The sequence below is a fragment of the Coregonus lavaretus genome (genome assembly GCF_964263955.1).
Source record: "Coregonus lavaretus genome assembly, chromosome: 14".
NCBI lineage: Eukaryota > Metazoa > Chordata > Actinopteri > Salmoniformes > Salmonidae > Coregonus > Coregonus lavaretus.
The window spans coordinates 43,131,033-43,275,211 of NC_140001.1; the positions used below are offsets into that span (position 1 = coordinate 43,131,033).

General features: G+C 42.9%; 4 protein-coding genes across 5 annotated transcripts in view; all 4 read right to left on the minus strand.

Annotated features, from left to right (window-relative positions):
• castor1 (cytosolic arginine sensor for mTORC1 subunit 1) overlaps positions 1–1,817 on the minus strand; it is a gene marked incomplete at its 3' end in the record, with an annotated part of 33,828 nt that extends 32,011 nt beyond the window's left edge. The window contains exon 1 of the mRNA XM_084176398.1: positions 1,523–1,817. Coding sequence (XP_084032524.1) covers positions 1,523–1,635 — 113 coding nt within the window. The 5' untranslated portion in view covers positions 1,636–1,817. The remainder of the gene's footprint in view (positions 1–1,522) is intronic.
• A 19,442-nt stretch (positions 1,818–21,259) lies between these two features.
• Positions 21,260–42,020, minus strand: lrrc74b (leucine rich repeat containing 74B; the record flags this gene model as incomplete). The annotated part of the gene is made up of 10 exons (XM_084177332.1): positions 21,260–21,376; positions 21,524–21,619; positions 21,860–21,938; positions 22,216–22,331; positions 22,712–22,821; positions 30,545–30,751; positions 31,488–31,620; positions 32,908–33,050; positions 41,321–41,513; positions 41,859–42,020. 10 exons carry the CDS (start codon positions 42,018–42,020, stop codon positions 21,260–21,262), a joined length of 1,356 nt encoding a protein of 451 aa, XP_084033458.1.
• Positions 42,021–46,418: 4,398 nt separating this feature from the next.
• Positions 46,419–112,894, minus strand: nos1 (nitric oxide synthase 1 (neuronal)). The gene is made up of 29 exons (XM_084177318.1): positions 112,798–112,894; positions 105,800–106,569; positions 100,576–100,705; positions 97,918–98,055; positions 96,077–96,222; positions 95,627–95,789; positions 93,954–94,045; positions 91,716–91,857; positions 91,270–91,409; positions 88,129–88,303; positions 76,681–76,782; positions 76,201–76,395; positions 70,309–70,394; positions 69,221–69,365; positions 68,014–68,118; positions 67,826–67,884; positions 67,248–67,364; positions 62,682–62,856; positions 61,890–62,025; positions 61,679–61,757; positions 61,306–61,499; positions 60,828–60,997; positions 58,594–58,804; positions 51,109–51,196; positions 50,647–50,768; positions 50,249–50,397; positions 48,836–49,030; positions 48,001–48,119; positions 46,419–47,419 (listed from the first exon to the last, which is right to left on the minus strand). The coding sequence occupies exons 2-29, from the start codon at positions 106,534–106,536 to the stop codon at positions 47,404–47,406; spliced, it is 4,326 nt and encodes a 1,441-aa protein (XP_084033444.1). The 5' UTR covers positions 106,537–106,569; positions 112,798–112,894; the 3' UTR covers positions 46,419–47,403.
• A 31,258-nt stretch (positions 112,895–144,152) lies between these two features.
• The window catches only part of ksr2 (kinase suppressor of ras 2), a gene marked incomplete at both ends in the record, with an annotated part of 159,043 nt that continues 159,016 nt past the window's right edge, over positions 144,153–144,179 (minus strand). For both annotated transcript variants that reach the window (XM_084177320.1, XM_084177319.1), the window contains one exon: positions 144,153–144,179. This exon is cut by the window's right edge and continues 120 nt beyond it. In XM_084177320.1, coding sequence (XP_084033446.1) covers positions 144,153–144,179 — 27 coding nt within the window.

The window sequence follows — 144,179 nt, forward strand, 5'->3', positions numbered from 1 at the left end:
GCACTTTAAACGCTGAACTACTATATTCAGTATAAAGCAGAACACTTTCATAGAGCTGCCTTTGCCTTTAGGATACAGTCAAGTCAGGACAGGAGTATTGGAGAAGTGATTAGGTCCCATTGAAAGTAAAGTGCTTTGATCATCATATTATGTGAGAACAGACACCTGAACAGGGAACAGGGAAAGTGAACTGGGGGTGGCTATATAGGTTGAGTCTTGTGGATGATCTAATCACATTACCCAAAGGCTATCTGTATCCAACAGCTGATGCAGTATTGTTTTGTTTGTTGGCATATTTGTTTTAACCAATTAGGCGGCCTATTCCTAAGGCGCTAATATTTTAGATGCTAATACAGTGCAATATGAACGTCTAATACACACAATAGACTGACTGGAAATGTGATTTCCCACAGTCAAAGTCCTGCAATAAGACATTAATATTTGTGTAAACTCTACACAGTTGTGTCCTGTGAGTGTCACTGAGTAGGCTGATACCCCATTTCATGGGTGCAGCATCCATAGGTTAGGCTGTACAGTGCATATAAGTATGCCCCCAATACAATTCTAAAGTTTAATACAGCCACAGTGCAATTTCAACTGATTTTTTAAATATATAATTATTGGATTTTGTTGAAGTTATATAACATTCCGACCTTGTTTAGCATCATCTAGTCCAAATATGGCATGATTGCACTATTTGTATACGTTTGATTCACGTTCAACGGGGGACTTTTATTTTGAAGGCGAACCACAATTCCACTCGTGGCAAATCCTTATTGTGGCTAGCTTCACACAGGTCCAAGCTAGAATGTCTGCCATTACCTCTCGAAAACTCTAGGTGGCATTCTGCCTTCTCCCTGCAGTTCTCAGTCATTAGTTTCGCCCAGCACTGCCTCATGTGAACTACAATCCTGACGCTGTGTCTTAACGTTTTGAAACGTCAATTATCGCATGTGATAAGGCTTTCGAAACATATGCCCCTTATCTTTCATCTCCAAGAAAGAATCCTTCAACAACAAAAAAATGCACTTACTGTAGCAGTTTTACACAGATCCATACAGCTTTGGGTGCCTCAATCCGTTTAAAACTATAGTACACTTCCAGAGTTAAGTTTACACACAGGTGTTAGGAGCCTCTTGTCTTCTGTAAACAAGCGCTGTAACATGGAGGGAGATATGGCCATGTGGGATCACTAACCCTATCAAGGTGTGTATAAATGTAACCTTAAAAAATATATATATTTCTCGCTGATATGAAAGATAAGGCCATTATGTTTCCAAAACCGTACCGCAAGCCATGTATATTAATGTTCAGACCTAGCGTCAGAGATCTTAAAAACTACCCTTACAGAAGACGCCTTCGTCCAATGACTTATGTGTAATGTAGCCTAATTGCACTGAGAGACATGATCAAGGGCTAGTCTGCCATCAACAACGACCTGGCAATGTTTTTTGTTTTTTTGCACGTTTTGGGATCGCGGACGGCTTCAAATTAACAGATCTCTTCACACAAAGAATCTTACCTTGTTCTGTTCCGCAGAAATATGAGTTTGATCAGTGGGTGAGTGAAATTCACCAGCCCATTTTTGCAAATGCTGGTCACTCGCAGTCTGTGATCCAGAATGTGCAAGTCCATGGTTCTGAATAGCGCAATCCTGCCGGAGTCTTTCTGAATGAATGATTGTCTAGTTGCAGGAACGATCCAATAAAAAAGTTAATGAATTAATGTTGACTGTGTTATTTAATTCCCTTGGATTACAAACACCCGCAGTTTAGTTTGACTGTCTTGCATCAGTCAGTCGCGGATAAAGACGAAAAACATGCGACGCAATCCAACTCAACTACTCTATTCGAATAAAAGACACTGCCTCATATAATAACACGCCCCCCTGGTCTTAAAGCTACAGGGGACATACGTCATAGGTTAATATATTATAAAATGAATAAATGTGACAGATATAATATAGGCCTATCTGATATTCATAGTAGCCTATTTATCACATCCATAACCCCCCAAAAAGAAACAATTCTAGAACAGTGAACAGTGCTTGCAACTTCGGGTCTGCATGCCCCAGTATCTGTGTGTTTGAGATGTTGACTATCAGTGAGGTGTTTGCCCAGGAAGCTTCGATTCAAACTCCCATTAGACAGCTCTGCAAAGCATTATAATGTCAAAATATGTTCTTTACTCAACAAAGATGGAGTTTCGCTGAGCAACTATTTTAATTTACTCCCGTTACCTCCGATGTATTTAAAAAAAGGTCTAAATGAAAATGTACAAGCAACCGAAAAAATGCCTCTTTGACACTTCCAATGTATTATTGAGCTGTTGTAGACTTCAAAACCAGTGCGTGGCAGTACTGAGTGATTGGAGGTGCTGAATAGGCATTTTTTCGGTTCCTTCAAACATTTTATTTACATCTTTTTTGGAAGTACATACCGGCCTTAACGCGAGCAAATGAAGATAGTTGCTTAGCGAAACTCCATATTTGGTGAGTAGCAAACGTATTTTGACATTATAACGCTTGCAGAGCTGACTAATAGGAGTTTCAATCAGAGCTTCCTGGGCATTAGAGAGGAGGTATCTATCTATGCACTGTCGACATCTCCAATGCACAGATACTGGGGCAGGGTCTGCAATCCCATCACTGCAAAAACATGTTTCCATATATTTAATAAATTCACAGGTCAAAAAATATGCATAACAAATGTTGATCAATCGATTAACATTAAACAATTAATCACAATACAAAACACAATCAATGAGACATAGAAAAACATATTACATAACCTAATAATCCATGTTCAAATCAAATTGTATTTGTCACATGCTTCGTAAACAACAGGTGTAGAGTGAAATGCTTACTTATGGGTCCTTTTCCAACAATGCAGATTTAAAGATAAAGATACAAAATATAATATAGAAATAGTGACACAAGGAATAAATACACAGTGAATAATGAACAACAATGACGAGTAAAAATAGCATGGCTATATACAGGGAGTACCAGTAGGGAGTAGATGTGCAGGGGTACGAGGTAATTGAGGTAGCTATGTAAATATAGCAGTGGAGGCTGGTGGGAGGAGCTATAGGAGGACGGGCTCATTGTAATGGCTGAAATGGTATTAATGGAATGGTATCAAATATATGGAAACCACGTTTGACTCCGTTCCTTTTATTCCATTCCAGCCATTACAATGAGCCTGTCCTCCTATAGCTCCTCCCACCAACCTCCACTGACATATAGGTAAGGTTAAAGTGACTAAGCAACAGGATAGGCAGTAGCAGCAGCATATGTGGTGAGTGTGAAAGTGTGTGTGTGTGTGTGTGTGTGTGTGTGTGTGTGTGTGTGTGTGTACAGTGCCTTCAGAAAGTATTTATACCCCTTGACTTAACATCAAGCTCTGTCTGTCTTTACAAGACAGTTGCAGCATATTTCAATATGTCAAGACAAAGTATTACATGATCATGAAATAAAGGGGTCTGAAATGATGATCAGAGGTCACAGTCAGTCACAGTCTGATCTGAAGCATGCATTTATTTCTGGTCTATCCTAACTAGGGTTGCAAAGGGAGGGTATATTACTGGAAACTTTCTAAATTCACCAGCAAATTACCATAATGTTGGTAACTTTCAAGGAATAAATGGAATTTTATCAGATGGCATCTAGTGGCCTTTTTGGGTACTTCAGATTATCACAGATGTCTGTAAGTATCTCTGGCCCTCTTTGTGGCCTTATCACAAGTCATATATACAGTATATAAAACAATCTAATAAGATGATTTAAAAATTAAAAATAGAATGACAAAGCTGTAAAACATCACAACTTAGTGAATATCACTGGTGTTTAATATGAGGGTTTCAGCATGAAATATCCTTTATTTGTTTTACACACTTTTATTTATAATACTATGTCAGTATGTCTTTGTTGTAAATGTTTTGGGGCCAAACTGGTGGCAGAGTTATAGAGTTAATAGAAAATAATGCCATTATTGATTAGATGCTTTTTTCATTCATTAGGCTATTTTCTCTTGAACCTTATGTTCTATCTACTAGAAATTCATGGGCAATATGGACACAGATATAAAAATTGTTACCGATAGCTTTGCAACCCTAATCCTAACAGACGGAAGCAATTTACATGTATGCCCTGCATGACTAACATTAATACCAACTTACTAACTGCCCACGAGCCTGTCATTCTGAGGAGTGTGTTGGTGTGTGTGTGTGTGTGTTCTCTCCTACCTTTGTAATACATACTAGAATCCCATCCCTCCTTCAGCAAGGCAGAGTTTCTGGTCTCGTCTCTGGACTGGAGGTCTTTATAAGCTGAAGAGGTAAACTAACGACATACAGAGATCTTAGTACACATGGATAAGCATGAACATATGTCAGTAGTTTTGATAACTTAATGTCACGTTAAAGCACAGCATATTTTCTTATTTATTGTGTGAATGATGTGAGAAAATGTGAGTCCATTGCTTGTCAACCATCTACAGTAAATAAGAAAAGTAGTCCCGCTATGTGCACACTCTTTTCTTTTCAATTGATTTTAAATATTTTATACATTGTCACTACCATCATCAGCCTGCCTACTCACCCCACAGATGATGAACTTCATATAGGTTTCCTACCTGTGAGAAGAACCCTCCAACTGCCTCGTCATTCTCCTGTCTGTATTTGATCGCCCGCGCCTTAGCAAGATAATTAATAAATACAGTTAATATTGGACACATTTCACATTCTAGTGAAACATTTACTGGTTAGGTATTGTGTACATGAAGGACATGCATTTTGATAAACTGCACCTGTATTTCAAACAAAGAGTAGTTGAGGTCTCATCACAGTCTTACCAATAATTCCCCCATTCGATCATTGTTCCAGGGTGAAATAGAAACACACAACAATGACATCATTAGAGATGATGATACTAAAGTAAGAATACACACTGAATGCAACAGCATCAGATTCACATACCATACTCATTGACAGTCAGGTGCTGCAATCCAAACATACAGTACTGTAAACAGACACATTACACACACAGTAAAGTCAGACCTGTTGGTTTTGTTTGAAGGTAGATGTTTATCTTCTTGGGTATGTTCTCTATGACCATAGTTTATATATGCCTCTGGGTCTCCTCAGGTATAATCATGTTTTATGGCTATGGAGGAACTAGGAACTAACGTTCTAGATAGAATGAAACATGATTACACAGGGCAGGGACTTACCTTGAGTTTGTATGAGCGCATTTTGTATATTTCCTCCATGCCAGGACTTACCTTGAGTTTGAATTACTGTATCTTTTATATGTTCGGTCCCGGTCTGGGTGATGGCTAGTTCCAGAAACTAAACCCTGCCTTACACAGGAAGCGGCGCAGGTCCTGGTCCAGGCACTTGTCATCTCCCGTCACTTGAGATCTCCCGTCATCTCCCGGTCTGGGTGATGGCTAGTTCCAGAAACTAAACCCTGCCTTACACAGGAAGCGGCGCAGGTCCTGGTCCAGGCACTTGTCATCTCCCGTCTGGACTACTGCAACTCGCTGTTGGCTGGGCTCCCTGCCTGTGCCATTAAACCCCTACAACTCATCCAGAATGCCGCAGCCCGTCTGGTGTTCAACCTTCCCAAGTTCTCTCACGTCACCCCCCTCCTCCGCACACTCCACTGGCTTCCAGTTGAAGCTCGCATCCGCTACAAGACCATGGTGCTTGCCTATGGAGCAGTGAGGGGAACGGCACCTCTGTACCTTCAGGCTCTGATCAGTCCCTACACCCAAACGAGGACATTGCGTTCATCCACCTCTGGCCTGCTGGCTCCCCTTCCTCTGCGGAAGCACAGCTCCCGCTCAGCCCAGTCAAAACTGTTCGCTGCTCTGGCACCCCAATGGTGGAACAAGCTCCCTCACGACGCCAGGACAGCGGAGTCACTCACCACCTTCCGGAGACATTTGAAACCCCACCTCTTTAAGGAATACCTGGGATAGGATAAAGTATTCCTTCTAACCCCCCCCCCAAATTGTAAAGTGGTTATCCCACTGGCTATAGGGTGAACGCACCAATTTGTGAGTCGCTCTGGCTAAGAGCGTCTGCTAAATGACGTTAATGTGCCCTTGAGCAAGGCACTTAACCCTAATTGCTCCTGTAAGTCGCTCTGGTTAAGAGCGTCTGCTAAATGACTAAAATGTAATGTAAATGTAAACTCTAGGAGAAGCTGGTGAGACCAGCATTTTACTCCTCTCCTTCTGGAACTCCAGATACTCCTTCAAAGAGTTACATAATGTTTGAGATGTATGAATTAGTCAACCAAAATTGCCACCTCGGCCAGTAGGACAATGCTTTTTTCCCCGAAAACACAGCTTGGTCTCATAGACTAGACATAACATAGTAAATGAAAATACGGGACACTCAAATTAGTATGATATGTTACGTTTGGTATGGTTACATAAGACAGGTTACTTAACGTAAAAGCTAAAGGAGAGAGGATGTTGGGTTGGTCGTTTAACGCGAACGTCTAGCAACCCAAAAGTTGCAAGTTCGAATCTCATCACGGACAACTTTAACAATGAAGCTAATTAGGTTGCTAGACGTTCGCGGTAAACGACCAACCAAACATCCTCTCTCATTTAGCTTTTACAAGGTTGCATCACCGCCTGGTATGGCAACTGCTTGGCCTCCGACCGCAAGGCACTACAGAGAGTAGTGCGTACGGCCCAGTACATCACTGGGGCCAAGCGTCCTGCCATCCAGGACCTCTATACCAGGCGGTGTCAGAGGAAGGCCCTCAAAATTGTCAAAGACTCCAGCCACCCTAGTCATAGACTGTTCTCTCTGCTACCGCACGGCAAGCGGTACCGGAGTGCCAAGTCTACATTTTACATTTTAGTCATTTAGCAGACGCTCTTATCCAGAGCGACTTACAGTTAGTGAGTGCATACATTTTTTTATTTAAAAAATAATAATAATCATACTGGCCCCCCGTGGGAATCGAACCCACAACCCTGACGTTGCAAACGCCATGCTCTACCAACTGAGCTAAATCCCTGCCGGCCATTCCCTCCCATACCCTGGACGACGCTGGGCCAATTGTGCGCCGCCCCATGGGTCTAGGTCCAAAAGACTTCTCAACAGCTTCTACCCCCAAGCCATAAAACCCCTGAACAGCTAATCATGGCTACCCAGACTATTTGCACTGCCCCCCCACCCCATCCTTCTTACGCTGCTGCTACTCTGTTAATTATTTATGCATAGTCACTTTAACTCTACCCACATGTACATATTACTTCAACTACCTCAACTAACCGGTGCCCCAGCACATTGACTCTGCACCGGTACCCCCCTGTATATATAGCCTCTCTACTGTTATTTTATTTTACTTCTGCTCTTTTTTTTCTCAACACTTTTTTTGTTGTTGTTTAATTTTTTTACTTTTTTTGTTAAAAATAAATGCACTGTTGGTTAAGGGCTGTAAGTAAGCATTTCACTGTAATGTCTGCACCTGTTGTATTCGGCGCATGTGACCAATAAAATTTGATTTGATTTGATTTGAAACTTTACACTACTTACTACTTTTTAGCTATTCTGCAACTACTTAGCATGTTAGCTAACCCTTCCCCTAACCCTAACCTTAACCATTTAACATACCTCCTAACACTAACCTTAACCCTAACCCCTAACCCTAATCGCTAGCCTAGCTAGCATTAGCCACCTAGCTAACATTAGCGTTAGCCATCTAGCCAACGTTAGCCACAACAAATTGGTTTCGTAACATCTCATACATACTGCAAATGCGTAACATATTGTATGAATTGCAATTTGAAACATATCATACGAATTGTAATTCATAACATATCATACAAATTGTCATTCATAACATATATACGTAATGGATGATGGACATCCACAAATTAATACATAACATACCAAACAAAACATATCTAATTAATTTGAGTGTCCATTATTTTAATTTATTATGTTACGTCTACCCATGAGTCCAGGTTGGAAAACAATGACAGGATACTCTCACAAAAAGTTATATTTGATATCACTTGATATGTATTTTGATGGATACATTGTGGTATTGGTTTATCCAGCATGTGTCCGTTCTAACTTCTATTTGTCCATGTTCAAATATATTGTTTAAACACCTACTCGATTATTGTTCAATTTGGTCAAGAGTTAAATGCATGGTAGCCTCCTGTATACCGCCAAAGCTGCACTGCAACAACAAACCAGCAGGTGTCACTGTTGCATTGGCCAAACTATTTAGACCAAGCTAGACTAGAGAGACAGTTGTGTTATCATTTTACAAGAGGTCTGCCTATCGCCACGAAAAGGTATGTGATAACTACTAACATTAGATCAGGGTTGACATAAGATAACTTTAGATTACATTAAAAGAAAACATTGGATAGTGTTAAGATTAGGGTTTCATGAGATTTCACTGCCTTGTTTGAAATTGCACTGACACCATGAATTTTCTGTTTCTGTCTCTACTTACCAGCTTGGTTTTGGTCTCCGTACAAGGTATTCCAGCTCCCCACCACCCCACAGTCCTGGTCTAAGTGGAGCTTGCTCTGCACCTCAGCCCTGAGTTCACAGGAAAAGGTCAAAAGACACAATATCCACAGGTAGTGGGATATGTCTGTATCACCCTCTACTGTGAAGTCAGTGAAAGATATATGAATGGCCAAGAGAGGAGTCAGTTAGCATTTACAGCACACAGGAGAAAAAACTAAAAATGAAAGATGATTGTTATATGTCTGCAGACACTCAGTCTTGATATTGTGAACTGAGAGAGAAAGGAACAGAATTACAGTCTGAATATTGGTGGATGGACATTAGGCTATAAAATAAAAATATCATATCACCTACTCATCAGCTTCCTCTGTACGGTATATTATGGGACTAATGTGTTATTGCCTCTGCAATCATTTCAAATTGACTATTTTAGGATCATCACCTTTCTAACCCAATTTCCCTGGTGTAATTGTCACACCCTGGCTCTGGGACTCTATATGTTGAGCCAGGGTGTGTTCATTCTATGTGGTTTATTTCTATGTTGGGGGTTCTGGTTTGTTGTTTTCTATGTTTGCCTTAGTGACTCCCAATCAGAGGCAACGAGTGTCAGCTGTTGGCTGGTTGTCTCTGATTGGGAGCCATATTTAAACTGTATGTTTTCCCTTTGTGGTTGTGGGTTTTTGTTCCGTGTTCGGTCATTGATACCGTGGACGTCACGAGTCATTTCTTGTTTTGTTTCGTGCTTTAACTAATTAAAGTCATGTTTGTTCATCACGCTGCGCCTTGGTCTACTCCTTACCTCGATCGTGACAGTAATTCCAATGGTCAAGTTAAAGAAAGCAACTGACAGACACTGGTCAGAACACAAACTAACAAACTAACAAAGATACTTGCAACTGTAGGCCTTTCTGAGACAATCAAAAATCAACAAATAATTGCTCAAAAATATAAACATTAATGTAAAATGAGAAGTAGAAATTAAAAAGAAATCTTTGTCATGTAATTACAAAACTTCGCTTTATTTAGCCATGTTGGTGCTGCATTTATTTACTTTCCTGTAGGTCCCACGGTGCAATATGCATTAAATTATAATAATAATTTAACTGAGACGTAATGATAAAGTCATACAGAGGCTATGCTGTGCACTAAGGCAAATTGAATCCAATTCAGTATAATTTGCTGTACAAATTAGGCTATGTTTGACCCTCAATCACCCTGTCACGACTTCCTCCAAAGCTGCCTCCTCTCCTTGTTCGGGCAGGCTTCGGCGTTCGTTGTCACCGGCCTTCTAGCCACTGCCGCTCCTCATCTCATCATTCCATTTGTTTTGTCTTGTTTTTATACACACCTGGTTCATATCCCCTCATCAGTCCCTGTATAAGAATTCCCTCTGCCCCCCATGTTTTGTATGTGATTGTTTCATGTGGAGGTGTCGATAGCTCGGTGGAGCTTTATGTACTGTATCGCCGGGATATTCACGCGTGTTTTGTTTTTTTCCAGTGTGCCGTTATACCGCACTGTAGTTGTTTTACGCATTGCTGCGAACCGCTGTATTGGTCGAATAAACATTTTATTCTGGGATTTACACCTCCTGCACCTGACTCCGTCAAATCACCTGCTACAGAATCACACACCCAACAGCATGGAGTCAGCAGGAGAGGGGAATATGCCTGGAGTTGTTGAGCGGGTCCGGGAGCATTCCAACATGTTAGCCAGCTTGGGCGAAGCGATGGATCAGGTTCTCCAGGTCATCCAGCGCCTGGAGAGGAGAGGACCCGACCCTGCGGAACCAGCTGATCGACCGGATCCAGCCACCCACACCCCAGGGCCCAGAGGTATTCACCTGTCTCGACCGAAGGAATACGACAGGACAGCAGCCCGCTGCCAGGGTTTCCTCCTGCAGTTGGACCTCTATTTTACCACCATCAGCCCGGCTCCATCGGGTCGGGAGAAGGTGTCCGCCCTCGTCTCCTGCCTCTCGGGGAAAGCCCTAGATTGGGCCAACGCAGTCTGGAGTGAAGGAGGAGACGCGTTGGACAACTACGGGGAGAAAGAAAATGATGTCATGGCTTTAGAAGCTTCTGATAGGCTAATTGACATAATTTGAGTCAATTGAAGGTGTACCTGTGGATGTATTTCAAGGCCTACCTTCAAACTCAGTGCCTCTTTGCTTGACCTCATGGGAAAATCAAAAGAAATCAGCCAAGACCTCAGAACAACAGCAAAGGACCTTGTGAAGATGCTGGAGGAAACAAGTACAAAAGTATCTATATCCACAGTAAAACAAGTCCTATATCGACATAACCTGAAAGGCCGCTCAGCAAGGAAGAAGCCACTGCTCCAAAACCACCATAAAAAAGCCAGACTACGGTTTGCAACTGCACATAGGGACAAAGATCGTACTTTTTGGAGAAATGTCCTCTGATCTGATTAAACAAAAATATAACTGTTTGGCCATAATGACCATCGTTATGTTTGGAGGAAAAAGGGGAACGCTTGCCAGCCGAAGAACACCATCCCAACCGTGAAGCACGGGGGTGGCAGCATCATGCTGTGGGGGTGCTTTGCTGCAGGAGTGTCACGATCGTATACAGACGGGACGGACCAAGGCGCAGCATGATATGCATTCATGTTTATTTATATTGAATAAACACCACGACAAAACAAGAAACGAACCGTGAAGTCCAAGGTAGACAAACAACATACCTCACACGGAACAAGATCCCACAACCCACTAGTGCCAATAGGCTACCTAAGTATGGTCCCCAATCAGAGACAACGAGCGACAGCTGCCTCTGATTGGGAACCACACCGGCCAACATAGATCTAGACGATCTAGATCTAAACCTAGAAAATACAACATAGAACATACACCACAGAAAATACACACCCTGACTCAACAAATACGAGTCCCCAGAGTCAGGGCGTGACAAGGAGGGACTGGTGCACTTCACAAAATAGATGGCATCATGAGGAAGGAAAATAGTGTGGATATATAGAAGCAACATCTCAAAACATCAGTCAGGAAGTTAAAGCTTGGTCACAAATTGATCTTCCCAATGGACAATGACCCCAAGCATACTTCCAAAGTTGTGGCAAAATGGCTTAAGGACAACAAAGTCAAGGTATTGGAGTGGCCATCACAAAGCCCTGACCTCAATCCTATAGAAAATATGTGGGCAGAACTGAAAAAGCGTGTGCGAGCAAGGAGGCCTACAAACCTGACTCAGTTACACCAGCTCTGTCAGGAGGAATGGGCCAAAATTCACCCAACTTATTGTGGGAAGCTTGTGGAAGGCTACCCAAAAGTTTGACCCAAGTTAAACAATTTAAAGGCAATGCTACCAAATACTAATTGAGTGTATGTAAACTTCTGACCCACTGGGAATGTGATGAAAGAAATAAAAGCTGAAATAAATCATTCTCTCTACTATTATTCTGACATTTCACATTCTTAAAATAAATGGTGATCTAACTGACCTAAAACAGGGAATTTTTACTAGGATTAAATGTCAGGAATTGTGAAAAACTGAGTTTAAATGTATTTGGCGAAGGTGTATGTAAACTTCCGACTTCAACTGTATACAGCCAAGGAGGCATATAAAAGTATGTCAATTAGTATTTGTATGTTATGCAGATCACATGTACCATCCTCCTCCCTTAACTCTTCAATGAAAATCCCATAGGCCTCTACATTATGGACAAGGTATGTATATGAAAACCATTATCAAAACAGTTTTTTTCATCCACATTTACCACAAAAACCAAGGTATGAATACTGTCGTGTGCATGTTTTGTTAATCATCTGTATAATTACTATTTTTGGGATTCACAGACTTCACCCTCCCTATACCTCTGATGCATATAACAGTAAACCTGTTCGATCACCATGCACTGCAAAAATCATTCTGGCTATGGATATGGAGAACATCAACACATTAATATAAACACTGAGAACTAAAATATTGTTTTATTGTTGTTATTGTTATGCGTATTATTATGATTAATAATAATAATAATAACAGGGGAGGAGGGGTAGTTCAAAAATGGTTCTTCGAGGATCCATTAAAAGGGGTTATTCAAATAACTTATAGGGGTTCAACCACACTTTCAATTTGAAGAACCCCTAAAGGAATCTCCAATAACCTTTTATTTTTAGAGCGTAGGCTAGTCCGTACGCAAGATATTTAATTTTTTGGACTAGACCTAATTAAAAAAAAAAAAATCTGAAGAATTATTTGACTCTCCTGAAATGCCACTGTAGGTCTAGACAGCACAGCATCGGTAAGGCAGCACAAACAAGGTTTTGATCAACAATACTAAACTTTATGGTGCACTACCTTTGTCAAAACTACACTTTAAAAAGAAAAGGTTCCTGGAGTATCCTTTAGGGGTTCTTCAAATTGAAACAGTGGGGGAACCCCTATAAGTTCTTGGAAGAACCCTTTTAAAAGTGTTCTTCAAATAACCCCTTTTAATGGATCCTCAAAGAACCTTGTGAAGAACCTTTTGGGGTAAAAAAAATTTACTACCCCCTTATTATTATTATTATTAATAATAATACGCATAACAATAACACAATATTTCAGTTGTCAGTTGTCAGTGTTTATTATGATTTTAGTGGCAAAACAGAGGTATGAGGTAAACTCCCAGCAGAGCCCCAAGTCCAGTGGGTATATCCTCTGGCATGTTGATGTTAATGTGTTGATGTTCTCCGTATCCATAGCCAGAATGATTTTGCAGTGCATGGTGATCGAACAGGCTTCCTGTTATATTCATCAGAGGTGTAGGGAGGGTGAAGTCTGTGAATCCAAAAAATAATAGTTATACAGATGATTAACGAAACATGCACATGACAGTATCCATACCTTGGTTTTTGTGGTGAATGTGAATGAAAAAAACTGTTTTGATAATGGTTTTCATATACAGTGGGGAAAAAAAGTATTTAGTCAGCCACCAATTGTGCAAGTTCTCCCACTTAAAAAGATGAGAGAGGCCTGTAATTTTCATCATAGGTACACGTCAACTATGACAGACAAAATGAGAAGAAGAAAATCCAGAAAATCACATTGTAGGATTTTTAATGAAACTATTTGCAAATTATGGTGGAAAATAAGTATTTGGTCAATAACAAAAGTTTCTCAATACTTTGTTATATACCCTTTGTTGGCAATGACACAGGTCAAACGTTTTCTGTAAGTCTTCACAAGGTCTTCACACACTGTTGCTGGTATTTTGGCCCATTACTCCATGCAGATCTCCTCTAGAGCAGTGATGTTTTGGGGCTGTCGCTGGGCAACACGGACTTTCAACTCCCTCCAAAGATTGTCTATGGGGTTGAGATCTGGAGACTGGCTAGGCCACTCCAGGACCTTGAAATGCTTCTTACGAAGCCACTCCTTCGTTGCCCGGGCGGTGTGTTTGGGATCATTGTCATGCTGAAAGACACAGCCACGTTTCATCTTCAATGCCCTTGCTGATGGAAGGAGGTTTTCACTCAAAATCTCACGATACATGGCCCCATTCATTCTTTCCTTTACACGGATCAGTCGTCCTGGTCCCTTTGCAGAAAAACAGCCCCAAAGCATGATGTTTCCACCCCCATGCTTCACAGTAGGTATGGTGTTCTTTGGATGCAACTCAGCATTCTTTGTCCTCCAAACACGACGAGTTGAGTTTTTACCAAAATGTTATATTTTGGTTTCATCTGACCATATGACATTCTCCCAATCCTCTTCTGGATCATCCAAATGCACTCTAGCAAACTTCAGACGGGCCTGGACATGTACTGGCTTAAGCAGGGGGACACGTCTCGCACTGCAGGATTTTAGTCCCTGGCGGCGTAGTGTGTTACTGATGCTAGGCTTTGTTACTTTGGTCCCAGCTCTCTGCAGGTCATTCACTAGGTCCCCCCGTGTGGTTCTGGGATTTTTGCTCACCGTTCTTGTGATCATTTTGACCCCACGGGGTGAGATCTTGCGTGGAGCCCCCATTTCCTAATAATTGCTCCCACAGTTGATTTCTTCAAACCAAGCTGCTTACCTATTGCAGATTCAGTCTTCCCAGCCTGGTGCAGGTCTACAATTTTGTTTCTGGTGTCCTTTGACAGCTCTTTGGTCTTGGCCATAGTGGGGTTTGGAGTGTGACTGTTTGAGGTTGTGGACAGGTGTCTTTTATACTGATAACAAGTTCAAACAGGTGCCATTAATACAGGTAACGAGTGGAGGACAGAGGAGCCTCTTAAAGAAGAAGTTACAGGTCTGTGAGAGCCAGAAATCTTGCTTGTTTGTAGGTGACCAAATACTAATTTTCCACCATAATTTGCAAATAAATTCATAAAAAATCCTACAATGTGATTTTCTGGATTTTTTTTCCTTAATTTGTCTGTCATAGTTGACGTGTACCTATGATGAAAATTACAGGCCTCTCTCATCTTTTTAAGTGGGAGAACTTGCACAATTGGTGGCTGACTAAATACTTTTTTTCCCCACTGTACATACCTTGTCCATAATGTAGTGGCCTATGGGATATTCATTGACGAGATGAGGAAGGAGGATTGTAAATGTGATCTGCATAACATACCAATACCAATTGACATACCTTTGTATGCCTCCTCATCTGTATACCTGCAGACACAGACACAAAAGTGAGCAGTTCAGTCATCTGCACCCAATACAGCTAGCCTTCAACATATTCTTATAGCCCACATATTCTTACCTCTTTGTTGATTGATATCCATTGAATTGTGTCAATTTTCTGTTTTAGAAAGATTTGCACAAATATGAAAAGGTAGATGTTATCATCATAAAACAATATCAATTTAGATCATACAAGGGACAACCCTTACCTTAAATTGAGTTGATCTTTACATTTTTCAGTTAAGTGCCTGCACCTGCTGTCCTTTCAAATTCAAATCCAAATGTTTCAGTTGGGCAGTTAGATTCCTGCAAGAACCCCCACCAACCAAGGAGGTTCCTCGATGAACCCCACCACCTATGGGGTTCTTGGAAAAACCTTTGGGGGGGGGGGGGGGGGCATTTTCAGTGCCAAGAACCCGAAGGTTCTTCAAAGAACTTTGAGGATCTTAGAAGAATCCTTGTTGAACCCCACATTTTTTGAGTGTATAACCGATGTTCTGTTCAGTTTGAGAAGGAGAGCACGAAGATGAGGAGGACCGAAGGTCAACTTTGATAGCGTGCTACAATAAGCCAGATTCTAGTAACTTACATTTCAACCATCTTCATTTTAATTAGACTTTACTAACAACAAGAGGGCTTTGTGTTGGAGCCTATTTCTTCCTATTTAAGCAATAAGAGGTAGGCCTACCTGTTTGACAGATGAAATTAGGCTACAGGCTGCTATATACAGTATATACAGTGAGGGAAAAAAGTATTTGATCCCCTGCTGATTTTGTACGTTTGCCCACTGACAAAGAAATGATCAGTCTATAATTTTAATGGTAGGTTTATTTGAATAGTGAGAGACAGAATAACAACAAAGAAATCCAGAAAAACGCATGTCAAAAATGTTATAAATTTATTTGCATTTTAATGAGGGAAATAGTATTTGACCCCTCTCAATCAGAAAGATTTCTGGCTCCCAGGTGTCTTTTATACAGGTAACAAACTGAGATTAGGAGCACACTCTTAAAGGGAGTGCTCATAATCTCAGCTTGTTACCTGTATAAAAGACACCTGTCCACAGAAGCAATCAATCAATCAGATTCCAAACTCTCCACCATGGCCAAGACCAAAGAGCTCTCCAAGGATGTCAGGGACAAGATTGTAGACCTACACAAGGCTGGAATGGGCTACAAGACCATCACCAAGCAGCTTGGTGAGAAGTTGACAACAGTCGGTGCGATTATTCGCAAATGGAAGAAACACAAAATAACTGTCAATCTCCCTCGGCCTGGGGCTCCATGCAAGATCTCACCTCGTGGAGTTGCAATGATCATGAGGACGGTGAGGAATCAGTCCAGAACTACACGGGAGGATCTTGTAAATGATCTCAAGGCAGCTGGGACCATAGTCACCAAGAAAACAATTGGAAACACATTACGCCGTGAAGGACTGAAATCCTGCAGCGCCCGCAAGGTCCCCCTGCTCAATAAAGCACATATACAGGGCCGTCTGAAGTTTGCCAATGAACATCTGAATGATTCAGAGGAGAACTGGGTGAAAGTGTTGTGGTCAGATGAGACGAAAATCGAGCTCTTTAGCATCAACTCAACTCGCCGTGTTTGGAGGAGGAGGAATGCTGCCTATGACCCCAAGAACACCATCCCCACCGTCAAACATGGAGGTGGAAACATTATGCTTTGGGGGTGTTTTTCTGCTAAGGGGACAGGACAACTTCACCGCATCAAAGGGACGATGGACGGGGCCATGTACCGTCAAATCTTGGATGAGAACCTCCTTCCCTCAGCCAGAGCATTGAAAATGGGTCGTGGATGGGTATTCCAGCATGACAATGACCCAAAACACACGGCCAAGGCAACAAAGGAGTGGCTCAAGAAGAAGCACATTAAGGTCCTGGAGTGGCCTAGCCAGTCTCCAGACCTTAATCCCATAGAAAATCTGTGGAGGGAGCTGAAGGTTCGAGTTGCCAAACGTCAGCCTCGAAACCTTAATGACTTGGAGAAGATCTGCAAAGAGGAGTGGAACAAAATTGAGATGTGTGCAAACCTGGTGGCCAAGAAACGTCTGACCTCTGTGATTGTCATCAATGGTTTTGCCACCAAGTACTAAGTCATGTTTTGCAAAGGGGTGAAATACTTATTTCCCTCATTAAAATGCAAATCAATTTATAACATTTTTGACATGCGTTTTTCTGGATTTTTTTGTTGTTATTTTGTCTCTCACTGTTCAAATAAACCTACCATTAAAATTATAGACTGATCATGTCTTTGTCAGTGGGCAAACATACAAAATCAGCAGGGGATCAAATACTTTTTTCCCTCACTGTACGTAGATTTAAACAAGTCCAAGGATGTGCCATGGGAGCTTGCTACAGCCCTTTCTATGCTGGTTTTACTTAGGTAAATGGGAAAATGACTTCATTTTGGATCCTTCTAAAAAAAATATATATGGTGGGGACGCTATATTGATGATGTTTGCCTGTTCTGATCTGGCTCAGAAGATGAACTTATTTCCTTCCGCCAATACCTTAACAGCATTAACCCTAACATCAAACTAACTATAGAGTACAGCAAGGATAACATTCATTTTCTGGACCTTGACATCAGTAAAGGTTGTTTGCACACGTCAATCTTTAGGAAGCCTACAGATGGGAATACCATTCTGAGGGCAGACAGCTTTCACCCCAAAAGGCTAAAAGAGAACATTCCATATGGCCAATTCCAAAGAGTCTGCAGAATTTGCAATCAGGAAACAGACTACAGTGTCAAATCTGTTGAATTGGAGAATCGCTTCTTGAACCGGGGTTACAGCGCTCAGGTCCTGAAAGATGCAGGTATAAGGGCTGGACAACTCGACAGGCAGAACTTGTTGTGAAGGGGAGCGCCTCGTGATGCACCAGAGAGAATGTACTTTGTTACAAAATATAGCACTGAAGCGGAGAACATTAAAAGAAGCATGAAAAATAATCGGGGAATCATCCAAAGTGATACACTACTACGCAAAGTCTTAAATAAGCTTTAAGAGATGTCCTACCATAAGTGACAAATTAGTCCACAGCTACCTTCCTGGTGACTCTCAAAAGACTTGGCTGGACCAAAAACCCAGGGGCTCTTTTAAATGCAACCAGTGCAACCATTGCAGGAATATTGCACAGAAAAAGTATTTTGTTGACACAGCTTCTAAAACGGAGTATCAAATCAAGCATTTCATTAACTGCAAAACCACTCATGTCATCTACAGATGTCCACAGTGCAAGGTGTTCTACATTGGACGGACAAAGAGACACCTTCAAGACCGCTTAGCGGAACACAAGTACGCCATATAGGAAGGCAACGAAGACTACCCTATGGCAAGGTATTACCAATGGCAAGGGAGACCCATGGGGCGGCGCACAATTGGCCCAGCGTCGTCCAGGGTAGGGGAGGGAATGGCCGGCAGGGATGGCGTTTGCAATGCCAGCGTTGTGGGTTCGATTCCCATGGGGGGCCAGTATGAAAAAAATAGGAATAATGTATGCACTCACTAACTGTACGTCGCTCTGGATAAGAGCGTCTGCTAAATGACTAAAATGTAAATGTAAATGTATTACTAGTCCTTACACCATGGCGACCCTGCCTCCATACAAGCTATGGGTACTGATCATGTTCCGGCCTCAATTAGAAAAGGGGACCGTCTTAAACAGCTAAACCAAAGGGAACGTTTTTGGATTTACAAACTACAGGCCACTAATTACCCTGGTTTAAATGAAGATATTGATTTCTCACCTTTCCTGTAGGGTCATGAGATGCCCCTTTGCTGTCATCTAGTGGACATATTGCTCTATTGCCCTCAGCTATGTTTAGACTGCGGTGGTCCATGTTTGCTGTGATCTAGTGTACTATAAAATCGATGGCTCTCCTATTGTTCCCACTTTGCCCAGTCATATTCAAGGTTAGAACTACTTTTCTAGGGGTTCTGGTGCTTCTAGCCTTGATTTGCTTTTTGATAACATATCTACACTTTTTTATGTGTATAGTATTGCTTACTAGGTGTTGTCCAATTAGTTCTGTAATCATTCCCTCTTCAAATCAGGGTTGATTGGAAAAGCTGTTAAAAAGAGGACATTGCATTATCATATCTTTGTACTCCCTGACGAAGGCCATGCAGCCTAAACGCATCAGAGTTTTTTATCTTTGTTTCCATTGAATATGCCATACAAATGAAGGCATTTTAATTCATTAGACTTGGTCCTCCTTTCTTTTTGACATACGTAGATTTGTTTGCCAATTCCTCCACCCACCATGCACTCTTTAAATAGCCTAAATTCCATGTCAGTGACAGGCTGTTAAATTAAAACCAGGACTCGAATTGAGGGGGTTTGAGAGGGTATGCCACAGGCCTACCTTTTATTAAAGAAAATGTCAAAAAGCACAGGCACATTGTTAGCTTAAGATTTTGCACAAAATAAAACAGATCCGATTGTATAAAGTGATCTATAACAGCGTTTTGGTCCACGATACTTTATGCTAGAAACTGCAAAAGACATGACTCCGATGCATATGGTGATATCATTGTTTAGTTTCTTTGACATTCAGAGGCATTGCTACAATCTTCTATAGCCGGGAGACAAAACATGGTTGCTTGGGAAGTAATCTAATTCTGTCATTATCAATTGATTAAGCTCTTCACTTTCTGTACAATAAAATATGTTTAAACCCAGACAGCTTTTAGAAAACACTTGTTACCTCTGTTGGGTTAAGCCACGGAAGAAGAGTAGCCAGCAGTTAAAGCTTACATTTTTCTGTGTCGGTAGGCCTACTCTGTCTGGGGTGGAAAGGTAGGCCTAACTTTTGAAAGTACCATGCTCAGATTCCTAATGACATTTCAGATTTAATGATTTGTAAACAGGGACAGTTTCATTGCAAACAAGACACACTGATTTGGCATTGGAGGAATATGATAAGATGAACACATCTCTCTGTCCATTAGCCTGTAATTTCAGCAATTTGTGTGGTATTAAAAAATATTCTGCTAATATGTAAAATGACGTAGAATTGCATGACATTTGTATAAAAGGCAATTTTTTCTCTCGGACCTGCAAATACGATGATAGATTAATGCAATAATTGTATTATAAAGGAGATTTTTCCACCCCTACTATTGTCCATAGTGGTCTGTGAACCCACAATCTTCTGGACCGAGGCCCTGTGCGCTATCAAAATCCATGCGTTGCCATGTAATGCTTACAGGACAAAGAACAGTTTCTAAAACGGCATATCTAAGGCGCTGGTCTGTCCAAGAAGTGAGGCTAAACGATAAGGATGTTCTCTGCTATCCACTTTATTGTAATTATTATTTTGGGTATAGGGGAGGGTCACTTGTTCTTTGACAAGCGTTCAGGGATGGTTTAGGTCAAATACATTTTGCTGAAGGGAGGGCAATCAATTTTCATTTCAGATAGGTCCGATTTTCTCTATCTAACCATTATTACAAATAACGTTCACGCCCTAATTGGAGTGTCCTGTATTACGTTTACTATATTACGTCTACCCCTGAGTCCAGGTTGACAATATGAGTGTGATGGTCTGGTGGGTAGGCCAAATTATCTGTACACACTGTCCAACAGAGACCATATAGAAATGTACACAGTACAGATATGGTGTGAAAGCAATATATCATTTATTCAGATCATGATGTTCCCAAGAATTGAATACCCATTTCCACAAGCCCTGAGACGTAAAGTATACTAAAGTACAGTAGTTCTTCAATAGAATTGACAGGTTGTCTTGGTGCTGTAGGCAAGAAAGGTTGTCAATGCATTGTGCATTCAATTCACCTAGATTGGCATTTCATAAACATCTGCTATTCCAGATGCCTTAACTCCTTGCTGTCTTGAGGAAAATATATCCTCTTGATGGGTCAAACGAGGCCACTAAGGACAGAAAAAATAAAAACAACATTGTATTAACACCTTATTAACTTGTTTCATTCAGACTCCCTTCATGGTTGGTGATTCTAAAAGAACAAATCATTGTAATGTTTCACTGCTTTACTTTGCAAAAACAATATGACTTTGGGTAGTGGCCTGGTAATGCAAAGTAATCAAATGGAAAACCTCTCACTTAGGCCTTTGGTTTTCTGAATGTGTCGATTCTTCCTCCGTGTTTGACTCTGATGTTTGGGAATATGTCTGTTAAGGCAACGTACAAATCCTCAAAGTCCTGATTCACTGTTATGTCCTAGAGGTTATAGTGCACAGAGACACACATTATCAGGTGAGTGGTTTTGCATCAATAGGTAGGTGGTGTGTTGTGAATGGGTCATTCATTCATTCATTCATTCATTCATTCAAGTGAAAATAAGACAAGTGAAAATCCATGACCTACAGAAAAGTCCAGGCACTCCATAGCTGATTCTGGGTTCCCCTGGATTGCTTTCAGGACTCCGTAACACCCGGCAGTCTGTATAGGATTCCTCCCCATCTGACCAAAGACGGGTTAATTAACATAGAATCACAAAAGATAACACTGGCAAACATTAATAGACATAGTATAAAATATTAACCTTTTTTGTCTTTCTACTACCTATTTTTTGAGGCTGCTTCTTGGGTGTTTATCTTGAAAAATATAGTGATGAGCATTTTATCCCACTTTTACCAATTTCTCCCTCACGCATATTCCCCACTGCTTTCCAAACTACAGCCAATCTCTTTTCTGACTTACATTGAGTTTTTTTATAGTCTTGTTTACTTTGAGGCCCATGGTGAAGCGAATCGCACCTTCAGGGGGTATTCGATTGTTACTGTGGGAGATATACAAAAAACAATAAGTGTTGGGGGTGTGAGGCAAGCAATACAAAACTGTTGCCTTTCAAAGGACGTCTTTACATTTTGAAGTGATAGCAGTTATCTCATAGAATGTTTTGCAGCCAAATTTCAACAGATAATGTCATCCGTCTAAATCAAAAGCTTTACGTCATACTATGCTGCCTATTTTAGGACCGTCTGTTTAATAACTTTGAATGTTAATTGAGAAAAGAGTATAAGCATAACAAGCAAATACATGCAGAAATGTTGTACCTTATATTGAGGTCCTCTAGAGTGTTGTTGTCTTTGAGAGCCTCTCCTAAAGCTATGGCTCCATCCTTACCCAGACCGTTGTAAGACAGATCCAGTGTTCTGAGGAATATGTTGTCCTGGGACATTACAAGAGAATGGTATTATTACAAACCATTTCACAGTACTCCGGAACAGAATATCTGATTTAACTGAGCTCAGTTAGAGTTTCATGAAATCATTTGAACAAGATCAGATACTGTAGATGTAACCCAGAACCAAAATCTAGCGCCAGAGCTTGTACATTTGTCCACAAGATATTAATAGATGAAAAGCAAAGTTCATACTGTATAAATGGGTTGAAATGATCTACTATAAGGGCTATTACGTCTTCTGTTAGCCTCTGGCATTCAAGTGAGGACTAGGCATATTACTGCAAAGTGGCCTTAAATCAACAGATACGTGTCAATATGCACTAGACCTAGATTACATAGCATGTACGCTATGTTATATGATTTACCCCAAGGCCTTTAGCCAAAGCCACAACTCCTTTCCCCCGTATACAGTTCCAGGCCAGACTCAATGATTTCAGCCCTGTGTTCTCAGCAATAGCATGTCCTAGGACCTGACCTGGTGAAAGAAAAAGAAGCTGTGTCTCAATAGTCTTAAGTGGCATCCCTTGTCTCCTCTTCTTGTCACCTCTCCTTGTCACCTCTCCTTTACCTTTATCATTGGGGAAAAAGCACAGGACATGTGGAAGCAATATGGTGGATCCCTACCACTACCAGGAATTTGCTTTCACCTGTCCACCTTTCTTTCCTGTCAGTGTATATGAAGGAAAGGAGAGAAGGAGAGGAATGCCACTTTAAACTGAGATGCACCCCAAGAGAGTGGATTATCCTCATTGAGGAGTAATGCATTTCCATCACAACGATCAGATCTCCTTTCAACACATAGAATTCACTGTTATAGACAGTGATGGCTCTCTATTTACCTAATTTTGCTCTGAGGAAAGGCAATAACAGTCAAGCAAAACTAATAAAATGTCAGTATATCTTAATTGACACTGTTAATCATCATGGGTCAATATTCAAGACTGGTGTTCCTATGACAACAATCACAGTATATGAGAAGATTATATATAATTTATTAAATCAGTGATGGGAAGAGTACTAAGTGTCTGATATGCGTGTATGATTCAAAACTAATACACTAAATAATAATAATATGCCATTTAGCAGACGCTTTTATCCAAAGCGACTTACAGTCATGCGTGCATACATTTTTACGTATGGGTGGTCCCGGGGATCGAACCCACTACCTTGGCGTTACAAGCGCCGTGCTCTACCAGCTGAGCTACAGAGGACCACCACACAGTGATCATTTTAGAAGAGACAGTGAAGATGTTACGAACACACACACACACTACCCCCTCCACCCACACACACTTGGAAGACACACTTCCCAAGTGGAAAAAACATTTTATGTATATTTCTCATGAATTAGAATTATACTTAAATGGTATTTGAATTAAAATGTGTGTATTTCCTTTACAACAAAAAAGTGTATTTATAATGTGTTTCAAGTATACTTTTACAAATACACTTCTGCTAATTAACCACATCAGCTATTGCAATTAACCACGTAAAGGTTACTTGCATTGACCAAGGCATCTTCTCAGTAAATGTTAACGTGCTTTTTACAAAGCAGTAGTGGCTAAAGCTTAATTCTTATTAATATTACGGTAATACATTTACATTTCAAAAAATTTGTAATATGTCATGTGAAATTAAAAGTACAACATTATTCAGCTTGAAAATGAACATCAAAACATTTGAATAAGCTAAATATGAAGAACAATATCATGTTATATATCAAAACTTCAGCTGCAGAAAAGGATGCTGGGTAATATGCTAATTGTTGTGCACTTGCGTTTTTGAAAGTATACTTTAAATATATTTTGTGGACATTTATGTTAAATATTCTTTTTTGAAAGTATACTTAAGTATATTTTCTTGAGATATGAAAGTGTATACTCTCAGGAAGCATGTTCCTCAGCTGTGCGTGTTTGCTTATGTGGAATAAACAATCGAAATCTTTGTCAACTTTCTCTGCACTCTTCTGAACAGGAATTAAGAAAGTACTTCAAAACTCATTATTGGCACTGAAACTACAGTGCCTTGCAAAAGTATTCATACCTCTTGGATTTCTTCATATTTTATTGTTACAAAGTTGGATTAAAATGGATTTAATTGTACATTTGTTTGTCATTAATCTACGCAAAATACTCTAATCTCAAAGCGGAAGATTTCTATAAATTTTTTCAAAAAGATTGATAGAAATTAAATAACTAAAATATAGCCGTTGCATCATTCAACCCCATGAGTCAATACATGTTAGAAACACCTTTGGCGGAGATTACAGAGGTGAGTCTTCTTTGGTAAGTCTCTAAGAGCTTTAAACACCTGGATTGTGCAATATTAGCCCTTTATTCTTTTCATAATTCTTCAATCTCTGTCAAGATGGCTAAACAGCAATATTCTAATCTTGCCATAGATTTTCAATCAGATTTAAGTCAAAACTGTAACTTGGCCACTCAGGAACATTCACTGTCTTCTTGGTAAGCAACTCCAGTGTAGATTTGGCCTTGTGTTGTAAGTTATTGTCCTACTGAAAGGTGACTTCCTCTCCCAGTGTCTGTTGTAAAGCAGACTGAAGCAGGTTTTCCTCTAGGATTTTGCCTGTTCTTAGCTCAATTCCATTTCTTTTTATCCGGAAAAACGTCCCAGTATTTGCCAATGTCAAGCATACCCATACCATGATGCAGCCACCACCATGCTTGAAAATAAGGCGACAGTTACTCAGTGATGTGTTGTGTTGGATTTGCCCTAAACATAAGGCTTTGCATTTAGGCTTTTGCAGTATTACTTTAGTGCCTTGTTACATACAAGATGTACAGTGGGGAGAACAAGTATTTGATACACTGCAGATTTTGCAGGTTTTCCTACTTACAAAGCATGTAGAGGTCTGTAATTTTGATCATAGGTACACTTCAACTGTGAGAGACGGAATCTAAAACAAACATCCAGAAAATCACATTGTATGATTTTTAAGTAATTAATTTGCATTTTATTGCATGACATAAGTATTTGATCACCTACCAACCAGTAAGAATTCCGGCTCTCACAGACCTGTTAGTTTTTCTTTAAGAAGCCCTCCTGTTCTCCACTCATTACCTGTATTAACTGCACCTGTTTGAACTCGTTACCTGTATAAAAGACACCTGTCCACACACTCAATCAAACAGACTCCAACCTCTCCACAATGGCCAAGACCAGAGAGCTGTGTAAGGACATCAGGGATAAAATTGTAGACCTGCACAAGGCTGGGATGGGCTACAGGACAATAGGCAAGCAGCTTGGTGAGAAGCCAAAAACTGTTGCCGCAATTATTAGAAAATGGAAGAAGTTCAAGATGACGGTCAATCACCCTCGGTCTGGGGCTCCATGCAAGATCTCACCTCGTGGGGCATCAATGATCACGAGGAAGGTGAGGGATCAGCCCAGAACTACACGGCAGGACCTGGTCAATGACCTGAAGAGAGCTGGGACCACAGTCTCAAAGAAAACCATTAGAAACACACTACGCCGTCATGGATTAAAATCCTGCAGCGCACACAAGGTCCCCCTGCTCAAGCCAGCGCATGTCCAGGCCCGTCTGAAGTTTGCCAATGACCATCTGGATGATCCAGAGGAGGAATGGGAGAAGGTCATGTGGTCTGATGAGACAAAAATTTAGCTTTTTGGTCTAAACTCCACTCGCCGTGTTTGGAGGAAGAAGAAGGATGAGTACAACCCCAAGAACACCATCCCAACCGTGAAGCATGGAGGTGGAAACATCATTCTTTGGGGATGCTTTTCTGCAAAGGGGACAGGACGACTGCACGTATTGAGGGGAGGATGGATGGGGCCATGTATCACGAGATCTTGGCCAACAACCTCCTTCCTTCAGTAAGAGCATTGAAGATGGGTCGTGGCTGGGTCTTCCAGCATGACAACGACCAGAAACACACAGCCAGGGCAACTAAGGAGTGGCTCCGTAAGAAGCATCTCAAGGTCCTGGAGTGGCCTAGCCAGTCTCCAGATCTGAACCCAATAGAAAATCTTTGGAGGGAGCTGAAAGTCCGTATTGCCCAGCGACAGACCCAAAACCTGAAGGATCTGGAGAAGGTCTGTATGGAGGAGTGGGCCAAAATCCCTGCTGCAGTGTGTGCAAACCTGGTCAAGACTTACAGGAAACGTATGATCTCTGTAATTGCAAACAAAGGTTTCTGTACCAAATATTAAGTTCTGCTTTTCTGATGTATCAAATACTTATGTCATGCAATAAAATGCAAATTAATTACTTAAAAATCATACAATGTGATTTTCTGGATTTTTGTTTTAGATTCCGTCTCTCACAGTTTAAGTGTACCTATGATAAAAATGACAGACCTCTACATGCTTTGTAAGTAGGAAAACCTGCAAAATCGGCAGTGTATCAAATACTTGTTCTCCCCACTGTATGTTTTGGATTCTTCGTTTCACTCTGTCATTTAAGTTATTCTTGTGGAGTCACTACAATGTTGTTGATCCATCCTCAGTTTTCTCCCATCACAGCCATTGAACTATGTAACTGTTTTACAATCACCAATGGCCTCATGGTAACATCCCTGAGCAGTTTCATTCCTGTCCTGCAGCTCAATTCACAAGGTCCTACTGTCTTTGATGTGTCTGGGTGGTTTAATACATAATCCACAGCATCATTATTAACTTGACAATGCTTAAAAATATATTAAATGTCTGATTTAATATTGTTACCAATCACTGCCCTTTTTATGAGGCTTTCGAAAAGGCTCACTGGTCTTTGTAGTTGAATCTGTGCTTGAAATGCAATACTTGACTGAGGGACCTTACAGATGTTGTATGTATGGCGAACAGAGGAAGGGTTAGTCATAAAAAAAATCCATGTAACATATTCTGTGATTTGTTAAGCCAAATTTTACTCCTGCACAAATTTCGGTTTGCCTAAACAAAGGGGCTGAATACTTATGCAATTACTACAGTGAGGGAAAAAAGTATTTGATCCCCTGCTGATTTTGTACGTTTGCCCACTGACAAAGACATGATCAGTCTATAATTTTAATGGTAGGTTTATTTGAACAGTGAGAGACAGAATAACAACTACAAAATCCAGAAAAACACATCAAAAATGTTATAAATTAATTTGCATTTTAATGAGGGAAATAAGTATTTGACCCCTTTGCAAAACATGACTTAGTACTTGGTGGCAAAACCCTTGTTGGCAATCACAGAGGTCAGACGTTTCTTGTAGTTGGCCACCAGGTTTGCACACATCTCAGGATGATTTTGTCACACTCCTCTTTGCAGATCTTCTCCAAGTCATTAAGGTTTCGAGGCTGACGTTTGGCAACTCGAACCTTCAGCTCCCTCCACAGATTTTCTATGGGATTAAGGTCTAGAGACTGGCTAGGCCACTCCAGGATCTTAATGTGCCTCTTCTTGAGCCACTCCTTTGTTGCCTTGGCCGTGTGTTTTGGGTCATTGTCATGCTGGAATACCCATTCACGACCCATTTTCAATGCCCTGGCTGAGGGAAGGAGGTTCTCACCCAAGATTTGACGGTACATGGCCCCGTCCATCGTCCCTTTGATGCGGTGAAGTTGTGCTGTCCCCTTAGCAGAAAAACACCCCCAAAGCACAATGTTTCCACCTCCATGTTTGACGGTGGGGATGGTGTTCTTGGGGTCATAGGCAGCATTCCTCCTCCTCCAAACACGGCGAGTTGAGTTGATGCCAAAGAGCTCGATTTTGGTCTCATCTGACCACAACACTTTCACCCAGTTCTCCTCTGAATCATTCAGATGTTCATTGGCAAACTTCAGACGGGCCTGTATATGTGCTTTCTTGAGCAGGGGGACCTTGCGGGCGCTGCAGGATTTCAGTCCTTCACGGCGTAGTGTGTTACCAGTTGTTTTCTTGGTGACTATGGTCCCAGCTGCCTTGAGATCATTGACAAGATCCTCCCGTGTAGTTCTGGGCTGATTCCTCACCGTTCTCATGATCATTGCAACTCCACGAGGTGAGATCTTGCATGGAGCCCCAGGCAGAGGGAGATTGACAGTTCTTTTGTGTTTCTTCCATTTGCGAATAATTGCACCAACTGTTGTCACCTTCTCACCAAGCTGCTTGACGATGGTCTTGTAGCCCATTCCAGCCTTGTGTAGGTCTACAATCTTGTCCCTGACATCCTTGGAGAGCTCTTTGGTCTTGGCCATGGTGGAGAGTTTGGAATCTGATTGATTGATTGCTTCTGTGGACAGGTGTCTTTTATACAGGTAACAAGCTGAGATTAGGAGCACTCCCTTTAAGATCAAATACTTATTTCCCTCATTAAAATGCAAATCAATGTATACATTTTTTGACATGCTTTTTTCTGGATTTTGTTGTTGTTATTCTGTCTCTCACTGTTCAAATAAACATACCATTAAAATTATAGACTGATCATTTCTTTGTCAGTGGGCAAACGTACAAAATCAGCAGGGGGTCAAATACTTTTTTCCCTCACTGTATATTTTAGTTATCACATTTTTATTAATCTTATTTTTTATTATTTTACTTCCACTTTGACATTGAAGAATATTTTGAGTTCATTGTTGACAGAAAATGACACAAATCAATTTTAACCCCACTTTGTAACGCAATAAAATGTGAAGGAATCCAAGGTGGTATGAATACTTTTGCAAGGCACTTTATACTTAGTGTACTTGATCACTCACAGAGTTTCATAAAAAAAAGTAATGCTTCAACTCCAAGTGTATTTTGAATGAATATACTAACTTACAATGAAAGTGTTTGAAATTGAAGTACAGTTTTAATGAGTGTGTTTAAGTTTAATGATAGTATACTTAGACTGAAAAACAATTAATTTAAAGTACACTTTTAATAAGTGTATTGAAGTGTGATGATAGCATATTTATAGTATACTTCAGATATACTAGAAAAATACATATCTTATGTGAAGTATAATATTTGAATTTTTTGTATATTTAAGTATACTTTAGTATACTTATAATATATTAAAATATACTTTTGTTTTCGCTTGGGTTGGTTCCTCTCCCCTTCCTTAGACATAGCAATTGTCTCAGTTTTAATTCCTCAGACCTTTTCTGAAGCCCCACGGTCTGGTTTTGTCATTTACTCTGCGTCAGGTAAGGGTTTTCATCACAAATCTCATCCACAACCAATTGAGTGAGCTTATAATGAAGGAATGCCACAATCTGCTACAAAATCTGTGGTCTGTCCCTAGCTGCTCTGCATCAGTATGTCACCACCAGTGTGTATCTGTGTGTATGTGTATCTGTGTGTATGTGTATCTGTGTGAATGTGTATCTGTGTGTTTCATAAACTCACTGGCTGCAGTCTTTTCAGTTGTCTGGAAAATATGTTATTAAGGCTGAGAAACAGTGGATGTTTTCTACGCCCCACTGGATAGCGATACACTGATACATTTGAGCAATTGATTAGGAAATTTAGAGCTTGAAATTGAAGTGATTCACTTTTGGTTGTGAGTTATAGTGGATTACATGAATTTGTTTATCTAACAGCCAAGTGCTGTGAACCGTACCAGAGGTGACTGTGGAGTGGAGGCTGTTATCCAGTATTCTTTAGAAAAATAACTGTAATTTCTGTGAGACTCTCAAGGACATGAACTTCTTTAATGGAAAATAATTCCTCATCCAAAAATAGGAAGATGTCATGTTGGTTAGGGCCTATATTGGAATTTGTTTAGCTCTTTCAAAGTGTCTCGAAACAGCCCAACTTTATGTTTCAAGATGTCTTGAGACATCTTAAGACAAAGGTTATGGCTGGGTATGTTCTTTACAACATTTGTTGGGTGTTTCTCAAAGCTCTGTTCTCAGACCACTACTGTTCTAATTATAAATGCACAGTTCCTCTCCAATTACCAACTCACCCAACCCAAGACACACAACTATTAAATGCTGTGTCTCCCATGGTGTTGTGGCTGAGGTGGGTACCCTACCCAAACTCTTTCCCTCTCTGTCACCTCTTCATCCCCTTCATGCCCAGGGTATCCAACCCCTACTGTACTATATGTTGAAGGTTAAGTCCAGGGTATGGGTTAGATAGACACACTACTACAACCCTAGTGTACCAGCTGTGTCTGCCGTCATGTTGTGGCTAAGGTCACACACACACACACACACACACACACACACACACACACACACACACACACACACACACACACACATACTGTACCCAAACCCTACCTGCTGCATCTCCTATGGTGTTGTGACTGAGGTCTAGGGTCTCCAGCTTGGTGTTGGAGGTCAGGGTCTGGGCCAGGTGTTGTGCGGCCCGGTCAGCCAGCTCGTTCCCGGACAGGCCGAGTGAGACCAGTGTGGTGTTCTCCATCAGCATACTGGACAGGGCCTGGGCACCACACTCCCCCAGCCTGTTCTCCCCCAGGTCCACCTCTGAGAGGGAGACACACAGAGGTCACAGAGAGGTCGGAGGTCATACAGGGTTAGAGTAGAGCAGAAGGTTGAGCTGTCTGTTGTTGTTTGTGAGTATCTGTCCTGTCCTCTTTTATGGTATAGGTTGTCGTTAATGTATTCATCCTGTTGTAATGTTGTCTGCCTGACACTTTATAAAGATTATTCAATTGATTTGCATTTGTTGAAACCAATTTGTCCTCTCATCAAAGCTACAATGTTTAAAATCTAATGTAATCCAATGATATATCTGCCGGCTTTGTTCAGGTGAGATACAATCTTAAAGCATCACTTTCCACTTTCCACTTTCGTTGGCAGCAGTTAACCTATTATTCTAATAGCAGTGCCATTAAGGCATTGTGAATGACAGTTATTAGTTCTGAAATAGGACCATTGGAATTGTGGTGGTGGATATAATGACACACTCAGCAGTGAAACAATCTGACATATCGACTGCTGAGAGAGAATGAATGTCAGCAGGTAGATCCTTAAGGGCCTTAACCACCTCTTTATGTAAAAATAACAACCCTCACTCTCCTCTCACTCTCCTCCCTTGGATCATGAACTGTGTACGGAGCTAGCTGCTATCTAGACACTGACTGAATGTTAAATAGGTCCCTAGGTGTCGAGGCACGACAAGGATGGCAGGGGGTGTGGGTGGCACCGCCACCTCCCTGAGCCCCCTGGGTCCCGGAGCGGAGGTTGGAGGAGTGCCCACCTGTGATGTAACAGTTCTCCTTTAACATCTCGGCCATGGCAGCCCCGCCAGTCCCTTCCATCCAATTATCCCTGAGGTTCAGCTTCAGGAGGGAAGTGTTGGTTACCAAGGAAACCGCCAGCGCTTTGGTGCCCTACCGAACACATTTCACACAAAGACTATTTAGTTTGTTTCTATCTCTCTTTTCTCTTTTTCTCTCTCTTTCGTCTCCTGTTGGGTTTTTTCCCCCCTCTTTTTTTATGAAGAGAGGAGGATGTGCTCTCGAGACCACGTGTGTGCCTGTCTGTGTGGTTTTTTTCCTCTTTTACCAGGTACCTATTATGAAAACACCTCACCCATCTAATGGGTGCCAGAATGACCTTGTTCTTTATAGAAAGGCCCTCTCGTATCCACTAGGCTTTAGTTGCACGGTTTAATAATAAAAGAGATGCTCCATGGTTTAGACTAATGAAGCAAACAGAGGTCACATGGAGGGAGGTGTGGATTCAGGGAATGAGACAGTCTAAGAAATGATTGTTTTGTCTGGCTAAAGAGAGAGTACAAGGCTGTGCAGATGATTTGAAAGATGCGTTTTACCTTAGCTTTAGGCTCCAGTCAGCCAGCCGTATCAGTAGATTTGGTGTTAAACAGTATCCAGAACATATTGCTGTGGATAAGACTATCTACTTGGCAATTAGATAACAAGCATATGGCTGGCTACTGTGGTTTTCCAGCGCTGTTTCAGAGCTGTTTTAAGTGCACAGCTTTTGCAGATGCAAGGTAACGTTTCACTTGAATCTTCCATTGTAAAGGCTTAATCATTCTGTCAGGATAATGACACAGCAAAGTTCATAACTGTTGTCCTGACAACTGACTTCAGTTACAGTATGACACAGAACATTATATAGGTAAACTAGTTGGCTAGTGTTAATCTAGACAATCAGTTCAACCAAATACTGTTTTTCTCATCACTATGTAGCCTAAAGTCAATCGTCAAAAGCTGACCTGTAACCCTGGAACGTATTATGTCATATATACTGTATATGCTTGTGTTATGTAGCCTTCATGATACAGAGTTAAGGAAAGAGTAACTGAATCCACTCTCCCCTCCATCCATTCCTCATTACTGATCTGATCTGATTGGATTGATGGAAACCCTCCTTTCACCCTTAAACATTCTGTAAGATCAATAATCACTTAAAATTAACCTAATCAGTAAGGAAGGAGAAGGAAGGGAAGGGAACATGTTTACATTATTCAAACAGGGCACTGGTCAATTCATTATGTAAAATCCTTGCTTCCTCCATCCTTGTTTCCTCAATTCCTTGCTTCCCTCTCAAAGCTCATTGGAGGAGGAGACCATGAGAGGGCATGAGGGAGAGACCGTGGAAGGGAACATTTTTGCATTATTCAAACAGAGCACTGGCCTGGTCAGTCTTACCTGAGGCCCTAGGCCATGGTGCATCATGGTCAGCTCAGTGTTGCCCATCTGTCTCAGGAAATAGGATACAGGGACTACGTTGTACATTCTACACGCCTCCCTGTACCGAGTCTGGCCCGTCGGGTCATATGCCTCCCTCACATCTGCAACAGAACCAAGCAGACACAAGACATGAGTTCAAATACTGTTTGAAATCCTTTCAAGTACCTTAGCTGGGCTTGAATGAACTTGCCTGACACAATGTTTCAAGTTTTAAGTAGAACAAAAACACATGAGAAATAGAAGAAAGTAAGTAAGCTATATACAGGGTCAGTTCCAGGGTCAGTGCCAATACCATATTTATAATGTACAGGGATATTGGAGTGGTAGGGGTAGATATGTATAGGGGTAAGGTGGCTAGGCATCAGGATGTATGATAAACAGAGTAGCAGCAGTGCATATGATGTTTCTATGTGAGTGTGTGAGCAAATGAATTGTGTGTGTGTGTGTGTGTGTGTGTGTTGGAGTGTCAGTGTGAGTGAGTGTGTAGAGTATGTGAGTGTGCATAGAGTCAGTGCAAAAATACAAAATTAAATAGAAGGGTCAATGCAGATAGTCTGTGTAGCCATTTTGTTTTCTATTTAGCAGTCTTATGGCTTGGGGACAGAAGCTGTTCAGGAGCCTGTTGGTGTCAGACTTGTTGCTCCGGTACCGCTTGCTGTGCGGAAGCAGTGAGAACAGTCTATGGCTTGGGTGGTTGGAGTCTTCAACAATTTCCCGGGCCTTCCTTTCACACCGACTGTTATAGTGGTCCTGGATAGCAGGGAGCTCGGCCACAGTAATGTACTGGGCTGTCCGCACAACCATCTGTAGCGCCATGCAATCAAGGGCGGTGCAGTTGCCATACCAAGCAGTGATGCAGCCAGTCAAGATGCTCTCAATGGTGCAACTTTTTGAGGATTTGAAGGCCCATGTCAAATATTTTCAACCTCCTGAGCACTGTTTGCATAAGTGTGGACCATTTTAAGTCCTTAGTGATTTGGACACCGAGGAACTTGAAGCTCTCGACCCGCTCCACTGCAGTCCCTGCCCCCCCATTTCCTGTAGTCCACAATCAGCTCCTTGGTCTTACTGACATTGAGGGAGCGGTTGTTGTCCTGGCACCACTCTGCCAGGTCACTGACCTCCTCCCTGTAGGCTGTCTCATTGTCGCCGGTGATCAGGCCTACCACCGTTGTGTCATCAGCAAACTTGATGATGGTGTTGGATTCATGCTTGGCCATGCAGGCATGGGTGAACAGGTAGTACAGGAGGGGACAAAGCACACACCCCTGTGGGGCCCCCGTGTTGAGGGTCAGTATGGCGGAGGTGAGGTTGCCTACCCTCACCAACTGGGGTCGGCCCATTAGAAAGTCCATGTCACGACTTCGGCCGAGGCTGCCTCCCCTCCTTGTTCCGTCAGGCTTCGGCGTTCATCGTCACCGGAGTACTAACCACTGCCGCCCCAATCATCATCACAATTGTCTTGTCTCGTTATTACACACACCTGGTTCTAATCCCTTAATTAGTCAGTGTATAAGTATTCCCTCTGCCCCCTTGTCCTTGTGGGTGATTGTTTATTGTGAAGGTTAGTGAAGCTTGGTGGAGAGCGTGTATTTTGTTTGACGGGAGTATTTTCCCGTGTGCCTTGTGTTTTTGACGCATTTCTGCGTAACCCTGTACTTTGCAGATTAAAGCCTGTTATTCTGTGATTTACCCTCCTGCGCCTGACTCCTTCAACACCACCTCATCACATAATCACCCACCCGCTTTCATGGAGTCAGCAGGAGAAGAGCGCATGCCTGGTGTCGTGGCACGGGTCCAGGAGCATTCCACGATGCTTGCCAGCTTGGGGGAAGCGATGGATCGGGTTCTTCAGATCTGTCGAGACCAGCTGGCCAACCGGATCCAGCCACCTACACCCCAGCATCCGGAGGGATCCAGATATCCCGACCACGGGCGTTTGATGGGACGGCGGTGCTGTGCCAGGGATTCCTCCTCCAATTGGAGCTTTACTTCGCCAGCATCAGGCCGGAACCATCGGAGCAGGAGAAGGTGTACGTCCTCGTTTCCTGCCTCTGTGGGAAAGCCCTGGAGTGGGCCAACGTGGTGTGGAACGAAGGAGGAGCCGCATTGGAGGACTACAGGGAGTTCGCTCGCCTCTTTCGGGCGGTCTTCGATCACCCGCCCGAGGGTCGAGAGGCGGGTGAGCGACTGGTCCACCTGAGGCAGGGGACGAGGACCGCGCAGGACTTCGCATTTGGAGTTTCGGACGCTGGTAGCGGGGTCCGGGTGGAACGAGCGGGCCCTGATCGACCAATTCCGGTGCCATCTGCGCGAGGACGTCTGACGGGAGCTAGATTGCCGGGACACCATGTTGTCGTTTAATAAACTGGTGGACATGGCCATTCGATTGGACAACCTGCTGGCAGCCAGAGGACGTCCTGGAAGGGGTCTGCCCGTTTCCACCCCGGACGACTCGGATCCCGAGCAGATGGAGCTGGGTGGAGCCGCTAGCCGAGACAGCGGAGGAGGATAGCGACAGTGCCACTCTGGTGGCACGAAGGGACAGTACACCACATGTCATAGTCAACGTTCTTTTGGGACTGGAGGCGGCAGGCAGGGCACTCACGCATCACCCCGGGTATCGAACACCCACACTTGTTCAGAGCCCTCTGTTGCTCACTGTACCCTACCTATCCACTTTCCCGATCACATGGTAGTTCCCCAGTGTAAGGCGCTAGTCGATTCAAGCACAGCTGGGAACTTTATGGACAGGGCATTCGCACGCCGTCAAGGCTTTTCATTGGTTCCCCTATCCATTCCACTCCCCATCAGAGTACTCGATAGTCGACCAATAGGGTCCGGGTTTGTTACGGAAGTCACGATACCAGTCACCATGATCACCCAGTAGACTAATTGTGAGCAGGTTATTTTTTTGATTATTGAATCTCCTGCTTTCCCTGTGGTATAAGGTATCCCTTGGCTAGCACTCCACAACCCCACCTTCTCATGGCCGCAGAGGGCTCTCACGGGGTGGTCGCGAGAGTGTCAGGGTAGGTGTCTAGATCTTTCCGTTGGTGCAACCACGGTGGAAAGTCCAGACAGTACCTCCACCGTGCGCATTCCCCTGAATACCTCGATCTGGCGCAAGCGTTCTCTAAAACGCAGGCGACTAAATGACCACCTCATCGGGCGGGGGATTGCGCGATAAACCTCTGGGTAGACGCTGTACCTCCCAGGAGTCATATATACCCCCTGTCACAGGTTGAAACGGTGGCTATGGAAACATATGTGGGACGGAGGTCTGCGCCCGTGCATTGATTATCGACCACTGAACAGGGAGACGATAACATTTAGTTATCCTCTCCCCCTCATTCCTTCAGTGATTGAATCAATGCATGGGGCGCGCTTCTTCACCAAATTAGATCTCAGGAGTGCGTACAACCTGGTGCGATATCCGAGAGGAAGATGAATGGAAGACAGCATTTAGTACAACCACGGGCATTATGAATACCTGGTGATGCCCTATGGTTTAATGAATGCTCCCTCAGTTTTCCAGTCCTTTGTGAACTAGGTGTTTCGGGACATGCTTGGTCATGGTGTAGTGGTCTACATCGATGACATCCTGGTGTATTCCGTTACGCGCGCCGAGCATGTGTCCCTGGTTCGCAAGGTGCTGGCCCGACTGTTGGAAAATGACCTTTATGCTAAGGCAGAGAAGTGTATGTTTTTCCAGCAGTCCGTCTCCTTCCCTGGATACCGCATTTCCACCTCAGGTGTGGAGATGGAGGGAGATTGCATTTCAGCCATGCGTAATTGGCCGACTCCAACCACGGTTAAGGAGGTGCAGCGCTTCCTTGGCTTTGCCAACTACTATCTGAGGTTTATCCAGGGCTTTGGCAAGGTCACAGCTCCCATTACCTCCCTGTTGAAGGGTGGGCCGTCCCTGCTCCGCTGGTCTGCTGAGGCTGACCTGGCCTTCAGCAAACTGCGGGGTCTGTTCACCTCAGCCCCAGTACTGGCCCACCCCGATTCATCACTACCATTTGTAGTGGAGGTGGATGCGTCCGAGGTTGGGATAGGAGCTGTCCTGTCTCAACGCTCGAGCACGCTACCCAAGCTCCGCCCCTGTGCCTTCTTCTCTAAGAAGCTCAGCCTGGCGGAGCAGAACTACGACGGTGATCAGGAGCTGAGGCATTGGTTCGAAGGGGCGAAACACCCTTTCCTCGTCTGGACTGACCACTGTAACCTGGAGTACATCTGGGCAGCGAGGAGGCTGAATCCTCGCCAGGCCAGGTGGGCCCTATTCTGCAGAGGCCCTGTTTACTCACGTCTTCTGGCACTACGGGGTGTCAGAGGATATTGTGTCCGACCGAGGTCCCCAGTTCACGTCCAAGGTTTGGAAGGTGTTCATGGAACGTCTGGGGGTCTCGGTCAGCCTGACCTCTGGGTTTCACCCCGAGTCAAATGGGCAGGTGGAACGAGTAAATCAGGATGTGGGTAGGTTCCTGCGGTCCTACTGCCAGGACTGGCCGGGGGAGTGGTCGGTGTTCTTGCCATGGGCAGAATATGCCCAGAACTCTCTCCGCCACTCCTCTACTAACCTAACACCATTCCAATGTGTTTTAGGTTACCAACCGGTTCTGGCACCGTGGCTCACCTCCAGCGTGCCGTGCGTCGTCAGAAGGCCAACGCTGACCGTCACCGCAGTGAGGCCCCGGTCTTCATACCGGGGGATCGGGTCTGGCTCTCGACCCGGAATTTGCCCCTCTGCCTGCCCTGCCGGAAGCTGATCCCACGGTTTGTGGGGCCGTTCAAAGTCCTGAGGAGAATCAACTAGGTTACGTATAGGTTGTTACTTCCCCCAGATTACCGTATTAACCCCTCGTTTCATGTGTCTCTCCTCAGGCCGGTGGTGGTTGGTCCGCTCCAGGAGTCTGAGGTGCGGGAGGTTCCTCCACCTCCTCTGGACATCGAGGGGGCCCCGGGGGACTCTGTCCGTGCCATCCTGGATTCGAGGCGTCGGGTGGGGGGCCTTCAGTACCTCGTGGAGTGGGAGGGAGGGGTACGGTCCGGATATCCTCGATTCCCTCCCTGTTGCGGGATTTCCACCGTCGCCATCTGGCTCGCCCTGCTCCGCATCCTCCTGGCCGTCCCTGTCGGGGGGGAGGGGGGTACTGTCACGACTTCGGCCGAGGCTGCCTCCCCTCCTTGTTCGGGCAGGCTTCGGCGTTCGTCATCACCGGAGTACTAACCACTGCCGCCCCAATCATCATCACAATTGTCTTGTCTCGTTATCACACACACCTGGTTCTAATCCCCTAATTAGTCTGTGTATAAGTGTTCCCAATGCCCCCTTGTCCTTGTGGTTGATTGTTTATTGTGAAAGTTAGTGAAGCTCGGTGGAGCGCATGTATTTTGTTCAACGGGAGTATTTTCCTGTGTGCCTTGTATTTTTCCAGTGCACCTATTTTGTGCCCTGGAGTGTGTTTGACGCATTTCTGCGTAACCCTGTATTTTGCGGATTAAAGCCTGTTATTATGTGATTTACCCTCCTGCGCCTGACTCCTTCAACACCACCTCATCACAGTCCAGGATCCAGTTGCAGAGGGAGGTGTTCAGTCCCAGGGTCCCAAGCTAGTTTACGAGTTTGGAGGGGACTGTGCTGTAGTCAATTAATAGCATTCTCACATGGGTATTCCTCTTATCTAGGTGGGTGAGGGCAGTGTGGAGTGCAATTGAGATTGCTTAGTCTATGGATCTGTTGGCACGGTATGCAAATTGGAGTGAGTCTAGGGTGTCTAGGATGATTGTTGTTGATTGTGCCATAACCAACCTTTCAAAGCACTTCAGGGCGGTAGTCATTGTGGCAGGTAGCCTTAGAGTTCTTGGGAACAGGAATGATGGTGGTCAGCTTGAGATGTGGGGATCACAGACTGGGACAAGGAGAGGTTGAAAATGATCGTGAATATGCCTACCAGCTGTTCTGCGCATGCTCTGAGAACGTGCCCTGTAATACCGTCCGGCCCCGAGGCCTTACAAGTGTTGACCTGATTAAAAACATTACTCATGTCGGCCTCGGAGAGCGAGATCACCCAGTCCCCTGGGTCAGCGGGGGCCCAGATGCATGGCTCTGTGTTGTTTTTGTCAAAGCGTGCATAAAATGCATTGAGTTCGTCTGGTAGAGAGGCATCGTTGGGCAGATCAAGGCTGGGTCTTCCTTTATAATCCGTAATGGACTGTAGACTGTCACATGCGTTGGGCATTTGAGCCTGTGTAATAGGATTCTACCTTGTTCCTATATTGTCCTTTTGCTTGTTTGATGTCTCTGCGGAGGTCGCAGCGGGACTTCTTGTACTTGTTCCTGTCCTCAGCCGTAGCCTCGGGGTTTGCTGAAATAGCCCTGTGTGTGGTAGCCCTGTCTTTTAGCTTAGCGCCAACCTCAGTGTTAATCCAGGGCTTTTGATTGGGGATGCGGCGAACCTTCACTGTGGGGATGACGTTGGCGATGCATTTCCTAATGAAGCCGGTGACGGCGGTGGTTAGCTAGTCGATGCTATTGGTGGAGTCCCAGAACATATTCCAGTCAGCGCTAGCAAAGCAGTCTTGTAGCATAGCATCCGATTCGGAGGGCCATTTCTCAACAGAGTGCATCACGGGTGCTTCCTGTTTGAGCTTCTGCTTGTAGACAGGAAGCAAGAGTATATGATCTGCTTTGCCAAAGGGTGACTTTATCGCCCCCTAGTGGCGAAGGTGATGTGTTCATGGAAGTTGGGCATTGTGTCTTAATGACGCAGAATTAAATTCACAGGCAACAAGGAAAGCAGCCTCCGGGGTAAGGTTTCCTGATTGTTTATAGCCTCATACAGTTCATTAAGTACTAGCTTGTTGTTTTTCTTGTCCTGAGGTGGAATATTTACAGCAATCACGATAACAGCTGAAAACTCTCTCGGAAGGTAGAAGGGTCGGCATTTGACCATCAGGTATTCCAAGACGGGTGAACAATGTGTCAAGAGACGCTAGAGTCAGCACAACATTTGCTGTTGATGAAGCGGCACACCCCTCCCCCTCTCGATTTCCCTGAATGCAATGTCCTCTGCTCGGTGAATGGAGAATTCATCGAATTGGATTGCCTTGGGGGGTATCTTGTCCGAAAGCAATGCTTTAGAATGGCAGAGAGTATTGCAGTTACGAGAGTCCCGTTGATAGCAAAACCTCGATCGGAGGTCATCCATCATATTATCAAGAAACTATACACTGGCCAATAAAATGGAGGGAAGAGGTGGCCGGTTTTCCCCTTCGCCTTAATCTCGCCAGTGCTCTCCCTCTCTTGTTTCTTTTTTGCTGGCGTTTCCTCTTGAATTACAGAAAGAGCACAGGGCAGATGAGTCGAAGTGGAAGTTGAAGCCAGAATTGAGGTTGGTAACGTGATGTTCAAAAGCTCTTGTCGAGCATAATAAATGATAATGGATACATTCCGTGCAAAATAAATAAAGATAAACACCAAAATAAAAATAATAATTGGGTTAGAGCTCACAAGACGGCAGCCATACAGTACGGCGCCATCTTGAAAATGGAACCAATAGAATAGTCCCAACACAGCAAACCCCGTCCACTGAGCACATCAGACAGACTAAATCAAACGCTCAAAGTATTTGAACGATTTCAAATAGTATTTGAACCCAGGTCTGAACCAGCCACACGTTTCTCCATCAGAGCCACTCACTATCAAAACAAGTAAAAGGACTTGGCATCTCTACATATCCCTCTGAGACGGTCTAAGCTGTCAATGTGACTTTGGTCGTTAAAGTATCCTTGCGGTTGATTTCACCACGTCTGGGGACTGGGTAGTGGGTACTAGCTCATTCATGTACCAGATGGCCTTCACTTATGGTGAAAGAGGCCTTACTACAAAGCCTAGATGAAGTCATTAAGATGCAGAACAGAAATCTCTATGTGTAGGTGTTTGTTTCTGCCATCCCTTCAACTAATCAGGAGGAAAAGCGGAGGGGGGGGGGGGTGATGGATAGAGAGAGATTTATTGGGACAGTTGCTCATGTTCAAAGCATGATCTAAATATGATCAAATGATCAGAAATAAGATGAGGGTTCTTTCTATGAAATTGTTAACGACGACTTCCTAGAGAGAGAGCGAGAGGGATACAAAGAGAAAAAGCATGTGAAAGTCTGATGATCTATCAGAGATGAAACGGTTAATGTCAAACACGACTCATCAGTTAGCCATTTCTCTTCCCCCGAGACAAGAGACAGTGGCAAACCACACGCTCTGCCCCTTAGCTCTCTTACACCCTTTATCAGAACTTGTGATTCACCCACCTTTCTCTCGTTCTCTCTTTTATTAAGAACTCGCAGCGCTACGATGTGCTACCTACCTCCCAGCTCCAAGTCTGTGTCATAGTCCTCGTCTGAAGCTGTGATGACACATTCCTTCCCCCTCTCCTGTGTGTCTCCATCGCAACCTCCGCCTCCACTGCCCTCTTCTTCCTTCTCCTCCTTTCTCTCACCCCTGTCTGACACCTCCCCCTCAGGGCTGGAGTGACGGCCGGACCCTGACCGGGTCACTGTCTGCAGCAGGGAGTGGGAGAGAGAGAGTGTGGCTGAGGCTCAAAGAATTGACACTGATCATACTGTAGCAGCTGGTTTTAGAATGATAGTGGAGACATCCCTGTACTACAGATGTACTGTAAGTACAGGGCTGCATAACCCAAACTCTTGAGAGCTGTAGTATGCTGGTATTTATTCATGCATTTTAATCAGAGGCTGATCAAGAAAACCAGTAGGACTGTGTCCCTCAAAGTGGATATTGAAAAAAGTAAAAGACAAGTGACAAAAAATGTTTTTCAGTGACACACTACCAAATCTATATCCTCAAACTATTATCTCTCAAGTCAGATCCATTTGCCCATCTACCTGTATGTCGACGCTTCCCCTACTGAAAGCTTTCCTGGGTCTGCTGGGTGGTCGGCTTCCTATCCCACCCAGTTGCGTTCTCTCACTCTCCATCTCTGCGTCATCATCCTCCAGAACAGACGGCAGCAGGGACTCTTTGGCCAACTTCTTCCCAACTACCATTGTTCCAACACAACGGACTCGGCTTGTCTTCCACCCAATATATTTTGGTGCTTGTAAGCTTTCACAAGTAGTTTTGCTAGTTGGAGTGTGCCGATGTAAATCTAAGATGTGTTAGAATGGTATATGTGACTGAGGGTGAAATCAGTGCAGTGAACTTCTTGGCTGCTGCCCCAACATGTATTGCTCAATCTCGTAAAAACTATTGACTGGCAAGCTATTCAGCTAATTAGGAAGTTGTGGGCTTTTCACTCTGGCTCACACCCACCAATCCACAGGAGGCTGAGGACACGGGTGCTGGTTTCATGTTTGACTGATTTACTTTGTTGTTAGGTTACCATGGTGCTGGATTGTCTCTAGCTGAGTGCCACTGCCTACACTTCGCATCTCAGTGCCCGTATTGTACCAGAGTCCCTACCCTGTTGTGAAGGCTTTGAGAATGACAACAAGAGCAGGAAGCGCACAGAGCTGGCTTGTTTGCAGTAATTATAATCATTTCAATGCAGCAAAAGGCACAGGACATGGAGTGTACACAATACATCTCCTATACCTCCTTAAATCTTTGAAACTGCCTGAGCGCAGGCAACACTCAACAATCCAAGCTGACCTTAAATTCCACTACCTACATCCCACTCATTTAAGATCCCATGACACTAGTTTAAACACATAAGAAAACACAAACACAGTATTGACATATACTGTAAAGGTTTTTTTTATTAAGTAAATGCAAAGTTCCTTGCAGTATGCATGAAAATGGAAACCATCTAGGTTGATAAATTCCACACCAAGGAGCATATAGCAGAGGCTGTTTGGGTTGTTGGAGTTTAGCAGCAGCAATACAAACACAGAAACCCCTTGAGAACATCAACAGTCTCTCCCATCACACTGTATGGATGGACGGAGTCACAGTCGTACTGAGTGACACAGTGCTGGTAGGTAGACAGAGCTTTTTTAAAAGAGGACACATAGGTACAGTACATCATGCATTCAGCTGGTGCTGCGGTTTTTCCCGTGCCTAAAGGATATCAGGGAGACCACTGTAGTTCTTGTTTGTTTTCTTATGGGTTATTTTTACCAAGCAGAAGATACATAATAATAATAATAATAATAATAATAATAATAATAATAATAATACCTATTTATATCATCAAAATACATTCTTAGAAAAAGTTAGTTCAAATAGTTCTGTTTCTTTGTCTTAGTATATGCTATATTTATAGTTGTTTTTTTTCGTTGCACATTTTACATCAAGAGTTTTAGCAGCCCTCATTCCAAATCCCCCAAAACCTGCTTAAACAAATTAATGTGGAAGAAAACATTCAGCAAGAGGAACAATTAACAGGTTTGCCTATTCCCCCCCCCCAAAAAGTTCCCCATTAAAAACGTACTCTATATGCGCCAGTAAGTAGCAGAGAGACAGAACACAGAAATCCATTACGTTTCAATCATGCTGGCGGCCATTTTAGTTTGGAAACAAAGGAAGTACTTAAGAAAGAAAAGCCACAGGTTACTGCGGAGTTGGTGACCATTGGAAATGTTTATCACAAATGTCAATGACATGTTTAGAATGGAAACATGACTCAGAGCAGCCCTGTAAATGCATGGCCTTCATATGATGCTCAGTGAAAAGTGGGAAACAAAGTAAAGACAGTGCTTTGACACAAGCTTGCGCTGAAAAGCCATCAGCAATAGACATATCGTTTTAATTAAGATATCATCCTTTACCTTACTTTATGATTAAGTAAACTCAACATAGTTGAATTGCCATGACAACAACCAAAAGCAATGACCTATGATCTATTTCTTGATCTTGAAAATGCAAACAGAATTGTTTGGGTTTGCAGAGGGCACACGTGCTGTAGCGTTCAAGGTTGGTGTGTGTGCAGGGACAGAGAGGGAGGGTTCATTTAATTCTCAACAAAGGCAAACAGCATGTGAAGGTAAAAGTGGATGGTAACAGTGAATGGAGAATACATGCAGACACATACATTTTGTTTTCGCAAAAGTACTTTAGTATTTTGTAGTGGTTATCACCAAGCATTCATGGACGCACACAAACAGCACTTGACAGACCTTCAGACAGGTGTCAGGTCTCAGTGAGGAGAGGGGGAGCTGTGGCAGCATCACCAGACATGTGGGCAGGCAGTGAGAGGTGGTGGCAGAGAGAAAGAGGGCTAGAGTTACTGAGTGAGAGAGAAAGAGAGACACACACACAGAAAGAGACATGAAGGAATAATAAAACCATAAAGCAACACTCATCTACTCATGCATTGATGTCAATATGAGATTTCTGCCATTCGAGATTTCTACTATTTGAGATTTACGCCAATCTGCCCTTAATCCAGATCTGATGACATGGGGATAAGACAGACACTGCAGGGTTTCTTTACATGGATAGTTACATACACGTAGCCATATATAAAACTCTGGTTACATGGAAGGTTATAATGATGGTAAAAACAGAGATCGCAAGGATATGGTAATGGTTGGTCAAGGAGAACCAGCAAAGTATAGCAACCCAACACCCAACCTCTTGATTCATTTGAAATCATGAATCCTTTCCTTGCTCTGTTCCCATTGTAAATACTATGGAAAGTACTTTCAATACATCAGCATTTGGTGATTAAATAGGAAGGCCCTTGATAATATTGTATACCATTTATAAGCTGCAGAGCCCTCTAGATTATACACAGTTGTTTTTGTGTGTAATATACTTAAATATTGGTTATGAGAATGTATACAGGAAATACACATGCATAGGCTTTCCCATGGCATGACATTTCAAACATTTCAATGGCTTTCATCCACATCTACAGTGGGGAGAACAAGTATTTGATACACTGCCGATTTTGCAGGTTTTCCTACTTACAAAGCATGTAGAGGTCTGTAATTTTCATCATAGGTACACTTCAACTGTGAGAGACAAAAATCCAGAAAATCACATTGTATGATTTTTAAGTAAATAATTTGCTTTTTATTGCATGACATAAGTATTTGATACATCAGAAAAGCAGAACTTAATATTTGGTACAGAAACCTTAGTTTGCAATTACAGAGATCATACGTTTCCTGTAGGTCTTGACCAGGTTTGCACACACTGCAGCAGGGATTTTGGCCCACTCCTCCATACAGACCTTCTCCAGATCCTTCAGGTTTCGGGGCTGCCGCTGGGCAATTCAGACTTTCAGCTCCCTCCAAAGATTTTCTATTGGGTTCAGGTCTGGAGACTGGCTAGGCCACTCCAGGACCTTGAGATGCTTCTTACGGAGCCACTCCTTAGTTGCCCTGGCTGTGTGTTTCGGGTCGTTGTCATGCTGGAAGACCCAGCCACGACCCATCTTCAATGCTCTTACTGAGGGAAGGAGGTTGTTGGCCAAGATCTCGTGATACATGGCCCCATCCATCCTCCCCTCAATACGTGCAGTCGTCCTGTCCCCTTTGCAGAAAAGCATCCCCAAAGAATTATGTTTCCACCTCCATGCTTCACGGTTGGGATGGTGTTCTTGGGGTTGTACTCATCCTTCTTCTTCCTCCAAACACGGCGAGTGGAGTTTAGACCAAAAAGCTATATTTTTGTCTCATCAGACCACATGACCTTCTCCCATTCCTCCTCTGGATCATCCAGATGGTCATTGGCAAACTTCAGACGGGCCTGGACATGCGCTGGCTTGAGCAGGGGGACCTTGTGTGCGCTGCAGGATTTTAATCCATGACGGCGTAGTGTGTTACTAATGGTTTTCTTTGAGACTGTGGTCCCAGCTCTCTTCAGGTCATTGACCAGGTCCTGCCGTGTAGTTCTGGGCTCATCCCTCACCTTCCTCATGATCATTGATGCCCCACGAGGTGAGATCTTGCATGGAGCCCCAGACCGAGGTTGATTGACCGTCATCTTGAACTTCTTCCATTTTCTAATAATTGCGCCAACAGTTGTTGCCTTCTCACCAAGTTGCTTGCCTATTGTCCTGTAGCCCATCCCAGCCTTGTGCAGGTCTACAATTTTATCCCTGATGTCCTTACACAGCTCTCTGGTCTTGGCCATTGTGGAGAGGTTGGAGTCTGTTTGATTGAGTGTGTGGACAGGTGTCTTTTATACAGGTAACGAGTTCAAACAGGTGCAGTTAATACAGGTAATGAGTGGAGAACAGGAGGGCTTCTTAAAGAAAAACTAACAGGTCTGTGAGAGCCGGAATTCTTACTGGTTGGTAGGTGATCAAATACTTATGTCATGCAATAAAATGCAAATTAATTACTTAAAAATCATACAATGTGATTTTCTGGATGTTTGTTTTAGATTCAGTCTCTCACAGTTGAAGTGTACCTATGATAAAAATGACAGACCTCTACATGCTTTGTAAGTAGGAACACCTGCAAAATCGGCAGTTTATCAAATACTTGTTCTCCCCACTGTATATGCAGTTACTGTTGTAAAACCAGACCACAAAATGGGGAGAAAACTGCTATTCTGACAGGCAGGCTGGAAACAGAGAAAGCTGACAAGAGGAGCAGATGCATTTTGATGGACTGTCAAGGAGAGTCTGAATACTTATGTAATTTTGGATGACCGTGTGGTCGGAAGGTTGTGGTTATAGGTTAACCAATCCAGGTAATTGTTATTCACTGCACTCCTTTCCTTACTCTGTCTTCAACACCGAGCATAGCCTGTCTATCTAGTTCTCTCGCTCTTTCATTCTCTCCTTCCCTTTCTCGCTCTCCCACACTCTTACAAAACCTTATTTTTTTATATTTCTTTATAATAATGAGCCTGCACTTAAACCTGGAATCTCAGTTATGAACAATACACACCAAAGCAGGCTAGACCAGCTCTGACTGACAAGGGTTTGGCCTTGTATACGCTGAAATGCACCAGAATCAGTTGGTTGGGAATGGAACTCAGACTGAATCTCGAGTCAAAGCATTTTGACCTTGTTTCCAGGTACCAGAAGTAGTCCTGCAAATATAAAAGTTTAGCAAAAGGTTTTGACTAACATTAAATAGCTAACAAACAGTATAATATATTTACTAACTAATATTCTCATCTTGCTCATGCATCAACAAAGTGGCAGGTATAATACTGGGTGCACATTATGATGCATAATGAAATCAGAAAGTAATCGATTTAACAAAACATCTCAAAGTTCTTGGAAAATAACATATGTCAAACGTTGCCACAGACTAAGTGCAGAGCCTGACTGACCATGACGAACCAGAACTGATATAAAAAAACAAAAACAAACCAAAAAATATTTTGTAAATCAAATTTTACAGTACAAAACTTGGCACAGTATTCTCGACCAGCTGTAGTGTCACTCATTTCCCTGCCCCACTACTGCATACGGCCCTTCCAATTGGTCCACATCAGAAAGATCCGGAAGCCCCACTTATGGTTCTACGAGCAGAACACCCTGACAGAAACAGAGAGAGAGGGAGAGGCATTAGACCGAGCAAGCGAGAGACAGAACGAGAGAGAGGTTACAAGCATTACCCCTCCATCTCACTCAGGAACAAGGGTTTTGATCACAACACTGAGAAATTCAAGTGACATTTCACACAGGAACCATGGTGGCTGGCCAACACAAACCGCCATACGTTATTATGCAGCTTTTTAAATGAGGCATTGTGCAAGTCAGCCTTCATTCTCCACTCCTCTTATGACAAGTGTATATGGATCAAAAGGAGGCTCTTATCTTTAAAAGCACAAACGCAGTGGAGAACCTAACAGAGCCCCTCGCTAACACTGCAATCCGGTTAGTTGAGTTGGAGCCCTTTTCAACTGATTTCTATGGTTACCCATTCTGCATTTTGAAAACTGTCATAAATCAGACCAGAGGCTATATCTCCAGTGTATCTACAGCTTTGCAGGTCCCTCCTACAAGTATGGCACAACATGTAAAGACATCAAAGATGTCCTGGTGACAGTTGGTCGCCGTGAGAGAACTAGAGGGGAACAGAATGGAAGCTGTGGGGGAAAACTCTAAAGACTCACTCGTCAGAGTCCTTTTTGCTTTCCTCGATGTAGGCGATGGATTCTGAACGGAGCCGGTTGGTGACCTCGTAGGTACGCAGCGTGACACCAAAGATGTCCTCGTGATAACGGTTCTCGTCCTATGAGGAGAGATGATAAGATTTGTGAGATAAGATGGGCACAGAATGATACAATAGACAAAGTGAGGTTAGATGGCCACAGGAAGATACACTTGATTCAGTGTGGTGACATGTGGACAGAGAGAATAATAATAATAATAATATGCCATTTAGCAGACGCTTTTATCCAAAGCGACTTACAGTCATGCGTGCATACATTTTTTTTGTGTATGGGTGAAAAGAGGTATACAGTGATGTGTAGTGTACACTACAGCATTGCCTTGAATTTTTTATTTTTATGGCCAGGGCTTGGATAAAAGCTTTCCTTAGATGATCAATAAATTGCCTATTTTCTGTTACAGGCAGCTCTTTAGAAATTAGTTTGATTATATACCCCTTTTATGTACAGTATGCATGGTCTGTACAGTTGGTTGTCTGGTGGTCTTAAAATTGCTTATTCAAATCTTTGAAAGTTGTGTTTTTGGTTTCTCTTTCTTTGAGTCATTAATGTAAGAGCCTTCCATTCAGTTCTCTTTTGAATCCCACTGAACAACATTCTGAATGTGTCTGTCATTTTCTGAAAATCATCCACAAGTAGGTATAAGGAGTGCAGTCATCTCAAAAAGTGAACCTGCCAAGGTCCAAATCTAAATTGCATGACTTAGTTACTTTGTATGTTTTGTCTGTCAGGTTGGTTAGTTAACAGTGTACAGTATAGTGAAGCATATTGTCCTTACTCTGAGTTTGCTGATGTAGAACCCAGCGTCCTCCAGTGTCATGTTTCCCTGCAGTTTGATGATCTGCTGGACGGTCTTGAGGACATCCCCGGCCATACCCACGTCCCCACACACGTAGATGTGTCCTCCCTCCTCCTTCAGGCACTGGTACACAGTCTCTGACAGCTGCTCACGAAGCACATCCTGCACATATTTCTGTGTCAGAGACATAGGGGAGAAAGAGAGAATGAGAGAGAGAGATTTTAAAAAACCATATAGAGATAAACAGGGAGAGAAAGATACAGGCTCATTGACAGTTGAAGGCAATGAACAGATTGTAGTGATTGTGCATCGGGGTTGAGGATAATAGTACATAAAATGGTGCCCCATGTGAGGAGTCAAGGGAAAACAAAAACACAGGGATAGAGATGTACATACTTTTAATTCATAAATCCACATACACGTTCTTATCTCCCACATGACCTCTGTCTGTTTTGCTGTGTCTTTACTGTCAAAGACACATTTTTATGTTTAACCCTCAAGTAAAAATGTTCACGTCCCACGTCCCCGCGGAAATCTAATTGGCATAATAAAAACATCCCCATCAAAATCTGTTTCAACTAGAGATATGTTTTTTGCATGGGCTGTGTCTCAATCCACCACATCCTCCAATGGCGGCCTTCCGCATCTGCGGTTGAATGTGGTCATGCTACAGCGGTGTTTCACAGACCAGGAGACATCCCGAAAATCGGTCTTCTCTTCTCGTATGTAGCGTCTGAACGGTTTGCCCTACAAACTAATATGACCACTATGAAAAGATAACTCTTACAAACGCGTACATGTTTGTGATTTTGCTCTACCACCCCCACAAGCGTCACGGGACTCGTCTGACGTCGGTACCGCCGATCTGCCAACTTCTGTCTGTAGTGTCCGAACAGTTTGGGCTAAACACTAATATGGAAAGGGGAGACTCACAAACATGTACATGTGGGTTGTTTTGGTCTAGGACGCCCACAAGCCTCACCTGAAGGCAGCCCAGTACCAGTTTAAAAAATGTATGGAAGTGTAAATGGAAGTAGTTTAGTGCCTAAAACAAGGGGTTAAATACATGTACAAAAAATATACTTTCCTGATATTTCTTATATATGTCTCAGATTATAGGACAGACACTTCAAAACAAACTTCCTTGAGATTTCTTTTTTGTACTTTGTTTTTCCATGTATGAATCTGTTATTCAATGTGTTTCTATGGGCTAATAGCAGTAAGGCCAAATTCAATGTTTTATCAAAAAATATACATTTCATTTTCAAAATCAAATGGTCATACCAAGGATCATTTGGCTATCTTAAAACAATTCCATATGTTAGCCTAGTAGAACACCCCCAAGAGGGTTAACTTTAAATGGACTAACTCAATCTTTAAAGTTAACAGTACCTTTGGTCTGCCAGGCTCTCTGGAGTAGGCTGTGTAAAGCTCTTTGAACACTTCCTTGTTCTTAGCCTGGATAGTCTCCTCCTTGTAGATGTGGTCTATCTGGGACTGCCGGCACCCAAATACCAGGATCATAGGGCAGGATTTGATCCCTACGATAACAAACACATTACTTTGTAAGTTCAGATCCTAACTTAATCTTTCACTGAACTACAATGTTTTGGAGTCATCTAAAATACTAGTGTTTATTTATGAAGTTGCATTCTGTAAAGTTGAATAAACACAAGTGATACTGGCAGCAGTGTGTGGGTTTTTCCTTTTCTTTTAAGTCCTTATCGAATAATTTCCACAAGTAAGATCAGGTATGTGAGCGCTTTTCCTATTCTAAAACGTAAACAAACCATTGTGTTCATAGTCGAAAAGTTTCTGTTCCCAGAAGCTTCTGAAGGGGGCGATCCCAGTGCCTGGACCAACTAGGATACACGGAGCTCTGTGGTCCTTTGGCAATCGGAATGTAGGAGCACTACAATCAAAGCAATTTTTCCATCCAATTACAATTGAAGACATAACAAAAAAATACATGTACTAAATGATTGTAGAAAACATCATATAAGCTACGAATCAGGGCATTTTTAATAGCACTAGCATCAAAGCGTTTTTCCTCAATGATTGTAGAATACACACAGAGTCAATGTTGTGTATGAATCTTATCATATGCATCAATGTACAATGTTGATGTTTGTTATAGTCCAAGATATTCTCCAAACCACCACTTACAATCATAGAAAATTACATGTATTCCATTCAACGAGTAAAAGCCATCATGCAGCAATAGCACACACACAAGAAGCAAAGTGTTATACCCTCTAACAAAACAGGGGACCATTTCTTCTGCCTCTATTCTGTTGAGCCATGATGAACACACTCCATGGTGGATAGGGCCCTCTCCATCTGAAAAAGAGGCAATTACCAATCATCCACTTTACTTCCGTACCTCCTCCTCTCCACTGCGCACCACGCAAACTAACACTCTGAAATAGAGTACACATAATGCAGTTCCCTGGGCTAAAGGGTGTTTGTCTCCAGTGTAGGTAAATGACTGTAATTAAACCATCACTCTCAGCACCACGCACATCACACTCACACAATGCATCTTGGAGAAAGAGAAAAAGCTTGAAAGAGATGCTTGTCGCCAGCTGTTTGTGTTTGTTAACTTGCAGATGAGGTAAATTGGTGCCGATTTAAGTCACGTCGAAGCATGAGGAATAATCTTTGTGGTTACTTAGATGTATGTAGTGTCATTATATGCACAAATACAAAACAGAAACAGAAACCAGTTAACCCGAAACCAGTAAAACATATGCCTATGCTCCAATATAGAGATCTTAGATGTCATTGTCCAGTCAAACCATTTACAGTGCATTCGGAAAGTATTCAGACCCCTTGACTTTTTCCACATTGTTACGTTACAGCCTTATTCTAAAATTGATTAAATTGTTTTTTTCCCCCCGTCATCTACACACACAATACCCCATAATGACAAAGCAAAGACAGTTTTAGAAATGTTTGCTAATTTATAAAAAATTAAACCGAAATATTACATTTACATAAGTATTTCAGATCCTTTACTTAGTACTTTGTTGAAGTACCTTTGGCAGCGATTACAGCCTCGAGTCTTCTTGGGTATGACGCTACAAGCTTGGCACACCTGTATTTGGGGAGTTTTTCCCCATTCTTCTCTGCAGATCCTCTCAAGCTCTGTCAGGTTGGATGGGGTGCGTCGCTGCACAGCTATTTTCAGGTATCTCCAGAGATGTTTGATCGGGATCAAGTCCGGGCTCTGGCAGGGCCACTCAAGGACATTCAGAGACTTGTCCCTAAGCCACTCCTGCGTTGCCTTGGCTCTGTGCTTAGGGTCGTTGTCCTATTGGAAAGTAAACCTTCACGCCAGAGTGAGGTCCTGAGCACTCTGGAGCAGGTTTTCATCAAGGATCTCTCTGTACTTTGCTCCATTCATCTTTCCCTCGATCCTGTTTAGTCTCCCAGTCCCTGCCGCTGAAAAACATACCCACAGCATGATGTTGCCCCCACCATGCTTCACCATAGCAATGGTGCCAGGTTTCCGCCAGACGTGACGCTTGGCATTCAGGCCAAAGAGTTCAATCTTGGTTTCATCAGACCAGAGAATATTGTTTCTCATGGTCTGAGAGACCTTTAGGTGCCTTTTGGCAAACTCCAAGCAGGCTGTCATGTGACTTTTACTGAGGAGTGTCTTCCGTCTGGCCACTACCATAAAGGCCTGATTGGTGGAGTGCTGCAGAGATGGTTGTCCTTCTGCAAGGTTCTCCCATCTCCACAGAGGAACTCTGGAGCTCTGTCACCTCCCTGACCAAGGCCCTTCTTCCCCGATTGCTCAGTTTGGCTGGGCGGCCAGCTCTAGGAAGAGTCTTGGTGGTTCCAAACTTCTTCCATTTAAGAATGATGGAGGCCACGGTGTTCTTGGGGACCTTCAATGCTGCAGAAATGTTGACACCCTTCCCCAGATCTGTGCCTCGACACAATCCTGTCTCAGAGCTCTACAGACAATTCCTTTCAACCTCATGGCTTGGTTTTTACTCTGACATGCACTGTCAACTGTGGGACCTTATTTAGACAGGTGTGTGCTATTCCAAATCATGTCCAATCAATTGAATTTACCACAGATGGACTCCAATCAAGTTGTAGAACATCAAGGATGATCAATGGAAACAGGATGCACCTGAGCTCAATTTCGAGTCTCACAGCAAAGGGTCTGTATACCTATGTAAATAAGGTATGTTTTTAATATTTAATACATTTGCTAAAATTTCTAAAAACCTGTTTTCACTTTGTCATTATGGGGTATTGTGTGTAGATTGATGAGGAAAAACAAATACTTAATACATTTTAGAATAAGGCTGTAACGTAACAAAATGTGGAATAAGTCAAGGGGTCTGAAATCTTTCTGAATGCACTGTACCTGTGACTGTATTCATGATACAGCACTGCCTCATGCCTTCTTGCTTTTATAAAACTGTTCCCAACATTAAAAATAATGAATTACACATTTTCATTAAAACCTTATTTTGATAAGTAAATTCATACAATTTCATTCTTCCAGAAGATACAGTCCGGACTAGACTGTTATGGTGACTGTATTACCACCACACCGGCGGTCACGAGTCATGACCGCAGTCAAATTCCATGTGACCATTTAGTCACGGTAACTAGGCTTCTCCAAGCTCTGATGCTGCGGATGGTCATTAGCAGCCTACCAAACTTGCTAACTGCCTGGTACTCAGAACTCCCTTGTCCCTTTAAATGACTCTGACAATGCAAATGTAATCGAAAATCTAATTAAAAACACTTAATGAGAGCCCATGAGCTCATGTTGTGCAACATTTCTATAGGCTATGCAATTGCGTGAGATAACAGAGTTGATGGCCTCTATTAAAAAGAGGATCCCATCAGCTTTCAATAAGCTAGGCCTACATTATTTATTTCTCAACTTTCCTAATATCAAGCACATTGCTTTGCTTTACAACAGGAGTATGGCCTACCTGGCTGGCATGAAAATGAACCACGGGAAAAGTGTCCTCCATTCACTATTGAAGTGCATAGATTACATGCATATTTTCCCCCTGCCCCTGTTCCGAGACAGCTGCATGAACATGGTCCATTCTAAATCAAAACTAATTTCACATATATTATTTTTTATATGTAAAGACTAGATTAAATCAAGAATAGTCTGATGGGTGACAATATTAGCCCATCACTTGTGAAAAATGTATTATCACTTGTGAATGATGCCCAGCATGTGCAGTAAGGCAAGAAAAGGCACATGCCTTTTTGCCCCCCGTCTTTTCCAAATCATAGTCACACACCGTATGTTGCCTAGCCCATAGGCCTATATGTTTTGATAAGGTTTGTATCACAACAACTAAAGTGGCCAAATACCTTAAAATTAAGCACATTAATCTGCTTTACAACCGATGTAGAGCCTAATTGGCATACATAGGCGGCGCATGAGTTAAGTACGGGGAAGATAATTTTCACCATAAAAATGCACCTTTATAATAAATCCTTACATGCATAATCGCACTTAAGGTCACTTTTGAGAACAGTGTTTTCCCGCTAATTGATAGCATTTTGGAACATTTGCGCTTATAGCCTACTGCCGCTTGTGAGCATTGCTGCGCTAATGTGAAGAAATAGCCTAAGTGAGCATTGCTGCGCTAATGTGAAGAAATAGCCTAAGTGAGCATTGCTGCGCTAATGTGAAGAAATAGCCTAAGTGAGCATTGCTGCGCTAATGTGAAGAAATGGCCTAATAGTTTATCAACATTTTAAGCTAAACGTTCTGATCTGTTGAGTCAGCCTCATTGCTTTTAAAATGTTTTTTGATGCGAGTGGTTGTATTAATTTGGGATCAATCGCATCCCACAACTGTCCCAGAGTATGTTTGGAATTTTTTTTTCCTCGCACAGAAGGACAAGTTAACCAATAGAAGTAAATGTGGACAGTTCTTCTATTATCTTCAATATTTGCCTCGGAATTCGATAAGGAGGATGTGCACAGTTGCATTCCCGATGTGTCAGTCTTCACTTGTAGCCTACTTTGGAACGGAGATGCCAGGCATTGGCTTATAAGAATTGAGATATCTGAGTGAGCCATGTGAGTGAGAGGTGTGTCGGAGCATGGCAATTGGCAGAAGGGAATTATAATTATTATATTCAGACCAAGGGCACAACGTCCACAAGAGGCATGGATTTTATATGGCCACACAAGGGGGATGCCGCTGGGAAATTTGAGGCCTGGTGAGAATATTTTTAAGTGCTTGTCAAATTGTGAATGAGATACTGATGATGTGTGCAGCCTTTATGAGAAACAAAACAGAGCTCATGCTTTCAATGCAACTTTTTTCAGATAAATCATTATATAGTCACATCATGCAGCCTTAGAATGTATAAAAAAAATCAAAACATATAGCCCAACGTTTGGATCACAACTACAGTTGCATAAATAACTCTAAATTAAGTTAATACAGTGCATTCAGAAAGTATTCAGACCCCTTTACTTTTTCCACATTTTGCTATGTTACAGCCTTATACTAAAAAATTAAATGTATTTGTTTGTTTATCAATCTACACACAATACCCCATAATGACAAAGCGAAAACAGGTTCCATATTTACATAAGTATTCAGACCCTCAAAATTGAGCTCAGGTACATCCTGTTTCCATTGATTATCCTTGAAATGTTTCTACAACTTGGAGTCCACCTGTGGTAAATTCAATCGATGGGACAGGATTTGGAAAGGCACACCTATCTATATAAGGTCCCACAGTTGACAGTGCATGTCAGAGCAAAAACAAAGCCATGAGGTTGAAAGGAATTGTCCATAGCGCTCCAAGACAGGATTGTGTCGAGGCACAGATCTGGGGAAGGGTACCAAAAAATGTCTGCAGCATTGAAGGTCCCCAAGAACAGTGGCCTCCATCATTCTTAAATCGAAGAAGTTTGGAACCACCGCCCGGCCAAACTGAGCAATCGGGGGAGAAGGGCCTTGGTCAGGGAGGTGACCAAGAACCCGATGGTCACACTGTCGGTGCTCCAGAGTTCATCTGTGGAGATGGGAAAACCTTCCAGAAAGACAACCATCTCTGCTGCACTCCACCAATCAGGCCTTTATGGTAGAGTGGCCAAACAGAAGACACTCCTCAGTAAAAGTCACATGACAGCCTGCTTGGAGTTTGCCAAAAGGCACCTAAAGGACTCTCAGACCATGAGAAACAAGATTTTCTGGTTTGATGAAGCCAAGATTGAACTCTGTCCTGAATGCCAAGCGTCACGTCTGATGGAAACCTGGCACCATTGCTATGGTGAAGCATGGTGGTGGCAACATCATGCTGTGGGGATGTTTTTCAGCAGCAGGGACTGGGAGAATAATCACGATCGAGGGAAAGATTAATGGAGCAAAGTACAGAGAGATCCTTGACGAAAACCGGCTCCAGAGCGCGCAGGACCTCAGACTGGCGCAAACGTTCACCTTCCAATAAGACAACGACCCTAGCACACAGTCAAGACCATGCAGAAGAGGCTTCGGGATAAGTCTCTGAATGTCCTTGAGTGGCCCAACCAGATCCTGGACTTGAACCCGATCGAACATCTCTGGAGAGACCTGAAAATAGCGTCATAACCAAGAAGACGCAAGGCTGTAATCACTGCCAAAGGTGCTTCAAGAACGTACTGAGTAAAGGGTCTGAACACTTTCCGAATGCACTGTAGGAGGACCGGTTTCTTTGTTAACCACTCAAACGCAGAATAGCCGCATGTGCGCACTCCCTCTGAAATTGTTTGGAGAAAATATCCTTTCTATTTTATTAATTTATGTTCAATTGTATTCTTCATACTATAAAATAATGCCACAGGCTTCTAAGCAAATCTTGTCTGCTAAATGAACTAATGTAGCCCGCAGCCATTTGGCATCGCCAGATCAGGGCCTAACATATGGACAACTCAGAGTATGCTATTCTGTTCTTCTGAAATAGACTACATTTTCTTCCTATTATGTTTATTTTGACCGGTCTAAAATAAATAATTGATTTATTGTGATGGTGTAGGCCATTTTAAAACATAGACGTTCCAAAAAGGTATGCATCAGTGGCTTGTAGGCTATGCGTGGAAGCCAGGAGATGCTAAACATGTTTGTTAATTAACAGTCAATTACCGTGAGACCGGCAGTTATTTGCTTGACAATCACCAGCGGACAAAATTTCATGACCGCCACAGCCCAAAAATCTAGTTTGTTATTTTGGCCATGTTGCTACAGAGGTGACAGAGTCTTTAATCATTTTTGCATAGTTGCTATGCAGAAGGACTGGTCATCAGTTCTAAACAAAATGGTTGCTATGCATCCTGGATAACGTTCTTGTCACTTGCTAGCTAGCTAGCCAACTTCAGCTAACTCAGTCACGTCAAACATCGAACCTGGAATGACAGTACACAAGCTGCATTTTTGTTTGTTTCAGCTTTATTTATTTTTTTCCTATTGGCATTTACTTGGATATGTCCATGATAATGATGTTGATGTGTGATTTCGCCTGGCTCTGAAAAAGTTGTCTCATCTCATCTGGGCTAGGCACCGTTCACTCACTATTCCAGAGATCGAAAATCAAAAGTGAAACATTGTTTCCGAGGTCAAATAGGCAGACAGAGGCTTATATTAATCCTCGCTATACCAAACTAAATGGAAGGCTGGAAGCAAGGGGAAATGATGTGCGAGTTGTGATAAATACAAGAGATGATTCGGACAGCAACATGAACATGATATTCTTATGGAGGTGCAGCCTCCCGAGTGGCGCAGTGGCTGTGCCACTGGAGATCCTGGTTCGAAACCAGGCTCTGTCGTAGCCGGCCACGACCGGGAGACCCATTGGCCAAGCATCGTCCAGGGTAGGGGAGGGAATGGCTGGCAGGGATGTAGCTCAGTTGGTAGAGCATGGCGTTTGCAACGCCAGGGTTGTGGGTTCGATTCCCACGGGGGGCCAGTATGAAAAAAAATAAAATAATGTATGTACTCACTAACTGTAAGTCGCTCTGGATAAGAGCATCTGCTAAATGACAAAAATGTAAAAATGTTCATTTTCAGATGGAACTGTCAGCAGGCAAAAGTGTGTCTGGTGGCCAATACAGCATGGCTTGGAATGCTGCATGTCCAATCAGCATCCAAACAACCAGTTTTATAAATGTGCAATATTGCACATATTGTCCATAATTACGGTATTAGTGTTTGCAGCAAATTTAACCACACATTATGCTCTGCAGTTAAAACCAGCTTGGATGTTTGTTCATGTAGTGATTAAGTACTGTTGTGATTCCAAAAGGTGGTAGAGCTGCCCTAAAACACAAGCTGGTTTTCCAAGATAACTTTCAACTCCATTTTGCTTTCAACTCCCTTAAGGTTGCTCCAGAAAGGTTGACTCATTCAATTAGCTACCATATCTTAGAACAGCACCACCCCCAATATCTCCACTACATTTAGCTGTGTCAGTGTTAACATGGTGCTGCATAGCCTCATATCATAGCAATGCTCCTTCAGCGTACCAGGTGGGCGGAATTCACCAATGGATTGGTTTCAAAAGTGCCAACTCTCGCCCACCTGGTTCCCAGCCCGGCGGTAAGCTCTTACTGTACCTCTGGTGCTAGTAAAAGTATGCTGTATCTGTCTATAAAGGTCAACCCCTAGCGGACAGGGACCGACCTAAGATCAGTGATTATGGGGAAATTCATTCTACGCCTCTAAGCCCAGCCTAGCAGTCAGCCCTTACCCCTGGTTTTGTATGACACTACGGCCACGGTCAGGTGTATCTCCCCAGGGTGGACGTCTGGAGAGGAGCTAATGGAGTAGTATCTGGGCTGGAGCAAAGGCAGCTGGGTCAGCAGCAGGGTGGATGGCATCTGAATAGAGGTGAACTCCTCCAACACCTCCACCATGGTCGGGTTGTTGTACCACTTCCACTCCTCATACTCCTGTAAGCCCTGGAGAGGAAAGAGGAGAGGAGGTATGTCTTTGTTTTGTACGTTCAATATACACTAGTGTAAGGAGCCAGGCCAAAAAAATAAAGTATTGCTTCAGAGAAAAGGAGTTATTATGGTTGTTTCTCCAACTCCACGCACCTAGAGGTGGTGAAGAGGTGAGACATATTCCAGTTAGACGCGGCACTCACAACAAGCTAATCTAATGCCTCTCCTGATGTGATGATGAAATTATGTATTATAGACTTTACATATGTTTGGCTTTCCGGCTTTAGTCATCGTCTAAACTTAGCCTGAGTACCTTGTGTAACCCACAGACACTGGGGGCCACGCAGGTCAACAGACAAGGGAAAACAGTAAGGACAGCCAGTAGCTAAAGATCCCACTGTGGCTTTTTTACATATACATTTAAGTCATTTAGCAGACGCTCTTATCCAGAGCGACTTACAGGAGCAATTAGGGTTAAGTGCCTTGCTCAAGGGCACGTCGACAGATTTTTCACCTAGTCGGCTCGGGGATTAGAACCAGCGACCTTTCGGTTACTGGCACAACGCTCTTAACCACTAAGCTACCTGCCGCCCCACCTGGCTTGATGTTTGTTTATTATTCCTCCACCCTTATCTTTCTCTTTTCTTGTTTTTTGAGAATGAGTTGAACCATGAAGAGTGAGTAAAAAAGAAGAAGAAAAAGCACGTCCATTTTTGTCAATGTGTTAAAAACTCACTCGGCCAACGTAACGTTTTTAACACTGACAAAAATGGACGTGCTTTTTCTTCTTCTGTGGGAGTCACTGTATGGGGAGAGAATATGTCTGTGGGTTACCAGGCGCGGGGCTTAAATTCCATGGCGTCTGCACCAGCAAAAACTGACCTACTGTAAGGTTATTTTTAACAAGAGCAAAGTCTATGGCATCACATTAAATGATTAAAAAAACTTTGGGATTTTTGAAACGAAAAAATAAATATTGTAAAGTCCAATACGTATTGAGAGGAAACATAATATTGTATGCAAAAACGTCAAAATTGTAAACAAAAAATAATCAAGGTATTGCAAGCCAAAAATAAACGATATTGATGGGAATAAACAGGATTTTATTTCAATTGAATATGTTTGTCATTTACATCAATCTGCTTCACTTTGTTTGCAGGTTTTCCTCACCTACATTTGACTTTCTCAGGTCTTCCCTTCAACTCAGATTTCTACGGTTAAAGTACTTTTTTTCCTACGCTTTCATTTTTGAACCAATGTTCACGTGCAGGTGGGGCAACAAATCGGTTACTCTTGGTCAATACATTTGGAGTGACAGTTCATCGACCACACCCACAGTCTGAACTAAGACCAGAGACGGTAGAGAAAGCCTCAATTCCTCCATTATCTCTGCTTAGAATTCAAACAAACCTACCAACCCATGCTGGCTAGCCAGCAGCAACAGCCTGGTGCAAGTTTCCCCCTTTCATCTGTGGCTAAAACTGGTAAAAGAAAGTTATGTTTATTTCGATGGGCGAGGGAGAAAATGTGTAATATTGGTCACCATACATATTATTAGCTAACATTACTTACTGCCCACGGGAAGCACAACAAGCCAGTGCGAATTACCAGTGCACCGGTGTTGTATCAAGGTGTTTCCCAACGCGAGCTGCTTCCCACTGGGCAGCTGAATCTCATGTCGCCGGCGGTAGATAACGTGGCGAATTTGGTCCATCCCACATTATTTTATTTAGAGTCGGATAGCAGCCTACACAATATATTTTTTTTTATATTGGTAGTAAACACCTGGATGTCACCGTGATTCAGTCTACTGCTCAATGGGGAGAGTAACCAAGGTCGGTAGCATGGGTCTTCCTAACACTGACTGAATTACTTCAGATAACAGTACCAGGGTGTGTCCTATCACTGAATTCCTTCAGATAAACTGTACTGAACTACATGGTTAAAACCCTTCATTATAGTCCCCTGTAGCTCAGTTGGTAGAGCATGGCGCTAGCAACGCCAGGGCTGTGGGCTAAATGACTAAAATGTAAATTACCTTACTGAGGGTCTCCAGCTTCTTCCTCTGCTTGTCATTGGTGGCGAGGGAGGCAAACTGCTGCAGCAGGACAGGGCTGGGGGGCGTGGTGATGTCCAGGAAGTACTGGAAGGCCTGGTAGATGGTGCAGGGGGGAATCCGAGGCTCCTCTAACCAGTTACTGATCACACCTTCAGAAGGAAAAAATAAATACAACAGGCTAATAAAACACCAGAAGAGATGCATCAAAACTGTAATATTAGATAATTGAATAGTACAGTATTAGCCTTTTTTGTGCATTACGTTACCCTAAATCACTTAGGCGGATTGCATCTGGTATCAAACTCGGCTTTATTCGATTTATTTAACAAGGAAATCCCATTGAGGTTAGAATACCTCTTTTCCCAAGGGTGTTCAGGCCAAGGTCATGTTTTTGTCTGCAAGGGTATTTTTCATTGCTATCTAAGAATATGAAACGATGACCCAGTACACTACTAACCCAGGGCTGTGTTTCTCTCCTCTAGGAACTCCACCTTGACGATCTGATTGACAGGTGGGGCGTCCTCTAATTTCTCTATAAGGGCCGTAACCAGGTCCTCATGGTTGCCAGGGAAGATGCCCAGATGGTCGCCGGGCTGGTACATCAGGCTGTCCTCGTTATTTGTGTGAAGTCGAACAAATATGGTGGAGCGACTGCTAGGGGATTCAGCACTGTGGTTACAGTTTGGAACTATTGTACAGTTTGGAGTTATACAGTAACATTTTGCGTATGAAGTAGAATTTTCTACAACTGATTGAGACTAAGAAAAGTCCTATTTCAATATGTTCTCCAGTCTAGTCTACAGTATTGTATTGTAACAAAATCCACCCACTTGGATGTGGAACTTTGTAGGTTTTCGCTCTGTAAGATCTTGGCTCCATAGACCTTCTTCTTGTGGATGCTGTATAGTGCTGTTCGAGGACACATTCACAATATGAAGAATCAATATATGACTTTGGAAGCCTTATAAAAGGGTTTACGGAGGCTACATTAGAACTAAAAGGTTCTATTTTGTTGAAAAAGTTCATTGAAACAGGGTTTACCTTGTGTTAGTGCAGCGGCCTCAGCTGTGTAGGTGAGGCGGAACCTACTCTTCTTCCAGCTTCGATCGTTACTGATCAACAAATCGTGTGCCTTCTCGATGTTCACGTCGCCAATGCAGAACACGTCACAGGCAGCCTTCACAGACAGACAAACATAGGCGCTTGTAAGGACAAGTATGAAAAAAATTAAATAAATGTATGCACTCACTAACTAAGTCGCTCTGGATAAGAGCGTCTGCTAAATGACTAAAATGTATTCAAAGCTCTTTTTCACAGCACATGTTAGACCACATGCTTTTATAAGGACAATTATTCAAAGCTCTGTCTTTTATAGCTGAAAGGTCTTTAAAAATATTTTCTTAGAGATTATTTATGAATGAAATCAAGAAAGAGAATCTCCTGGCCTGCACACAAAGTGAGACCATAATTTACAGTGTGTGTCAATTAAAATCATTGAAGTAGTGTAACGTGATAGAACACTACAAGATTTGGCTGCCTGAAACATTACCTCGACAAAGAACAAATGATTCAACAGACCAGAGTGTCAGAGTGTGGGAGTTGTTCCTAATTTACAACTGAATATAACAGTCCATATCATGCAGACACCTGTGGGCATGTCATACATAACACCAGGTGTGGCAGCATTCTCTGATGCAAATACAGCTGTGTATAGTCCATTACTAAGACCTTTACCATTAGAGTGTGTGTGTGTGTGTGTGTGTGTGCATTACACGTTCATGCATGTGTGTGCGCGTGTTACATGCCCCATAAGGACTCCCCTAGTCACCCCACCTTGAAAACCTTCTTGGCCCAGTTTCTGAAGGACTCCTCCTGGCCACACAGCTCATCTCCCTCCCCCATGCGTAGGATGCGCTCCCCCCCTAGCTCCTCGAACAGCGTGTCCACAGCGTGGGCAAAAGCACAGAAGTGTGGGTAGGCCCTTGAGCCAAGGCCAAACACTGAGAACCTGGAGAGAGAGAGAAAACGAGAGAGAGAGAACAAGAGGGAGAGAACAAGAGAGCGAGAACAAGAGCGAGAGAGAGAGAACGAGAGAGAGCGAGAGAGAACGACAGAGAGAGAGAACGAGAGAGAGAGAGAACGAGAGATCACAGCCAAATTCCGTTGTTCCTCAAAAGAACAGACATGGAAACAACCACACATTCACAGCCCAGTAAGCTGTACAACATCAGAAATTCATACAGATGGGCCCAAAACAGCACAGAAGAATACCAGAAAGCAACCAGTAACCAAAATATCCAAACACTCTTAGATAACTTTCTGGATACCACATTCACTCACAGTAAAGAAGGCATCAATCTAGCAGTAAAAAACATAAACTAATATATATATATATTTATTTATTTAGGCAAACGGCAAAAGCACAACTAAAATGGATAAAAAACAAAACAATACAATAAAGACCACAGATGACAACTGGTTTGATGCAGATTGTAAAATTATAAGGAAAAAACTTAGAACAATCAAACCAAAAGCACAGAGACCCAAATAATGGTGAATTACGCCTTCATTACTGTGAGACTTTAAAACTCTATAAACGTACACTCAGAACCAAAAAAAGCACAGTACAACAGCAAGCAGCTGGCACTAATTGAGGAGTCCATAAACACAAACAACTTCTGGCAAAATTTGAAAAAACTTTAAAAAAAATCAAAACAAAAGGAATTAGCGATACAAATGGTGACATATGGACAACCCATTTTAAAACACTCTACAACACCGTTAAAATTGACACAAATGCAGAACAATGCCAAATTCATGAGAAGTTGAATGGATTAGAAAAAGCTATAAAGGACAATCCAAATCCATTGGACTCCCCAATTACTGACCAGGAGCTCTATAAGAAACTTCAGGCCCTCAAATTAAAAAAAGCATGTGGACCAGATGGCATCCTAAATGAGATGCTCAAATTCACTAGTGCAAAATGTCAATTGGCTATATTAAAACTGTTTAATTTGATCCTGAGTGTAGGTTATTTCCCTGACATCTGGAATCAAGGACTCATAACCCCAATCTTTAAGAACAGAGACAAATTTGACCCTAACAATTACAGAGGCATTTGTGTGAACAGTAACCTGGGGAAGGTTTTCTGTAGTATTATAAATGTAAGAGTTCCAAACTTCCTTAATAAGCACAATGTCAAGTAAAAGCCAAATTGGATTTATACCAAAACATCGCAAGACCGATCATATTTACACCCTACACACCCTGATAGATAAACATGTCCACCAAAATAATACCAAAATGTACGCTTGCTTTATCGACTTCCAAAAAGCTTTTGATTCTATTTGGCATACAGGACTGTTCTACAAAGTTATTGAAAGTGGTGTAGGGGGTAAAACATGACATAATTAAATCAATACGTGGCAATACATGCAGCATCAAAATTGGCAAGAAAATAACATAATTCTTTAACCAGGGGCGAAGCCTTCGCCAGGGTTGCAATCTGAGCCCTGCACTCTTCAATATTTACATCAACGAATTGGCCACTATTCTAGAAAAATCCCCAGCCCCTGGTGTTAGTCTCCACAATTCAGAGGTTAAATGCCTGCCCTTCGCAGGTGACCTGTGCCTGCTGTCACCCACAGCACATGGCCTACAGCAGAGCCTGGACCTGCTAGAGCAGTACTGCCAGACCTGGGCCCTGGCAGTAAACCCCAAAAATACTAAAATAATGACTTTCCAGAGAAGATCCAGATTTCAGGGAATTAGACCAAAGTTCTCAATTGGTACAAAATATATAGAGTACTGCACACACTACAATTACTTAGGTTTAAAAATAATCTCAACTGGACACCTATATGATGCAGTGAATGAATAGAGAGAAAGCACGCAGGGCATTCTACGCCATTAAAAAACGAATTCAAATTGAAATACCTATTCAAATTTGGCTAAAACTAATTGAATGTGTCATTGAACCAATTGCACTTTATGGCAGCGAGGTGTGGGGTCCACTTACAAAACAAGATTTCACCAAATGGGACAAACACCCCATTGAAACCCTGCATGCAGTGTTCTGTAAGATTCTCCTACATGTCCAGAGGAAAATAATGCATGCAGGGCAGCATTAGGCCAATATCCACTAATAATAAAAACTTATAAAAGAGCAATTAAGTTTTGGAAACATCTAAAATACAGTGACCCCCTCTCATATCATTACCAAGCCCTGCAATGCCAAGAGCTGAGCAAAGAAAATAGTCCCTTCATCCAGCTGGTCCTGGGGCTGAGTTCACAAACATGTTCTACTAACACAGAACATCCAATCAATCAGAATAAACCAAATTACAACACAGTCAAAACAAAACTACATTGGTTATTGGGAAACACAAGCACAAAGTAAAATGCAGTGCTATCTGGCCCTAAATCAACAGTACACCGTGGCTAACTATTTGACCATGGTTACTGATCAAAACCTTTAAAAAACCTTGACAAAGTACAGGCTCAGTGAGCACAGCCTTGCCATTGAGAAGGGTAGACACAGGAAAACCTGCAAATGTCCTCTATATTGTTATTGTTCAATGGTTATTTTGACTCTTGGTTATTGTTGTTACTGTTGTCCCGTTGACAATATTTATGATTATTATTTTAATTATGTTAATAGTGTAAATATCCAAAGTAAGCGAGAGAGAGAGCGAGAGAGAGAGAGCGAGACAGAGCGAGAGAACAAGAGAGAGAACGAGAGAGCGAGAGAGAACAAGAAAGCGAGCGCGAGAGAGCGCGAACGAGAGAGAGAACGAGAGAGAGAGAGAACGAACAAGAGAGAGAAAACGAGAGAGAGAGAACGAACAAGAGAGAGAAAACGAGAGAGAGAGAACGACACGTACACAGGCATGCAAACACAGTGATTTGATTCAGACAACCAGACATCACCATCATCTGGCATCAACTGCATCACCATTATCTAACTCAGTTTAGGAGCCTGAGATCGCTGATCTACTGAGGGAGTCATACTCTATGGGTATGACAATGTCGTCCTGTCCTTTGTTTTGTTATGTCTTAAACGTGTTACCCAAGTATGCCTAGTAAGCTAGGTATACTATGTAGTCTAGGCCCACTATGTTTGTTTGTCATTTGTTTGAACCATTTATTTATTTAAAAAGGACCACAATGAAAATATGTTTTTAAAAACATTTGTGTCATCTTCGATGATTTTAAATGCGTGGTTGTATTGTTTATGAAATTGTCAAATCAATATATCTATCTACATACAAGGAGATTACTCAAAAGAGCTTTCTTCCTTCCTCAGTATTCACAGAACTCTATACAGACAGGTAGTATAAAGGGATGAGTTCAAATCAAATTGTATTTGCCACATGCGCTGAATACAACAGGTGTAGACATTACAGTGAAACGCTTACTTACAAGCCCATAACCAACAATGCAGTTTAAGAAAAAAAAAAAAAAAAAGTGTTAAGTAAAAAATAGAATATAATTAAAGAGCAGCAGTAAAATAAAATAACAGTAGGAAGGCTATATACAGGGGGTACCGGTACAGAGTCAATGTGCGGGGGCACTGGTTATCACTGTCAGAGAGTGATGTTTATGTGTTATCTTGAACCAGATGTCCCGTCTGTGTTCGCAAACACTGAGAGGTGGAGATGGTAAAAGGAGACATTCCCATCGCCGTACACCCATCAAAACACATCAGGTTTAAGAAGACATGTCCTGGGGTTCTCCTCAGACAGAGGGGTTTGTCTCCCTGTCATATCAGTTCAAACACCTTGGCTATCACCTGTACTCACGTCTGGATGTATCTTTAAAAATATATTTAGGCCTAGACTCAAGCAGAATCTGCTTTTAACATGCGTTGGCTGACATCGGCATAGCTGATGTTTTGGCAGTGTTGGAGGTATAACTGAGGTATTAATTGACAAATTGGTGAGTGGCTGCTTATGTGTCACAAACCACTCCCTTCCTTACTATCCCTACCACGTTAGAAGTTCAAAACGGCAATAGAAAGTGTCGGCCCTATCGATGATAGATATAATGACAGGCTATTGCATGTTTTAATTTGGATGGAGGGGATTTATAGCCTATGTCTAATCAAGGTGTAGACAATAGAACATCATACATTAGTGTGTTTGAACGTACCGCGGCTGCATGAACTTCTAACACGGCTGCATGGGATTTGTCGAATTATAAAGTCGGGTGTGGTTTCATTGCATCCAATGGCAGTGTCCGCTATAAGGTAACGCAAGGAGCCGCTTGTGGATTTGACAGCTCTAATGCAGTTCCACCTCCGATGCCTATGCGGGTGTCGCCTAGTGCGGATCTGATAGAATCTAGCCCTTAAATCCAAGCGGATTTTGTGTAACATAAGCTTGGGCTTGCTTACTGTACCTGACGTTGGCGAGGGGCCCGGTGCTCTCAAAGTTGACCCTGGGCTCAGGTTCGTCACTGGAGGATTTGCGGGTGTCTGAGTAGGAGGACACGCTGTTGAAACGCACCTTGTAACTCCTGAGAGAGAGGAGACACAGGGACAACATGTACACTCTCAGTATAGAATAGTACTTTATTAGTCCATTGCAGAGACATAAATACTTCTGCTCTCCTCCCAACCCCAGGCAAAAAACAAACACCCATTATTGGAGGAGCACAGGGTCAGTCGCAGTGCAGCACCCCTGGAGCAATTTTAGGGCTTAATGGTCTTACTCAAGGGCACAAGGGCAAGAGATGGTACACTCCCTCCCACAAAAAAAGATCCATCGCAGTTAAGTGTTGAGAAGTAACACTGTGAATCTGTATGAGGATGTCTGAGGATTACTTGCAGCCATGATTGCATCCCAATTGGCACCCTATTCCCGATATAGTGCACTATCCACTATGGGCCCTGGTCAAAAGTAGTGTACTATATAGGGAATATGGTGTCATTTGGGACGCATCCCATGTAAACATGCTCTGTTTGAATGGGCTCTCACTTTCTGTCCTCGGTGTTAGATGTGGGATGTCTCATCTCCATCAAGGCAGCTCCGAATTTCTACACCCAAACAGGAAAACACACTCAGTCAATCACTTGCAGGTTTACCTTATGTAAATGTAACCAAATTACAGATGGTATATACTGTAGTTGTGGGAATCAAACACACACAGCACTGGTCAATCATACCTCTCCATTTTCAGGTGGATCTCCGTTGCCAAAGGTGCTGGTCACCGCCAACACGAGTGTTTCATGCTCCAGGTCCACCATGTCGTACTCATCCATTGACATCACCTATAGTAGTGGAACATGAGTGTGTCAATCAAAATATCCACATTTCATGACACGATGTCATCATTGTGATGTGAACCAGAGACATTTTGAAATAAAACATTTGAACAGTTATTTAATTTTCCCACAAACAAAAAACAGCAGATAGTCAAGACAAAAAAATACTCAGTTACCAAAAATACCACAGAGACATATTAAAGGACAAAACATTTCAAATGACCAGGAAGCCTCTACCCCCTTCTCTTCAACCACATAAACATTCCACACGGTCCTGAGCCCAGGACCTGAGGTCATAGAGCACTAGTATCTAATGAACACCATGTCCTTGCATTAACAAGGTGATAATGTGCTGCGATACAATTAACACCCAGGCATCCGACTCGCCATCTGACTCCAGCAGCCTTCGTGCCTACGGGCCATCATGCCGAGAGAACGAGGAGGAAACAGGGGATGGACAAGACCGAGAGGAAAAGAGGAAACGCACAACCCAGCACAGTCATTCATCCCCTCTGCGTCAGCCTGTCTGACTCAAGTACAACAAGATCCTTTGCTCTCGTATGATTGATTACATTAACAAATAGGAAGAGGAAACAGAAGACGTGATGTCCTGGAGGGAAACACTAGATGATTGAGAGCCGAAGAGCTGTGTGTTTCTATTGTGATTTTTTTCAAACACATTTACACAGCCCGCAGTGTTTTATGATCTTATCTTAAACTACAGCTCAACGCTTGGCTGGGTTGATTCCGCCGCTGTGGCCCCTGGCGCTTTGCTGCATGAGAGGGAATGGGAAAGTGACAAAAGACACATTTCCGTGTAACTTCTCCTTCGTGGTGTGAAAACTGTCTCCTCGCTCTTTTCAAATCTGCGGGCCTCAGCTTTGTCATTCAATAACGTCCCAAAAAAAAAAAGACAAACTCAGTCAACTTGTGTGGTTTACCTTTGCCTCAAAAGGCCTGCTTCAAAATCTCAAAAGGGGTTAAGGGGGATGTTTTGAAGTAGGCTTTTTTATATGTTCCATTCAAGATAGCATCAAAAATAGACATGACACCAACTCCTATTCAACTTCTGTGGTAGCTATATATATATATATTAAAAAAAAGTTACCTTTGCGTCAAAGGCATGCTTGAAAATCTCACATAAGGTTTTTGCATAGTCTTGAGACTTTCCGGTCTCGGTGGCGAATAGTATAGTGGCTTTGACCCTCTTAGCCATGGCCTGGCCCATTAGCTTGGCTGAAAACTTCACAGCCCTGCACACACACACAGACAGAGACAAGACATTTATAATTCACAACATAATAAAATGGCTATAAATAAACATTTTAAAATGGTTCATTCATGAAAGGTTTTATATCATGTAACCAGAAATAAACTGAAGTTAAATCATAGGCACCAGTGATCAAGGGCAAAACAGACCTTGTTACACCACAAGCCCCCCCCCCCAAAGTCTTCTAAACTCAGATGCTTACTAGCTTCCTTCTGCACTCGTGTGGTTCGCTCGAGCAGACAGGCAGTGCTGCACGTCATGACTAAACAGCGGATGGCAATCATAGCTCGTCGTATCCTCGGGGCAATTCCAATAATAGCTCAGAACCCACCCAACGCACGAAAGAAAGTAAAAAGCAAAACTCTTATTTTTCACCATTGTTCTGATTACTCCCTTAGGGGTTGATTGAGTGAATTACACCGTTGAGTAGATCAGCTTCCTCTCCTCCCTGTGTCTGTACCACTACCTCGTTTCATCCCATTCATCGAGTGGCAAAAAAAGGAGAATAGAAGCAAATGGAGGATAAACAGACATAAGGCGACCAGCCGCCCTATACTACAATTGCACCCTTCAACCGAAGAACCATAGATCTCTGTTTTGGAAAATCTTGGTGATATGTTATATTACTAGTTGTATAGTGAATAATCCAGAGTCTTGATATTACAAAGACTATAAATAGACAACATGTACAATACATTTCCATGTCAGTTGAGAACTCTGGACATTACAGTGAACTAATAAGATACAAAATCACTAACATGGTATATTTAGTAGTAGTTCTTAGTCCCAAATGGACGATTAGGAAACAAGTGGGCACTTCAGTCTATAAAAAGCAAGCAGGACTACATGGGCGACCTCTAACCACAATCTAGGTGAAGCATAATGTTGTCCTAAGGCGTAATGAAAAGACCTCTCTCTCTACTCACTTGGCCAGTTTCTTGAAGCCGATGGCTCTTTTCTTGGTGGGTGTCCCATTGTTAACTTTCCACACATGGTTATTCCACGGGTCAGCCTGTAGTAGAGAGAGATTCACAATAGGCTTAACATACAGGTCAGTGGATGACGTTACTGTACATTTAAAATGACATTCTGACCCTGACCTGGGGTCAAATACAGTGCATTCGGAAATATTCAGACCCCTTCCCTTTTGTTACGTTACAGCCTTATTCTAAAATGGATTCAATAAATACAAATCTTCACACAATACCCCATAACGACAAAGCGAAAACAGGTTTAGACATTTTTGCAAATGTATTTAAAATAAAAAACTGAAATACCTATTTCCATAAGTATTCAGACCCTTTGCTATAAGACTCGAAATTGAGCTCAGGGGCATCCTGTTTCCATTGATCATCCTTGAGATGTTTCTATAACTTGATTGGAGTCCACCTGTGGTAAATTCAATTGATTGGACATGATTTGGAAAGGCACACACCTGTCTATATAAGGTCCCACAGTTGAGTGCATGTCAGAACAAAAACCAAGCCATGAGGTCGAAGGAATTTTCCGTAGAGCTCCGAGACAGGATTGTGTCGAGGCACAGATCTGGGGAAGAAGTTTGGAACCACCAAGACTCTTCCTAGAGCTGGCCGCCTGGCCAAACTGAGCAATTGGGGGAGAAGGGCTGTTAGGGAGGTGACCAAGAAACTCTGACAGAGCTCCAGAGTTCCTCTGTAGAGATGGGATAACCTTCCAGAAAGACAACTGTCTCTGCAGCACTCCACCAATCAGGCCAGGCGGAAGCCACTCCTCAGTAAAAGGCACGACAGCCCGCTTGGAGTTTGGCAAAAGGCACCTAAAGGATTCTCAGACCATCAGAAACGACATTCTTCGGTCGGACGAAACCAAGATTGAACTCTTTGGCCTGAATGCCAAGCACCACGTCTGGAGGAAACCTGGTGCCATCCCTACGGTGACACATGGTGGTGGCAGCATCATGCTGTGGGAATGTTTTTCAGCGGCAGGGACTGGGAGACAAGTCAGGATCAAGGGGAAGATGAACGGAGCAAAGTAAAGAGATCCTTGATGAAAACCTGTTCCAGAGAGCTCAGGACCTCAGACTGGGGCGAAGGTTCACCTTCCAACAGGACAACGACCCTAAGCACACAGCCAAGACAATGCAGGAGTGGCTTCGGGTCAAGTCTCTGAATGTCCTTGAGTGGCCCAGCCAGAGCCCGGACTTGAACGCGATCGAACATCTCTGGAGAGACCTGAAAATAGCTGTGCAGCGACACTCCCCATCCGACCTGACAGAGCTTGAGAGGATCTGCAGAGAAGAATGGGAGAAACTCCCCAAATACAGGTGTGCCAAGCTTGTAGCGTCATACCCAAGAAGACTTGAGGCTGTAAGCTCTACCAAAGGCGCTTCAACAAAACAGAGTAAAGGGTCTGAATACTTACGTAAATGTTATATTTGTGACTGGTTTCAGGAAACTAGGCGTATGTCGCGGGTCACTACCTCAACTTTTTTTTTTTTCTTTATCAAAATGTGTTTTTTGTGCCTTGATAACAAGCTTGTATGCCATCTGTAAATACAAATAAAATGGTTAAATTACGAGCCTAGTTAGTTTAGCCACAGAAAGACAGCAACCTTCCCTCTAGCCATGATTGGCTGAGATAATGAGTGGGCTGGACATGCCGACAGATGAGTTCGGATTGGTCTGCCATATAGCACGCTTCTGTCTATTTGAGCTGGTCAGTATGTTATCCTGTCTAATGCAGCTTTTTTTAAATGTATTGCGTAGTAAAACTGCATAAGTGTTGCTCTCCACTTTCTAGAGGACTGAGTTTTTTTATAATCAGTGGAATTAGAATAACGTTAGCTGGCTGGCTCGCTAGCTAACGTTACGTGTATGATCTTATTATTCATGAGGTCAGAACGCTCGGATCAAAAGATGGCGCCGGAGAGGATGGCTGCCGTTTTACAGCCCTCTAACCAATTGTACTATTGTGTGTTTTTAAGCGTTATTTGTAATTTATTCTGTACATAATGTTTCTGCCATCGTCTCTTATAACCAAAAAGAGCTTCTGGATATCAGGACAGCGATTACTCACCTCGTATTGGACGAAGATTTTTTCTCCAACGAGTCGGACACGAAGGATATCCTACAGACACCCGACAAGGCCCAAATCCCGCCATTCGCAGGAGAAAGAGACAGAGACATCGTGGACGTAGGTCGGGGTGCCTTGTAAGGATCCGTGGCAAACGAGTAGACTGCCTCTTCCATCAATCCTATTAGCCAATGTCCAATCATTTGAAAATAAATTAGATGACGTAAGATTACGGTTATCCTACCAACGGGACATTAAAAACTGTAATATCTTATGTTTCATCGAGTCGTGGCTGAACGACGACATGGACAACATACAGCTGACGGGATATACGCTACATCAGCAGGATAGAACGGCTGACTCTGGTAAGACAAGTGGTGGCGGTCTGTGTATATTTGTAAACAGCTGGTGCACAAAATCAAATTATAAGGAAGTCTCGAGGTTTTGCTCGCCTGAGGTAGAGTATCTTATGATAAGCTGTAGACCACACTATTTACCAAGAGAGTTTATTTATATTTTTCATAGCTGTCTATTTACCGCCACAAACCAATAATGGCATTAAGATTGCACTCAATGAGCTGTATAAGGCCATAAGTAAACAGGAAAACGCTCATCCAGAGGCAGCGCGCCTAGTGGCCGGGGACTTTAATGCAGGGAAACTTAAATCCATTCTACCAGCATGTTAAATGTGCAACCAGAGAAAAAAAAAACTTAAAAAAAACTCTAGACCACCTTTACTCCACACACAGACATACAAAGCTCTCCCTCGCCCTCCATTTGGCAAATCTGACCATAACTCTATCCTCCTGATTCCTGCTTATAAGCAAAAACTAAAGCAGGAAGCACCAGTGACTCGGTTAATAAAAAAGTGCTCAGATGACGCAGATGCTAAGCTACAGGACTGTTTTGCTAGCACAGACTGGAACATGTTCCGGGATTCTTCAGATAGCATTGAGGAGTACACCACATTAGTCACTGGCTTCATCAATAAGTGCATCGATGATGTCGTCCCCACAGTGACTGTATGTACATACCCCAACCAGAAGCCATGGATTACAGGCAACATCTGCACTGAGCTAAAGGGTAGAGCTGCCGCTTTCAAGGAGCGGGACTCTAACCTGGACGCTTATAAGAAATCCTGCTATGCCCTCCGACGAACCATCAAACAGGCAAAGAGTCAATACAGGACTAAGATTGAATCGTACTACACCGGCTCTGACGCTCGTCAGACGTGGCAGGGCTTGAAAACTATTACATACTACAAAGGGAAGCACAGCCGCGAGCTGCCCAGTGACACAAGCCTACCAGATGAGCTAAACCACTTCTATGCTCGCTTCGAGGCAAGCAACACTGAAGCATGCATGAGAGCACCAGCTGTTCCGGATGACTATGTGATCACGCTCTCCGTAGCCGATGTGAGTAAGACTTTTAAGCAGGTCAACATTCACAAGGCCGCAAGGCCAGACGGATTACCAGGACGTGTACTCCGAGCATGTGCTGACCAACTGGCAAGTGTCTTCACTGACATTTTCAACATGTCCCTGACTGAGTCTGTAATACCAACATGTTTCAAGCAGACCACCATAGTCCCCGTGCCCAAGGACACTAAGATAACCTGCCTAAATGACTACCGACCCGTAGCACTGATGTCTGTAGCCATGAAGTGCTTTGAAAGGCTGGTCATAGCTCACAACACCGTTATCCCAGAAACCCTAGACCCACTCCAATTTGCATATCGCCCCAACAGATCCACAGATGACGCAATCTCTATTGCAGCCACACTGCCCTTTCCCACCTGGACAAGAGGAACACCTACGTGAGAATGCTATTCATTGACTACAGCTCAGCATTCAACACTATAGTGCCCTCAAAGCTCATCACTAAGCTAAGGATCCTGGGACTAAACACCTCCCTCTGCAACTGGATCCTGGACTTCCTGACGGGCCGCCCCCAGGTGGTAAGGGTAGGTAACAACACATCTGCCACGCTGATCCTCAACATGGGGGCCCCTCAGAGGTGCGTGCTCAGTCCCCTCCTGTACTCCCTGTTCACCCATGACTGCATGGCCAGGCACGACTCCAACACCATCATTAAGTTTGCCGACGACACAAGTGGTAGGCCTGATCACCGTCAACGATGAGAGCCTTTAGGGAGGAGGTCAGAGACCTGTCCATGTGGTGCCAGGATAACAACCTCTCCCTCAACGTGACCAAGACAAAGGAGATGATTGTGGACTACAGGAAAAAAAAAAAGAGGACTGGGCACACCCCCATTCTCATCGACGAGGCTGTAGTGGAACAGGTTGAGAGCTTCAAGTTCCTTGGTGTCCACATCAACAACGAACTCTCATGGTCCAAACACACCAAGAAAGCCGTGAAGAGGGCACGACAAAGCCTATTCCCCCTCAGGAGACTGAAAACATTTGGCATGGGTCCACAGATCCTCAAAAAGTTATACAGCTGCACCATCGAGAGCATCCTGACTGGTTGCATCACCGCCTGGTATGGCAACTGCTCGGCCTCCGACAGCAAGGCACCACAGAGGGTAGTGCGTACAGCCCAGTATATCACTGGGGCCAAGCTTCCTGACATCCAGGACCTCTATACCAGGCGGTGTCAGAGGAAGGCCCTCAAAATTGTCAAAGACTCCAGCCACTCTAGCAATAGACTGTTCTCTCTAATACCGCACGGCAAGCGGTACCGGAGCGCCAAGTCTAGGTCCAAAAGGCTTCTCAACAGTTTCTACCCCCAAGCCATAAGACTCCTGAACAGCTAATCATGGCTACCCAGACTATTTGCACTGCCCCCCCACCCCATCTTTTTACGCTGCTGCTACTGTTAATTTATGCATAGTCACTTTTACTCTACCCACATGTACATATTACCTCAACTACCTAGCCAGTGCCCCCGCACATTGACTCTGCACCGGTACCCCCCTGTATATAGCCTCCCTACTGTTTTATTTTACTTCTGCTCTTTTTCAACACTTTGTTGTTGTTTTATTGTACTTTTTTATTAAAAAATAAATGCATTGTTGGTTAAGGGCTGTAAGTAAGCATTTCACAGTAATGTCCACACCTGTTGTATTCGGCGCATGTGGCAAATAAAATTTGATCCCTACTCATCGGCCAGAGCGTCCAGTGTGCGCTCTGAACGCTCCGAGAGCGAAACGAGATGGGTGGGGCTAAAGCTTAAGAGGGTGTGAACGATGCTGAATGGGTGTAGACATAGAAGAGCTCTCCAGTAGGTACTAAAACATTCAAAGGCCATTTTCTCAAAAGTGGGGTTACAAGTTTATCAACTTTCAAAGCAGAATGAATTACTTTCCCATTGTTCCTCAAATGCAGTGTATGATATACCATTTTGTAGCTCTGTGTCTCTGCTTTTATCCAATGTAAAAATGCAATTTCAAATTTTGCTACATAAGACCGAATCAAGGCGGTCGGTCACATTTCAGTTTTTATTTTTTAATACATTTGAAAATAATCTAAAAATCAGTTTTTGCTTTGTCATTATGGGGTATTGTGTGTAGATTGATGAGGGATTTTTTTAGTTTATTTGACCATTTTAGAATAAGGCTGTAACGTAACAAAATGTGGGAAAAGGGAAGGGGTCTGAATACTTTCCGAATGCACTGTACATACTGTATGTCAAATACAATTTGAAGTGCTCTCGATTTGGCTTAATTTTAAACTAAATCAAGTGCTGCTAAAGTATTTAAAAATATTTGACTTTGACCTGGCCACACAAACTCTCCTTCCTCCTCACCTGATACTCAAAGGATGGCGTGAGGCGATAGTTGAGCATCTCCTGGTGGAACACTGGGGTGATGCTTCCAGACATTGGGGGTACGATCCAGACCCAGTCTCCCGGGCAGCCCCCACGCACCCTGATCTCATTTTCCATGTGCTTCATGAAGGACTCTGTGGCAGAGTGGTGGTCCACTATGGTTACCTTAGATGACTGGGAACAGATAATGGGGATCAGTTCCTGTCTGTGGAATTCATTCATTGCAGTTGTTTCAGGTTCACATTTAGTATCAATTTAAAATCACAAGTACATACTATTTCACCTTTATTTCTAGTCACTCGTGACAGCCTTACCATTGGTTCTGGGTGCCGAGATTACCCAATTTCTAACATAATGTAAAGACTTCTAAAGAAAAATATTTTAGGCTGTAATTTATATACAATGGAGAACAGTCTAGAAATGTGCAGACAATACAATACAATAACACTTGGCAATCACCTGAAAACTGTAGAGGACTGCTATGTTGATCTCCACCAGTGCCTGGTCCTTCCATAGAGAAGAGGTCTTCCTGGTGTCCAGATTCATCAGATTGGCCACTTCCTATTGGACAGGGCAAGACAATACTGTAATAACAATAGCTGTTGTTGATAACTTAAGGTTACTTGCGTAACCCCAGTTCTCTGATATTATAAGTGAGAAGTCGCACTGTGTGGATTCACCAGAAGTAGCTTGAAGGACCAATTATACACGTCTGTTGGAGACGAAAGAGCCACTCGCCTGCCCTCTGATCATTCTCGAGCGTGCCAAACTTCCTCACACTCTTGCGAGTAGGGGAATGTGGTGAGATGTAGATCTGGGATGATAAACCAAAAATGTTCGACACTGACCACTTATCGCAGGCATTGCATTTTGCTGATATCGTTCATTACAATAAGTAGCCTATACTAGAGAAATGTGAAGTTTGAAATGAAATAAGTTTGCTAATATGGGTAATTGTTAATGGGACAACTGATGGCTACAACCATCAAACTAGTAGTGGTAGTACATGATAATAAAACTGGTGCACATTAAATGTTAAACTTATCTTTATGTATTGTTATCGCATCAATTCAGGCAATTTATCGCGATATGGATTTTGCCAATGTCGCCCAGCTTGAGTGAGATGTCTCACTCAATATCAGAGAACCGGGGTTACATTTTACTTTTTTTTTTAATGCAAGTAACCTTAAATTCTCTTTCAATTATTTGCTTCAACATCTCACTGTGGGATATGACCAACTCCCGTATCACACATGCTCTCCGAAGCCAGGCAGCCTCAATATTAACCCTCAGAAGCCCGGGCAATGAGGAAAGTATGCGCCAATGAAGGTGCAGTGACGTCGGTAGAACTTCAGAAAAGCAGGAGGGGATAGCCAACAAGCCGCATCGCAAATTTCCTGCAAGAAGATGCCCTTGAACAGTGCCCAAGAGGTAGCCATACCTGTAACACCTTGCAATTATACCACAGTACGAGTCATAATACCCATAAAACCTAGCAGTTCCAATCGTTTCTCCAACATTCATTTTTCCCATAGGGGATTTTAGAAACACTTAAAATTAGGGCTGTGTTTTGTGTAGGCTTACATTTTTACATTTACATTTTAGTCATTTAGCAGACGCTCTTATCCAGAGCGACTTACAGGAGCAATTAGGGTTAAGTGCCTTGCTTAAGGGCACAGCGACAGATTTTTCACCTAGTTGGCTCGGGGATTAGAACCAGCGACCTTCGGTTACTGGAACAACGCTCTTACCCACTAAGCTACCTGCCGCTTACCCTGGCGTGACATTTTTATAACCGTGTATCTCTCTCTAGGACAAGGTGACTTTTATCAATATATTTCGGCTGTAAAAATGAAACGCTATTTAGCTGCTATTGTGGCTATCATAAAGAACTACAAATGCCATGATGATCTGGACGAGACCGCTTAACTCTAATGTTAGCTAAATGTAGTAATGTATAAATTGGCTACGTTTCTTTAAAATTCACAATTCTGTTTTGTCTTGTGCAAGTTTGAAATTGACACAATACCTTTTAGCAAAGGTGTCAGCTAGAGATGATGTGCAGGAGCTTGCAGGGATTTGTATACTGAACAAAAATATAAACGCAACATGTAAAGTGTTGGTCCCATGTTTCATGAGCTGAAATAAAATATCCCCAAAAATGTCCATATGCACAAAAAGCTAATTTCTCTCAAATGTTATGTACACATTTGTTTACATCCCTGTTAGTGAGCGTTTCTCCTTTGCCAAGATAATCCATCCACCTGACAGGTGTGGCATATCAAGAAGCTGATTTAACAGCATGATCATTACACAGGTGCATCTTGTGCTGGGGACAATAACAGGCCACTCTAAAATGTGCAGTTTTGTCACACAACACAATGCCACAGATGTCTCAAGTTGAGGGAGCGTGCAATTGGGATGCTGACTGCGGAATGTCCACCAGAGCTGTTGCGAGAGAATTGAATGTTAATTTCTCTACCATACGTCATTTTAAAACATTTGGCAGTACGTCCAACCGTGTAAACACGCCAGCCCAGGACCTCCACATCCGGCTTATTTACCTGCAGGATCATCTGAGACAGCCACCCGGAGAGCTGATGAAACTGAAGAGTATTTATTTCTGTAATAAAGCCCTTTTGTGGGGGGAAAAACTCATTCTGATTGGCTGGGCGTGGCTCCCCAGTGGATGGGCGTGGCTCCCAAGTGGGTGGGCCTATGCCCTTCCAGGCCCACCCATGGCTACGCCCCTGCCCAGTCATGTGAAATCCATAGATTGGAGCCTAATGATTTTATTTCAATTGACTGATTTCCTTATATGAACTAACTCAGTAAAATCATTGCATGTTGCGTTTATATTTTTGTATGATGTCTACTTTGATGCTAATTAGCATTTTCTAAGCTGAGAGTAAATAGAGCTGCATATATTGCTAAGTCACCTTGTCCGAGAGAGATTTACATGGTTATCAAAACGTCACACCAGGGTAAGCCTACACGAAACACAGCCCATATTTTAAAACATTAAAAAAATTTAAAAGAACCATTTCCCGTTTGACCGCTAGGTTATGGGCCAATATAAATAGCTTCTACAATCCAATGAGACAACCTTTGATGTGATGAGGTGTGAAATTAAGGAGTCAGGCGCAGGAGGTAAAATACCGAAGTCCAGCGTTTAATCTGTTTTCATAAATCAAACGCCCCAAGCGTCAAACGACACTGTACAAGGGAAAACATCCACCTTGGCAAATAACACAGCCGAGCTACACGCTCTCACAACAAAACAATCACTCACAAAGACAAGGGGAACACTTATACACATACTAATTAGGGGAATGAGCACCAGGTGTGTGTGATTGACAAGACATGACAAGTGGAGTGATGAGAATGGGATCGGCAGTAGCTAGTACTCCAGTGACGACAAACGCCGAAGCCTGCCCGAACCAGGAGGGGGGGGCAGCCTCGGCGGAAGTCGTGACAGTTGATGAGAGGGGGGCCTCCCCTTACAGGGAGGCGCCCAGTACACAAAGAGTTGGTCGCTCTTGCGCAAAGCTCTCGTCCTATCGAAGTATATTCACAATGCACATACTAGACACAAAACGGTGAAGTCACTTAGAAATAAATTGCCGCTAACCTTGGGCAAAAAGGTGGGATTGGGCAACAAGGTGACCTTGGAAAAGCCCCGGGCAAACTGTAGGCACGAATGGTGAACTGAGTGCACGCAGACGTAAGGCCGACCAGTAAAGCGGTCTTAAATTAGATATTTAATCTCCACACTTTCCAGCGGCTCAAAAGGCTGCTGTGAAATGGCCTCAAGCACAATAGACAAATCCAATGACGGGCTAAAGGTTTGGGAACTGGATTTAAGTGGCGTGCCCCCTTAATGAAACGTCATAACAGGGTTTTTTTCCCCACAGTGTTTTTAATTAAGCTTATATGGCAGGCCGAGAAAGCGGCACGATAGGCCTTAACAGTAGAGAAAGCTTTCCTGCTGTCCAAAAGGTCCTGCAAGAAGCATAAAACCTCTAACAGAGCATTGGTAAGGAATTATCTGTTTTTGGTCACACCACAGTGAACGCGTAGAAGGGGCCCCAACACTCTGGATAGTCTCAATGACTCCAAGAGGCAAGCCTGTCACATCCAGATGTATCCTCACAGGCCAGGCCCAGAGTGCTTCTGGGGGGAAAATCTCTGTTCGCTTGGGTCAGCAGATCCCTGCGTAACGGGCGTTGCCAAGCCTCGTCATATAGCAGGAGAGTGATCTCCGCTATCCAGAGCTTGCCATCGAGGGGCTACCAAGATGAGGAATAAGCCTTCTTCATTCACTCTGGCCAGAGTGGGGAGTATGAGGCTGAGGGGAGGAAAAGCATTAAGCAACATCCTTGGCCAAGGTGCGCGTATTCTTGTGATGCGAAGAGATCTACAGTACAAACGCTTGACCATCTCTCTCACAGATCTGCTTCACCACTTAATAATAATAATTTGGTGGGTGCTTATTTGTCCCATTTCACACATCTACAAGTATGCATTAATACGCATGTGTGAATTGGAAATGTATTTTTTGCATATCCCACTCTCCCCTAGACACCCTCAGAGTGGGGTCACAGCCAGGGTCTGCCATTATCAACGTCGACCCTGGAACAATTAGGGGTAAGACACTTGGTCAAGGACCCACACAGACTTTTCACCTTCTTTGCTCGGGGATTCAAACTAGTGACCTTTCGGTTTTGGCCCAATGCTCTAACCGCTAGGCTAGGAGTTTTCAGTCCCTTAGATGGGGATTCCCTCTGGACAATAAATCCCGTTCAGTACGCCTGGGACATGAGTCGTGCATAGGGACAGTAGGTGTGCTCCTCTCCACAGAATAATCCTGACGGATAGTCTGTAAGTGCAGGGAGCGAGTGCCATCCTGGCGGTTGATATATGCCACTACAGTCGTTTTGGCTATTCTGATCAAGACGTTACAATTCCGAAGGGAGGGTAGAAAGTGTTTCAGTGAAAGAAGCTGTCAGCAGTTCGAGGCAATTTATATGAGCAATGCGGAGTTGTGGGATCATACTCCATTTATTGCATTTCCCTCATGAACTGCGCCCCAGCAAGTGAGCGATGCATATGTTGTCCCCACTTTCCTTGTTGCCAGGAACGAAGATCGAGGGGCTCTTTCAGTGACAGAGAGGCAAGAGACATGATGAAGTCGCCTCTATCTGGCGGTGACGCCGTGTACACAGACGTTGGGCAAACACCCAGCACTGGAAGTCTCTCATCCTCAGTAGGCCAAGAGGTACGTCTTGAACGTGACCTAGCGCCCCCTGTGGAACAGGAAGAGGCACTGTCGGAACGACAAGATCCAGTCTTCCGAGAGTGTTGCCTGATAAGAGAGAGAATTCCAGCTTTATGCCTATTCTCTGTGTTGGCACCAAACAAGTGGGTTACAAGGTGAGTTGTGTCTCATACCGGAATGGAGAGCAAAGCAGGTAATCGTCTATGTAGGCGGAGACTCTCAGCCCCTTGATTCTTAGGGGGGGCAAGAGCTGCCTCTACACACTCGCTGAACGTTCCGGGAACTAGCACTAACCAGAACAGCGATGTATTCGTAGGCCTTGAAAAGCAAACCTCAGAAACCTCCTATGTAATGGCAGGATGCTTATGTGAAAATAAGCGTCATGCAGGTCGACTGAGGTAAACCAGTCGCCTTGATGAATAGTACGAGAAAGCACGTGGAATGTAAGCATACGGAACATGAACTTCGTCAGATAGCTGTTGAGGATCCGTAGGTCCAGAATGTGGCGAACCCCTCCCCCTTTCTTGGGAACCAAGGAGTACCGCTGGTATCGCCCTGATAGCCCCTGCTTAATATAGAGGAGATTTCCTGCTCTATTATGCGTGCCGAGTCGCCAGTCCCTACAGATTCCAAAATTCAGTTGAAAACGGGTGGTCTCAGAGTTAACTGCTGTCTGTACCCCTTCATCACTGTGGAACAGATCCAGGGCTGGACTGCGCATGCATGCCAGTTCCCTGCTCTGCTGGCGAGTTGCTTACAGGTCGATAGACTCTCGCTCACCAGTCTTTGGCATGACACCTGCATACAGCAGAGGCTTTTTTTTGTTTAAGGGCAGTATTGACACCAGTGTTGGGGGTAAGGAGTAACTTAGCGCGTTAGTGTTTCAATTTAAGTAATCAGCTACTTTTTCAAATAAGCAATATTATGCATATTTTTGTTGGCGCACACATACACATTCCTTTCCCTACATTCGCCACGGTTTGCGCTCTGTTTCTGCACGAATAAGTATTCTCCTATTTAACTGTGCATTCAGTTTAACTGCAGTTCTTATTTTTGCCACTAGTGGCAGTCACCTGATTTCTGGGGGCCTTTGCTTGCAAGTTCTCTGCTGTTAGCAGTTTCTTACTGCCGATAAAAACGCATGATTGCCATAATTGATGTCATTACAGAATTATTAAATTTAACAAATCAAACATTCAAATATCGTAATAGAAGGAAAAGTACAAATCAAAGATAATGCGTCTGTCATTATTACTTGAGTTAGTATAGCCCAGAGTTACAGATTATGGCTGAGGCTATGCAAGCCATTCAAAAAAGGTAGTGTGCTCCCTCTACTGGGCATAAGAATGAACAACGCAAATTCAGAGTGTTTTCTGTTTTTGGTAACGCAAAAGTAATGTAACAAGTTACTTTAAAAGTAACATTCCCCAACACTGGTTGATACACTGGAACATGGGGACAGTGCTTGGTGGGGACTGACAATTAGTCTTCCTGCCCCGGCTGCTTGAACTAGAGCCGGGGTGAGAGCCGTGGCACAGAGAGCACTCTGGGGTAGAGTGGATTCCCTTAGTCTTCCTTGATAGCGAATGGATGAAAATGAGTCGTTGCAAAAGGGAACTGTTGGCTGCCCCCCTCTGCTGGAAGGGGCGTACCCCCTAGGTAAGGTACCCCTTCCCCGCAGGGGAATCAAATGGGCGGGACCTCGAAGCTTGCACTTCTGCCGCATGGTGGCGACAGCCGGCCCAAACGGTTCCGTCGGCTGGACAGGAGCGTCAAGGAAATCTGCTTTCTCCCTGTCCGACAGAACGTGCGGCAGACACATAGACCTTTTGGTAGATGTACGCAGAGAAGCGGTCTGTCTTACCAGGGAGAGAAATGCCTGTCATTGACGGGGCGGCAGGTAGCTTAGTGGGTAAGAGCGTTGTGCCAGTAACCGAAAGGTCGCTGGTTCTAATCCCCGAGCCGACTCGGTGAAAAATCTGTTGATGTGCCCTTAAGCAAGGCACTTAACCCTAATTGCTCTTAAATTATTATTATTATTTTTTTTAATTGTCAAGGCACTGGGGTTAAGGAGGTTGGCCAGTGACGGCTCGACCACTGGTGGCTTGTCAAGGCCCAACGCGTCTATGTCCTTGACATCCATGTCAGCAAAAAGTCAGGTTTGGACCTTGCCAGTCAAAGGTTTATACCAATTGCGTTTGGCTTCCCCAGTCAAGCTGGGATAGCTGGGAGGAGTTTGCTGTACCAGTCCCTCTCTGCGTTGCCTCCCCCCGTGGGTTCGGGGCCACTCAATACTGAGTCTGGTCGCTGCCCGTTTCCAGACATCAATGAGCGAATATCTGTCATCCGCCATTGATGCTCCGCTAAGGGCGGAAGAGGGGCGAGCGCTTGTGCCTCCTCATCCTCTACCGCTGTCTGGAGGAGGTTTCCATTGTCCTTGTCGATGAAGAGACCCCCCCTTCCCTCTCTTCTGGGGCCAAGCCCTGGAAAAAAGTGGGTGAATGTCCTCGGGGTAGCCATCCATGACGTTGGCCCATGAGGGCTGGGTCTGCGAGGCAGTTTCCCCGCTTGAGTTAAGAGTGGGACGAACCACATTGGGCTGCTCTGCGCACTCTACGGCAGAGGGTGTTAGCAGCAAAAAAAACAATGGATGCATGACCGGGGTCATTGAACACTGCTTCCGCGTGTTAAACACCCAAGCAGATGACACACAGGAAGCGTGTTACCCAAAATGGTTGCCCCGCATAGGCAAGGTTGTGCTGGTGCAGGGGCCTTGCTTGGTACCCACTGGGCCGAGCTAACAGGTTCCATGGCTCCAAGAAACAGCTAATCTGAGAACAAAGTGAAATGTAACTAGCGTTCGCCACTTGGGCTAGTACCCTAGATAGTTAGCACAGTGCTAGCAGGAGAAGCTAATCCTATAAACAAAGTGACCATAGCTAGCGAAGGACACATGGCCTAGTAGCTAGCACAAAGTTATTCAAAGGAGGCTAGCGCTAAAGCTCTTACAACAAACAAAAGAGTGGCTCTCGACCAATAAGCAGTGACGCTAGGATGGTCAGTCTACTCAACGCCGGTGGAGGGTTGAACTATACGAGCGAACTAGTAACTCTACCCTTCCAGGTAGATAAACTAGTCGGTAGGATAGCTAGCCTTGCCAAGACCTAGCCAGGTTAGCTAAGCCTGGCAGCTAAACTAGCCAAGTCTCAGAAGCTAGCAGTGTGACACTAGCTACAACAGGAGACGAAGGAATAAAAACGGTGAAACAAATTCTTACCTGAAGCGAACATTTTCCTTTCAGTACAGTCACCCAACACAAAAGATAACCCTGCACTCGGCGGCGTAACCTTAACGGCACTGTGAAAAGTTCAACAGGAAAACCGATCAAGTCGTGCTGAGGAGAGCTAAGAGAGGTGGAAATGATCAGAGGGCAGGCGAGTGGCTCTTTAGTATGAGGAGAGGGCCTCCCTCAATCGCCACGTCTGTCTCCAACAGACGTGTATGATTGGTCATTCGAGCTACTTAGAAAATTCAGGTGAATCCCCATAGTGCCACATCATTTTAAAAGAGCACTGAAGCTAAATTGGGGCCATGCTGCCAAACAGGCTTTAGCCCATCAGAAGTGGAGAGATCTTGTCTCTGCCTTATCTGCCAGACGGCACAAACAGGATAAGTGAAATTTCAATTAGGGTGATATTTTACTCTTCTTAAAATGCTACCGTATTCACTGCTACATTGAAGATAAACATTCAACATTATCCTTCAAATAAACTGGTTGTGAAAAACCTACTTGACAGGTCAGTGCTGTTGTTTGCAAAGCTACGTAGAAAATGGACAATCAATCAATCAACTACAGTACATAGAAGACAAGCAACTAATGTTATCCTTCACGTAAACAGTGGGTTTGGCGATGAATATGTAGTGAGGGCCAGCCAACGAGAGCGTACAGGTCACAATGGTGTGTAGTATATGGGGCTTTGGTGACAAAATGGATGGCACTGTGATAGACTACATCCAATTTGCTGAGTAGAGTGTTGGAGGCTATTTTGTAAATGACATCACCGAAGTCAAGGATCGGTAGGATAGTCAGTTGTACGAGGGCATGTTTGGCAGCATGAGTGAAGGAGGCTTTTTTGCGAAATAGGAAGCCGATTCTAGATTTAACTTTGGATTGGAGATGCTTAATGTGAGTCTGGAAGGAGAGTTTACAGTCTAACCAGACACCTAGGTATTTGTAGTTGTCCACATATTCTAACCCGCCGAGAGTAGTGATTCTAGTCGGGCGGGCGGGTGCAAGCAGCGTTCGGTTGAAGAGCATGCATTTAGTTTGACTAGCGTTTAAGAGCATTTGGAGGCTACAGAAGGAGTGCTGTATGGCATTGAAGCTCGTTTGGAGGTTTGTTAACACAGTGTCCAATGAAGGGCCAGATGTATATAAAATGGTGTCGTCTGCGTAGAGGTGGATCTGAGAGTCACCAGCAGCAAGAGCGACATCATTGATATACACAGAGAATAGAGTCGGCCTGAGAATTGAACCCTGTGGCACCCCCATAAAGACTGCCAGAGGTCCAGACAACAGGCCCTCCGATTTGACACATTGAACTCTATCTGACAAGTATAATATAATATAATAATATGCCATTTAGCAGACGCTTTTATCCAAAGCGACTTACAGTCGTGCGTGCATACATTTTTGTGTATGGGTGGTCCCGGGGATCGAACCCACTACCTTGGCGTTACAAGCGCCGTGCTCTACCAGCTGAGCTACAGAGGACCAGTTGGTGAACCAGGCGAGGCAGTCATTTGAGAAACCAAGGCTATTTAGTCTGCCAATAAGAATGCGGTGATTGACAGCGTCGAAAGCCTTGGCCAGGTCGATGAAGACGGCTGCACAGTACTGTCTTTTATTGATCGCGGTTATAATATCGTTCAGGACCTTGAGTGTGGCTGAGGTGCACCCATGACCAGCTCGGAAACCAGATTACATAGCGGAGAAGGTACCGTGGGATTCGAAATGGTCGGTGATCTGTTTGTTAACTTGGCTTTCAAATACTTTCGAAAGGCAGGGCAGGATATAGGTCTGTAACAGTTTGGATCTAGAGTGTCACCCCCTTTGAAGAGAAAAAAAAGCTTGTCTTTGCTTTCCTAACTGATTGTGTATATTGGTTCCTGACTTCCCTGAAAAGTTGCATATCACAGGGGCTGTTCGATGCTAATGCAGTATGCCTTGGAACTCTGAAAACAAAATATTACCATCATTATAACAGCTATGCTGATAGATTAGCTGAATACCAACAGCACAACCAGAGCCGTACATATTATATCTACAGTCTCTAAGCTTGACATGCTCTAGTCACCATGCTATATCATACTGTTTGTGAAAAAACAAGATATCCTCTTCATCTGACCAACAATAGCGTGAAGACTTGCTGTTTCCAGGAAAACTATTTTGATGTAAAACAAAATATATACACCAAACATTACAAACACCTTCCTAATATTGAGTCGTCCCCCCCACCCCCTTTTGCCCTCAGAACAGCCTCAATTTTTCAGGACATGGACACTACAAGGTTTCGAAAGTGTTCCACAGGGATGCTGGTGTTTGACACCCAAGCAGACGACACACAGGGAGTGAGTGTCCTTACCCGAAATGGTCGCCCCGCAAACGCAAGGTTGTGCTGGTGCAGGGGCCTTGGTTGGTACCCACTGGGCCGAGCTAGCAGGTTCCATGGCTCCAAGAAACAGCTAATCCGAGAACAAAGTGAAACTTAACTAGCGTTCGCCACTTGGGCTAGTAGCCTAGATAGTTAAAACAGTGATGACTCCCATATTGACTCCAATGCTTCCCACAGTTGTGTCAAGTTGGCTGGATGTCCTTTGGGTGGTGAACCATTCTTGATACACACGGGAAACTGTGGACCGTGAAAAACCCAGCAGCGTTGCAGTTCTTGACACAAACTGGTGCGCCTGGCACCTACTACCATACCCCATTCAAAAGGCATGTACGTGTGCCATTCAACCCTCTGAATGGCACACATCCACAATCCATGTCTCAAGGCTTAGAAATCCTTCTTTATCCTGTCTCCACCCCTTCATCTACACTGATTGAAGTGGATTTAACAAGTTACATCAATTAGGGATCATTGCTTTCACCTGGATTCACCTGGTCAGTCTATGTCATGGAAAGAGCAGGTGTTCTTAATGTTTTTTTATACTCAGTGTATATTTTGATGTGTTATGGAAACCTATTGCATGAATGTTGAGCGTATAAGTGATGACTGTTAGCTCTGTATGTATGTTGCCATGATATCAGATTAAACCGCCACACTGGTAAGTATTGAAGACATCATAAATAGCCCTACCAGATTACAGTAAAGCATATTATAGATTCTAGTAAATATCACAGTAAAAAGTCCACTCACAACTCTTGCGAATTCCCTTCCAAACCCAAAGCATTACACATGTAACACTGCAATACCTCATGGTCTCATTACAATGTCAAAATAGTGGCATTTTACCATTGTAACGAGAGCTGCCAATGAAGTCCCTTCCAACAATCTCAGTGCCCATGTACCAGCCACCGAAGGGGTGCTAATGTTTAGAAATGCTTTATAAAATTATCATAATACCTCCAAGATGTTGTAGCGAGAGCTGTCACAGAAGTCCCTGACTCCGATCTCTGTGCCCATGTACCAGCCACTGAAGGGGCAGGCGGTGAATTCCAGCCCCCCCACCTCTAGCAGCATGCTAGATACAGCAGGCAGGCTGTACCACTTCAGATTCAAGTCCTTGAACCAATCATACCTGTATGCCGAAGCATAGAAGGACAAAGAGATGCATTCAAATGAATAACAGTCAAGGTTTGGAGGAGAGATGGTGAATGTGACATAACTTGATTAATTCATTCAAACGAATAGGCTAGCATTCAAGGTATGTAGAGGATGTTTAAGGGTACATATTATATACAGCTTAAACTGACTTGACTTCTGTTGTTCAACTCAAGGTGCTTCCATCTCAACAATTCTATACAGCTAAGAGTTGAAAAGTTTACAGATCTGCCGACTGTGATGTGGTGTGTATTGCTTTACAAGGCAATTTGCTCCTACACTGTAGTTCATAGATACACAGCCAAGAAGTACAGGAGTGCAGCCAAAACTAACATTATCACATGCTCACAGCACAAACACTTGTAATCGCTTCTGAAATTACTGGCCCTACATCCATCTACCTGGTACTACACAGGCTCTGAGTTGCCCCTGGGGGACGGTCTACGCAGTAGCAGAGAGCCATCACGCTTCATGTAATGATGAGATGCTAGTGGCAGCAGCAGCCAAGATGGCAACAGAGCAGAGTTAAGGCCAACTAAACTGATGCAGGGGGTGTTTGGGGAGAGGGCCAGTTCTGGGATGTACTGGGGATGAAACTCCCTCTGTGCCTGAAGACTGGTGACATTGTGGGGGAGTGTGTGAGTGTTTCTGTCTATGTAAAAACATGGCCAGTACATTGTTTCATTTTAAGTGGTATGCTAGTGTGGCAATTGGAACACACCCCAACCCAGCCTCTGTTCAAATCAAATTGTAATTTGTCACATGCGAATACAACAGACCTTACAGTGAAATGCTTACTTACAAGCCCTTAACCAACAACGCAGTTTTAAGAAAGAATACCCCCCACCCCCCCCAAAAAAAAAAAAAAAAAAATCACAAAAAAATACAATATAAAATAATACTAAATAAAAGTAACAAATAATTAAATGAGCAGCAGTAAAAATAACAATAGCGAGGCTATATACAGGGGGTACCGGTACAGAGTCAATGTGCAGGGGCACTGGTTAGTTGAGGTAATATGTTATTAAAGTGACTATGCATAGATAATAAACAGAGTAGCAGCAGCGTAAAGGGGGGGGGGGGGGGGGGGGGGGGTAGAAGCTGTTTAGAAGCCTCTTGGACCTAGACTTGGCGCTCCGGTACCGCTTGCCGTGTGGTAGCAGAGAGAAGTCTATGACTAGGGTGGCTGGAGTCTTTGACAATTTTTTGGGCCTTCCTCTGACACTGCCTGGTATAGAGGTCCTGGATGGCAGGAAGCTTGGCCCCAGTGATGTACTGGGCCGTACGCACTACCCTCTGTAGTGCCTTGCGGTCGGAGGCCAAGAGTTACCATACTAGGTGATGATGCAACCAGTCAGGATGCTCTCGATGGTGCAGCTGTAGAACTTTTTGAGGATCTGAGGACCCATGCCAAATGTTTTCAAAGGGCAGTGTGGAGCGCAATAGAAATTGCGTCATCTGTGGATCTGTTGGGGCGGTATGCAAATTGGGGTGGGTCTAGGGTTTCTGGGATAATGGTGTTGATGTGAGCCATGACCAGCCTTTCAAAGCACTTCATGGCTACAGATGTGAGTGGTACGGGTCGGTAGTCATTTAAGCAGGTTACCTTAGTGTTCTTGGGCACAGGGACTATGGTGGTCTGCTTGAAACATGTTGGTATTACAGACTCAGACAGGGAGAGGTCGAAGATGTCAGTGAAGACACGTGCCAGTTGGTCTTACTCACGTCGGCTACGGAGAGCGTGATCACACAGTCGTCCGGAACAGCTGATGCTCTCATGCATGTTTCAGTGTTACTTGCCTCGAAGCGAGTATTGAAGTAATTTAGCTCGTCTGGTAGGCTTGTGTCACTGGGCAGCTCACGGCTGTGCTTCCCTTTGTAGTCTAATAGTTTGCAAGCCCTGCCACATCCGACGAGCGTCGAAGAAGGTGTAGTACGATTCGATCTTAGTTCTGTATTGACGCTTTGCCTGTTTGATGGTTCATCAGAGGGTATAGCGGGATTTCTTATAAGCTTCCGGGTTAGAGTCCAGCTCCTTGAGAGCGGCGGCTCTACCCTTTAGCTCAGTGCGGATGTTGCCTGTAATCCATGGCTTCTGGTTGGGGTATGTACGTACAGTCACTGTGGGGACGACGTCATCGATGCACTTATTGATGAAGCCAGTGACTGATGTGGTGTACTCAATGCCATCGGAAGGACCCCGGAATATATTCCAGTATGTGCTAGCAAAACAGTCCTGTAGCTTAGCATCTGCTTCATCTGAGCACTTTTTTATTGACCGAGTCACTGGTGCTTCCTACTTTAGTTTTTGCTTGTAAGCAGGAATCAGGAGGATAGAGTTATGGTCAGATTTGCCAAATGGAGGGCGAGGGAGAGCTTTGTACACGTCTCTGGAGTAAAGGTGGTCTAGAGTTTTTTCCCCCTCTGGTTATACATTTAACATGCTGGTAGAAATGAGGTAAAACTGATTTAATTTTCCCTGCATTAAAGTCCCCGGCCACTAGGAGCGATGCCTCTGGATGAGCGTTTTCCTGTTTTTTTATGGCCGTATACAGTTCATTGAGTGCGGTCTTAGTGCCAGCATTGTGGTGGTAAATAGACAGCTATGAAGAATACAGATAAACTCTTGGTAGATAGTGTGGTCTACAGCTTATCATGAGATACTCTACCTCAGGCGAGCAAAATCTTGAGACTTCCTTAGATATCGTGCACCAGCTGTTGTTTACAAATGTACATAGACCGCCACCCCTAGTCTTACCAGAGGGTGCTGTTCTATCCTGCCGATACAGTGTATAATCCGCCAGCTGTATGTTATTCATGTCTCCGTTTAGCCACGACTTGGTGAAACATAAGATACAGTTTTTAATGTCCCCAAGCCATAAGACTGTTCGTGTATCACTCTGTGTTTGACACTTGGACGTGTGTTTGTGTGGTCGCACTCACTTGGGGTGTGTGATCTGCACCTCCAGAATGAGGTCTTGAGGGATCTCAAACAGCTCTGGGTCGTTCCCATTGGATTGCAGCAGGAGGGGCAGCACGTCGAAACGACCCTTAGGAGCCTTCCAGCCCTGCTGGATGCAGATCTAGTGACCAAAACCAACACATTTCATAAAGATTTTATATGGACTCACTCAAGTTATTTAGTTGTGTAACTCCTGTTTGGTCGTTTCCACTCCAGTTTTAGTCAGAGCTTTGGCCTTGCTCGGAGGCATGCTATATAAAGACATTGAACACTTTCAGGTTTTGTGATCTACTGTAAGTGGTTCAGTGGGTTGAAACTGACAAGGCAAAGTTTGCGATTTCAAATCCCATGAGGGACACATATTCCATGCTCTTACGAACAATAATTCACTTTGAATAACAGTGACCACAGTGTCATTTTACTGTACCTCAGTGAATTCCACGTTGGCTGGGTCTCCCAGAATCTGACCGTCGGGCTGCTTGTAACCAGCGTAGCGAATCAGCTGTGTGTTCCACACCCGAAAGTCGTGCTTGCCATCTGTCCTCTGAGGAAATATGGTAATGGCAGATCTGGATAGAAACAGAAAACAACCCACCAGCCCCCAGAGAGAAAGTTTAATGATGAGTTTATAGACAGGATCTATAGATTAGCAATGCAACAAATTAATGTCTAATGGTTTAGGGAAGTTTAATTTAGGAGGTTGTGGGTAAGGCAGGTTAGGAAGGCTGACGGGCCCAAAGCTCAGTTACCTTTAGTCCCCCACTACTGAACCTATCCTGTTGGGTTAAGCTAATGCCATGACAGGGCAAAAGGGTTGATTCTACTAATCTGGCTGTAAGTCTCTGTCCCAGAGGAACCATGTGTCTCTGGGCACCAATCTCTATGCTTGCCTTACAGAGAAACTAGTGTCCTCCGTAGTCAATACAAGCCCAAAGAATGAGAGGAGAATTGACAATATAAAAAACTCAGATTGTTTTGGGGTCTGAATCTAAGAAGCAGCCTGGCCGCAGATCAGTTTGTGCTTCAGCCAACTCCTTCATTTGTTGTTATGCCATGCACAAACCCGACAGAGGAGTTGGCTAAAGCTCAAACTGATTTGCTATCAGGCTTCTGCTACATGCTGACTGTGGCTAAGTATTCTTTGATGTATAGTATCAGCGGTCTTTGGGAATGTGATGTGAGGTTAAGTGACTCAGTGCAGTGATGAGTCAGATACTGATAAGTAGGGGAGAGTGGGGTATGTTGAGACATTTGTTACACCACTACGTCAAGGGAAATATAGTATTCTTTCTAACAAAGATAACTACATATATTTCAGGATGTCGTGTATCCCTGGAAATAATCAGAATTCATGTAAAACATACGTCTTGAAAACATAGCTTGTCCCCCCCCAAAAAGTGGTCTCTTGGCACAACTTACCCCGGGTATGGGGTAAATTGAGCATAGGGACAGGGTAAGTTGAGCCGCCTTGGGGTAAGTGGGTGATGGAGTCCTGTGACAGTGGGTGATGGTCCTGGTAGGTCAAAGTTTAATTCATGGAATTGGGGTGTGGTATATTGTATATCTTAAATGTATGCCTACATTCAGATATAGATCTCCCTGTTCAATATCACTTACCCTTCCATTTATTAACCAGTTGTCTGGGACATGGATGTTGTTTCCATGTGCCAATTCATAGGCATGTTCTCTGCATTTGAGGCTACTAAGCCCATGAAACTGGTCAGCGAGATTATTGATATGTTTAGCAAGCTCAGACTCCATGCCATCAGATAAGACCTTGTGTGCCTCTGGATCTGCTACTCTATCATAGCCTCTCTTTCGCACAGGTACATGTTAATTTTCTTTTTTGTCAATGTAACTCTTCAGTGTCATTCATTCGCTTTTCCCCCCATCCCTTGCTGCAGCTCGAATGGACTTGTTCCCTTCCCTCACTTCCTTGGCTGCTCTCTTAAGAACCTCAAGGGGTGCTACACCTCCGCTTGCTTTACATTTGTATACACAGGGCATGATGATGTCTGCTCTGTAACAATAAAAATGCACTATGCATGACACATTGTAAAAATACTACGCATATTATGTGGACAAAATGTAAAATCATCATTTGTATGGGGTATGGTGGCCATTGGCTCAACTTACCAAGGCAAACATTGTAACTACATTAGCCCACACTGCTACAAGAATGCACTTTAATGCTTGGTTTAGGACCTCATATTCTAGCATCAGGAAACCTATAACAAATTAATTTGACTTTGTGAAAATCTGTTTTTTGGACCTTTTGTGTATAGTTTCCTAGAAGCAACGTGTGGCTCAACTAACCCCCCTATGTTGTTTATTAATTGGGGAGTAAAGACTTGGTGTCATGGTGTGTGGTTAGGCTTGGCAGAGCTGTATTGGACTGATCCTGGCTGGGAGGAAAGTCTACCTCACTAGAGAGACGCAGTTGAGATTGACAGACAGGGAACAGAGGGAGACAAAGAGAGAGACAGAGAGATTCAAGGTGACAGAAAGGGAGGGAGATAAAACAGAAAGAGAGCCAGATAGAGAAACTGGACAAAGGGAAGAGAGTGACAGACCAGACGAGCATAGAGAGGAAATAAACACAGAAAAGAGGCCGACAGACAACATTGAGAAAAAGGCACAGGGACAGACAACACTGCCGACTCACCTCAGGTTGCCTTTGTTAGTGGCGTACTTGATGTGGTTGCAGATGTAATTGTACATTCCATGAGCCGTTGTGCAGTCTCTGGCATCGAATACCTGTTAGAAAATCATGTAATGATCCCGCTGGGCAAAAACTGGTTGAATCAAAAGTTGTTTCCACGTCATTTCAAACCCCCTCAAAAAAATCTACGTGAGGACGTTGAGTTGAGCAAATCCAAAACTAGACGTTGAACTGACGTCTGTGCCCAGTGGGATAGGAAATGCTACCACAGTTTAATTGAGTGCAATGTTTCGACCTGAAGGTCTTCGTCACTCATACAAACAACTCAACACAAAGAATCCAAGGACCTCAGTGAAAGCATGTTGTCATTTATGCTATATTGTTAGGGGAAAAAATGAATAGCGGCATACTCCATTAGTGTGATTTGATTCCCATTAGATATCACTTTCATCATCAGCGTTTATTTGATTGTTTCACTACTAACGTTTGACCTGCGATGCCTGGCCTGCCTCCATCAACATGTGTAACGACATCACAGCCAATATGTTGTTGAAATGGTGAAACATCACTCTGCAATGCATTTATTTTTCAAAGTTCAAACTTTTATAATTCAGCACATATTAAATCACAAATATTGCTAGATTACACAGATCATGAATATTCACGGATCATGACGAGAGGCGGGGAATGTGTTGTGTACCTCCAGCCAAGTTGATTTTTTAAGTTTATCGTAATTGATGTCATATTGGCTTAGATATGATGGTAGGGAGATTTGATTTTAATGTAACCGCCCAGTCAAAATCTCACTTTTAAAAGTTCATATTCTGTTAACTCATACCCAAGTAATGTTGTTGACTCATACCCAAATAATGTTGTTGACTCATGTGGCCAAAGCATAAATCTGAAAAAATAAACACTTTAAAAAAGAAAAAAACACCTCAAAACAGACTGTTGTATCTCAAACACACCAAAAATGCTTGCCATTTTCTCATAGAACATGATGTTATCTCCCTGAGGAGAATGAGCTGGCCAATCAGCAGTCTACTTGCATGGATATTTTTTATGACTGGTATACGCCCACACCATTCTGTTGTTGGAGTACGCCCACACCATTCCAACACCGAAAATCTGCTTTTTAAAAGATGCAATGTCACTTTTTTGGGTGACCTGACCAAATTCACATAGAAATGAGATCTGTCAATCTCACTGAAAGCAAGTCTAAGAAACGGTAGATATGTTCTATGAGCGTTATTTCTAATGCTTCCTGTGCATATGTTTGGTTTTTGAGTCTTTTACTTTCGGTTTTATACACTAGCTTCAAAAACAGCTGAAAATACAATATTTTTGGTTATGGAAAATAGATTTCACAGCAGTTTAGATGGTACAATGATTCTCTACACTGTACTTGCTTGTTTTGTCACATAAACTGAAATTAGGCTAACTATTAGAATTTGAGCAACCAGGATATGGAGGAGTGATTTTTGCATAGTGCATCTTTAACATACTTATTTTTAAATTGAAGACTATTTCACTGATATTGTAACTAATTTTAGGTCATATTTCATAAAAATCGGTAAACAATGGGCAGTTACTTTAACATTGAGCATCGAGTTTCTGACCAATAGTTTGGACCACTGAATCCTGCCTACACAGCGCATTTAATCTGAGTTTCCTACCTGTAGTTTGGACCACTGGATGCGTCCTACACAGCGGGCAGCGTTCCTCCAGGCGTGCTTGGCTCCGTAGATCAGCTCAGTGTCCTTCAGCTGGTACGTCCCTGACACCCCAATCTCCTTAGTCACCTCCTCCAGCCGGTCCACATGGGCCTTCGAGCCAAACCTGATGAACACAGCGACGAGGACAGAGAGTAAAGTAAAACAAGGACATGTAAAAAGGATTGGATTTGGAGTATTTCTTGCATTAAAACATTGTGTGCACAGATGCATGAGAAGCACAGAAAGAAATACTCTAAAGTAACACAGATTACTATTTGCATCAAATGTATGTGAGGAAAAACAAAACTGCATTTGTACTACTGGTGGGAATTTTGGCAATGAGGGATGCAGGCAAGTACATCCAAAGGTTCTTAAAGTAGCTAAAGTATAGGGTCAGTGTAACTTTCTTGCCTTTTGATGGAGGTGTAGTACTGGTCTATGAAGTCAGTAGCCAGCGGCAGCAGCTCCTCTTTGGTCCGAGATTCGTCTGGCTTGCGGCTCCCCTGGCTAGGTGTCATGATGGACCCGAAACACACACGCTCAGTGCAGAGCGGCAACTGAAAGGCAATGTGGATGACATCACATCAATGCTTTAAGTCATCAGAGCCTTGAATTTCCTTGTGGCTTCCATCTGATCACACAGCCCAGCCCCCTGTGGCCTCCTGACACAGGTCCTTTGTTCAGTTCACATGGATTCCATAGCACTTGGAAACCCTCTCATCTACTTCTCCCTCCATCTCTACTTCCCCCTCCATCTCCACTTCTCCCGCTTTTACGCTCCCTCTCCTACAGACGTATTCATGTAAGACTAAAGTAGTGTAATTTACCACCCCCTTCTTATCCTGTCAGAACAACAAGTCTAGGGTGCTTGACTTAAAATGTCATGAAGCCCGCTCATTGATCATTCCATTAAATCTGCGATTGGTACATCCATTCTTTGACTTTTAAATTAATTCTATATTATTCAAGAATCAAAATGGGTATGTAACTTATAAATGCCCAATGAGCTTAGTTCAACTGTTGTACCCAATCAGAACCCAAAATATAAGCTTGGTTTTACGCCAATGTTAGTAAACATAAATTCTTAACCATGTTTTGAGGCTAATATCATGGATGGTCATTCCTTGCATCTATAGCTCGGACTATGAATCTGAGAGCGGTTACATTTCTCTAGCCCCATCCCTCAGCTTTTTACCAAAACAGTGGCCGGGTGACACTAATTGTTTGAACTGCAGATTGCCCCTGGACGTATATGTCCAGAATGACTGAATTAGTCATTGAGTCATAGTGGCAGCCTTCAATTGAGCACAGAGAACACACAGACAGGAGAAGTAACAGAGGAAAGAGGGGGAACACACACACAGAAGAAGAAAAAAAAGGAGACGGATCATCACCCAGACCAACCTTGTATGGTCAGAGGAATACAATTATAATTGAAGTGCGCTGTCACTTTGGGTAGCTGTTAATGCAGTCACCAGATTAGTGGCAGAGGGGGAAAGAGGGAGAAAACGGTCGCCCGAGCACAAACCCAGAGTGGAAATGTAACAATAACTCAACAGCGCACCCACCCGCACTGTCCAGCCACTCAGGTTATGTCCCAAACCCCCCTTCCCCTGCTCAACCAACCCCAGCCATCCAATTCAACGTGACGCTCGCTAAAGTTGCAAAGTCACAGAAGTAAACAACATGCACAATTACACGGCCGCTGAGAATGACTAGGTGATGGAAGGAGAAAGCGAGAGAGATATATTGAGAGAGAAAGGGAAAAAAAAAAAGAGGGTGATGAGCGGAGTCAGAGTGTTAAAAATAAAATCACTCGCCTCACAACATCCGCTCGCCATAAGGCTCTGGGCATTCATGCCACGCAGCTGTCCTTTATGGCTGAGACAAAACATTCTGTGATATATTATACATCTGAAGATGCACTATTAGAAGCCTATTCATTGGGATACATAGTAGGCTGTCGTCCGATAAGTCGCTGAAGTAATTAGCTAGGCTGATGTTAAAAGACCAAGCCGACGGCTGTAGAGTTGTCTATTCAGATAAATGGCTATATGCTTAGGTCTTGCGCTAGGGGGTTGCAGTTAAGCACTTTGTGACAAATGTATTTGTAAGAAAATGGCTAGACATGTACAAACTGATTGGATTGATTGAACGGTTAGTTGATTGGCTAATTGATTAGCTAATTGACTAATCGATTGATTGATGAGAGGAAGCCACTGTTCTGCAGACAAGAAAATACCGTTCCGTACCTTACTAGAGCTGTGGTGTAGAGTGTCGTTGTACGTGACTCCAGTCTCCACATTCTTGATCTTCATGAAGCGTGGGCATTTGGAGGGGCTGCCATTCTGGAGAGCCTTGTCAGGGGAGATCCTCCCCTGTGCTGGAGGCTGGAGGGAAGAGACGGATGTTTAAGATAATTAATACATTTTAGTCTGTAGAGTAGCGCATAACGCTTCTACTGAGATGGCCTTCGAACCCACCCCTGAGTAGAGGTTTGAGATAAGAACTTTAGGTAGAGAGGGAAAAGGAGAGCGAGAGAGAGGCTGTTTACACAATTCTGATATTTTGCCACTAATTGGTCTTTTGACCAATCAGATTAGATCTTTGGCAATAAATCGGGGCAAAAAAACAAAATCTGAATTGGGCTGCCTGTGTAAACGTAGCCAGAGACCGATAGAGAAGGTCCCTACCACGGACTCCAAATGGGAGCGCCAACATAAGTCCACCAGCAGCATTCTTTTCTCAGCCTCTTACCGTCTAAATCCCAATTCTGATATTTTTTCCACCAATTGGTCTTTTGACCAATCAGATCAAATCTTTTGCCAATAGTAGGGTAAAATATCATAATTGGGCTGCCTGTGTAAACGCAGCCAGTGAGAGACAGGACACACACACACCCCTCATCACGTAGAAAGGTAATCAGCATCATTAAACACTAGCATGATTGGCTGCTAATTGCCAGCTCCCTCAGCTTGTCTACTATGGTGTGGTTATTATGTGATGATTGCTTGAATGAATGTAATTTACCACAAGTTTGATTGTTGTATTGAATTGATTCTAGTCTCTTAAAGTACTCAGATCTCTCCATGCGGCTGAACCTCAAATCAAAAGGAAATCTATCCCACACCTTGTAATACCTCTTATCATCATCATCTCTCAAGAGGAGTGATTGCGAAACCACGCGGTGAAGGAACCTCAAACAACAGGTGTAATTGTAGCGCTTGCTGAGGGGATGAATGCAAAAACGTCAATCGAGGCCCAATGATTTCAGAGAATAGGAGGGGAGACCCGTCAATTAATTTTGATTCCTCAGCGATAGAAGTGATTCTGTGCCCAGACGAAACGCTCACCCACCCAGCCAGCGATAGGATGCATTAAAAACGTGTTCCATTGTCATCATATCCAAGTTCCTCTATACAGAAAGCTTATTGTGCAGCTAGGCCACAGAAAGAGAGCTTATTACCCCCGTAGTCAAACAGCCAGAGGAAGGCAGATGAGTACAATGAACATGTAAAGTGTAAGTAGGAGCGAGAACAAGTTCTTCAATTAACATTAATAACATGAATCATGAATTGGGGGAATGAAGAAAAACATATTTATTTTATCAGTTGACAGAGTTTGACTGGTTGAACTCTTGGATCTATTCAGCGATATTATGCAGAAGAACACAGGACAAGAGAACTTCTTGCACGGTGCTACTTCTGCTTATCCTGAGGTGCATCAAAGGAGAGCCAAATCTCCAGAACCTGTCACCTCTACTTATTAACCAGTCAATGATACAGTAGAAACTTTAGCAGTGAGCTCAGCACAAGGCACAGCCAGAGTTCAGGACAGTCCTCCCCTAAGGTGAAAAAGAATCATTCCAAGCCTATCGTCAAGCCCTTTCCATCTTAATGAAATACAAATTTCAACTCTACAACCTTGTCATTTGGTAGTTCTGTAGCCTCCCGTCTCTCCTGGTCCCTCGTACGATGGAGAATGACGTATTGCACAACAGATGGACGCCCTGCTTCACCATCAAATTATCAAGGAAATATGGAAAATGGCTGAGAGAATCAAATGGTAGATCCCCACTACGCACGCACGCACACGTATCCCTCCAGACCTCAAAGACCTAAATGGAGGGAACCTCAAAATACCTAATTTGGAGAGGGCCAAATCAGAGGCGAAAGATGAATCATCTCCCTCGGCGACCACAGCTGCACACATTCAATAGTTCCGTCGATCGTTTCTCTCCATCCGGCCTCATTCACTACGAGAGCAGGCGGTTCAAGCAGCCCAGCCTACGTCACAAGTGGGTGGATCATCATGGGGCCATGTACGGATTATGACGCAAACGTGCGTGTAGACGCACACACAGAGCCAGGGGTCTGGCTCTCTCTCCACTCCAGTCACAACCAGACTCTCCATGAAATCCAGCTTACACGTCTCATATGCTCTGACAGCTATCAGCTGGAAGGATCGAATGCCCAAGTGATGAGATCTTGAGCCAAGAGGGGCTTTGCCTTGTTATGATGCTCATTCACAGTCACAGGAAGCTCTAAGAATTCCAAGAACAAGGAACATGCAATGTATAGATTAGGAGGTTATAGAAGCATATGTTATGTGCGACTCTAGGAGATAGCCATGGGCTAGCATACGCTTACACACATACGGGAGGATAGACTTTCACAAGTGGATGCACTCATAAAAATATGCACACACTCTTAGAAAAAAGGGTTCCAAAAGGGTTCTTCGGTTGTCCCCATAGGAGAACCTTTGGGGTTCCATGAAGAACCATCTGTGTAAAGAGTTCTACCTGGAAGCAAAAGGGTTCTACCTGGAACCAAAAAGTGTTTTCCTTAGGGGGAAAAAAAGGTGCTGTCTAGAACCTAAGAGTGCACACAAACATAGTTGAGTGTTTTTACCTTGTCCTTCTCAGAATAAGGGTTGGTGAGCACTGTCTGCATGTTGTTGTCCTTCCTCCACAGGTCTTCACACACACTATCCTTATCAGACGCCAGCTGGGGTGACATACCGTTTCCCATACCAAGGTCCCTGCAAGGCACATATATTTCCGTTTAAGGTAGGGGTCTGTGTGTGTTAACATCTGGTCTTAAACCCCCTATTACGTCTTCACTTTGAGAGACATCAAAACATAGATGAAACGCTCCCCTGAACTAAATCAAAACACTGAGATCTTGCCAAACAATTGCGTAACATACAATAACTAATTTACTACTAATGCAATGACAGTTACTGTGGTGTCAGACGTACAGAAACAATAACCCTAACCCCCTTACCCTAACCCCAACTAAAAAACACTTAGAGAAACAATTCCATTAAAAACAACATACAGATGAAGTACAGCATCTAACTAACATCTATGGGCAAGCAGATATACATCTAACTAACATCTGGGTCTTTCCATGAAATGAGTCCCTTTGATATGTTAAGTAGACATTATGCACCAATATTGAATTGTAAAAGCCTGCTATATTAAATGAAGTGCCATTTAATATAGACCACATGAAAAAAAAAAAAAAAAAGTTTTATAAATGAATAAAAGACTTGCTAAAGTGCAAAAATTATGCATTTTGACATGACCCTCTGTGCACCCTCACTTCTACAGTATAAAGATTAACGCACTTAACCCAAACATTTCTCCAGGTTTTCACCATCATTGTAAGGCCCTAGTTATTTTGTTTGCTATAACATTAATTTCTGAAAATTATTATTTCATTACAGATTCATTTTAGGCACAAAAAAAATAAAAAAAATAAAGTCCGTCATTTTAAGGTCAACCCTGTTACGTGGACTGAACTCTTGTAAAAATAATATTAAACATGAATAGTTAAATCATACTGTAAAAGCAGGCGAGCTGGTTATACTCTTTTTGGCCATTGTTTTGTGGTGGAAAATTGAGTGGGTTACCAAAAGATATAGGCTATAAAAATTTAAAAAAACTCTGAAACTCAAAAATAACAAGAGTAGTTCTTATACAGTGCATTCGGAAATACCTTATTTACATAAGAATTCAGACCCTTCGCTATGAAACTCGAAATTGAGCTCAGGTGCATCCTCTTTCCAGTAATCATCCTTGAGATGTTTCTACAATTGGAGTCCACCAGTGGTAAATTCAATTGATTGGACATGATTTGGAAAGGCACACACACGTCTATATAAGGTCCCACAGTTGACAGTGCATGTAAGAGCAACAACCAAGCCATGACGTCGAAGGAATTGTCCGTAGAGCTCCGAGACAGGACTGTGTCAAGGCACAGATCTGGGGAAGGGTACCGAAAAATGTATGCAGCACTGAAGGTCCCCAAGAACACAGTGGCCTCCATTCTTAAACGGAAGAAGTTTGGAACCACCAAGACTCTTCCTAGAGCTGGCCGCCCGGCCAAACTGAGCAATCGGGGGAGAAAGGCCTTGGTCAGGGAGGTGACCAAGAAACTGATGGTCACTGACAGAGCTCCAGAGTTCCTCTGTGGAGATGGGAGAATCTTCCAGAAGGACTACCATCTCTGCAGCACTCCACCAATCAGGCCTTTATGGTAGAGTGGCCAGACGGAAGCCACTCCTCAGTAAAAAGGCACATGACAGCCAGCTTGGAGTTTGCCAAAAGGCACCTAAAGACTCTCAGACCATGAGAAACAAGATGCTCTGGTCTGATGAAACCAAGATTGAACTCTGTCCTGAATGCCAAGCGTCAAGTCTGAAGGAAACCTGGCAGCATCCCTACGGTAAAGCATGGTGGTGGCAGCATCATGCTGTGGGGATGTTTTTCAGCAGCAGGGACTGGGAGACTAGTCTGGATCGAGGGAAAGATGAATGGAGCAAAGTACAGAGAGATCCTTGGTGATCCTCAGGATCTCAGACAGGGCCGAAAGTTCACCTTCCAAGACAACGCAGGAGTGGCTTCGGGACAAGCCTCTGAATGTCCTTGAGTGGCCCAGCCAGAGCCCGGACTTGAACCCGATCGAACATCTCCGGAGAGACCTGAAAATAGCTGTGCAGCGACACTCCCCATCCAACCTGACAGAGCTTGAGAGAATCTGCAGAGAATAAAGGGAGAAACTCCCCAAATACAGGTGTGCCAAGCTTGTAGCATCATACCCAAGAATACTTGAGGCTGTAATCCCTGCCAAAGGTGCTTCAACAAAGTACTGAGTAAAGGGTCTGAATACTTACGTAAATGTGTATTTTTTTATATAAATTAGCAAAAACTTCAAGAAACCTCTTTTTGCTTTGTCATTATGGGGTACTGTGTGTAGATTGATGATTAAATGTGTTTTTTTAAATCAATTTTAGAATAAGGCTGTAAGGCAACAAAATGTGGAAATAGTCAAGGGGTCTGAATACTTTCCGAATGCACAGTACCAGTCAGTCAAAAGTTTGACACACCTACTCATTCAAGTTTTTTTTTTTTTTTTACCATTTTCTACATTGTAGAATAATAGTGAAGACATAAACTATTAAATAACACATACGGAATCAGGTAGTAACCAAAAAACTAAAAAAAGTGTTAAATGAAAATATATTTTATATTTGACATTCTTCAAAGTAGCCACCCTTTGCCTTGATGACAGCTTTGCACACTCTTGGCATTCTCTCAACCAGCTTCAGGAGGTAGTCACCTGGAATGCATTACAATTAACAGGTGTGCCTTGTTAAAAGTTAATTTGTGGAATTTCTTTCCTTCTTAATGCGTTTGAGCTAATCAGTTGTGTTGTGACAAGGTAGGGGGGGTATACAGAAGATAGCCCTGTTTGGTAAAAGACCAAGTCCATATTATGGCAAGAACAGCTCAAATAAGCAAAGAGAAACGACAGTCAATACAGAAAATGTCAAGTACTTTGAAAGTTTCTTCAACTGCAGTCGCAAAAACCATCAAGCACTATGATGAAACTGGCTCTCACGAGGACCGCCACAGGAATAGAAGACCTAGGGTTACATCTGCTGCAGAGGATAAGTTCATTAGAGTTACCAGCCTCAGAAATTGCAGCCCAAATAAATGCTTCACAGAATTCAAGTAACAGACACATCAACTGTTTAGAAGAGGCTGCGTGAATCAGGCCTTCATGGTCGAATTGCTGCAAAGAAACCACCACTAAAGGACACCAATAATAATAAGAAACTTGCTTGGGCCAAGAAACACAAGCAATGTACATTAGACCAGTTGAAATCTGTCCTTTGGTCTGATGAGTCCAAATTTGCGATTTTTGGTTCCAACCGTGTTTTTGTGAGACGCAGAGTAGGTGAACGGATGATCTCCGCATGTGTGGTTCCCACCGTGAAGCATGGAGGAGGTGTGATGGTGTGGGGGTGCTTTGCTGGTGACACAGTCAGTGATTTATTTAGAATTCAAGGCACACTTAACCAGCATGGCTACCACAGCATTCTGCAGTGATACGCCATCCCATCTGGTTTGGGTTTAGTGGGACTATCATTTGTTTTCCAACAGGACAATGACCCAACACACCTCCAGGCTGTATAAGGGCTATTTGACGAAGAAGGAGCGTGATGGAGTGCTGCATCAGATGACCTAGCCTCCACAATCCCCCGACCTCAACCCAATTGAGATGGTTTGGGATGAGTTGGACCGCAGAGTGAAGGAAAAGCAGCCAACAAGTGCTCAGCATATGTGCGAACTCCTTCAAGACTTTTGGAAAAGCATTCCAGGTGAAGCTGGTTGAAAGAATGCCAAGACTGTGTGTTAAGCTGTCAAAGGCAAAGGGTGGCTACTTTGAAGATTCTAAAATAGATTTTGATTTGTTTAACACTTTTTGGGTTACTACATGATTCCATATGTGATATTTCATAGTTTTGATGTCTTCACTATTATTCTACAATGTAGAAAATAATAAAAATAAAGAAAAACCCTCGAATGAGTAGGTGTGTCCAAACTTTTGACTGGTAGTGTATATGGTTTGCTGTTGAACCAGCCTTCGTTATAGCCTATAGGCATACACTTAAGGGTAGCCTATGGAGGCTTTGGTTTTTGACCTTGTATTTATAAGTTCTAAATACAAGGTCAACTAGCATTATCTAATCTCTCATTTCATGATGGGCATATGGACACGTAGCCTACATGGATTTTTATTTACCAACCTGCTTTTCGTTGGTCTTAAAAATCACCCAATATGCGCTGCATGAATTTTTCACTTTTGCGCTTGTTTTCAAGGACACATCAAATATTGCCACCCCTCCCACATCAACGCAAGCAACGTAGCTCCAGCCGAAAATAGAGCCTTCAGCGTGAAAACAGCTTTTGGTATAAATAGCTCTTCTAGTTAATGTGCTGTTCTATTTCAGTTCAACAGCTATCAACTTATTAGCAAGATGATACTGCGCAAATAGTCAGATAACAGTGAAGGCTGAGTCAATACCCAATACCGCAATTTCATTTTCTATAATCCTTCACCTCTATTGGGTGCTCTTTGGAGAGCCTCTTTAGTGATCGAGCTTCGCCATATCTGAACGTCATCATAGCCCTAACAAGGAAATCAGGTTAGCTAGCCGACTCTTTCCTGTCTCAAATGCCAACACGTTTTCAGTCTGCCCGTCTAAAATACAGGATGCATTTAAAGCTAATTTGTGTTAAAGTACCATAGCTATTAATCAACCACAATAGAATTTCCACAGTGCTTTGGTTTGAGGTAGACTTAAAGTGCATATTACATCCATTTTCCAAAAAAGCTATGATTCATTTGAGGATGGGAGCCAGCAGAGCACACATAGGGGGTCGACTCAGTGCTATTGATTGAACTACTGTATGTACCATGCTCTCTCAATCAGATTTAGATTGGATACATGTACACAGGAGATGTAAGATGTCCGTGTCTACAGTACAATCACTACTGCAGGCCTTTGAGTGGGTTTGGACATTAGTGTTTTGCACCAATAGGAGCTCTCCAAAGAAAATAACTGCAAGAATCAGATTGACACCTTTTTATCAATCCGTCACGGACCAACTGCTCCCTGATGTGAAAAGAAACACTAGAAATGTAGAGATCTATAATTAGCCTGCAGTAGTATTCTCATTCTACCATCTAACCAACTAAATGATCACTGTGTTGTGGTGTGTGGTGATGTACTACTGTGTATGCGTAGTTATGTATGGTCAGGGTCAATAGATCAGCTCACCGGTCCACCTGCACCTCAGCGTCCCTCCTCTCTATGGTCCTCTGTTCCTCTCCGTTGATCTCCCTCTTGCTGTTCTTGATCAGCCGCAGCACCGGCTCTATCTCCTTCAGCATGTCGTTGTTCTCCTCCACACCGTTCAGCAGCAGCGCCCCCCGGCCCCCGTCTCTGAGCATGGGATCTTGGGCTGCGATCAGTGCCTGCACCCCTCCCCTCTGGAGCAGGGCCTCTCTGCGGGAAGGGGTCACCGAGGTGGAGGACAGGTTCTCGATGGCACTCAGCTGCTGTAGGTCTTTGCCTCCCTGCCCCGGGCTGAGGGGGCTTAACGGACAGCAATGCTCGTAGGACTTGGCGGCGGGGAAGGCTGGCCTGGTGACCCTGATGGTCCTCTGACGTCCATCCCCAGACAGGGTGGTCTCCAGGTGGGTGGTGAAGCCCTCAGGGCCCCTAAGGATGAGGACAGCGTGGCTCTCAGGGGACACATTCTTCAGGGTCTCCAGAGCCCGCTCATAGCTGAGTTCCACCAGTGGCTTGTTGTTGACGGCCAGGACTATGTCCCCCACCTGGACCAGGCCACACTCTTCGGCCGCCCCGCCCCGGATCAGGTCGGACACTATGACGGGCGGCTTGCAGACGCGCTGCTTGACAAGGAAGCCCAGCCCACCCACCTTTCTCTTGAAGAGACGCACCGAGATGATGTTAGGCTGCAGCTGGCACACGGTGGGCTCAGACTCCTGCATGATGTCTGGCGGTGTGTGTGTGTAATCAGTGATCTGATGCATACAGAGCAGGAGGAAAAATAAAGAGAGAGAAGCCATGTTGTGTTAGTAAAAGAGGACATGGCCTTGACTTTGATCTGTTTGACAGTGTGTTTACAGATGCAGTGTGAGTCATCATAGAAACATGATATTACACTGAACATTACCGTCTTTGAGTCATTTCGGCTGGAGTGGAAAGTGCTTTAGACATTTTGTTACTGAAAAAAAATAAAACATCAAAACTTGGTCATGTAGGCTATAGTCGTGATCTGTTTGATATAATAACAGATGTATTTTCTTATATATTTAGAAATAGTGAGTAAGATAAAGGCTTCAACGCAAGATGACATCTCGTTTATATTGATACCCAAAACAGCAAAGTCACACACATTTCAAGGCAACGTTTGTATGGCTATGTAACTCTGTCCGAGCCCCCCAGAGGGTATCCCATCCACCAGAACCAGTGAGTTCGGTTCAGTCTGATTCTCTGTGCTCTGAGTCGGAGGGGGACTAGCTTGAGGTAGGCAATACCTTCCAAAAGTGTTGAAAAGTACATAGTGAAGGAAAAACGTATTTGATCCCCTGCTGATTTTGTACATTTGCCCACTGACAAAGAAATGATCAGTCTATCATTTTAAATGGTAGGTTTATTTGAACAGAGAGACAGAATAACAAAAAAATCCAGAAAAACGCATGTCAAAAATGTTTTAAATTGATTTGCATTTTAATGAGGGAAATAAGTATTTGACCCCCTCTCAATCAGAAAGATTTCTGGCTCCCAGGTGTCTTTTATACAGGTAACGAGCTGAGATTAGGAGCATACTCTTAAAGGGAGTGCATCTAATCTCAGCTTGTTACCTGTATAAAAGACACCTGTCCACAGAAGCAATCAGATTCCAAACTCTCCACCATAGCCAAGACCAAAGAGCTCTCCAAGGATGTCAGGGACAAGATTGTAGACCTACAAAAGGCTGGAATGGGCTACAAGACCATCGCCAAGCAGCTTGGTGAGAAGGTGACAACAGTTGGTGCGATTATTCGCAAATGGAAGAAACACAAAAGAACTGTCAATCTCCCTCGGCCTGGGGCTCCATGCAAGATCTCACCTCGTGGAGTTGAAATGATCATGAGAACGGTGAGGAATCAGCCCAGAACTACACGGGAGGATCATGTCAACGATCTCAAGGCAGCTGGGACCATAGTCACCAAGAAAACAATTGGTAACACACTACGCCGTGAAGGACTGAAATCCTGCAGCGCTTGCAAGGTCCCCCTGCTCAAGAAAGCACATTACATGCCCGTCTGAAGTTTGCCAATGAACATCTGAATGATTCAGAGGAGAACTGGGTGAAAGTAGTGGTCAGATGAGACCAAAATTGAGCTCTTTGGCATCAACTCAACGTGTTTGGAGGAGGAGGAATGCTGCCTATGACCCCAAGAACACCATCCCCACCGTAAAACATGGAGGTGGAAACATTATGCTTTGGGGGTGTTTTTCTGCTAAGGGGACAGGACAACTTCACTGCATCAAAGGGACGATGGACGGGGCCATGTACCGTCAAATCTTGGGTGAGAACCTCCTTCCCTCAGCCAGGGCATTGAAAATGGGTCGTGGATGGGTATTCCAGCATGACAATGACCCAAAACACACAGCCAACGCAACAAAGGAGTGGCTCAAGAAGAAGCACATTAAGGTCCTGGAGTGGCCTAGCCAGTCTCCAGACCTTAATCCCATAGAACATCTGTGGAGGGAGCTGAAGGTTCGAGTTGCCAAACGTCAGCCTCGAAACCTTAATGACTTGGAGAACATCTACAAAGTGGAGTGGGACAAAATCCCTCCTGAGATGTGTGCAAACCTGGTGGCCAACAAGAAACGTCTGACCTCTGATTGACAACAAGGGTTTTGCCACCAAGTACTATGTCATGTTTTGCAGAGGGGTCAAATACTTATTTCCCTCATTAAAATGCAAATCAATTTATAACATTTTTGACATGCGTTTTTCTGGATTTTTGTTGTTGTTATTGTCTCTCACTGTTCAAATAAACCTACCATTAAAATTATATAGACTGATCATTTATTTGTCAGTGGGCAAACGTACAAAATCAGCAGAGGATCAAATACTTTTTCCCCCTCACTGTATCTCCCATTGATAACACTGCCCTAATCCATCAAATTTCCTCACAGTAACGTGTGTTTGCTTGTTTACGTCTCTGTCTCCTATCCTGTTACTCTGCTCCTGTTCTCCAGGACTTAGGAGTTCTGCCCAACACCCAGATGTGGATGCACCTGATGTCCTCCATTACCAACCACCCTTCAACTTTTCATTACATCATCTGCAGCTGCTGTTATGATCATGTTGTCATTATCTGCTAAAAAAACGTATTAGTCTATCATACTGGGAACATAACGTGAGATACACAGATTAACTAAAAACCCTAGCACTGCAAACACTCAGAACAAAGAGAGCAGCAGTGCCTGGACTTTGCAGTCTCCCTCTTCAAGTCCCCCTTCCGAGACTGCCTGCCTGTTGACAGGCAGAACCTCCCACCCACACAGCAACCACCAGAATTCTGTATTTTAGTCTATGATAGCCATGTGAGTGTACAAAAATAATAATAAAATCGGAAAATATATGAATGACACAACTGTACCAAAAAATATCAAAGTTGATTTATTAAAATCTTAAATATTGCGAGGTTGGTTTTCACAGCTGTTTCACAAGTTGTTCATTACTGTAAATTGTAACGTATCCTTTGATGGTATTTATGTGTTACACATTATTCATTGTTGTATACTAGGACCTACAATAGATACATATATATTCAACCACAAGGGTGTACTAATGAGATAGAAAAAAAATTATCATAATAGAGGACTACTGAAATTATATTATTTCAGTGTAGACAAGGGAAGGGCAGGTTACAATTAAAACATGACAGCCAGACAAGCTAGTGTATGAATCAAACGGATTTGCATATGAATGGAGTGGAAATTAGCTGACTTCGTGATCTGTAAGGTAAGTAACTTTAACGTGTCAAGCAGATTACGTTTTCTTTGCCATTTCCGAAACGTAGCAACGTTTAAGACATGGATTTAATGTTAACAAGGTACCCAAAAGTAGTTTAAAGTAATGTTCATTTTATTAGCTAAACAAAACTTGTTTAAACAACGAAATTGCAGCGGAAATCAGCCTTGTTTGCATTGCGATGATGAAAATAACTATTTATGCTGTAATGATCTCCAAAATTCTAATCATTAGGTCATCACACCGTTGATATAGCAACGGACGCTAATAGTTTATCGAATCCCATTGTGACGCAGAGGGGGACACTATTTGGCCGGGGGACACCATTTGGCATGACAGACCCAGACTTCCCCCTGAGGGACAACATAGTGAATAGGTGCTGGGGATGCTACTGAACCACCCATGCTCACTGAGAAATGTCTGCCACATAGTTTGACCTGAGCCAGTTGAGGGCAACACTGGAGATTCCCACTCACCTCTCCAGCCGGTCAACAAAGATGTTAAGATCAAGAGTATCAAATGCGGCACAGATCCAAAATAACTAGAATAGAGCATTCACCGACAACCAACAGAAGGCCATTACTGACTTACAATAAAGCAGTGTCCTTGCTGTGAAGTGAGTGGAAGCCAGACTGGAAGTTATTCATACTCAATTAAGCCACCAATTCCTTGAAAATAACTTTTCTAAAATCTTGGATAATACCAAATCACTTTTTTTTAATACGTTTAGAGATACTGTTTGCAGAGATCAGGGGATAAAAGCATGTCATTGTTGTAACCAGAATGTTTGAATTGTGGGATTTCAGAGAACAGGGTAGAGAAGTAGTTTGCCCCTTTAAGGTTTGCAAGCGCTATCTGCAGTTCAAACAATTACAAAGAAGTCACCCCACCACTGATTTTGTAAAAAGCTGAGGGATGGGTCTGGAGAACTGTAACCACTCAAGCTCATGGACAGAGCTATGATAACAAAGGACTGAACATCCATAATATCAAAATTATAGTTCTACCATGTTGAGGCTATACAGCCCTCAAACGCAACTCTGGACCTGAAAGCCAAATCCACTGCGTTTTTTTTTCAATGTTACCCTCTAAATCAGGGACCGATTTAGACCTGGGACACCAGGTGGGTGCAGGTAGAACAGAAGACCAGCAGGCTCCAGACCTTGTAGGGTAAGAGTTGAATACCCCTGCTATACAGTTTTTTATTTTTTATTTTTTACAGAAAACAAGCTTATATTTTGGGTTCTGATGTGGTACGACAGTTGAACTAAGCTCATGAGGCATTTATAAGTTATATTCTTCAAGAATCAATTGATGGATATAAGTAACTTCAGTCTAAAAATGTATGTACAGTGGCTTGCGAAAGTATTCACCCCCCTTGGCATCTTTCCTATTTTGTTGCCTTACAACCTGGAAATAAAATTGATTTTTGGGGAAGTTTGTATATTTGAGTTACACAATGTGCCTACCACTTTGAAGATGTAAAATAAAAAACTTTGTATAACAAACAAGAAAAAAAAAAAAAAAAAAAAACAGAACTTGAGCATGCATAACTATTCACCCCCCCCCCCCCAAAGTCAATACTTTGTAGAGCCACCTTTTGCAGCAATTACAGCTGCAAGTCTCTTGGGGTATGACTCTATAAGCTTGGCACATCTAGCCACTGGGATTTTTGCCCATTCTTCAAGGCAAAACTGCTCCAGCTCCTTCAAGTTGGATGGGCTCCGCTGGTGTACAGCAATCTTTAAGTCATACCACAGATTCTCAATTGGATTGAGGTCTGGGCTTTGACTAGGCCATTCCAAGACATTTAAAATGTTTCCCCTTAAACCACTCGAGTTTTGCTTTAGCAGTATGCTTAGGGTCATTGTCCTGCTGGAAGGTGAACCTCCGTCCCAGTCTCAAATCTCTTGAAGACAAACAGGTTTCCCTCAAGAATTTCACTGTATTTAGCGCCATCCATCATTCCTTCAATTCTGACCAGTTTCCCAGTCCCTGCCGATGAAAAACATCCCCACAGCATGATGCTGCCACCACCATGCTTCACTGGGGGGGATGGTGTTCTCGGGGTGATGAGAGGTGTTGGGTTGGCGCCAGACATAGCGTTTTCCTGGATGGCCAAAAAGCTCAATTTTAGTCTCATCTGACCAGAGTACATTCTTCCATATGTTTGGGGAGTCTCCCAAATGCCTTTTGGCGAACAACAAACGTGTTTGCTTATTTTTTTCTTTAAGCAATGGCTTTTTTCTGGCCACTCTTCCATAAAGCCCAGCTCTGTGGAGTGTACGGCTTAAAGTGGTCCTATGGACATATACTCCAATCTCCTCTGTGGAGCTTTGCAGCTCCTTCAGCGTTGTCTTTGGTCTCTTTGTTGCCTCTGATTAATGCCCTCCTTGCCTGGTCCGTGAGTTTTGGTGGTCGCCCCTCTCTTAGCAGGTTTGTTGTGGTGCCATATTCTTAGCATTTTTTAATAATGGATTTAATGGTGCCCCATGGGATGTTCAAAGATTCTGATATTTTTTTATAACCCAACCCTGATCTGTACTTCTCCACAACTTCGTCCCTGACCTGTTTGGAGGGCTCCTTGGTCTTCATGGTGCCGCTTGCTTGGTGGTGCCGCTTGCTTGGTGGTGCCGCTTGCTTGGTGGTGCCGCTTGCTTGGTGGTGTTGCAGACTCTGGGACCTTTCAGAACAGGTGTATATATACACACTGAGATCATGTGACCAATTTTGACTATTTTGTGTATCCAAATAAAAATCAATTTAAATTACAGGTTGTAATGCAACAAAATAGAAAAGAATCCAAGGGAGATTAATACTTTTGCAAGGCACTGTAGCTACTGCAGATTTCCCCTTTAACCGCAACATTGTAATTTCTCATCCTTCCATTTCTGTTCAGACGTTCTAAATTCACTTTTTAAAAAGGCACAAGTGTGATCATTTAATCAAGGTGAGAGACTCTGGCAGACTTAATTCTTGAGTTTAACTGGTGCCACAGTCAAAAGTAAATATTTTCAAAGTAATGTGCTATCACCTATTTTTGGAAAGCCTTTAACCGACAAAAATCAACAGTAGAATTGAGCAGTTGTTACATTCGATTTGACAGTGTATGTGTGAAACCGCAACGATAGCGATGCATAATCAACAGCGCTAAACAGTCAAAAAATGCGTACTTTTCTGTATGGTGCGTTATGTTTGAATAATCCTAGAAACTCACCTCTGAGAACAACAAGTTCACTGCAACAACGAACTGTTGCAAATACAAGTTATAGATTAACTCCTCTCGTGCGTATTCGTTCTCCTCGGAAACTGCACACACAGGTTGTTCGCTTCGCTCGAGCTCCTCAAGTCCTACTTATGCGTGTTGTCTCATTAGAGTCGCGGCATGCCTTTGCTTCTCTGCGCGCCAGGGTGCCGTATAAATATGGAGCACGAGCGACACTGTGACGAGCGCAGATTGAGTCGTGCGTGGGCATTTATGCCCTGGTCGGTGTAGGGCAGGTTTCTGCCTTTTCACTTCTGCCAAAACTACACTATTAACTTCTGAGTGCACACCCGTTCCAAATGGGTGTGGACGACCGAACCCCTCACAGCCTGAGAAAGTGGAACCGTGGATTACAACAGAAAAAAAGAAAAACATCGGTCTGCATCATACTTATGCTTAGTTATTGCCAATGTTTCTATTTGCCCACATTTTGTTTCTCCATTTTAAACTTAAAAACATGACTTGTGTGTAGGCAATATAAGGCAATAGAAGGAGATTGCTTAATGGCACCAAATACGCAGTTCTGCCAATGGTGTGGCCCATGCCCTTGATATCAATTCGTGAAATGATCTTCGACTACATTTGATTGCATATGTCACACATTATCTTAAATTATTTATCATGACTATAGGCTTACTGCATTTAATAACTAATTTTACCCAGTGGGACACTTGTACGCACCATTGGTGCCTTCATCACAACTGTGCACTCAGAAAAAAACGAGATCAAATAATGACGTCAGTGATCTTCAGGTCGTAAAGTCGGAGCTCTAGAAAGAGTTGGATGACCTTTCAAAATGATTTTTCCCAGTCAGAGCTAGTTTTTTCGCGAGTTCTCAGTTGTCTTGAACGCACTGAAGTCGGAAGTCGGAGATGTCCGAGTTCCAAGTTGTTTTGAACGTGGCAAATGTTCAAAGTCCCTTGCGCAGAAAAGCGATGTCATTGCCAATGTCACACACACACACACCACTCCCTGCTTTTCCTAATGTGACACAAACTGAACCTTTATTTCCAACAATAGCCCACTGAAGGATCTTCTTGGAATAGGCAAAATAATGCCCTTAGCCATCAGTTCACATTGGAGTAGAGTAAGTAAAGAACAAGGCTCTACTTAGAAAAGTCGCTCTGGATAAGAGCATCTGATAAATTAATCAATTTAATCTGTTTGTATATAAACTACCTCAGTTGGCTCTCCAATGGTTTTGCCCTGTCCAATGTTGTTATCTGCCCAGGTAGGCTACCAAAGGAGAGGCCATTTTGACCTCACAGATATAGCGAACAATTAAAGGGGAAATCCTGGGTTTGAAAAGGTGAGGTTATCTCCATACATGTTTAGATAATGATACAGATATCACCAGTCATGGAGTTCAATGTGGCCTTGACATTGAACTCCAATCATATTTTGTGACTGAGGTATAGTTGTTTTTGGTTAATTCTCAGGCAGTTACTCTCCAGGAATACCCAGCTGTCACAGTGCTCAAGGATGGCAACCCTTGTCAATAATGGTAAGAGACCAGGGTTGCATTCCAGTTCCTTTCCCTTCACCCAGAACTGTCCACTCATTCACTCCCCCTCACAGCTCACAGTTAAAAGCATTGGATTGGTGCAACCGCAGCCAGAAAGTGTCCCGTGTGGCTCAGTTGGTAAAGGATGGCGCTTGCCAGGGTTGTGGGTTCAATTCCACGAGGGACCAGTATGAAAATGTTTGCACTCACTATGTAAGTCGCTCTGAATAAGAGCATCTGCTACATTACTCAAATGTGAAGGGCACTGTCTCAGTGGTGCACTGCAGTCCACACTGATTAGCAGAGCATATGGGACAAAGGATGCGATATGCATTGCTGCCTGCCAATCAGCACTGGCCTTTTGACCCAACTTGCTTCCCACTTCCTGGCTGTCAGATAAAAAATGTCACGACAGGCCTGATGGAAACAGCAAATTTGTTGGTAAACTTTCCAAATGTCAACAAAACAAAACATGCTTTAGCAACTCCTTGTGGCGGGCCGGGTGCCTGCAGGCTGACTTGTTTGCTCCGACACATTGTTATGTCTGGCTTCCGGGTTAAGCGGGTGGGTGTTAAAAACTGTGGTTTGGCGGGTCATGTTTTGGAGGACGCATGACTCGACCTTCGCCTCTCCCGAGCCCGTTGGGGAGTTGCAGCGATGAGACAAGATCACAATTGGATATCACAAAAAGGGGGTATAATAAGCCTCATCTCGAAGTAAACTTGGAGTCACGCAATGGTATGTTGTGTGGTATTGGTCACGCAAAGGTATGTAGTTTTTTAGGCTACAGATGAAATACGTTATGATGAACTTCACAAGATGGTGAACTTGCATGCCACAGGAGGTTGGTGGCACCTTAATTGGGGATGACGGGTTCATAGTAATGGCTGGAGTGGAATGAGTGGAATGGTATCAAATCAAAATCAAATCAAATCAAATTGTATTTGCCACATGTGCCGAATACAACAGGTGTAGACATTACAGTGAAATGCTTACTTACAAGCCCTTAACCAACAATGCAAAGTAAAACAAATAAAAAAAAGTGTTAAGCAAAAAAAAATAAAAGCAAATAACTAAAGAGCAGCAGTAAAATAAAATAACAGTAGGGAGGCTATATACAGGGGGGTACCGGTGCAGAGTCAATGTGCGGGGGCACCGGCTAGTCGAGGTAATTGAGGTAATATGTACATGTGGGTAGAGTTAAAGTGACTATGCATAAATAATAAACAGAGTAGCAGCAGAGTAAAAAAGGGGGACGGGGTGGGGGGGCAGTGCAAATTGTCCTGGTAGCCATGATTAGCTGTTCAGGAGTCTTATGGCTTGGGGGTAGAAGCTGTTGAGAAGCCTTTTGGACCTAGACTTGGCACTCCGGTACCGCTTGCCGTGCGGTAGCAGAGAGAACAGTCTATGACTAGGGTGGCTGGAGTCTTTGATAATTTTGAGGGCCTTCCTCTGACACCGCCTGGTATAGAGGTCCTGGATGGCAGGAAGCTTGGCCCCAGTGATGTACTGGGCCGTACGCACTACCCTCTGTAGTGCCTTGCGGTCGGAGGCCGAGCAGTTGCCATACCAGGCGGTGATGCAACCAGTCAGGATGCTCTCGATGGTGCAGCTGTAGAACCTTTTGAGGATCTGAGGACCCATGCCAAATGTTTTCAGTCTCCTGAGGGGGAATAGGCTTTGTCGTGCCCTCTTCACGACTGTCTTGGTGTGTTTGGACCATGATAGTTCGTTGGTGATGGGGACACCAAGGAACTTGAAGCTCTCAACCTGTTCCACTACAATACGTCAAACAAGTGTTTGATGCGATTCCATTTGCTCCGTTCCAGCCATTATTATGAACCGTCCTCCCCTCAGTAGCCTCCTGTGGTGCACGCAGTGATTGATGCTCCTTTCCAATAAATATCGAGGGATTTATTCTGGAGACATGATGATCGATGCTTGGCTGCCTTTTGACAAATAACAATTATCTTGTTATTTTGTCCATAAAAATCTCATCACGTAGGCCAGGGATTCCCAAACTCGGTCCTCGGCACCTCAAGGGGAGCACGTTTTGTTTTGTGCCCTAGCACTACATAGCTGATTCAAATATTCAACTAATCATCAAGCTTTGATAATTTGAATCAGGTATGTAGTGTTAGGGCAAAAACCCAAACGTGCCCCCCTTGGGATCCCAAGGACCGAGTTTGGGTAACCCTGATGTAGGCTATCCTACCCGCACTGTATCTGCGATCTGTTGGCTAGAACGCATGTGCCAAGACCAGAGTGGGCACATTCGCAATATACTGTAACCGTTTTTTGTTTGTTGACAAAACCATCAGTAAAGTTGAAAATGTGATGGAAACCCATTTAACTTTTATTCTTTATTCGGTACATGGGAATTTAACTGCAAAATGTATTTTTATGTGCACTACGTCATCACGCACAGCCTTTAATCCGAAATAGGTCAATTTGATGGAAACCCATCATTTTATGCTGATTTTAATATACTTGCATGAAAATCTGTCTCCAGTTGGATGGAAACCTAGCTTATAAGTCTAATACATTTCTGTGAAGCAGTGATAGACATAACACTCTCTCACACACACACACACACACACACACACACACACACTGACACTCAAACACACACCCTGACACCACAGGAGGTTGGTGTCACCTTAATTGGGGAGGACGGCACATAGTAATGGCTTGAACAGAATAAATGGAATGGTATCGAACTCCTTCCATTCACTCCATCCCAGACATTGTTATGAGTCGTCCTCCCCTCAGCAGCCTCCTGTGCATGACACACTCAGCCTGCTTCCCCGGCCGTGTCATTATGTCAATCACTTCTTGCTTGAGTGGTACCATCTGCCCTCCAATAAAGCCATGCGCCGCTGATCACTGTGCAAAGCCCATGCTTAGCCTCATATCACATCACTAGAGTTAAGACACACCAACCCACCAGCCAAACTAAAATTACATCTGTTACTTTTTATACTCCACCCCATTCACCCCTGCCACCCTCCTTTTTGGCAATACATAAAGCGATCATCCGTTCACCCACACCGCGTCTCACAAAGACACAGCGGTTGGAACCAAAAATCTCATATTTCGACTCCAGATCAAAGGACACATTTCCACTGGTCTAATGTCCATTGCTCATGTTTCTTGGCCCAAGCAGGTCTCTTCTTATTATTGGTGTCCTTTAGTAGTGGTTTCTTTGCAGCAATTCAACCATGATGGCCTGATTCAAACTGTCCCCTCTGAACAGTTGATGTTGAGATGTGTCTGTGACTTGAACTCTGTGAAGCATTTATTTGGGCTGCAATTTCTGAGGCTGGTAACTCTAATGAACTTATCCTCTGCAGCAGAGGTAACTCTGGGTCTTCCATTCCTGTGGCGGTCCTCATGAGAGCCAGTTTCATCATAGCGCTTGATGGTTTTTGCGACTGCACTTGAAGAAAAGTATTGACCTTCATGTCTTATTTGAGCTGTTCTTGCCATAATATGGACTTATTCTTTTACCAAATAGGGCTATCTTCTGTATACCCCCCCTACCTTGTCACAACACAACTGATTGGCTCAAACGCATTCAGAAGGAAAGAAATTCCACAAATTAACTTTTAAGGAGGCACACCTGTTAATTGAAATGGATTCCAGGTGACTACCTCATGAAGCTGGTTGAGAGAATGCCTAGAGTGTGCAAAGCTGTCATCAAGGCAAAGGGTGGCTATTTGAAGAATCTCAAATATAACATATATTTTAATTTGTTTCACACTTTTTTGGTTACTACATGGTTCCATGTGTTATTTCATAGTTCTGATGTCTTCACTATTATTCTGCAATGTAAAAAATAGTAAAAATAAAGAAAAACCCTTGAATGAGTAGGTGTGTCCAAACCTTTGACTGATCCTTTATATGATACCTAAACATACACTGAGTGTACAAAACAATAAGAACACCTGCTCTTTCCATGACCTAGACTGACAAGGTGAATCCAGGTGAAAGCTACAGTTGAAGTCGGAAGTTTACATACACTTAGGTTGGAGTCATTAAAACTCATTTTTCAATCACTTCTTGTTAACAAACTATAGTTTTGGCAAGTCGGTTAGGACATCTACTTTGTGCATGACACAAGTAATTTTTCCAACAATTGTTTACAGACAGATTATTTCACTTATAATTCACTGCATCACAATCCTAGTGGGTCAGAAGTTTACATACACTAAATTGACTGTGCCTTTAAACAGCTTGGAAAATTCCAGAAAATGATGTCATGGCTTTAGAAGCTTCTGATAGGCTAATTGACATCATTTGAGTCAATTGGAGGTGTACCTGTGGATGTATTTCAAGGTCTACCTTCAAACTCAGTGCGTCTTTGCTTGACATCATGGGAAAATCAAAAGAAATCAGCCAAGACCTCAGAAAAAACATTTGTAGACCTCCACAAGTCTGGTTCATCCTTGGGAGCAATTTCCAAATGCCTGAAGGTACCACTTTCATCTGTACAAACAATAGTACGCAAGTATAAACACCATGGGACCACGCAGCCATCATACCGCTCAGGAAGGAGACTCGTTCTGTCTCCTAGAGATGAACATACTTTGGTGCGAAAAGTGCAAATCAATCCCAGAACAACAGCAAAGGACCTTGTGAAGATGCTGGAGGAAACAGGTACAAAAGTATCTATATCCACAGTAAAACGAGTCCTATATCGACATAACCTGAAAGGCCGCTCAGCAAGGAAGAAGCCACTCCTCCAAAACCGCCATAAAAAAGCCAGACTACGGTTTGCAACTGCACATGGGGACAAAGATCGTACTTTTTTGAGAAATGTCCTCTGGTCTGATGAAACAAAAATAGAACTGTTTGGCCATAATGACCATCGTTATGATTGGAGGAAAAAGTGGGCAGCTTGCAAGCCAAAGAACAAGATCCCAACCGTGAAGCATGGGGGTGGCAGCATCATGCTGTGGGGGTGCTTTGCTGCAGGAGGGACTGGTGCACTTCACAAAATAGATGGCATCATGAGGAAGGAAAATGATGTGGATATATTGAAGCAACATCTCAAGACATCAGTCAGGAAGTTAAAGCTTGGTTGCAAATGGGTCTTCCAAATGGACAATGACCCCAAGAATACTTCCAAAGTTGTGACAAAATGGCTTAAGGACAACAAAGTCAAGGTATTGGAGTGGCCATCACACAGCCCTGACCTCAAACCTATAGAAAATGTGTGGGCAGAACTGAAAAAGCGTGTGCGAGCAAGGAGGCCTACAAACCTGACTCAGTTACACCAGCTCTGTCAGGAGGAATGGGCCAAAATTCACCCAACTTATTATGGGAAGCTTGTGGAAGGCTACCTGAAACGTTTGACCCAAGTTAAACAATTTAAAGGCAATGCTACCAAATACTAATTGAGTGTATGGAAACTTCTGACCCACTGGGAATGTGATGAAAGAAATAAAAGCTGAAATAAATCATTCTGTCTACTATTATTCTGACCTTTCACATTCTTAAAATAAAGTGGTGATCCTAACTGACCTAAGACAGCGAATTTTTACTAGGATTAAATGTCAGGAATTGTGAAAAACTGAGTTTAAATGTATTTGGCTAAAGTGTATGTAAACTTCCGTCTTCAACTGTATGATCCCTTATTGATGTCGCTTGTTAAATCCACTTCAATCAGTGTAGCTGAAGGGGAGGAGATAGGTTAAAGAATGATTTTTAAGCCTTGAGACAATTGAGACATGAATTATGTATATGTGCCATTCAGAGGGTGAATGAACAAGACAAAATATTTAAGTGCCTTTGAATGGTGTATGATAGTAGGTGCCAGGCGCACCGGTTTGAGTGTGTCAATAACATTTTTATTTTTCCCGCTCAACAGTTTCCTGTGTGTATCAAGAATGGTCCACCACCCAAAGGACATCCAGCCAACTTGACACAACTGTTGGAAGCATTGGAGTCAACATGGTCCAGCATCCCTGTGGAACGCTTTTGTCACCTAGTAGAGTCCATGCTCAACAAATTGAGGCTGTTCTGAGGGCAAAAGGGGGTGCAACTCAATATTAGGAAGGTGTTCCTAATGTTTTGTACACTCTGCGTATATCATACTTAGTTCCTTTCTTACTTCCTTGTTCTCACCCTTTGACTCATTGTCAAATTATATATGGAGCTCACTTAATTGGTCAGGTGTGATATCCATGATACCGCTTGAAGTTTTTTCAAGTTTTTGGTTACCATGGTAGCCTTTTCATTTTGTGTGTTTGGTATAAGTCTCTGTTGGATCCTTCTTGTTATTGCCAGTTACACCACAAGACATTTGTTCCTCACTGTGTTTTGATTGTGCATATCTTTTGATGGATGAACGCTATCATTGGCCGTGTCAGGTAATTGGATTCTATTGGATTGTGTTTACGTTGTTTTGAGGTAGCTTTTGATTACTTGATCGTCATCCTGCTTAAGAGAAGAAAGAATGAGAATCCTGCAGTTTGTCAGAACTATAACCACAGAGTGCTTTGATGGGGAAAGTAAGCCCCACAATGAATCTTTCTACATCTTTGATTTTCTATCCACCTTGTTGTTTTGCCTGCCAGTCATAGACTACCCTTTTCAAAGAGGACCTTATACCAAGTCTCCATGGCCTTACATGGTGACCAAACCGTCTCCGCGCCTGTGTCTGCGTGCATGTTGATTTTGTCTATCCTCACCAGAATCATTCATGAAACGCTGGTTAAATTATCAAAACCAACTGTGAACCAACTATATTAATTTGGGGACAGGTCGAAACACACAAGAAACATTCATGGACATTTAGATAGCTTGCTGTTGCTATTTAATTTGTACTCGGAGATAAACATTGGGTTGTTATTTTACCTGAAATGCAAATGGTCCTTTTTTTAGCTGGATCTTTTGTAGAATTTTGACCCATTTTGAGTCATACAAAATCCTGTGTTCTCTACTCCGACAATTAATCCACAGTTAAAAAGGGGAAACCTAGTTTGTTTTTAATTTTCTTTGATTAAATGACAAAAAAATTAAAAAAATTATTAATCTCTCCTCCTTCATCCTTCTTCTTCTGTGGATTTTATATGGTGGTTAGCAAACAGCTTTAAGGTGCATTACCGCCACCAACTGGACTGGAGTGTGGACCTCGTTCATCTTTCAATCACCCATGTTGGTATAGGTACAGTGAGGGAATTAAGACATGATCAGTCTATAATTTTAATGGTAGGTTTACTTGAACAGTGAGAGACTGAATAACAACAAAAAAATCCAGAAAAACGCATGTCAAAAATGTTATAAATTCACTTGCATTCTACGCAGCCGGTTTGGTCAACATGTTATAGTTTTGACCATTTGAACGAACCAACATATTATTTTATATTCTCAGAACTGTAACTTAATTGGAACTATTGTTATTCATAGTTCCAACTATGGTCCCCTTAGGACTCCCCTACAGTCCCCTAAATGATTTTGGTTGATGTATTGGCTACAAAGTAATAAGGAAGTATTTTTACCCTAAATGACCTAGAAGAGTCAATTGAATGGCTTTACGCCTGGGATGTATCAACATTTTCAACGCTCTCCAACAGTCAACTACAGGGCACAGAGGAAAAGCAATGAAAAGCACACTATCGCTTCTTCAGTAGGGGAAAGGGCCTCAAAAGTTGGCAAATGCAGTATAATTCCAAAGGGTAGGCAGAGTGGTGATAACACATAGAAGGGTCTTTATGCATGCAAGCGGATATCATCATCCTCCCACTGGTTAGTGTAGGAAATCATTTTATTTGAAATTATACAAAACATGAGGGTTGCATTCCATCCGTTTAGCCTGTGAGTGATGCACCGTGGGACTGTGGAGGATGAAAGCACCAGAGGACTTGCCTGACAACTCAAACTGAATTATTCCGCTGCTCTATGTTTGCTCCATACTTCAGTCTGAGACTGCCATCGTTGAAGTCGTTTGTGGTGACATCAAAATGAGGGGTGTTGTACAAAACAAAGTCATCAGCGATTGGATAATCTCTAACCAATTAGAGTATCAAAGCCAATTATTAGTATTTCAAAATGCTGCTTTACCCACGTGTGTTTTGGCTCTGGCCCAACCCATCGGTTTCTGGGACCAATCTGAAAGGTTAGAATGTGTTTACGTTCTAGAAATCGTCTGGGAGGGACTCCTGTCCAAACTCATTGCGGAGTAAGGAGCAAGGAGTTTGGGTAGACAGGCAACCAGAGGACACCACAGAGCAAGAGAAACAAGTCGCTCCACACTTTATTTTACTAGGCATGTCAGTTAAGAACAAATTCTTATTTACAATGACGGCCTATACCTGGCCAAACTCTAACCCGGACGATGCTGGGCCAGCTGTGCGCCGCCCTATGGACTCCCAATCACAGCCGGTTGTGATACAGCCTGGAATCAAACCAGGGTCTGTAGTGACGCCTCTAGCACTGAGATGCAGTGCCTCAGACCACTGCGCCACTCAGGAGCCCTCACAGTAATTCACAAAAAAATTACATTATATCTCACACTTTCAAGAAAGACTTCCTCCCACCCTTGTCTTTTGCATGGCCTTGAGGTTTCATTAAACACATTGACTGTTCTCACTGAACAGAGTGTCAAATCATATGAAGAACTGGAGACTTGAGAGAGAGAGAGAGAGAGAGAGAGAGAGAGAGAGAGAGAGAGAGAGAGAGAGAGAGAGAGAGAGAGAGCGAGAGAGGGTCAAAGACACCTCTACACTCTTACTTCAAATGTCTGTAATTTTCTTTAGTCAAGGTCTCTAGGCCTTGGGAACACTCTGTCAACTAAGCCACTGTGTTAGGTGGAGGACCCCAGTGCACCGCAGGGTAGGGCTGTGGAGGCTTGAGGGAAACGGCTGCATCGTGGGTACAAGGACTTTATCCTGTAAGAGTGAGTGTATGTTTGTGTGCGTGTGTGCAAGTACGCGCGCATGCACGTGAGGGACACGTCAATATGGAGGGGGCCTCTCAACAGGCTGTTAGGTGGATGATAATGTGCCTCCCTGAGTTGTGTGTTTCTCTCTCGTTGCCCAAGGGAGCTGGTGGGAGGCCGGGGAGCGAGGACTTTCAGGAGATATGAGACGTTTTTAACCCACCCCTACCCAGGCACACTGTATGTTAAAACCATAACGCTTAGCCTCAGCTCTGCTGGTTTGCTTTCCAGAAGCTCAATCAGAATGGTGCCAAAAGCCAAATAGTGCCAAAAGCCGAACACTTCATTGCAACATTGACTGAATACTGAGGATCTGAATAAATAGTTCTCTGTGGTAAACTAATTACTTAATATAAGTAGACCAATGCATTATTTCCCAATTCCCCCCATAAGTCCTCTAAGGTCTTTTATAATTGATGATTAAACTGGCACAGAGAGTTTAAATAGGAAGCACATTTACACATCTACATATTCTAATGAAACTAAATAACAGATTTCAGGGTAGTCAAATCATTCCTAATATATCAGAGTCGGAAAGGAAAAACATTGATTTTTGGAACTTTGAATTAGTTGAGCCAAACTTCTTATGACGCAGCAACGCGGAGTTGTGTAATGTAAGGGATTTTCGAATATCTCTCTTGATAGGGTTTGGGTATACGTTTTCGCTCTGTTTATTCCTGAAAGATAACAAAAAGAAAAGATATTCTGTATCTTGTGTGGTCCTTTATGTTCTATTGTACTGAATGTCCTCTCTGAGTATGCTGGCTGTTAGAAAACACAGCTACATAGGACCTTTCTTCGCTCAAAAAGGTCAGGCTTGTCATTTGTAGTGAGGCTCTTAGCATCCACGTCTTCTTGCGCAAATGAGAAGAGGACGTCGGGGCCAAATAAACTGCAGTTGGAAATCTCTCCAGGCTCAGAGAGAGACTATGCTGTGTGGCTCAAATGGCACCCTGATGTATCTGCATTGTGCTTGACTAATTCATGAGGATAGCATAGCTGGGGCTGTGTGTGTGTGTGTTGGTGTCAAAATATGACTCGTAATGTAATGGCAGTCACTTTAAAACCAATTTACTCCCAAGCCTCATCAGCTCTTGAAATATTATTAAGCTTGTATCGTAAGCAAGAGAGATTATTGTAGATATTATGATGGTCACAGAATGAGCAATGGTCACAGAAATGTAGTGTATGTGTGACTGTGAACTATATCCCCAGATATTAGTGCTTAGTTCAATTTCAGGGGACTGAGTTACATTTTCATAATATTAATGCCATGAATCTTCACAGTAATATCTTCACTGTAATATCATTCCACTAGTCATCTCTTACTATTGCCTCCAATGTTGAAAATAATATAAAGCACTTGAGAATAAAGTTAGATGTTACACTGGCACAATATTGTACAGCTCTATCTCAATAGGTGTGGACCTGACTTACACAGGGAGCACTGTGTGGGAGGAGGGTCTCACAGAAATCCTGGTCTTTGCGTCAGAGAACGTCATTCAGTAGCAGGGTACTGGGTTCAAGCCTTTGAAAACACTTTCAGTAAGAAATAGATGGATAATGTGTTTAAGTCTGGAGCTAATTCCATTGTTGTTTGACTTGATTTTCAGTTGTCTGTCTCTCTTGTTAGGAAAACTAATGTCCTTCATCCACGGATTTGACATCTGTGATGCTTCAAGGAAATAAACATCCCCTATTAGATACAGAGGATAGGTGACCCAATAGATGGGATGAATTTACAGAACTGTATGTTAAATGTATGTTATATTGTCTGATTCATTCATTTCATTTTTATCTCAGTATTGCTTAATGTATACTACAGATGTAGGATCTTAATTTGAGCCAGTTTGCTACAGCAGGAAAAGAATCCTGCAGAAACAGGAATTGTGAATTATTATGTGGATTATAATTAATGGACATTTTTGTAGGGGTTGATACATTTTTCGTAAGGGAAAATCAAGTCTGAAATGTCAGTGGAAATTACAAACTTCAGAAGCCTTTTCAAACCTCATACACTAGACTTAACATTTCCTGCAACAGGGTGATCAAATGAAGATCCTACATCTGTACGCTTCTATAAATGACAGTGTACTCCATTTGACATTTTGACTTCTCATAACACTTTCTGGCTATGAGCCTAGCTGTCGACCGACTCACTGCCAAGCCTCACTTTAATAATGATGGCCGTCACTAAAACAGGTGGACACTGAACTTCAAAGAGGAGTAAATCTGCCTCAAACTGTGTCTCCTCATCGTAAAATGACTAAACTGTTGTGGAAACAGGTTAAATAATGGCTGAATAAATATTGACATTAGAAAATAATTGAAAATAAGGGACATAGCTGTATGTTGACTTCATTGAGCTTAAACCACTGTTGTGTAATTGTAGCCTTCATTAATATCCAGCAGTGAGTTTCATGAGCCAAAACACAGCTCCAAGAAACACAGTTAAATACTGTCTCAGTGTTATGTGTTCTATTTTATAGAGGGGGACGGTGCTACACGGAGTCCCCCATATTGGACAATGTATCAGTTATAATTAGGGCCCTGAGTTTTGGACCAATCGAACTGACAGGAAAAACAGAACCATAGTTATAGTCTATAACTAGACTGTAGTGCTTCATTGAATCTCTGTCCACGGAGTCTAGGTTATGGTTGCTTGGTCTCTGAGTGTGTGAGTGACAGAGAAAGTGGGTAACACGTGTATAGGGCCTTGTTATACAGTAGCCCATAATTACAGTCCATAACTAGGGCCACTACTTCAGTTTCAGATTAAGTGATTGGAATGTATTGTTTTATACTTTTTCCTGGACAGGTCACATGTTCAGGAAAAAAAATGGTTCCTGATTAGAAGCCACCAATACCAAATAACCAGTCAGACAGACTCAGAGGGACAATTATCCACTTGTGTAACATCCCATACACTTCCTCTGACACTCAGAGATCTAGCAACCATAACATAACCTCTGGGGACAGAGAGTCAAGGGAGTGCAACATCAGTCTTGGGGGCCAGAATCAATTTAAACACCACACACGACTACTTCTGAAAATTGGAGGCATTAACCTGTGAGAAGAGCCTACTGGTTACAGCTCCCGAAACCATGATGTGGTTTTATTCAACTCAAACTTCAAATTGGATGTTTATGTGCAACTGCATAAACACTGTAAAGTGGGCTGGAGTGACGTGAGATCCATCGGTAGAATGCATTTCAGCCAGAACACCACAATCTGTGTAATCCATCAGAATAGTCCCCTGTAGCTCAGTTGGTAGAGCATGGCGCTTGAAACGCCAGGGTTGTGGGTTCGTTTCCCACGGGGGGCCAGTATGAAAATGTATGCACTCACTAACTAAGTCGCTCTGGATAAGAGCGTCTGTTAAATTACTAAAATGTAAATGCAATTTCATAATAACGCTTTACTCTACCTTGGGATTCTCAAAAGGCAGTTGAATAAGCAAAGACAAGGGGCATGTTTTCGGGAGATGCAAGAAGACGCAAGAGGATGCTGCTAGACGGATGCAAGAAAATCATTTAAAAGTATGTATTCTTCTCTTCCAGTTACTAAGATTCTGTATGGCGACTTATAATTAATTTTAAATATGCCGAAGAACTTGCCCTTGGTCAATATCAAGGGAATAATAAATTAACTTTCTAATTTCAATATCAGGACAAGATAGGAAATTAGCAACATTAATGGCAGCATTAATGATATCTCGGGGCAAAATATGACTCATAGCCAGTTAGTTTTTCTATTTTTTCCCTCCTAACCTACAGTCTTCTCATCCCTCCGACAGATATCACTGGCGGACAGAAATATATGACAAAACTCTGTGTGAAACATAAACAACATATGGACAAACCATGTCGATTGAAAGAAGAGTATAGAGTATAAAGTGTAGAAAGATATCAAAGAAATATTGTTTTCATGTAACCACGGCAAATTATCCCTTGAAGAACAACACCCAGTTTACTGTAAGTGTAGGTTACATTAGGTTACAGTGCAAACAAAGATCAATACAAAACTCAATAAAACAGTAATTCCACCATGTAGAGGAATATGTTTTTATTGGCTAGACAGTAGAACAAATCCTATAGTTGCACAAAAGAACACAAACATAGTAATAACAAGGCCTGCAGATTTAATTTATTCATAGACATTCAATTGAACAGCAGAAACTATAAATACTTTCTGGAAGGGTAGAAAACTTTATAAATATCACTGTACAAATGTACAAATGTAGATCCATCATCTTTGTTTGAACAAGAAAGAGTTGCTCCTTCAAATACATTAACATCAGAAAGAGCAAGGACAGCATCAAATATGATATAATGGTAATGATGGTGATGGTGATGGTGGTGATAGTGGTGATAATAGTGCTGGTGGAGGTGATGATGATGATGACGATGATGAGTGTGCTGCAGCAAAGCGTAGTAGACCTATCAGATAAGGAACGCGACATACATTTCATGGAGTTCACAGAAGTATTTGCACTGGATAAAACATTCGAAATAACCACAAAATATCAGTATATAAGGTGGAGAAGATTTTCAGACACTCAAACCTATAAAAAAAAATTTACAAAAAAGAAAGAGATTTTTTTTAAATGCTGAAAGTCATATTTTTCTCAAGATAGAATTCAGTGTCTTTTGTAAAATGTCATAGAAAAATGTATAGGCGAATAATGCTATTCAAACAACTCACACATACAGTGGGGAAAACAAGTATTTAGTCAGCCACCAATTGTGCATGTTCTCCCACTTAAAAGATGAGAGAGGCCTGTAATTTTCATTATAGGTACACGTCAACTATGACAGACAAATTGAGGAAAAAATCCAGAAAATCACATTGTAGGATTTTTTATGAATTTATTTGCAAATTATGGGGGAAAATAAGTATTTGGTCACCTACAAACAAGCAAGATTTCTGGCTCTCACAGACCTGTAACTTCTTCTTTAAGAGGCTCCTCTGTCCTCCACTCGTTACCTGTATTAATGGCACCTGTTTGAACTTGTTATCAGTATAAAAGACACCTGACCACAACCTCAAACAGTCACACTCCAAACTCCACTATGGCCAAGACCAAAGAGCTGTCAAAGGACACCAGAAACAAAATTGTACACCTGCACCAGGCTGGGAAGACTGAATCTGCAATAGGTAAGCAGCTTGGTTTGAAGAAATCAACTGTGGGAGCAATTATTAGGAAATGGAAGACATACAAGACCACTGATAATCTCCCTCGATCTGGGGCTCCACGCAAGATCTCACCCCGTGGGGTCAAAATGATCACAAAAATCCCAGAACCACACGGGGGGACCTAGTGAATGACCTGCAGAGAGCTGGGACCAAAGTAACAAAGCCTACCATCAGTAACACACTACGCCGCCAGGGACTCAAATCCTGCAGTGCCAGACGTGTCCCCCTGCTTAAGCCAGTACATGTCCAGGCTCATCTGAAGTTTGCTAGAGTGCATTTGGATGATCCAGAAGAGGATTGGGAGAATGTCATATGGTCAGATGAAACCAAAATATAACTTTTTGGTAAAAATTCAACTCGTCGTTTTTGGAGGACAAAGAATGCTGAGTTGCATCCAAAGAACACCATACCTACTTTGAAGCATGGGGGTGGAAACATCATGCTTTGGGGCTGTTTTTCTGAAAAGGGACCAGGACGACTGATCCATGTAAAGGAAATAATGAATGGGGCCATGTATCGTGAGATTTTGAGTGAAAACCTCCTTCCATCAGCAAGGGCATTGAAGATGAAACGTGGCTGGGTCTTTCAGCATGACAATGATCCCAAACACACCGCCTGGGCAACGAAGGAGTGGCTTCGTAAGAAGCATTTCAAGGTCCTGGAGTGGCCTAGCCAGTCTCCAGATCTCAACCCCATAGAAAATCTTTGGAGGGAGTTGAAAGTCCGTGTTGCCCAGCGACAGCCCCAAAACATCACTGCTCTAGAGGAAATCTGCATGGAGGAATGGGCCAAAATACCAGCAACAGTGTGTGAAAACCTTGTGAAGACTTACAGAAAACGTTTGACCTGTGTCATTGCCAACAAAGGGTATATAACAAAGTATTGAGAAACTTTTGTTATTGACCAAATACTTATTTTCCACCATAATTTGCAAATAAATTCATTAAAAATCCTACAATGTGATTTTCTGGATTTTTTTTCCTCATTTTGTCTGTCATAGTTGACGTGTACCTATGATGAAAATTACAGGCCTCTCTCATCTTTTTAAGTGGGAGAACTTGCACAATTGGTGGCTGACTAAATACTTTTTCCCCCCACTGTACAGTACACGTGCTACAATGTAAAGTAAATTACCAGGTGGACAAGGTTTTGTGAAGCTACAGGAAGCTACCTGCCTTGATCAAAAATGTCCTCCTTGACTCAACTGTACTATACTGTACTGTAGTACTAATCCCTTCTGCATCATTGTTGTTCTTTAACAGTCAGACTAAGTAATGGGTACTGTAGAATGTTCTTCAATTCACTGAGAAAGAAAGGTGCTATCTAGAACCAAATATTTTATGAAAAAAATGTCTTAGAGTGTACCTCTTCAAGATTCTACTGCTCTGAAGTTGTTTCAGTTATAATCAGGTTGTTGTTGAGTGTTTTTACAGGCCTGGATTATTAAATCATGGGACTAGGTAAGTATGGAAGTGGTTAAAAGCAGGCAGCAGTCAGCATGTAGTTTATGCATGAACCAAGTATGTTTTACTGTGAGGCCTCCATACAACATAAAAATAAGACCTCCTTGTCTTTCTTCCTATTTGGATTTGGAGGGATTCAATTCTTAGCATTATAAACATATCTCTCTCTGGCAGATTGGGTGGATTTCTTTTGCATTTTCCCCACTAAAAGCTGCTTTGCCGCAAGGTCGGTGGCATCAGGGGAGAGGTTACCAGGCTTTAAGGTCTGTATGATGGAATGAATTGTGTCGGTGGCTATAGAGCTCTGTAGAGCTCCCTCTCCTCTCTCATACGAGCTGATCTCTATCTTTAAGTAATGCTGCTCTTGCTCTCACCAGGTTACAATAGTGCATATGGGAGGCTCAGGGGAAGATTCAAGAGCAACAGGACCGAAAGCCATTTGGTTTGTCCACTGCCCACGTTTGCCTCTCAGAACACAGTCATGAAACCTCAGAACCACAGAACAGCACATCTCTGAGGACACAACCTCCATACATTTAATGTGTATGAAAATACACTGGCCATAATCTATGCTGATATGTATTTAAAGATACAAGATAGTAGTACAAATTTGATGTGGAAGTCATTAAAGTTCACAATTTCCCAATATTCACAGTATGTACAGTATACAGTGCATTCAGAAAGTATTCAAACCCCTTGACTTTTTCCATATTTTGTTACGTTAAAGCGTTGATTAAATAGTTTTTTCCCCTCATTAATCTACACACAATACCCTATAATGACAGAGCAAAAACAGGTTTTTAGAAATGTAAAATAATAAACTGAAAGTATTCAGACCCTTTACTCAGTACTTTGTTGAAGCACCTTTGGCAGCGATTACAGCCTTGAGTCTTCTTGGGTATGATGCTACAAGCTTGGCACACCTGTATTTGAGGAGTTTCTCCCATTCTTCTCTGCGGATCCTTTCAAGCTCTGTCAGGTTGGATGGGGAGCGTCGCTAGACAGCTATTTTCAGGTCTCTCTAGAGCTGTTCGATCGGGTTCAAGTCCGGGCTCTGGCTGGGCCACTCAAGGACATTCAGAGACTTGTCCCGAAGCCACTCCTGCGTTGTCTTAGCTGTGTGCTTAGGGTCGTTGTCCTGTTGGAAGGTGAACCTTCATCCCAGTCTGAGGTCCTAAGTGCTCTGGAGCAGGTTTTCATCAAGGATCTCTCTGTACTTTGCTCCGTTCATCTTTCCCTCCATCCTGACTAGTCTCCCAGTCCCTGCCGCTGAAAAACATACCCACAGCATGATGCTGCCACCACCATGCTTCACCGTATGGATGGTGACAGGTTTCCTCCAGACGTGACGCTTGGCATTCAGGCCAAAGAGTTCAATCTTAATTTCATCAGACCAGAGAATCTTGTTTCTTTAGGTGCCGAGCAGTTGCCATACCAGGCAGTGATGCAACCAGTCAGGATTCTCTCGATGGTACAGCTGTAGAACCTTTTGAGGATCTGAGGACCCATGCCAAATCTTTTCAGTCTCCTTAGTGGGAATAGGTTTTGTCGTGCCCTCTTCACGACTGTCTTGGTGTGTTTGGACCATGTTAGTTTGTTGGTGATGTGGACACCAAGGAACCTGACGCTCTCAACCTGCTCCACTACAGCCCCGTTGATGAGAATGGGGTCGTGCTCGGTCCTCTTCTTTTTCCTGTAGTCCACAATCATCTCCTGTCTTGATCACGTTGAGGGAGAGGTTGTTGTCCTGGCACCACACGGCCAGGTCTCTGACCTCCTCCCTATAGGCTGTCTCGTCATTGTCGGTGATTAGGCCTACCACTGTTGTGTCATCGGCAAACTTAATGATGGTGTTGGAGTTGTACCTGGCCATGCAGTCATGAGTGAACAGGGAGTACAGGAAGGGACTGAGCACGCACCCCTGAGGGGCCCCCGTGTTGAGGATCAGCGTGGCGGATGTGTTGTTACCTACCCTTACCAACTAGGGGCGGCCCGTCAGGAAGTCCAGGATCCAGTTGCAGAGGGAGGTGTTTAGTCCCAGGGTCCTTAGCTTAGTGAGGAGTTTTGAGGGCACTATGTTGTTGAACGCTGAGCTGTAGTCAATGAATAGCATTCTCACATAGGTGTTCCTTTTGTCCAGGTGTGAAAGTGCAGTGTGGAGCACAATAGAGATTGCATCATCTGTGGATCTGTTGGGGCGATATGCAAATTGGAGTGGGTCTAGGATTTCTGGGATAATGGTGTTGATGTGAGCCATGACCAGCCTTTCAAAGCACTTCATGGCTACAGACGTGAGTGCTACGGGTCGGTAGTCATTTAGGCAGGTTACCTTAGTGTTCTTGGGCACAGGGACTCTGGTGGTCTGCTTGAAACATGTTGGTATTACAGACTCAGACAGGGAGAGGTTGAAGATGTCAGTGAAGAGACTTGCCAGTTGGTCAGCGCATGCTTGGAGTACACGTCCTGGTAATCCATCTGGCCCTGCGGCCTTGTGAATATTGACCTGTTTAAAGGTCTTACTCACATCGGCTACGGAGAGCGTGATCACACAGTCATCCGGAAATAGCTGATGCTCAAATGCATGATTCAGTGTTACTTGCCTCTTAGCGAGCATAGAAGTAATTTAGCTCGTCTGGTAAGCTTGTGTCACTGGGCAGCTCACGGCTGTACTTCCCTTTGTAGTCTAATAGTTTGCAAGCCCTGCCACATCCGACGAGCGTCGGAGCCGGTGTAGTACGATTCGATCTTAGTCCTGTATTGATGCTTTGCCTGTTTAATGGTTCGTTGGAGGGCATAGCAGGATTTCTTATAAGCTTCTGGGTTATAGTCCCGCTCCTCGAAAGCGGCAGCTCTACCCTTTAGTTCAGTGCGGATGTTGCCTGTAATCCATGGCTTCTGGTTGGGGTATGTACGTACAGACACTTTGGGGACGACGTCATCGATGCACTTATTGATGAAGCCAGTGACTGATGTGGTGTACTTACTCCACAATGCCATCGGAAGAATCCCGGAACATATTCCAGTCTGTGGGACCTTATATAGACAGGTGTATGCCTTTCCAAATCATGTCCAATCAATTGAATTGACCACAGGTGGACTCCAATCAAGTTGTAGAAACATCTCAAGGATGATCAATGGAAACAGGATGCACCTGAGCTCAATTTTGAGTCTCATAGCAAAGGGTCTGAATACTTATGTAAATAAGTTTTATTTTTTACTGTTTTCGCTTTGTCATTATGGGGTAATGTGTACATTGATGAGGAAAAAATGTGTTTAATCCATTTTAGAATAAGGCTGTAACGTAACAAAATGTGGAAAGAGTGAAGGGGTCTGAATACTTTCCGAATGCACTGTATGTCTGATACAAATTGAATAGATTAGACCTATTCCATGTTTTTACGCACTATTAAGCATTAATATGTTTACGTTGCGTTTGGCAAAGGGCATGGGAGTGTGTGTATTAAAAACAGCAGAGCAGGCAGGGATGAATCATGAATGAATTCGTTTTTGTTGTTGCTCCCCCATATAATTGAATCCAATTTAAGGAGTAGGAGGAAGAGGTGGAGGAGCGGAGCATGTTGTCAATGCTGTTTTAAGTGCAGTTGCCAATTAGAGTACAGGGAGGATGAATATTTAATTTCCAACTCATTATCAGATCACTCTCCCTTCAACACTTGCTAGGCTATTTAGTCAAATCTGCTCTAATGTGAATTATTTGTAAATCACATGAGCTGTGAATGATTCATACGTCAGTAGGCAGAACTACAGCATCACAAACACAATCAGCCTATACGCAACGCTATTTGGAGTGCATCCAAATACTCCACATCAATTAATTGATTATTGGGCTTTGTCCCAAATGGCACCCTATTCCCTATATTGTTCACTGGTCAAAAGTCATGCACTATATAGGGATAGTATGCCATTTGGGACGCAAACATGGTGTCTTTGTATCAATAACCCACAAGGGGAAAACATTTGTATATTTGGTAAGGTGGAGGGGAAAAAAGTATGCCGGGAAGTCATAAAATATTTGGGATTTGGAATATGAAAATGAGAGAGTGGATTTGGCATTTCGTCAGCTGTAGCAGCACATTCATTTTCTGCATATCTGTATGTTTAATCAGACACTCTACACTCGTATAAAAAAAGGTGCTCTCTGGAACCTTAAAGGGTTCTTCGGCTTTCCCTATAGGAGAACCCTTTGAAGAACCCTTTTTGGTTGCAGGTAGAACCCATCTGGATTCCATGTAGAACCCTTTCTACAGAGGGTTCTACATGGAACCCAAAAGGGTTCTCCTATGGGGACAGCTGAAGAACCCTTTTTTGTAAGAGTGTAGATGCTTGGGGGGAGTACTGATCACAAACACACACATTACACACACGCTTACAGTATCGACACACACAGAAACAAACAAACATACAAACATGAACGTATACACACATGCACAGTCGCACACCACACACACATATGCACCCACACACACACGTCACACGTGCCCACACACACAATTGCCTACTCACAACATACACCCACAGTAAACAAACAAACACATCATTCTGCCCAATTAGCTCTTTCTCACCACCTGCATTCTCTAATTAGCTCTCCAAACCCTACAGGAATGACTAACGTGAAAAAGTCCCATCAACTAGACTAGAGGTATGTTTAAAACAACAAAATAATATCTCCCAAAAAACGTAAACTTCACTGGTGGGGAATATCAATTAGCTGTTTTAATGCTCTTGTGGGGACATATCTCAGCGCTGTCTAGTACCGGTTTCGTTTGTGCATAATAATCTAATTCATTCAATGGAAACCGCTTAATTTTTTCAGTTCAGCCAATTGTTGTTCAGACAATTGTATCACTTTAAGAGTTTGCCGATTCCTAAGTTAGTAGACCATGTAATAGAGTTCGTTAAGTGGAGTCACTTTTGTTAAAAGTTTAGTTTGCATTTCAGGTCTTTGCTTTCCAACAACAACCTGCTTAAGATCACATTCTCTCTATCATTCTCTCTGTGCTTGTTCGCCACACAACAATAACAAACAAGCAAAAAAGAAAAGCACATTAAAACCATATTTCACACAAAGGTCCCCTTTAAAAATCTTGCTCCATTCAATAATCCTTTTGACCAAACCATCCAGTAAGACATTAACAATTCCTGAAGCAGATAAATGGGAATAAAAGAGTGAGTGACTCTAAATGTATGTACCGTATTTATGGATATGTATGTACCGTATGAATCTCTCAATGGCAGCTCAGTAGCTAATTAAAAAGTAAAATCAATCGGTAATGTGCAGTCCTCTATATGGGGTTGACAATGTTGGAGTTGACTGGTGGATAATGCTGAGCAATTAACAGAAATGTATGTAATTATTTTTGCTTTTAAACAACTAATTGACCGACATCGGTTCAATTATTTGAATTCCATTTCATTCAGTTTTTTATGTAAGCTGATGCCAGTTTCTCGAGAGATAAATTAGATCAAGCCCAAACTGTGCGATGTAGTAGGGAGTTTCCAACAGGCCAATATTCAACATAGTTTAGTGAAGAAAATGTGGTAATCAACTACAATGACCATAATCCACTGCGCACCTACTTGTCCGGTCTGGGTTGAGCAGACACGGAGAGGGAGAGAAAAGAGAAGAACGTGCGATCGAGAGGGATAGAGAGCAGTTGCTTCGCGCGGTATCTCTTCCTGACACTACATGATCTAAGTGATTGATAGTTGGTATTCAGCAGTCATAAAAGTATGCCTTATTTTCTTTGAAGAACTACTAAAATTGTGTTTTTGTCAGACAGCATAGGCAGCAGCTCTATAGAGATGAAATGATGACTTGGAATGAAATAATAAAGTCATCAAATAAAACAAATGTAATTTACACAACAAATTCATTCCAGCTGAAATATTTTATTAAAGTAATGTGAATAAATGATGGTAGTAAGCAGTAATGGGCAGTCACTACCATCATAGGACTTTTATTAATTGTTTTATTCTGTGTTGTTAAAGCATTCAACCCATATAATGCATAGTGCATTTAATGTCCCAAAAATTATTTGAAATCGAAAAACCTTATTTTTTCATAATCGAACCGAAGCAGAATCGACCTCAAAAAGCACTAATCGCTCTACTGGTGGATGTTGGCACACTGAAGTGAAGGGGAGAAGAGAAGTTGCTCATTCTGTCAAAAACAAACAGCATGATGGGGGGAGAAGAAAACATAGAATAACGTTATTTATTGAACTTTCATGGAATGTGTAAGGACTGAATAACTAATCCATAAGACTATCTTCATGGTTATTATACTGGAACATAAATATTAGTTGTGATATGAGTTATTGGCTCGTTTTCACCAAAGTACTTCTAATGTTGAAGGAGTTGGACAGGGTATATAGCTATACGCTGAAATGGAGTCCATTTTATGAAAATGTCCATATTGAAATTAAAAAAAACTCTGTCTTAGTGGTACATGAATGAGATGCAATATGTCACTTCAAAGAATTAGCTACAAAGCTCAAAAACTGTGAATATGGAGGTGTTGTGTATACAGATTGATGAACACTGTTGCAAATGACAAATGTGCAAATGAGATGGATGTGAAAATTAGATGTACCTGTATGGAATGAATGAATAATGGACATAGGTGTTGATTCCGGAACCCGGTAAAAAAATTACTCCAAAGATTATAGATGTCGTTTTGGGAAAAAGTTTTAGGCATAGAGCGGAAAAAGGCCTCTCTGTCGATCTGTTCTGTAGACTGTCTGTAGTCTGTCTGTCTTCTCTTCTCAACCGCTCTGGCAGAGTGTAAGGTCAAGGGTCGTAACCCCCACAGGTTCCCATCAGGTGACAGCTAGAGAGAGTGTGTGTTTGGGCTGGGAAGGTGAGGGCCAAGGCAGAGAGGGTTGAAGCAGAGGCTTAGGGGGTTGGGAAAGATAGGGGCATGTAAGGCCGAGGTGGGGGTGGGGTAGAGGAGGCTGAGAGGGGAGGTGGGCAAGTGAGGCCAAAGCAGGAGGATGGGGAAAGCTGATGGGGCTGTGGGTGGAGGGGTTTGCGGGGAACGGAGAGGGTTGAGAAGAGGGGACAGGGGGGTGAGCGAGTGATGGAGCAGAAGCAAGCCGAAGGAGCTTGGGACAAGCTTCACCACGCAAAGACACAGTCCCATGGTTACTTCTGTTACAGCCTGGAGCAGGAGAAGGAAAGTAAGAAAAACAAGAAACAACATTAAGTCAGTTAGTGGTCTTCCTTAAGCCTTGCAACGCCCTGAGGAACACCAAGATAACGAGACGAAATAGAGAAAATCATATCCAAACACATACAGAAACACACACACTGACACACACTAACGTACAAACACGAATTCCCACTTGGACGACATGACCAGGGCATAATTAACTAATTTGAAAACGAAACGTTTGATAAATGATCAAAATCTGGAAGGGATATTTTATTTATGTATTTATTTACAGTATCTATTTATGATCATCCAACTATTTATTTTGCACCTTCAACTCCCTGATACTAGCTGAGCAGATCTCTACAGCAGCATGACATTGCTTGGCATCTAGCAGAACTACAATAGGCCTTGGCTATTCTGAGAGGCTCACTGGTACTGTGTTCCTTTAGCTGGCAGATGGACCAACATGGGGACTGCTGCAGGGAAGGAAAGGGTCACATCACATCCTGCCTGCTCTCTTTTCTTTTATGTAAGGTTTATTTTGGGCTTCTACAGTATGAACTGACGTGTGTCTGCCATGTGGCTGTCAGTGAGGGAACCAGAACTACCCTCTGGGTATCTGTCTAGTCCCAGGGGATTTCGCTTTTTATTTGGCCACTAGATTCTTAATCAAAATAATATCCCAAAATAATCCAAAAAGGATGTGAGCAATGCACAATTCTGTATGGCTGAACATTTTTGTGGGGTTAGGAATGTGGAAAATGTGATGTAGTCAAACAAGGGCGACTAAAAGTCTTGGCATGAACTTAAGTTGTTGGCTCACTTGGAGGTTGCCAGATGCTTGAGATGTAAATTTAGAGGTGTTTCCTTGCTGTTGAGGAACACGTGTGAGAGCCAGAGGGCAATCTGACACCTTAGAGCATGAATTAATGCAAGCTCTGGTCCAAAACATAGCCAGCTAAAGGAATAATTTTCAGGAAATTCGTATGATCGTTTTTAGGGTATACGTCTCTCTCTTTCAATCTATCTCCCTCTCTTCTTTCTTCCCCCCCTCTCTAGCTCCCTGTCCTTCTCAAACGAAGCTGCACACCTAATGAACTACATTTCCAGTGAAGTACGGCGTGTCTGGAGGAATAAAGCCCACACACTTTGGAGGCTGTGAAACTACCGCTAACTCTCAGACAGCTCATTTGTTGCACCAAATTGGCAGTTTCTAAAGCTACTATACTGCATGTGCTTCAATGTTTTGATACAATCTTAAAGCTATAGGCTTCATTAACTTACAGTTGCTCCAATCTATCTTACAAGATTTTGCCTCATTGCCTTTCAGTTACTTGCGCCAGTCCGTAAAGGTATAACTTTCATTGACTTGCTCGCTCTTAGTGAGATATGCAAGACCTTGGACCATGTTTGGGTCTTACATACCTATTGGTATAGAAACCATCCTGAAGCCATTGGTACAACAGGGACAGCATTTAGAAATAAGGTCTCTTTACCTGCAGCCTGGGTTGCTCTGTGTTCAGCTCTCTGTATGACAACTTTACAATGGATGAAGCAAAAATATACATGATGGGGAAGAGAGAAGATGGTCATGGAAAGATCCAAAGGTTCCAACGAAACATCATGCGAAAACAGTAGGAAAAACAACACAAAAGAAACATACATTTCATTCAAGTGGGGTTTAGGTTATAGTCTAGTCTACAGGTTGTTTGTGTATATAATATTTGTCATTCCCAGATTTTGGCATGAAAGAACAATACATTCCTGATGAACCTGCAAATGGAATCTTGATCACCAGGACATGATATTGTCACTAATGACAGCATTCTAGAATCTATGGGATAATTCCTCCACCAGATCTTCCTCGTTTAGAGGGGATTTACCGGGAAATGATGTACATGTGTTTGACGTACAGAACAGGAGAAAAGTCATCAAGCTAATGTGGGCTAATTGTGTGAGGATCAGGATGTGATGGGTTAATTATTATTCCCGTTAGAGGTGGAGAACCCAGGATCTGGTGGTATTACTGGTATTACCTCATTTACCATCTCTCCACCTCTCCACACACCGCTCCTACCCCCATCTCCCCACACACTCAACACGGCAGATGATCTCCAAGCACAAACAAAAACAACTCTTGAGTAAGTAGACTGCTATTTCTTTGCCTCAAAAGACTTGACTACACCATCATTGAGAAAGATATCTCCAGAATGTATGTACATTTTACACCTGAGTGGGGGTGGTCAGAAGTAGTGGAGTGGGAGTTAGAGATGGAAGACAGGAGGTAGAGATGGAAGAAGGGAGGGAATGTGTGGAGGACCCAGTGCTCCCATCCATCCATCCATCCATCCATCCACCTTTCCCTTCCATCTCTCTGTCTTCCCTCTCTCCTCCCCCACACTCTTAGAAAAAAAGGTGCTATCTAGAACCTAAAATTGTTATTTGGCTGTCCCCATAGGAGAACCCTGTGAATAACACATTTTGGTTCCAGGTAGAACCCTCTACATAGAACCCAAAAGAGTTCTACCTGGAACCAAAAAAGGTCTTACCTGGAATTAAAAAGGGTTCTATGGGGACAGCCGAAGAACCCTTTTGGAACCCTTTTTTCTAAGAGTGCACTTCTCTACCTCCTCGGTCTGCAAGTCACACACCTGACCACGCACACGCCGGTGTAAAGCAGAGGCAGCAAGCGAGGCTAGCACACAGACACAAACCATCAGCGGCGTTGTGACTTTCCCTCACAGAGGCAGGGCTTTAGACAAGCTAACCTGAAGTCTCAAGGGGAATGCGCTATTTGAACAATTATGCGACATCACAGCATCGCATGAGTTTTCCCTGCACTATGGTCCTGAACCATTCCTTCTCTTGGGGCAGGCAGGAATGTGTGGCCAAAAAATACATCAAAATACAACGGGAAGAGCCAATGAGGAGAATGATCCATTCTACATGAATTCTGGGATATGTAAGGGAGGACCCTGGCACAGTCAACCCTCCAGGTCCCTACGGACCTAAAGAGACCCATGCAAATACACTATTGCTGCCAATTTGCTAAAAGGACAAATATATTTTGGGACGATATGCTAGCCATTTTGAATCTCGTTACTGTTTAAATACTCTTGATGGGTTGTTGGTAGATATTGATGCCATTGATGTCCACCATTACATTTGAAGCAACTCAAACTTTCCCTGATTGATACCTTTAATACAGATTTGTGTTTTACTGCTTCAGTTATCTTTTTTAATAGATTTTATAGACCTTTTAATGTCAGTTGATTTGATGTTAGAAACGGACTTTGGGCCCAGTTTAAATAAAGATATTTGGGTGTGTTAAACGTTTTCAAAGTAACAAGGGCAAAACAAGGAGAAGAGGAGGGGGTAAGATATAAGATGAGTAAAAACGAACAAAAAACATCCAAAATGAAAACACGTTTTTATTGTCATACACTTTTCATTGAGAGGATGAGTGCAAACAAAAAGCTTCTGATGAATCTACCCGTCACTAAGCCATGGACCATAAGGCATCGATAAATACAAGCTTTTGGAGCTATACTCTACAATACAAGGACTGAATCAGAAAAAGAAACACAGCATAAATGCTTACGTAATATAGGAAGGTATATGGATAAAAATAAATCTGAATGAACAAAAAAATACGACAAAATCACAACACAATTCATAAAGTAAGCCAAAAATCCTGTACACCAAAACTGCTTTAGTGAGTTCACATGGATTATTGGTACCACTTTATAATAACCACATAATAAACCACTTATACTGGATTGGTAAATAGTTTATTCATAATTTATTAATCATTACTCCATTAATAAGATGTTTAATATAGGTCCTTATAAACATTTTACTAATCATTAGTCTATTGTGTGACCTCGTCTAAAGTGTGGGCTATATATACTTTATAAATACTTTGTGTAATTTCTCACAAAAAGATGGACATGCCATTGGTAGACATTCCAGCGGTAGACATTCCAGCAGTACTTGATGCTCCTTAAGGTCTCAAAATAGCCTAGAACATATTAATGGTAAAAGAACACGCACACAACACAGGATGTTAAATGAAATATATCAAACATTTTATTCACAAAAACAACTGTTGCAAGGACTTAACGAAGAGTTAATGAGCTAATGTTGTCAACCTTGCGAACGCAAACTAAAACAGGGAGATGTAGCCTACAAACAACAGCTGGACGGACCGGACAGTTTTTCTCTAGTGGATTTTTATTCCTCCAATACTACTGATATGTGATTGCGGTAGAAATGTTACATGTATGAATTGTAAGTAGAAATGACACATGAATAACCTTAAAATGCTTCCAGTGCTTTAGTCATTTAACCGCACTATTTTCACACATGGCTTTGTTTGGCGCCACCTTTACTGGGCCTTTAAAGGTAGTAAGGTAATGGGATGTATTCAGATATTTGCAAACAGTCCATGGACTGATCTTAATCTCTCGTGGACAGATTCTGAGTGTAAACCGAAGAGTCTGTGACAACGGGATAGCGAGCAGCAATTTCTGACTGAATTACGTGCGATTTTAGTTCTGGGTTAACCGAGATTAGACTTCTCTAAGGAGTGAACGAAATCCACACTTTGGTTTTGGTAGAAAAGTCACGGCCAAGAAACGCTTATGTTAGCACTTTCGGACTAAAAACATTATTTTACTCAGCATAGAGGGTGTCTGAAGATTCACATCACACTATTACAACAGTGTGACTGTTTTGGAATGTCCAATATATTTTCTTAAACATCCTCTGTATTGTGTGATTATTGTTTAACCATTGATATGTTCTAGGGGCCATTTTGAGACCTTAAGGAGCATCAGGTACTGCTGGAATGTCTAGCAATGGCATGTCCATCTTTTTGATAGAAATGATCTTATGACTCATTATTAAATACTTTAAAAGTTGTTTATAAATGTGTGAATAACTAGGTTAATACCATTTACAAATGTGGCAGTAATTATTAATAAATGAATAATAAACAATGTACTAATTCATTATAAATGCTTTATTACGTGGAGTTTATATAAAGTGCTGCCGGAATATTGATTTACAGCAACTGATGATAAAACAAGGTCTACAATCTGTTATGTACACTTGGCACTAAATGTTGAATCGTTTTCTAGTCAGATTCTTGTCGAATTCAGCACAATTGGTTATTCCTCTTCACGATAGGCTATTATAATGTATAAATATAATATTACAATCATTCTCTTAAACATCATTTTTGAACATTTCCTTTTTTACAAAGCCGGCAGTATAACATTATGAACTGTTGTATCCGTATCATTTGACGGCCCTATGCTGACAAAAGATACATCAGAAAATACCGCAGTGATAACATACTTAATATAAAGCTGAAGGAGTCAACTTTTTATCGTAATAACAAGAATAGATCCTTTATAGTCCATTTCATGCACTTAGAAGTTACAAACAGTACAAATATAAATGACCCACGTACAATATCGGAATCCCAGCAATTCCAAAATAGACAGATGTACTCCAAAAAAAAACAGCAGCAAATTGTTTGTATGCATTTCCAACACTGGCGGATGTATACATGTACTGTATAATATAGTGTAGTAGAAATGGCTTTATACAGGACTGGATTGTCTGCATCTATATAGGACATGGCTGTTCTTACTGAGACACCGCTTTCCATCCATAACGATTTCATTCAGTCTGACTGGGCTCTAGCTAGCTATATTTAAAATATCGCTGTGAAATATATTATACAAATGGCCAGGTCATGGACACAGTCATGTTACTAGAATATACTGTATCATGGTGTCTGTTCAGAAAGTGCTTTGTCAATTATAGGGCTGAAGAATTCCTGAAGTGAATCTATTGTGTCATAATTAATGGAGGTAAATGGTGAGCTTAGCTAGCTATTCATCTGTGATTACCCTCGCCCACTTTAAAACACTAAAGTATACACCTATTTCTCCATGGGCTCAGTAACAGCAATTCTCCAAGGTGTTTAAGCGAGTTCATAGTAGGTACTGTAATGAGATATATTTAAAGTGTCAGCGTTTTCACATTAGAGTGAGAGACTTCTAGTCAGTCAGTGTAGGCCTACTGAATGAACCAACAGCCAAAGGGCACAGTTTGAAAAAAAGGCTGTTGTTCAAACATCTCACATTCTATTCCCTATCTAGTGCACTACTTTTGACCTTAGTAGTGCACCATGTATGGAACAGGATGCCATTTTTGATGCATGCTCAACAGCGTTCACAGGCAATAATCAAAGCACAGGCCAATTGGAGAACAGTTTCGTACCAAGGTCCTGTACCATCATCCAGCCCTACAATTGGCAGGAATGGAGTCATCACATTCAATAGTAAATAATGGACTATAAGATAAAGCTTTGAGACAAACGTAGAAAACACAAACATGTAGACATTCACACATGAGAGACCATGAGGTAACCAGAGATAACACATGACAGCGACAGTTGACATACAAGGGAAATGGCAAGACAATGACTTGTAAATTTTACAATTCGTAAAATAATTACTTTCATTCTAAAAACAATTTCATTCCGAAAAGAAAACACTCAAAAAAAGTCCTGCATTTGTTCAAGAAAATGCATTTTCCGTAGAGAATGAAGTGATTCATGACAAAAAGAACTCTCATTAAAACATGTGACATTGAGAAAAAGACATTCCAAAATAAATAAGCCAACAAACAAACTGAACAGGTCATTTGAGTAATCAAATAAAACATATATTCCATTTGATTAAACAATAACCCAAAAATATGAGTTCAGAGGATGTTGAGAAGTCTAGGTTCAGGGGGTCTTGGTCAACTGCACCTATTCTTACACACACACACACACACACACACACACACACACACACACACACACACACACTCCATGAGGATACATACTATAGTCTAGACAGTTTTACTCATTGATTTGCATTTGGATTCAGTGCAATCTAAGGGAGTTGTGGTTTTGTGAGTGGTGGGTGTTGTAGTGGTAAACCTTGTTGTTGTTTAGCGCCTATCTCATTTGACATACTCAGCTGACTTCCA

Coding starts and splice junctions, on each gene's coding strand:
- nos1 (XM_084177318.1), bottom strand. CDS start 106,536: ATGCAGGAGTCTGAGCCCACCGTGTGCCAGCTGCAGCCTAACATCATC. Junction 96,223..97,917: donor TACACCACAGCTCTAGTAAG/GTACGGAACGGT, acceptor ATTGCCTTTCAG/TTGCCGCTCTGCACTGAGCG. Junction 50,398..50,646: donor TTTCGACTATGAACACAATG/GTTTGTTTACGT, acceptor TTGTTATCGTAG/GGATCAAATCCTGCCCTATG.